Below are 144,179 nucleotides of genomic sequence, written 5' to 3'. Positions count from 1 at the left end.
CCAAACTTCCCTATGACTGTCAAAGGCTCCACCATCCTTCCAGCCACTCCAGATGAGAAATTTTCATCAACTCTTCACTCTCATTCATCCCACATATCCAGTCAGTTGCCAAATCCTGTCATTTTTGCCTTTACAAAATCTCTAGAGGGGCAGCTAGGTGGTACAGTGGATAAAGCACCGGCCTTGGATTCAGGAGGACCTGAGTTCAAATTTGACCTCAGACACTTGACACTGACTAACTGTGTGAACCTGGGCAAGTCACTTAACCCTCATTGCCCCACAAAAATAAAAATACAAATACAAAATCTCTAGAATGTAGCATTATTTAGCATCACTTGTAAGTGTTGAGTTGTATCTCTTGGTGATGGTTTAAGGTGTGATCATTCTCTGGTCTCTACACTCTCCTACCTACAGCCATTCTCTCTGGAGATTAAATTGGTCATGTCCTGTTACAACGGCTAGCTCACTTTTAGATAAGGGGTAATATCCTAGATTTTATATCCATGTGGCCCTCTTATCTGCTGTTTTATGGATTTTATATTAGATAATAATAACACCTAGCATTTATACAGTGCCCTAAGGTTTGCAAAGCACTTTACATATTGTTTCATTTGATCCTCATGGTTATCCTAGGAGGTAGGTGCTGTTATTATCCTGACTTTACAGAGGAGGAAACTAAGACAGGTAGAATTTAATTGACCTGCCCAGGATCACACAATTAATAAATATGTGAGGCTAAATTTAAATTCAGGTTTTCTCTGACTCTGGGCTCAGTATTCTATTCTATTCACTGTACCACGTAGCTTTCTCTGATGAAAAGTAATTGGTGTAGTCACAATAGTTCAGAGCTTCAGTTAGGAAGATGCCTGACATTCAAATAGATGTTTGACTCTCAACTCTATTTTGCATTTTTGTTTGTCTGTAGCTAACTCCAGGCCTTTTTAAGGTCGTTGGTTTTATTTTATTTTATTTTTTTGGCAGCGGTGGGGAAGTATGAGGCCAGAGAAAAGATTTGGGTAAAAATAATGAGCAGAATTTACTATCAGGTCTGATATTGGACAGGAATGAGGAAGAGAAGTGGGAGAAAGATCCAGCCTCTTGAAGGGAACTTCTCTCAGACTTTGAAGAAGCCAACACACTGGATAGCTTCAGTCTGAGCCTTCTGTTCCCAGATGCTTGCTGGATCTGATGGTCCACCACAACCCCACCCTTCTCCGTTGCAACTCTGCCTTCCTGTCAGTTTCTTCTTTCAATGATTGCTTCTGTATCTTCAGTTCTTTCAGGCTCAGTTTGTTAAGACCCCAAGGCTGGGGTCCTTAATCCTTCCTCTTAGTCTGTCTCTCACAGGTGGGCAACTAGGTGGCGTGCTGGCCCTGGTCAAGAGGACCTGAATTTAAATCTCGTCTCAGGCACTTAATAGCTGTGTGACCCTGGGCAAATCACTTAATCCCAATTGCCTCAAACAGCCAGGGTCATCTCCAGGCATCCTGATCTATGTCTTGCTACTGGCCCCAGATGGATCTGAAGGAGATAGTGAGGCTGGTGACTTTGGACAGCTCTCCCTCACTTAAATCCAATTCACAGCAAGTCATGACATTACCTCCCAATGTCATGGTCCTCTTCAAGAACGAAGGACAAAGAACAACAACAATCTCTCACAGACTGTGTGTGCCCCCTTTAAAAATCCCAGGAACGATTCAAGTCCTCCTCCTCAGAGATTACAGTAGTCCCAAACTGCTCTCAGGGATAATAAGCAACACTTCTTCCTCTGAGCTAAATCCCAAGATGTCAGTCTGTTCTCAAACCCATATTTTACCCCTCATCCCCCACATATGTGTGTATACATATATAAATATACATGTATGTATACATATGCATATACATATACAGTTCTCTTCCCTAACAAAGACACTACAGTATCTTGGTTGAGGGTCTCGTCACCTCCTAGACTATTGCTATAACCAAATTAGACTCTTGCTATAGACTAGAGTCTATCTGCCTCAGTGTCTCCTCCACTCCTATCCATCCTCCACTTGGCTACAAGAGATATTTTCCTAAAGATCTAACCATGTCACTCCTCCTGCTCAATAAACTTCAATGGCCCCTCTTACCTCAAGGAGGAAATATAAAATCCTCTGTTTGGTATTGAAAACTCTTTGCATTCTGGCCCTTTCCTACCTTTTCAGTCCTCTTCTGCATTAATCTCCTCCACATATTTGACATATAATTCAACTATACTGGACTCCTGGCTATTTTTTTTTTTTTTGGTGGGGCAATGAGGGTTAAGTGACTTGCCCAAGGTCACACAGCTAGTAGGTATCAAGTGTCTGAGGCTGGATTTGAATTCAGGTCCTCCTGAATCCAGGGCCCATGCTTTATCCACTGCGCCACCTAGCTGTCCCTGAACCACTCCATCTCCTGGCTCCAGGCCTTGGCACTGCCTGTTTCCCATGACAGGAAGGCTCTCCCTCTTCACCTCCCCCATCTTGTAATTTTTGGTTTCCATTAAGACTCAGCTCGAGTACCATATTCTGAAGGAGAACTTTTCAGATCCAAGGGAGCTCCTAATTCCTTCCCTTCTAAGGCTCCCTTCTACTATGCATGTGTTTTTATATTATACCCCTTGTTCTATATGCTGTCTCACCTAGTCAAATGTTAGCTCCTTGAGAGCAGACGTTGCCTTTGTCGCAATGCCTGAAATACAGTACGCATTCATAAGTGGTTTGCTGGTTGATAGATTTGTCGGCTTCCCTAGTGAGAGAGGATTAAGCTCAAGTATGGAAGATGGGACCCAGGCAGAATCTTTCAGCACCACATAAGGCCCCAGCTCACTGTAGATAGGCTTTGGAGCAGTACAGTGGTTCGTGGGCCACCCCAATCCAGACAGGCACTACACTCCAGGCAGAACATTGACAAACTGGGGCAGGTACAGAGCAGGGCAACCAAAGGTGGTCTAGGGGGTTAATGTAGCATCATTCGAGTATCAGTTGAAAGAACCCAGCATATTTAACCTGGAGAAGAAAAAACCTGTGTGTGTGTGTGTACACATACATACACATATACACAAACACGCATGCATGTATAGCCAACACAAGCCATAAACATGTACACACCTGTACATGCAAACATACATGTACATATAGGCATCGTAGACAGAACTGCATACATGCACATGCACATATGCAATAAAACACATGTGCATACTGATACATACACATACACATATATACACAGAAACATACATCCATATGCACATGCACATATACATACACATGCATACACAAATGCATACTCACACACATATATACATAGAAACACATACACACATGCAAATACACATACATATATGCAATGTAATACATACACATACATATGTACACGCATATACACACATGTGGAGGGCAAGGGATTTTGCATAGCAGTGACAAACGTGACAGTGGCACCACCCCAGGCCTGCAGCCACGAGGCCCCAGGACTTTGGGAAGGAAAAGACAAAGGGCCTTTCAGAGGCATTTCTCAGGAGCTATTCCAAAGACTAGCAATGTATTCCCAGAGTCCTGGCCTGCCAATATGGGTGAGGGAAACATAAGACAGCACAGACCTCAAGTCTTCTACTGCAATCGGGACTTATACATGATGCCAATCCATCAATAAACAAATATTGAGGGTTCACTATTTGTCAGGCACTGTGCTAGGCTCTGAGGACACAAAGACAAGAATGAAACATTTCCTGCCCTCAAGGAGTTTATATTTTATCTGGAGCAGCAACAAATATAGAAAAGCAAATGGATACAAAATGTACAGAAGGTAAGTATGAGGCAATTTGTAGGGAAAGCGCTAGTATGTGAAGGGAGCTAGAAGGACCTCAGGTAGGAAAGCTGAGCTTTGAAGGAAACCAGGGATTCTTAGAGGGGCAGGAGAGAAGGGGAGGAGCATTTGGAAATGCACAGCAGTGGGGAGTGGAGTCTGGCTGGACTATACTGCGTGCAGAGGAGAAACCTATAAGAAGCCTGGGAAGGTCGATTCAAGCCAGGCTGTGAAAGGCTTTAAATGCATAAAATTCTCTTCTATGATATTACCTATCACCTTTCATGTAACTTCTTGCATATTGTCTATGCTTATATTGTAGGTGAGCTAGATTTCTAAGCCTCTTTAAAATCTAATGCAATAATTTTGAGAAGAAATTTGACATCTGTGTGAATAAAGTGTTTACCATATAACATCAAAGATGACTCTATTAAATCCAAGGCAAGGATGTGATAGGAACACTGGATTCAGAACCAAAGATTTGGCTTCTTAACCTAATTCCTCACCTTAAGTGTTTGCCCTCCTCATCTCACGATGGTCACATATTAAGTATATGAATGTTCATAAAGTGCTTTATAAATATCAACAATTATTTTTCTGTGTTACGATCGTGACAGATGCCTGAAAATATCTTCCGCTTATCTTGCAGGAGTGCCAGAAATAACTACCACCAATCCCATCACTTCTTCAAGTTAAGGATTTGTCTTGAGAAGGTCCCTGTTAAAATGTGCGTGTGTTATATGGGATGTTAGCTCTTGTATGCAAGTATACTTTAGTTTAAAAATCTCATAATCCCCTGGGGTCCAGATAGCTAGCCCATTCTGATCTTGCTTTTTCCTGGTATTGGAGAGCCATCATATTGATGCATCTATAATGCCAGGTGGAAACCCCAGTCTCATGGTACTTCTTAATCTAGTAAATTTCTACCTTCTCCTCTCCTGAGCTTTGTGAGTCAGAGTCATGGGCTGCCTGAGCAAAAAACAAAAACAAAACCTTTTCCCTGTTATTTCACCCTGCTTCTCATCTTCATTCACCTCAGTCCCACCACTCTGGCTCTCTCTTGTTCTGTAGCCAGAGTCAAAGCCCAAAGAGTTAGCAGAGGACTCTGGAGAAGAGTGAATGAAATTGGAACAAGCAGGACCAAAGCTGGAAGTAGAAGGGAGAAGGGGAAAGGCCACTGGGGACTGGAAACTCTGGATGGCATCTGCCCATGGTAAGCCCCAGAATACTCCTGGAAGGAGGAACACAATCTCCAGCCCCTGGCAGGCTGAAAGCTTGTCTCACACAAAGTCCTGGCCTCGGATGACATCTTTTGATGAGGGCTGAGGATGAGCAGAAGGGGAAGCTGCCCACTGACCGAGACTATTTGTTAAGGGATAAAGGAACCACTATGGACACCAATGCCAGTCACAGGGAACAACAAGAGAAAATTTGGGCACAGAAGTGGGACAGTGCTGTGTGTTTTGAGGAAGAAGAGCCCAGTTTGATGAGTGTTGAATCTACAGAGGGGCCTGGTACAAGTTAATGCTAGAGAGTAAAGCTGGTGTCACATTGCAGACTCAGGCACTGGAGTTTGGCCTTAGTTTGCTAGGAAATAGGGAGCTATGGCAGGGTTTGGAGTTGACTGGAGTTGTGCTTTATTTATTTATTTTTGGTGGGGCAATTGAGGTTAAGTGACTTGCCCAGGGTCACACACCTAGTAAGTGTCAAGTGTCTGAGGCCAGATTTGAACTCAGGCCCTCCTGAATCCAGGGCCGGTGCTTTATCTACTGTGCCACCTAGCTGCCCCCTGTGCTTTATTTTTAGCCATGGTTTCTAAAGGTGTGTTTGCCTTTTTGTGCCTGGGTTGTTTCAAGGAAATCAAAGTATGTACTTAGGGAATTACAGCTGCAATTGTCCACTTGGGGAATACAATTAACTCCTTGGCACTGACTTTGCAAGGGGAGTGGATAATTACAGACCCAGCTGGCCAAAACCAAACTCTGTTATTTGCACGTGCAATTTTGCACCTGCAATTAATTATGGCCCCCTGACAAAGCACAGGCCAAACATAGCAATTAATTTCCTATTTTAAAAACCAGTGTAGTGGTAAAACTTAGGTTTTTTTAAATTAAAAAAAATGGGGGAAAGGTTGATAGAAACTGTTATCTTTTATGAATATGTGTATACATGTACACATATATGATATATAGATATAGATATATAAAACGTGTGTGTGTTTGTCTATTTGTATGTGACGAATGAACTCTCCTGAAGTCTATAGTCCCAGGACCTATGTCTGTGTGTTGGTATGTTAGAATAGCAATCCTGTTTTAGAAGTCATCAACTTGTAGCAAAATGAACATCAAGTCTAATGTTTAAAGAGCCTGGGTATTAGTCCTGATTGCCACCAAATAGCTCTTAGGTCCTAGGCAGGTCACCTTAGAACCTCAGTTTCCCTGTCTGAAAAGTTGGGATATTACTGTCAAGCCACTTCCACTAAAGTTGTCCTCCAACTATGCCCAAAGGGTTATAAAACTGGGTAGGCTTTGATTCAGCAATACCACTTACTAGGTCTGTACCCTGCCCCCAAAATGGAAAAGGACCTATCTGTACAAAAATATTTATAGTAGCTCTTTTTGTGGTGTCAAAGAACTGGAAATTAAGGGAATGTCCATCAATTGGGGAATGGCTGAACAAGTTGTGGTATGTGATTATGATAGAGTACTAAGAAATTATGAGCAGGCAGATTTCAGAAAAATCTGGAAATACTCATACAAACTGATACAAAGTGAAATGAGCAGAACCAGGAGAACATTGTATACAGTAACAGCAATATTGTGTGAAAATCAGCTGTGAATGATTTAGCTATTCTCAGCAATATAAAGATAAATGATCTAAGACAAGTCCAAGAGACCCATAATGAAAAATGCTATCCACCTCCAGAGAAAGAACTTATGGAGTCTGATTGCAGATTAAAGTATTTTTTTCATATTTTTCCCCTTTGGGTCTGTGTCTTCCAAAATGACTAATATGGAAATATATTTTGCATGATTGCACATGTATAACCTATATCAAATTACTTATTATCTCAGAGGGGGAAAGTGACAGAGAATGAAAATTTGGAACTCAGTTTTTAAAAATGAATGTTGAGGGCGGCTAGGTGCCACAGTGGATAGAGCACCGGCCCTGGATTCAGGAGTACCTGGGTTCAAATCCGGCCTCAGACACTTGACACTTACTAGCTGTGTGACCCTGGGCAAGTCACTAAACCCCCATTGCCCGCAAAAAAAAAAAAAACAACAAACCACCAAACAAACAACCCCCCCCACCACCACAAAAAAATTAATGTTGAGAGTTTCCGGGGCGGAGCCAAGATGGCAGAGGAAAGGCAATGAGCTCCCAAACTCATGACACAATTGCTCCAAAAAATATCCAAATAAGGTCATAGGAAAATGCCCGGAGCAGCAAAACTCACAGAAGAATGTGCTGAAATCATCTTCTAACCAAGAACGGCTTGGAAGGTCAGAAGGCGGGAGCTGCTGTGCTGATACAGGAGTCGGGCCCAATCCCACAGTCACCCTGACACAGATCCAGTCCCAGGAAGGCCTTACCAGAGAAAGAGACCCCCAGAGCCTCTGAATCAGCTGAAGCAACAGTGTCGTCTGGAACTAAGCTCACAGTCTGGTGAGTGGGCTGAGCCCTGGGCAGGGGAGAGACTACAGGGGTCTATGCTGGTGCTAAGGCAGAACTTGGATTTTACACCCCTGCTGAGAACCAGGTGGTAGGCTCAAGAAACAGTGGCCCAGGTTGGGGAGGGGCACAGGCTAGTCGGAGCTAACAACCACAACACACAAAGCTGGTTGATTGGCAAGTTGGTCTGGAGTCATCTAGGACCAGGAAACAGGCCCGGCGAGGGAAGAACCTGATTCTCCTAAATTCATACCACCTGGGACTTCTTAAGCTTGGGATAAAAGTCTAGTAAAAGAAAGGCAAGATGAGCCAACAGAGAAAGGTAAGAACCATAGAAAGTTTCTTCCGTAACAAGGAAGACCAAGGGGCACCCTCAGAGGAAGATGTCAACATCAGAGCCCCTATATCTAAAGCTTCCAAGAAAAATACGAATTGGTCTCAGGCCATAGAGGTGCTCAAAAAGGACTTTGAAGATAAAGTTAGAGAGGTAGAGGAAAAAATGGAAAGAGAAATGAGGGGGATGCAGGAAAGACATGAGAAAAAAGTCAACAGCTTGAAAAGTCAAATGGAAAAGGAGGTACAAAAGCTCTCTGATGAAAATAATTGCCTAAGAATTAGGATTGAACAAATGGAAGCCCGTGACTTTATGAGAAACCAAGACACAATAAAGCAAATCCAAATGAATAAAAAAATAGAGGGCAATATGAAATATCTTCTGGGAAAAACTGCCAACCTGGAAAATAGGTCCAGGAGAGATCATTTGAAAATTATTGGTCTACCTGAAAACCATGATCAAGGAAAGAGCTTAGACACCATCTTCCAAGATATTCTCAGGGAAAATTGCCCTGAAATTCTAGAAGAAGAAGCTAAAATAGAAATTGAAAGAATCCACCAATCACCTCCAGAAAGAGATCCCAAAAAGAAAACTCATAGGAATATTATAGCTAAAATGAATGTTAAAAATTGACTTTACTTTTAATTGAGAAAAATAAAATATTGTTTAAAATTAAAAACCAAAGTTGTCCTTCAAGGCCTCATTATGGCATATAGTATTCACTGCATTTACAGAAGTGAAAACTCACAAGCCAACAAACATTTATTAAGTACCTAGGGTATGCCAGACTCAACATGAAGGATACAAAGAAAGGCAAAAAGCAGACCCTGCTCTTAAGGAGCTCCCAGGCTTATGTGGGAGAATGCATGCAAACAACTACATACAAACAAGACATATACAGAATAAATTGGAGATGATTGCAGAGAGAAAGCACTAAGGAAGCCAGAGAAACCAGGAGATGAAAATAAGTAGGGAGAGAGTTATAGGCATGGAGGAGAGCTGGTGAAAATGTGAGTAGTTGGGAAACATGGAAGGAAGAGCCAGACCAGTGTCAATGTAGTATAGAGTATGTGTAAGAAGACTGGAAAGAGGGGCAGCTAGGTGGTGCAGTGGATAAAGCAACTGCCTTGGATTCAGGAAAGCCTAAGTTCAAATCTGACCTCAGACACTTGACACTTACTAGCAGTGTGACCCTAGGCAAGTCACTTAACCCTCATTGGCCTGAGAAAAGAAGAAGAGGAAGAAGAAGAAGAAAGTAGCAGCAGCCTGGGAAGAAAGGAAGGAACCAAGTTATGAAGGACTTTGCAAGTCAAACAGGGAATTTTACATTTGATCCTGGAGGAAATAGGGAAATGGCTTTGTGGGCAGCCCTAGTGATGCCTCTTATATACGGACTGGCTCAGAAAAAATCAGACAGCCTCCTTCTCCCTGCTTTGATTTCTGGGTGATGAACTTTTTTATGCATAACTTTTAGACTTGTGGAAGGCACTTGAGCTCATTGGAGAAGCCCTTACACTATTGAGTGCCCAGGTGTCTGAAGGCTCATCCTGTCTCCTTCCCAGAACCAAGAGAATCCAATGAAAGGATGATGCTAAAAGTGTTCAGCAAAACTATAAAACCTATATTGAGGTAGGATGCTCCATAGAAACATGAATACAAATGCACACATGCTTCATTCTGTAGTGCTTTATCTATGTTATCTCATTTCATCTTCACAACACCCTTGGGAGGCAGATGCTATTATGATTACTCCCATTTTGCCCTCCAGAGTCTAAGCTTCTAATGATAAGCCACTTCAAAACACCTGGGCTGGTCATCTAAGGACTAGCATTAAGTATGTCCCTATCCCCCACCCCTGGCCAGGACTCGGAATTTTTCCAGGTTTTGTGGGCCTGCCTGAATTTGTATGCCCTACTGGATACAGGGTTATTTCTGTGAGGCAGCAGAAGAAAGAGATTAGATTGGGGGTAGTAATGCTGTAGTTGTTGTTTGGGGGCAGAGGGTGGGGAAGAGAGGTGTAGCTTGTCCATGTGACTTCATCAGTAAGAGAAACTCCCTCTACCAGTATAGACTGACATCTAATCTTCAACTTCTAGTCTTAGAGAGTTACCCAGGGCCGTGAGAGGGTAGGGCATTGCCCAGGATCGCACAGCTAGTCTATGGCAGAGGCCGGATTTGAAGCCATGTCTTGCTAACTCTAAGGCTAGCTCTCCAGCCAGTATGTCAAGCTATCATAAGTGGAGAAAACTATTCCAGAGGCTGCTTTTTCGTGTGCCCTTAAAAGTGTCTCTATGCAACCCTTGGTTGCACTTAACAGAGCTAGGCAGAAGCATCAGCATGAAACACAACATTAAGACAGTCCATCGGGGCAGCTAGATGGCACAGTGGATAGAGCACCGGCCCTGGATTCAGGAGGACCTGAGTTCAAATCCGGCCTCAGACACTTGACATTTACTAGCTGTGTGACCCTGGGAAAGTCACTTAACCCTCATTGCCCTGCAAAAAAAAAGAAAAGAAAAGAAAAAGAAAAGTAGGTGTCCTCTTGCTGTCCTACTCACATGGTAAACTCACATTTCCCTGAAGCTTTCATTTCCTCTATAAGTCTCTTAGGTAAGCTGGTCTGAGCTCTGAATTTTCATCATAAGATGATACTTGGGGAGCAGCTAGGTGGCGCAGTGGATAGAGCACCAGCCCTGGATTCAGGAGGACCTGAGTTCAAATCTGACCTCAGACACTTGGCACTTACTGGCTGTGTGACCCTGGGCAAGTCACTTAACCCCAATTGCCTGGCCAAAAAAAAAAAAAAAAAGATAATACTTGGGACCTCTTTGTACCACTTGTCTCCTGGGCACAGCTGTTGGCTCTCCGAATCAAGGACTATGTCTAATAAATCCTCTGTATCTCCCAGTCCTGTGTTAGAAACATAGAAGCATCATGACCCTGGGAAAATCGTGAAATCTCTTCCAATCTCAGTTTACTTAACTGTAGAATGGTCATAATAATAGCATTTACCTCCCAGAGTTGTTGTGAGCATAAAATGACATGAGATTTATAGAAATATTTATTTCCTTTCTAAGACTTTCCATTAGACCATCTCTAAAGACTCAAAATTTGGTCACAGTTACTTAGCAATAGACAATACTAGTGTTGCTCCTTAATTACTTATGGACCAGATGAGAGTGCATTAGATGAGTTCAAATCCTCTCTCAGACGCTGACTAGCTATGTGACTCTGGGTAAATTACTCTCCCTCCATCTGTGCCTCAGTTTCCTCATCTGTAAAATGAGGAGGCTAGACCCAATAGTCTCTCAGGGCTCTTCCAGATCTAAATTCTGTATATGATACAAGCAGAGTATGAGATTTGTCCCAGAAGGTTTAACATTCCCCATCCCTAATTCTAAGGTAAACCCCTCCAAGTAGTTAAGTACATAGGTTTGACCAATTACCAACAAAATGCAACTTTCCAACACCAGCAAGTAGATTAGGCTATTCCTCTTGGCCCTGTCTGAGAAAGGAGCTTTGCAAGCCTTAAAAACTATCATTATCCTTATTACTCCTGCTCCTCCTGGTCTGCCACAGAGTGGGAACTAAAGACATACTTGATTGAATGATTGATTGCAAGGGAAGGCTCTTCTGGCTGTTTGCCATCATCGGGGCTCTTGGGCTGCTTGTTATGACTTCTGTAGGGTGGCCTCCATGGCTGCCAACTCTCCCAGAGTCTCCCATGGGCACAGAAGGATGGGGAATGAGATCATGCATGTGGGGAGTTTTGCTAACCTCAAGGCATCAAATAAAAAACTAGTCATCATTGTTGTTGCTGCTGCTGTTCTTATTGTACCTGAAGAAAAAGCAAGAGTGAAAACCAGTTTGGTCAAAAGGTAGCCACCAAGGTGGAGCAGTGGGCAGTGTCCCAGCAAAGCCCCCTGGTCCTACAAGAGGGCACTGAAAAGGAGAACCATCCAGTGGACCCATGGGAAAAGTTGAATGGAAAAAGCACCAGCTTTGGACCTGGGTTTGAATTTTATTTTTCCTATTGACTATATGACCTTAGGCCTGTCCCTTCGCCCTGATGAGTGTGACCCTCCAAACCAATCACTTAACCTCTCCCAGCCTCAATTTCTTCATCTATGAAATGAGGGAGGATGGATTCGATGATCTCTGAGGTCCCTTTCAGTTTTAAATCTATGATCTTGTAAAACTTTAGCCCAGAAGAGTTAAGTGACTTGCCTGAGGTCACATAGCAAGACAGGAATTTAAACCCATGTTCTGTTGTCTCTAAGTTGAGCACTGTGTCGAGTAGTCTTGACTAAAGTCCCACCTTCTTTCTACAAGAAATGTTTCCTGGTCCATCTTAATTCTAGTGTCTTCCCTCAGTTGCTTATCTCCACTTTATCCTGTCTGTAGCTTGTTGGTGCCTAGTTATTTACACATTGTTTCCCCCATTACACCATGAGCTCCTTGAGTTCAGGGACTGTTTTTTGCCTTAGCACAGTCCTTGGCACATAGTAGGCAATTAATAAATGCTTGTTGCCTGCCTCACCCCACCATGCCTCTGTTTCCTCCTCCATTGGAGGAGGGGGTTGGACCAGATGGTCCAGAAGGTCCTTTCCAAGGCCAAGTCCTCTGATGTCATGATTCCTTTCCCAGCCACAGTAGTCCATGAACGGTCACTCCTGACACGTAAGGTCATGGAAAGAACCAAACTCTCCCAGCTGAGACAACAACATACTCAAGTACAGCTGAGCTCAGGCACAATATTACAGTGTTTAAAAAAAAAAAAGCCCTCTCTGAAAACTGAACCGGGCCTGAAGAACAGTGTGTTGTTTTAAAAAGCCATTAAAAAAAACCAACACATTCCTTCAAGATGGCGCCACCTCAGCTTAAGCTGATCAGGAAAAATGGCTCTTGGTGCTTTGCTTGCCCTTCCCCCCACCCTCCAGGCTCCCCAAAGAGCTTCAGGGGAAATGCCTTTGGCAGCTGGCTGCTGGCACCTCAGGTATGGGCACCGGCGCCCTGAACATCTGCTGCCTTTCTCCAGTGTGGCTGAAAATGCTTTCCTAATGCAGGGGCTGGTTATTTTTGTAGCTTCGGAATTTTCAGAATTCTATTTCACTTCACAGGCTTTCCCAATTCAGAGAGGCTGTAATTATGAAGTTTTCTCTCTTTTGGCTCTTCTGGGCCCAAGTACAACAGGCTCTTTGTCTTATCCTTGGCAGAGACATTTCTTTATTAGGTTGCACCAAAGGCCTCTTCTTTCTTAGTGGTGTTATTCTTCCATGAGGAAAAAAAAAATCTTCACCAAAAACATAATAAAATAAAACCAAAGTGGCATTTTAACTTGTTAAAATTAAACAAACAGGAAATTCTGAAACCTCATCCACGGAAAAATGTTCAGATGAATCCTATCAGGCTGTATTGGTCACAGTTGAGCTGAAAATGATTGATGTTGTTTCCTGGAGTGGGAAGGAAGGGCCTACTCAGTCTGAGACTGGCCAGGAGGTTGTAGGGAAGGGGAGCTGGCCTCTGAAAGGGGGCAAGGCTGTGACCCGACCCAGACGATACCAGGAGCTTCCTGAGGAGGAGACCTGAGCATTCAGCTTGTCTGTGCACCAGACAGGGACTAGAAACCATGCCATCAGTTTCCCCATCTGTAAAACGTGTGTGTGTGTGTGTGTATGATGTGATGGTTCCTTAGGTCTTTTCCAGCTCCCTATCTTTGAGCCTATGAAATTATTTTAAGCCTCAGTTTCCCCATCTATAAAATAAGGAAGTTAGACTCAGGAGCCTCTGCATTCCTTTCCAGGTCTAGAGCCATGAGTCTTAATGCCTCTTCAGGCTTGGTAAGGGGCTCATATTTGACATCCATCCATTCATTTGTTTGAAAGGCATTTCTTAAGCACCTCATGAATGCAGGAACCTGACATAGACAGTGGGGGTGATTCGCCCAGACTCTTCCCTCCCACCCCCAGATGATGCCGGTCTCCTGGGTAAGATGAAACCTAAGCACAGAGGTCACAGAATAGAACATGAGCAATAAGGAGAAAGGCTGACCGAGTGTTGGGTCGGGCCAAGCGTGCCAGGACAATTAGCTTCTTGACGATGGGGGCCTTGAAGAACAGGTAGCATTTCAGCAGAGGTGGAGACACAGAGTCCTCCAGCCTTGAGAGACAAGGATGAGCCAAAGCACAGAGCCGGGCTGAGTGTTTCCCCGACTTTGGAGAATTGTTTTTGTCCTGTCACACACCCTCTAAGTCCTTCCTCCTGTAACGATTGGAATGACGCCACCTGCTGGAGACTTACTGTAGAAGAGTTCCGCCCATGAAGCGAAGGTCTTTGAGGGCAAGACCAGGAGTCTTTTCTTTGGCGTCAGGAAGTGACGCGGGCTAGTAGGAGGAGGAAGGAAGAGATTGGCACTCGCTCTGACTCTCTTGCCTTTGGACTCTGGTGGAGAGCAGAGCTAGAAATGTGCTCTCCCTTTAATAGATAGGAATCTAGGCCTTTCTCTCTCTTTACCAAATTCTTATTCTCCTTAATAAATGCTTAAAAGTCTAACTCTTGCTAAAGCTTATAATTTATTGGCGACCACTCATTAGATATTTTAGACAGTTTAGCTAGAATGTTAGCCCTTAACACTCCAATCCAAAATGCCCTGCCTTAGAAGTTTCACAGGACATGGGGGAAAAGCAAGAAAGCAGCTAGTGTAAGTGGTCAGATAGGGTCAGACACGGGTTACAGGGCCAGACCAGAGATCTCAGAAGCTCTAGAGACCTGGAGTCAGGAAGATCCAAGTGTGAATCCTGCTCAGATCAATTCCTAGCCTTGTGAGCCTAAGGCCTGCCTCATTTTCCTAATATTACAATACCTGCCTCCTCAGGGCTGTTGTGAGGATATGATAATATTTGTAAAGTGCTTTGCAAATGCTACTTTGGCACAGTTATTATTATATAGTATTATTGGTATTGGATTTGGGAAGGAATTTGACAAAGTCTCTGCCTATGACCAGTTATAACAGTTGGGCCCTGGGGTAGAAGTTGAGGGATGGTAGTGAAAGGGTTAATTTCTCTAGGGATGATTTCTGGTCTAGACAGCAAGGGTGAGAAGATGACTAGGGAGTGAAATGAAGCGTGGCTGGAGCCAGGCAACATGAAAGGGTGTGCACCAGATGGGCTTGGAACTGGTGACTTGACTAGATCCTAAGAATGTTGAATGATAGCTATGTTATCCTGGAGGGAGGCCTCTAGTGGGATGCCCCAGAGACCTGGCTTTGGCCCTAACTCTTTAGAGTGTTGATCAGTGACTCCAATTTGAGGCTGATGGAGAAGCACAGTTGATAGGCTGGGCAATAAAATCAGGTTCCAGAAACATCTCAACAAGCAGAAATGGTGGGACAAATCTAGTAAGATAACATTGTATTATGAGACGACACATCCCTCCCTGTCATTGCAGAGGTGGGGAGCTACAGATGTGGAATTGTACATGCAGTGCCAGCCTTTGGTTGATGTGTTGCTTCATTCTGATTAACTAGGGTTCCCTCCCCTACCCCCATTTTTATTCTTTGTTATAAGGTACAGCTCTCTGGAAAGGAGGAAGGGCAGATAAGAAGTCAGACTGTCAGTTTGGAAAAAAGTCTGGCAGCAAAGACCTAGGATACAAGTCTAATATCTACGATAAGGAGCTATCACAAATACTTAAGGCCAGGAGTCACACTTCGATAAATAAGTGGCCAAAAGAAGAATTTGACTTCTGTAGAATGTATATAGATTGGAAATTCCTTGAGGGCAGGAACTGTTTCCTTGTCCCTGGATTCCCAATGCCTAGCACAATGCCTGGCATATAGTAGGCACTTAATAAATACCCATTGAGGCAGCTAGGTGGCGAAGTGGATAGAACACCAGCCCTGGAGTCAGGAGGACCCAAATTCAAATCTGGCCTCAGACACTTGACATTTACTAGTTGTGTGACCCTGGGCAAGTCACTTAACCCCAATTGCTTCACCAATAAACAAATAAATAGATGATAGATAGATAGATAAAATGTCCGTTGGTTCGTTTTTTAAGATAATGAAGTTCTTTTTAGCTGTCTATCATTGCAAGACTTTAAAGAAACTTCAAAACTGAAAAATTCCCCTCTATGATAAAATTGAGTCAACAACAAAAGTTCTCCCCTGGAAGAAATGGAGCAAACAATTCAATTCAATAAAAATTTATTAAATGCCTACTATATGCCAGGCACTGTGCTAAGTAAGCACTGTATGTGAGTGCTTTGGAAATGGCTCTATCCAGGAAGATGATATTAATATGCCACTTAGAAAGAGTGCCTAAGAAAGTTTCAATTATTCAAAGAAACACCCCCATCCGCCTTGATAAACCCAAAGGTTATAAAAACATATGGAAGGACAGCCAGGAAGATGCCCTAGTCTGGAGCCATCGCTGGAAAATCAAAGGGCCCTTCATCCTAGCTCTTTGTTTTCTCCCCCACAGGAAAATAGACAGTTTCTTTGATTAAAAGAACCCTGGGATTGAATGGGTTTCCAAACAGAATGTTTCTTTAAAATGACTTTTTCTTCTTTGTAAGTGTAGTACTCTTTTGAAAAGTTTGCAAAGATTTCCTGCCTCCCCCCATTTAATTCTTCCTCTCTTTGACTTGGAAAAAAGAATGAATAAATGAGTGAATGTAGTATGTGCCAACCACTGTGCTGTGTGCTGGAAGATAGAAATTTTTTAAAAAGCAAGACCATTTCTGCCCTCAAGGAAGTTGCATTCTGGTAGGGGAGACAGCACAGAGAATTGGGTGGTACGCAGAGAGGGATGCTTGGGCTTGGAAAGTTACATAGCTGGTGAGTGGGTCCCCAAGGGAGCAGATTACCATAGCCTTTCCAGCAGAAGTGGCAGTTTTGAATTGATTATGTTTCCAGAGCTAGAAGGGGAGTATGGAGAGGGGCCTACAAGCAAGGTGACAAGCAGGAAGATGGGCGGAGTGAAGCTTGGTCAAAGACCTGACCAGATGTAGTGGGTGAGGGGAGGCAATGACCAATTAGGACCTGGGGTGGGAGTCGAGGGGGGGGGGTGGTAGTAAAAGGGTTAATTCCCCCAGGGCATGGTTTCTAGTTCTGACAGCAAAGGTAAGAAGATGGCCAGGGAGTGAAATGCAGCATGGCTGGAGCCAGGCAGAAAACACTCATTATTTGGTTGGAGGATGGGAAGGTGCAGAGGATGGAAGGCGATCTTATACTCTACCAGAGTTTTTTGTTTGTTTGGTTTTTTGTTTTGTTTAGTTTTGTTTTAGGGCAATGAGGGTTAAGTGACTTGCCCAGGGTCACACAGCTAGTTAAGTGTCAAGTGTCTGAGGCTGGCTTTGAACTCAGGTCCTCCTGAATCCAAGGCCAGTGCTTTATCCACTGCGCCACCTAGCTGCCCCCTTCTACCAGAGTTTTAATAATAAAATAGTTTATATTTTCATATGGTTCAAGGCTTATCAAGTTCTTTCCTTACAACCACCCTGCAAGGTGGAGAATGAGAAAATAATCCTGCCCATTTCACAGATGAGGAAACAGCTTTTGTTTTGCTGCTCCGGGCATTTTCCTATGGTGTTATTTGGATGTTTTTTTCGGAAACAGAGGTTTTGAAAGATCAAATGTCTTGTGCAGGTTAAAGTACCTGGATCAGAATCTGATCTAAGGTCTCCTGCTTCTTTTTCATCTCTAGACCATGCTAACTCCACTTGGACCCTCATCCTCACTTGTTACTAGAAATTTGGACTCAGCTCTAGAATCACCCTGGTCTCTGATAGCTGTATCTTGCTTGGATCCAGGTCTTTACTTCACTTCTCAGCCCTCTTCAGCACAGTAACTTGGCAGACAGCAAGGGCTCAATAAATGCTTTATCTAATTATTTATCTATCTGAATCCAAGCCCAGAACTTCTCCCACTATGCCACTTGTGGCAATATAGATGGAGCATCCCTTCCTGGACTACATCTCTATCTTCCACTTGATTTCATGGTCTAGGACCCCAGGAAGCAGCACGATTACTACTCCTCAGGAATCTAGAGGCAACCTTGAGATGTATAAGGGATTCTAGTACTATCACTCATAAGCCCCCATCCAGTGTGCTCCCCACTGATTATTGGCCAGAGTTAATTGCCTTTTAAGAAATATATTTACGGGGCAGCTAGGTGGCACAGTGGATAGATCACTGGCCCTGGATTCAGGAGGACCTGAGTTCAAATCCAGCCTCAGACACTTGACACTTACTAGCTGTGTGACCCTGAGCAAGTCACTTAACCCCAATTGCCTCACCAAAAAACAAACAAAAGAAATGTATTTACCAGGCAGGTATAACACGGACAGTTGTTACATAAATATCCTCCTAAATGGGGAAGGTTTGCTCTCCCCTTTCACATTCGAGGTCCCTGTGTGACCTAAGCTTAGAGATCACATATGGGGGTGTGGTGCAGCTAGGTGGTGCAGTGGATAAAGCACAGGCCTTGGATTCAGGAGGACCTGAGTTCAAATCCAGCCTCAGACACTTGACACTTGCTAGCTGTGTGACCCTGGGCAAGTCACTTAACCCTCATTGTCCTGCAAAAAAAAAAAGAAAAGGGAAAAAAAAGAGATCACATATGGTGGTTACTAGAAGTTCTTATCTCTCTTTGTGGAGTCCCCAGGAAATTCTTCATAGGGAACTTATAGTTCTCTTTGGGCTCTGAGGGATGGTGCAGTGGCAAAGTCCTGAAGATTCCTTTCCTTGATGTGTCTGTTTTGTTCTCAGCTTGGATTTTTTCAGCTCCTAATGCACATGTGACCATTAGTCACTGCTGCTCTAGGTACACTACTAGTGACCCTCAGGTGTCAGTCAGACCTCTAATGGCTCTAATGGATCTCCCAGCCTCACAACAATTTCCTGGGGTAGGAGAGAGAGCCAGCTTCTCCCCACCCCCACCCCCTGAAATTGATGCTCTTCCAGAGGCTTGACTGGAGCTGCTCTACCATTAAAATGACTGGTAGCTGGAATTTGTTCTGAACTAGCCTGTTGTTTTATCCATAGTCTCTTTCAATCAATCATAAGATATTTCTTGCATATCACCTGCTTTCATCCAGTGACCCAGGTATTTAGACTTCTCCAAAGCTAATTGCTTGCTCACCCCTAGTTTATTCCTCTGACTGATTCATTTCAGCTATTTGGGCCTTCTATGATTATATCAATGAAAACCTTACATGGAAATAACCAAAACATGGACTTTCAGAGCTGAAAGTGTTCTTAGAGGTAATAAAATCATAGAATATTAGCTGTTCCCTGAAGTTGATGTTCTGCCTCTTAACTCCTTGTATTCACAATGAACCATGATAAGCAAGGCAGTTTGAGAAGAAATAGAAGTTTATGTTGAGGGTAGGATGGGGAGTGGGGAAGCCCAAGGTGCAGTTCATCTTGGGTGTCCACCATTAGGAAGCCATCTGGTAGTTCTGATTTTGTCTAATTATTAAGCATGTCCCAGACAAACCTCTTAACTTTTCAATATCCCAGGGAACCAAAAGCTAAAAGTTATATTGAAGGTGCTAACCTACATTGGTAGAGGGAGTTTCTTCCTCTGAAAGTTCCCCTTATCAATAAAATCACAGGTCCAGTTCAAATATTCTTGCTAACTCACCAAGGTCAGTTTTTTCTACGCTGCAGGAGTGTTATGTGTCTTTTAAACGTCCAGATCGGACCCTAGTTATGGTATTGCTTTCCCACAAGCCATTCTCCATGGCTGGGAAGTCCTCTCCCCTCACCTCTGCTTTTCAAAATCCTTATCTTTGGGCAGCTAGGTGGCGCAGTGGATAGAGCACTGGCCCTGGATTCAGGAGTACCTGAGTTCAAATCCGGCCTCAGACACTTAACACTTACTAGCTGTGTGACTGACCCTGGGCAAGTCACTTAACCCCAATTGCCTCACTAATATATATATATATATATATATATATATATATATATAATAAAAAATCCTTATCTTCCTTCAAGGCTCAGCTCAGGTGTGTTACCTCCTCCATGAAGCCCTCCCTGATCCCCCTCCCTCTACTAACACTCTCTCCCCTTCTTCAAATAACTTTGTGCTTTCTTATCTTTGTGTGTCATATCTACTTGCCCCCACCTTCATTCCCCAGAATGTAAACTCCTTGAAGGGGGAGATTCACATCTATTTCATTTTTACCATTGTGTAGCCAGAGTGCCTTGCATGTCCTCAAGTATAATCTAATAGGTCTATGATCTCCTCAAAGCATTAGGTCTTTCCAGTGTGACTCATCCATATTTGCTCATTCTGTGGGATTCTCACACATGTCCTCCCATAAATATACCTTCCAATGGGGCTCCTCAACATGCTGGAGACCTTCCTGGATTTCTCCTGACATTTGGAGAGTCCCGTGGAGCCCTCAGGCCAGCCACCTGTCTGTCACTCCTCCATCACAGCAGGGAATCCTTTGGCAATCACACAGCAACTTGTTTTATGCTTCAGCTAATGTCTGTTATCAGACAGTCATTGAACAAGGTTATTCCTTTTATCACGTCTTCCAAGGAATCTTGTAGAATCTTGCTGTGTAGATAGGAGACAGCATTTACTATTTTACAATAGTAAAAGAATATTTTAATGTTATTTCTATTAAACATTTTTATTTAAAGTTTTGAGTTCCAAATTCTATCCCTTCCTCCCTCCATCCCCTCCCTGAGGTGATAAGCAATCACCTATAGGTTATTATACACATGCAATTATGTAAAACATTTCCATATTAGTCATTTTGTATAGGAAGACTCAAATAAAAGGGAAAAATGAAAAAAAGTAAAAAATAGCATGCTTCATTCTGTATTCAATCAATATCAGTTCTAAAAGAGTCTTTAAGGGGCTATTTTGTTTTATTTAGTTGAAATTTTTTTCTAGTCATTAAACAGTAAGCACAATAAAATCCTGCATTCTCTGCCTCTTTGTTGTTCAGGCATGTCTGACTCCCCATGACCCCATTTGGGGTTTTCTTGGAAGAGATACTGGAGTGGTTTGCCATTTCCTTCTCCAGCTCATTTTACAAATGAGGAAACTGAGACAAACATAGTTAAGCGACTTGCCCAGGGTCACACAGGTAGTAAGTATCTGAGGCCAGATTTGAACCCAAGGAAATACGTCTTCCTAACTCTAGGCCATCTGTACCACCTCACTGCTTCTTTCAGTTCATTATAAAACAGTGAATATGTGGGCTATTGGGAAGCAGTGCTCATAAAAATCTCCTTAGAGTCAGCTAGTTGGCCTAGTGGACTAAGGCCCTGGCATCTAGAAAATCTGATTTTGAACCTCGTCTCAGACACATACTAAATTGTGTGGGTGAGTCGCTTAACCCCTGTCAATTTCAGTCTCCTCACCTGCAAAATAGAGATCACAACAGCATCAATCTCACAGGTCTGTTGTAAAGATCAAATGGGATAATACTTGTGAATTGTTTTGCCAGCCTTAAAAAGCTACATAAATGTGAGCTGAGGCTATTATTATTACCAATACCCTTATCAAAGATGCTCTCGAGTTGTCTATAGGTGATTTTCATACAGATTTTGGATGGGAGAAGAAGAATCTAGGTCAGGGGTTACTGATGTTTTCTCAGTCATCTTTTTTCAGCATTATTATGATCCAAGAGTTTTTTTCATGCCTCTGGCATCCACCTTTCCTTCATATACCTTATAGACTGGCCCCTCAACACACTCATAATTGTATCATCTCCAGTGCAGATTCCCCCTCTAAAGGCACTTAATCCAATATAGCTGCTTTTCCCATCTTCGTTCCTGTTAGTGTCATTTCTGCCTCCTTTATAAACACATCCAGGTGTTTCCACTGTCTTTGATGGAGAAAACAGTTAGTTAAAATGATTTTTAAGTGATATTTTTGTGAATCCTTTCCATTTTCCTTGTGTTTGTAGTCTTTCGTTCATTTTCATCCTTGAATGCACTTGGGATGACTTTCCTTGGATGGATATCTTGCCAAGCTGTCATTAGACTGGTTTTCCTCTCTGGTTTTCTGTCTCTGTTTTATGAGAAACTAATAATTATTAGCTAATAATTGTCCCTCCTCCTTCTTTGTAAGATTTTACAGATAAGTTTAGATCCTAACCCAGTGTTGCCTTTGGCAGCCACCTCATTCACTTTACCCAGCTAGTCAAATATTTGCTGACTAGGGTGCTTTTTGGTCACCTTATTAAGGCAATTAAGGTAGAGCAGTTAAATTTCTGGATAAAAATATCATAATCAGGCAGCTAGGTGGCACAGTGGATAGAGCACCGGCCCTGGAGTCAGGAGGACCTGAGTTCAAATCTGGCCTCAGACACTTGATACTTACTAGCTGTGTGACCCTGGGCAAGTCACTTAACCCTCATTGCCCTAAAAAAAAAATCATAATCAATGTTGATGTCATTCCTGCTGTCTATTTCTGGTTTTTAATTTTCAGTTACTGGTATAAGTAGATCAGGAATAGATTACATTGATTATTCTCATTATTGTTCTTTCTTTCCTTCTTTTTGCTGGTTCTGCTCTTGGTTCAGTAAATCAATGGTCTTGCCTCTCCACAGTTGGCTGACCAGGGGATAACTCCCATATCAATAACACCTTTTCCTGTCAGTCAAAATTTAATCTGTTTTGTTTTTTTCAGTGTTATTTGGTGCTCACCATGTCCAGCACCTACTAATTCTCTTTTTAAATAAACCCTTAATAAATGCTTGTTGATGATACTATAGAGGTCTAAGTCTTCTGTGAAAACCAAGAAGTCTTTGGGCACTCTCAATCCTCCTTCCCAAATGTCGATTTCCCATATTTTCTTTCCATCTTTACCTTTTCCCCATTGATGCATAAGGTCACCAAGTGTCAGAGTTTATGTTGATTCAGTCTGGATGGTCTTATCAAATTCTTCATTGATTTTTCTCTACTCCTTTATCCTCAGCTGCTGATTTCAGTGCATAAATTGATAAGGGGGGGGCATGAAGTTTTGCAAGTACTAATCCTTAGTGTTGCAATATATAATGACCAAATATTCCATGAAATGATGTTTTTATTGCCTGTGAGGGCACAATAAAACCAACTCTGCTAACTCTTTTCTTTGCCTCTCCATGGGTACCTGTGAGCGATTCTAAACAAACCTCAGACCCCATTTTGCACCTGGCTACTCTGTATCTGTAAATGCAGCTTCTTCTGCTTCTTTTGTCTCTGATGTTTACCTCTTCCTGATCTTTGTCAAATGAACATCCAGGAATTGAATGGACAAGGCTATGACCTTGTGATCTTCCAAAGGTCAGAAAGGCCATCGGAGGTCCTGCAAGCAGACTTGATAGCACAATCTGCCCAATAGATGCAGTATCTGAGCCCAGTTGGAAGCTAAACCTGAGAAGCCAGCACCACTGAGCTGGACAGCAGCCCATCCATATCCTATACCAGCAACGTCAAACTCAAATAGAAGTGGGGCCCTACTCTACACATAAGGACCCCTGTAGGCCATATAGTCACTTGATTTTAAAATGAAATATTACCTATATTTGTATAATATTTTTGATTTATTTGGCAAAATATTTCCCAATTACATTTGGGGGGGGGTGAGGCAATTGGGGTTAAGTGACTTGCCCAGGGTCACACAGCTAGTAAGTGTCAAGTGCCTGAGGCCAGATTTGAACTCAGGTCCTCCTGAATCCAAGGCCAGTGCTTCATCCACTGCACCACCTAGCTGCCCCCCGCCTCCTTTTGGGGGCCAATTATGTTTTAATCGGGGTCATGGGCCATGTGAATTTGGAGGAGATGCCATGAAGGGAAAAAAGGCTCCTGGGGCCTGGAAGTACCTATTGGCCACCTATGTTCCCTACATGCATACACCTTTGTGCTCCAACTTTGAGCCCATTTTCCTTAGGAACCTTCTATATACGAAAGTGGGAGAGTGTATGATGTATCGGGGGCTGAGGGTGATATTTTCTAGCAAACAGTTTAAGTTTTACTCCACTCATCCCAGAGACCAAATTGATGCATAGAGGGAATAGCATTGCACTAGTCTGGGGGGATGTTGTTGTACCTTAATCTTTGATACTCCAATATTCTTTCATAAAAGCAAATTGATGGCAATTGCTTAACTAATATTGGGAAAATGTTAGCTAGGTGAATCTTGGGCAGCACACTGGATGGGAGCTTGTGAGCAACAGCATTAGATAACCCTGACTCCACAGGGTTACCCCTGGGACCCAGTGTGGAGAAGGAACCCACCATTCTGTGAGAACATGATCTGTATGTGCTGGGGTGAATTGGGAGAGTGAGCCCAAATCCTGAGCTACATACACGAACATGAAAACACCCTCAAAGATGGCGGAGGAAAGGCAGTGAGCTCTTGAACTCACTACACGGTCACTCCAAAAAACATCCAGATAATGCCATAGGACAATTCCTGGAGCAGCAAAATCCACAGAAGAATGGGCTGAGATAATTTTCCAACCAAAGACAGCTTGGAAAGTTAGAAGGAGGGAGCTGCTGTGATGAGACAGGAGTGGAGCTACATATGTATCTAATCTAACCTCTCAAGGTAGGAAACATTTCTGCAATATACATGATAGAGAACCATCTAATCACTTCTTGAACTTCTCCAGTGATTGGAAGATCACTTTCTAGATAGGTATCATTTCCACTCTTGAACAGCTCTGATTAATAGAAAGATTTTCTAGATGTAACACCAAGGACTTCCTTATGCATCGCACCTCCCATAACTGTGAGGAAATTAAAATTATTCTGTATAATTCAATAATTAATTCTATTCTGTAAATGACCCCATTCTGTATTACTGACACATTTTGTACAATTGCTCAAGCCACATTTCTCTGTCCCAGAGTTAAGCTCAGGAATGCAACTTACCCCTTTGAGTTAGTTTAAAGTTAATTTGTTATCATTCCCCAAAGGTACATTGTCCATCCTTGCCTGTTCTAAATCCTTTTAGGTGCCAGGGAATCTGCTAACTCAGGTCTACTAACAAGGCTTACAAGATGCTAATGGATCTCCCAAAACAATGAACACTCCTTAATTGTCAGAGAGGGGATGTCACTTGCCCCATATGGGTATGCTAGCCCACTTTCTTTAAAATAACCAATTATATTATCCTCACCTCCATGATGCTGTCTACTCTATAACCACTTGTATTGTCTTCCCAACCTACCCACCTCTGTACTCCCCAAAACTATATTAAAGCTGATAAATCCTAGCTTGGGGTCTTTGGTCACTGAGAGAGACTATTGACCCAACTTGTTGGTTACTGCTAGTCTAACTAATAAATTGATCATGCTCAGGCTATAGTCTCTCAATTCACCTAAATTTTCAGTTTATTTATTTATTTATTTATTTTTGGTGAGGCAATTGGAGTTAAGTCACTTGCCCAGGGTCACCCAGCTAGTAAGTGTCAGATGTCTGAGGACAAGTTTTAACTCAGGTCCTCTTGACTCCAGGGCCAGTGCTCTATCCACTGTGCCACCTAGCTGCCCCCCTAAATTTTCTAATGTAACAAATGGTACCTCAGATTTGAATTATATTTTAGGTATGAGTCAACGTTCACTCAAAACCCTTTATCATGAGTCCCTCCCAGTGTTTCTTATACAGCTAAACACTTTAAGGTTTACAAAGCACATGGCAAATATTTCATTTGATCCTCACAACAACCCTGCTATTACTATCCCCATTTTATAGAAGAGGAAACCAAGGAAAGAGAGTTTAAGTGAGTTGCCCAAAGTTACATAGCTAGTAAGTGTCTGAGGCCATAATTCAACTTGTGTCTTCCTGATTCTAAATACATCACTCTATCTGCTGTACCACCTAGCTGCTAGACAAATTAGTTTAAAGCAAAAGATGTTAATTAAACAGTATCACAAGATAAATGACAAGTAAAAGTTTTTCCCCATAACCATAGTTACTATATCACCTGGGGAGTAGAAGGGGAATATGTGGGGAACCCATGTGACCAGGCAATATACCTAGTGGAGAACACATGCATAATGACCATATGTGGTCAGAGCAGTGGCCAGAGCAACTTATGACTTTGACAATATAGATCCATCTGTATATTGTTTGATGAAGAACTGTGAATGACTTAACTAATCTCAACAATGTAATGATCCAAGACAATTCCAAAGGACTATTGATGAAACATACTATCTACCTCCAAAGAAAGAACTGATATTGATTGAACACAGACTGAAGCAGGCTGTTTTTCATCTTCATTTTTTTCTTTTATTCATTTTTTTCTTGTACAGAATGACTAATATGGTAAGTTTTACATAACTGTACATGTATAACACATATATGATTGCTTACTGCCTCAGGGAAGGGACAGGGGAAGGGAGGGGAGGAGGGATAAAATTTGGGATTTGAAACTATAAATAAAAATGTTTATTACTCTTAAAAATAAATAAATAAATTTCACTTAAAAAAAAAGACTAGGTCATGCCACGCTAGCCTTATTTGCTTTTATGACAAGATTACTAAACTAGTTAATCAAGAAATGCTGCAGATAGAGTGTACCTGAATTTTTTTTTAATGTATAAGGTATTTTATTCTTTCCGCCACATGCAAAGATAGTTCTCAACTCCTGTCTATACAAGCTTTACAATTTCAGACCTCTCTCCCTCCCTCCCCTCCCTCCCCCCTCCCCCAGACAGCAAGCAATCTGACATAGGTTATATCTATATATCTCTATACATATACATATAGATATAGATATATACACACACATATATATACACATAATAACATTAATCCTACCTCTGCATCAATCCTGCTACAAGAGAAAAAATCAGAGCAGTGATGCAAAACCTCAAAATAGAAAAAAAAACAACAGCACCCAAAACAAAAGAAATAATATGGTTCAATCAGCATCTATACTCCACAGTTCTTTCTTCCTTTTTTTTTCTTGGATTTGGAGATCCTCTTCTATCATGAGTTCCCTGGAACTCTTCTGTACCACTGCATTGGTGAGAAGAATATAGTCCATCACAGTAGGTCAACACTCAATGTTGATGATACTGTGTACAATGTTCTTCTGGTTCTGCTCATCTCACTCATCATCAGCTCACGTAAGACCCTCCAGGTTTCTCTGAACTCTTCCTGCTCATCATTTCTTACAGCACAATAGTATTCCATTGTATTCATATACCACAACTTGTCCAGCCATTCCCCAATTGATGGGCACCCCCTCAACTTCCAATTCCTTGCTACCACGTAAAGAGCAGCTATAAATATTTTTGGAGTGTACCTGAATTTTAAGTGAAGCACTAAAAAAGAATTTCATGTTCTTCTTGTGGAAAAAATGAATAAATGTGAGCTCAGTAGTATTATAATTAGATATAATTATCTAACTTGTTGAATGGCTGGACTCAAAGAGTAATTATTAATGATTCACTGTCAACTTGTCAGGAAGTCCCTTGTAGAGAGTTCCAGAGATCTCTTTGGTCCTGTGATCTTTAAAATTATCACCAATGACTGGGATAAAGGCATGAATGCCATGCTTATCAGATCTGTAGATGATGTGAAGCTGGGAGGGATAGCTAACATACTGTATGGGAGGGTCAGGATACAAAAAGATCTCACAAGGCTAAATAAGTGAATCATTTAAACTAGTAAGATTAAATTCAGAAGGAATAGATGTAAAATGGTATGCTTGGGTTCAAATATGAACTTCACAAATATGAGATAAGGAGGCATGGTTAGAAAGCAATTGTTCTGAAAGAGATTTGGGAGTTTTACTGGGCAATAACCTCAGTATGAATCAACAGTGTGGTATAGTCAGTCCCAAAGCTAATGTAAGAGTAAGCTCCATTAAGAGAGGTGGAGCGTCCAGGAATAAGAAGGTAAAACTCTTTCCATTCTCTGTTCTGGTCAGATCATATCTCAAACGTGTACAGTTCTGAGTATTTCAGTTTAGGAAGTTCATCTAATATGGGGATTATCCAGAGGATGGTGGCCAGGATTGTCACCCTTCAGTGTCACCCTTGAGTGGGTTCCAAATAAAATAAGTTGAAGGAAATGGGCATATTTATTTAGCAAAAAGGTCGGATCCTAAACTGCAGTGGCTCCCTATTCCTCCAAAATCAAATATAAACTGCTCTGTTTGGCTTTTAAGCAGATCCACTTGACCAAAACTACCTTTCTGACCATATCATATATAACATTCCCTCTACTACACTCTTTTATCTAGCCATACTGGTTTTCTAACTGTTCTTCACACATACTATTCTAGATCTAGTTTCTGTGCCTTTTGTCTCCCATTCTTAGAATACACCCTTTCCTCACCTCTGCCTCATAGAACTCCTTGTTTCCTTCAAAACATAGCTCAAATGCCACCTTCTTCATGAAGACTTCCCTGATCCCTCTTCAGCTATTGGTGCCCTTCCCCACCCCCCAAATTTTCTTGTATTTATTTGGTATACACGTCTTGTATGTCTATGCTGTCTTCCCTGATAGAATGTAGAGTAGGGAGCATTTCCCTTTTGTCTTTGTACCCCTAGCACCTAGGACAGTGCCTGGCATGTAGAAAATACTTAACAAATCGATCGATTTGTTGATTATTATTGATTCTACTTAGTAAATCAAAAAGAGGGCTGCTGATGGGTGCATTCAAGTTTATATCATGTCCCTATCGTTTGTGTAAATCACATAGGACTGGGCTGGGTGGGAAAGACCGAAAAGGATGGTGACTCTTATTCCTCTTCATACACACCCCCAACAAAATCATAGCCTCTTCTACTGCATTCTGTCCAGAACAAAAGTGCTGGTCTTTTTACACTTATGTTGAGCCTTTGCCTGGCTCTCCTTAATTTCTGCCCATCAGTCCTGGTTCTGTCCTATGAGGCAACCCAGAAGTCCTTTTTTCTCTTCGCCATGACAGCCCTGCAGATATTCGAAGATACTTCTGGTGTCCTCCTTAAGCCTTTCTCAGACTTGTTGCCATTGACATCATGACAGCCGAAGTTGTCCTCCGCCTCCTTTAGAGGTGTGGGGAAATTCACTGTCATCCAGTGCTTGGAGCCCTGACCAATCAGCAGCCCTGGGCTCACAGAATGCAAGTGAAAAAAGAAAACCAGTAAAAGCAGCCACTTTCTGTTGTTGTCTTAAGTTCTGTAAGAGTGCGCCTCACTGGCCGAATATGTTCAAAATTAAACTGTATCCAACAGATTAAGTCTTCGTTAGGCCTCTGTACCAAATGCAAGGTCTTCTTGAAAGGTTGCATTTGTGGCTGTTGTAACATGAGCCCCCTCTGTTGGACCTGCAGGGTCAAGACAGCAAATAATCTGTGTCAAGCTGAGGCACTGGCTTTGCAAAGAAAAGAAAGGAAGGCAGAGAGAAAGAGAGGAAGGGAGAAAAAGAGGGAGGGAGGGAAGAAGGAAGGAAGGAAGGAAGGAAGGAAGGAAGGAAGGAAGGAAGGAAGGAAGGAAGGAAGGAAGGAAGGAAGGAAGGAAGGAAGGAAGGAAGGAAGGAGGGAGGGAGGGAAGGAAGCACGAAGGGAGAAAGGGAGGAAAAGAGGGAGGGAGGGAGAGAAGAAGGAAGGAAGGAAGGAGGGAAGGAAGGAAGCAGGAAGGGAGAAAGGGAGGAAAAGAGGGAGGGAGGGAGGGAGGGAGGGAGGGAGGGAGGGAAGAAGGAAGGAAGGAAGGAATGGAAGGAAAGAAGATAGGTAAATAGATGGACAGATAGGTAGATGTATAGATGGGAAGACAGACTGAGGAAGAGACAGAAAGACAAATGATAGACATACAGATAGATAAGTAGTTAGATTAATAGAAAGATGGAGGGATTGAGATGTAGGCAGATAGACATAGAAAGAGAAACACATACAGACAGATGTTAAATAGATATACAGATAGATAAGTAGTAAGATTGATCACAATATAGAAAGATGGCTATATAGATAGAAAGTTAGACATAGGAAGAGACTGAGACAGAGACATAGGAAGAGACAAAAAGACATTGTTAAATAATGGAAAGATAGATAGAAAGATAACACAACCTCTACTACCTCATCTCTGCTTCCTGACTTCCTTCAAGTCCCAGCTGAAACTCTTTCTGCAAAAAGCCTTTCCTGATCCCCTTAATGCTGGGGCTTTCCCTCTTGGGATCGCCTCTGATCTATCCCCTCTAGATCTTGTTCATACACAGTTATTTGCATGTTGTCTCCCCCGTTAGACTGTGAGCTCCTTGATGGAAGGGACTGTCCCTTTATATCTCCAGCACTTAGCCCGATGCCTGGCACATGGTAGGCGATCCAGCTTGATGACTTGGTTTGACCATATACACATGTTATGGGAGTTTAGGTTCATAACCTAAAATGGAGTCACCCACATGGGAGATGCTGGGGAACACATGCTTCTAAAAGACAAGAGAATCGGTGCATGCAGAGACATCATGTTGGTCTCCAATGAAGTTGGAATCAGCCTTTTTCATTGGCTGCACAGCTAGAACTGTCTGCCAAGTTAAATCTACTTAAGTCTGTCCTTTTCCTGCATTTGGATTTCTTCACTCACAGATGACACCAAGTGGGAAGGGGCATGGGCTGAGGGCCACCCCCCTCCCCTCACTCCCACTTAGGCCAGGTGGCCCCTGGAAATGGGCTTGGGGTTTTAGTTTTGATTTGTTTGTTCTTTTCAGTTCTAGGTACAAGGAGCAGAGGCCCCAATCCTGGAGCTCAAGTCACAGAGATCAAGGACCTCAGGAATCCAGCCCAGTAGTGAAGGCCTGAAGAGCAAGGGTCCAGGATGCTAGCCCATTTGGGATGATGGATTTGACCTTGGTGGACCTAATGCTATGTATAAACTGAGCTAATCTGTAGGTCTAATCTTTTCCCTCTCCCCAGAGACCCTCATGTAGGAGGGGTTATGTCCCTGAGAAATTGAAAGAAATGTTTTCTAGGTTTGTTCTTGCTGTATCTTTGAAATAAATATCCCCCCCCAAAAAAAGAAAAGAAATATCCCTTTGTAAAAGCTAATCCAATGTTTAGTGGTTAAGTGGAACTGGGGTGCTGGCACTAGCAAAAAAGGCAGGCATATACTTTGTGGGGGCTCAAGCCCAGGAAAAGAGACTCCCCCACCTCCCCTGGGGTACCAGAGAAGGGGAGGGGATGGTCAAATGGGACACATCTGGCTTCTTAATGGAGCCAGAGCAAACCCATGTTACACATATACATGTGGCTAACCTGAGCATATGCTATATAAATATCACATGCACACACACACTAAAATTTTGTCATTAAGAAACTCAGAAAACAAATTACTATCTTGCATTACAATAGTGTAAAGATATTAACAGCTACTAGGCTTGCCAAAGGCTTGGCTGATAGAGCTCCAGTTCTGGCTGGAGTCAGCAGGTCTTTGGGCAGGGTCAGAGAAGCAAACCATGGTACTTTCCAAGGATCCACAGGCTGGCCACCAGGGGAGGAATTCTTTGCCCACAGTGATCCCGGGATCCAGAAAAAAATACAGAGAGTTTGGCTGTCCAAGTGTCATTATCCTCATTCTGCAGAGGAAACTACTGGGGCTTAGTGAAGAGGAGGGGGTTGCCTAAGGTCATGAAGCTAGAAAATAGCAGAACCAAGACTTGAACCTGGGTCTCCCAGCTCTGGGGCCCACGTTCTTTTCATGTCTATTTGTCCCGAGTTGGCCAAACCAGATCCGAGCTTTTATGTTTACAAAGCGTGTTTCCACTGGATTAGATCCATTTCTCCCTTAAAAGAGTTGTTTAATATTCATCACGCTTCCCAGTTATTTAAATTTCATAACAGAATTACCTATGCATCCTGTTCCTCTTTTGAGCCACATTCATACAAATTACTTTATTATCACTTATTTTTAATAAGCACTTACATAGGCCTCCACATTTGCAAATTTCTCTGCCGTTGTTGCACTTCCCACATGTAGATTAGTTAAGACCCCGTTGGAAAAAAACATGGCCTCTTTCCCAGACTTGAAATGTCAGATTCAGCTTTCCCCTGTCCTTCTCCATCACTCTTCACACTGAATCAGTTGCCAAATCCTGTCAGATGGACCTTCCTGGTGGCTATTGCCTTCTGCCCACTCACCCTGTCCTACCTCTAGCACACACTATGCACATCTGGATATGCTGACCTGGGTAAGGTCTGAGTTAAGTCACAGACTATATAATGACCAGGTGTGAGATGAGGCCTTGAACTGGTGCTAGTGGTCTGCTGCACGGCCAGGCCCTGGTGGTAGTGGAGTTCAACCAGTGGAGTTTCCCCTAGGTGGGGCATGGGAGAATATACAGATGGGACACCAGAAATTGATGGTTTCTCTATTAGGCAATGCCAGCCAATCCATCCTCAGACAACAGGGAAGTGGTATCTCCCTGCTCAGATGAGGCCTGAAGAGACTTGGTTTACAGGACCCATCCAAATCAAAGTGGGCACACCAATTATTTCAACTATCACCAAGGAAACACTGGATTTCTGGGGTAAACCGTTTCTCTGTGCCAGAACTAACTCTATAGAGTTCATAGAGGCCCCCAAGTCTAACATAGCTTGGACCCATAGTATCCATGGCAAGTCTCAAGGATCAGAAGTAGAGTGTATGTGTGTATACATATACATACATATACATCTATAGTTTCAGTTACTGTCATTAACACAGCTAACCTACTTCTACTAGACAAGATACTCTTCTCCCTGGGGTCCTGAGGCACTGCCTTCTTTCAGTTATAAAACCCTATAATACAACTGCATTTTATGAAATACCTCCAGGGTTCAGAGCCTGGGACATGCGGAAGCCTGGGATTTCTCCTCTCTGCCTGGCCACTCCTTCTCCTTGGCTGGCTCCCCTTCCTCTTCCCAAACCCCTTCCAGGGTCTAATTACAGTGCTTAGCGCAGCGCCTGGCGCATAGTAAGCACTTAATAAGTGTTTGTTGATTGGTTGGTGGATGAATTTTCCACGATTCCATCCTAACCCTCTCCTCTTCCCTCTCTCGACTCTCCCTTTGGCCAATTCTCTTCATTCTCACGATTTCAAAGATCTCAATGTTGACAGTTTCTTAATCTCTTTCTCCATCCTTGACTTTGCTCCCGTGTTTCAGACCCATAGTTCTCATAGGATATTTCTAGGTGGAGCTCTATCTCTCTGTCTCTGTCACACACACACACACACACACACACACACACACACACACTCTTAGAGGTCAGCTGAGCCAGTGATCCTTAAACTCACAACCCTAGTTGATCTGTTTAGCTTTCCAGCTCTGGTATTCTGTTGTTATCTTTCCCTCTTTCTTTTGCCTCTCAGAATCTCCACCAGGTTCCCTCTGGTGCATTCCTCTTTGTTCCCTTGCTCCCACTCTAGGTCAGGCCCTCATTACCACCTGCTTGACACATTATAATTCTCTCCATCTCTTCCTATTCCCTACAGCATCTTGTTTTTGGTTTTTGTTTTGTTTTTGTTTTGTTTTTTGTAGGGCAATGAAGGTTAAGTGACTTGTCCAGGGTCACACAGCTAGTGTCAAGTGTCTGAGGCCGGATTTGAACTCAGGTCCTCCTAAATCCAAGGCCGGTGCTTTACTCACTGTGCTACCTAGCTGCCCCAGCATCTTGTCCTCTTCCTTCTTTATTCCTCTAATCCATCCTTCCCACCATGGCCTGATACATCTTCCTTGGGCCCAGAACTGGTTATGTAACCCTGGTCAGTCCCTTTCAGTGGCTCCCTATTGACTAGCAAATAAAGACAAGACTCTGGGACTCTTGACAGTCTGGAACCATCTAATCTCTCCAGCCTTCTCTCACACCATTTTCTGCTACACGTGTTCAGCTCCTGCTAAGTTGGATTAGTCGCTCTCTCCTGCATTCAGCCTGTGCTCTTTCAGCTCAATCCTGTTGCTTATGCCTGGCATGCCCTCTCCTTCATCTACCCTACCCATATTTTAATACTCAGTTGAAGTGTCATCTCCAGGATGCCATGTCTGATTCTCCACTGAGTAAAAGCCCTGCCCGCTTTGGGTCTCTCATAAGTTTTCTCTCATGGATGTCTTATGTTTGTAGTGAGAGTTCTGGGAACAGTCCTTCAGTCCCCATTTGCACTGGCTGGTTGGGCCCCAGAAGATAGCTACTACTCTTCACCTCAGGGTTATATGGATACAACAGCATACGAGCCCCCATCGGTGTCCTCCTTTTACTGTCAGTTGAGGTCAATATAAAATATCAGTCCTAATTAGTTTTTAGATAAGAGTATTTGCCAAGGTGGTATAATAAGAAAAATCATTTCAAAAACAGATAAGATTTGAATTCAGCTTTTCCTGATTCTCTATCCAAAAGAATTCCCCCCAAAATATATATCAATTTAGAGAAAGATCATGTGTCTCTTCCTTCATAATTTTGTATCCAATCGAGGGCTGGAAAACCAGATTTTGATGTAAAAGTACACACAGGGCCATGCTTAGAGGGATACAAGGCACAGGATGAATTGCAACATGTAGAAAACTCCTCCTCGTTTATACTATGAGATATAAGAAGGGAACGTAAAATGATGGGAAAAGAGAAAAAACTCAACTATGAGTCAGAAGATCTGGGCTACGGTTTCTGGTTTATCATTAATTAGGTATATGACTGGGCATAAGTCACTTCCTGTTTCTTGGCCTCAGTTTACTCATCTGTAAACTCTCATCTCTATAGATGAGAACAAAGAATGTTCCTCACAACAGCCCTATGAAGTATGGAGGATAACATTATTTCCATTTCTTACAGATGGAGAAACAGACTCTAGCTAAAATGAGGGGCTCACATTATCTCAGACATCCCTTCTAACTCCATAATTCTATGGCCTTATGGATAAGAACCAAGACATCCAGTTCAGGGTTTGGGGTGCGTGGAGGGTGGGAATAGTAGCTGCTTGAAGACTAAAGGACTGTCACGATGGGGGCTGGAAGGAGGGGGCAATAGGCTTAGCAGAGCTTATCTAGTCCAATCCCCTCCTTTTTACAGATAAAAAAAACAAAGACCTGGTCCTGAGGGAAAAGGATCTCGTGTGTGAGAGCCACATGTGCTGCAGGAGGCCCGAGAACTAAGAGCCCAAGAGCTGGTTTCCCTAGTCCAAGATGGCAGTAACCCAAGCCCGGATTGATTCCCTGCAGAAACCCATGTCAGAGGAGGGCATGTTTGTACCCACTTTCTTTGAGATGGACGGTCACAGACAATGTTGCTGAACTCCAGAGTTATGGAGGAGGGGCGGCTAGGTGGTACAGTGGATAAAGCACTGGTCTTGGATTCAGGAGGACCTGAGTTCAAATCTAGCTTCAGACACTTGACACTAGCTGTGTGGCCTTGAGCAAGTCACTTAACCCTCGCTGCCCCACCCACCCCTCCAAAAAAACCCCAAAAGTTGTTTTAGGTTTTTTAAAAAAATTATTTTGGCAGTGTAATTCCAGAATTTAACCTTATAATAATAAGGGCTAACATTTAAAGTGTTTTAAGGTTTAAAAAGTGATATATACATATGTATACATATGTGGTGTGTGTGTGTGTGTGTGTGTGTGTGTGCGTGTGTGTAGATAGAGAGAGAGAGAGAGAGAGAAATTTGATCCTCATAACAACCCTAGAGATCGGTGCTATTAATATCCTCATTTTCCAGATGAGAAAATGGAGCCTAGAGAAGTTAGGTGACACCCAGCACTGCATAGCTAGTAAGTTTTTGAGGCAGGATTCTAAGGCCACCACTCCCCTAGATGTGTGGCCTGGCCTATTAGAATGTAAGCTACTTGAGGGTAAGGACCTTTTTTTCACTTCGGTGTTTGTATCCCCCGGTGCTTAGCACTGTGCCTGGCACATAAATGGTATTTAATAAATGCTTTTATTTCCCTCGGTTATTTATTGAAAGCCATAACAACCAGTACCTTCCAGAACAGGGCTGTCAGATCCTGAAAGCGCCCATTTCTTCTGGGTTCTTCCCATGAAATCCTCAAACTTGGAGAACAGTCTAGGGCAAATGTCCAGGTGACCAGCCTTTTCAGTGACCACTGCCTTCAGTGGGTGGCCTCCAGCTGTGTTTACAGGATGATAAATGTCCCCATGACAACTAGAAATTTCATTCAGACCTTTTGATGTTCTATTACCTTGTCTTGTGACCTTGAGCAAGATTTTCCCCATCTCTGAACCTCAATTTCCTCCTCTGGAAAATTGGATTCAATGAGCTCTCGGCCTCCTTTTAGCACTTTGAAGCTTACTTGATTTGAGGGCAAAGGTTGGTTATTTGGAAACTTTCAGCCATTGGAGCCCATGTGTTAGATTTTATTGTGATACTTGGTGCCAGGCCGATGCAGCTGGTCTGAATTCTTAGCAACAAGTTTGTGTGTTATTTGGTCTGAGCTTGGCCCTAGGATGCCCAGGCTCCAACTCTGGTTTTACATTCATTAGTCAAGCTAGAATTAAAGATGAAAAGAATGGCTGAAACAATTTTGTGAGCCCTGAGGGATCTAACTCCAAGATTTACGAAAGAAGGGAATATACAAAAGCCCTGTGCATTCTCTCTGAGATTACCTGTAATTTATCTATCTGGGGGCAGCTAGGTGATGCAGTGGATGGAGCACCAGCCCTGGATTCAGGAGGACTTCAGTTCAAATCCGGCCTCAGACACTTGACACTTACTAGCTGTGTGACCCTGGGCAAGTCACTTAACCCCAATTGCCTCACTAAAAAAAAAAAATATCTCTCTGTACCTATATCTACATATCTATACGCTCCATTGATTTGTCAATAGATCAATTTAGGTAGGGTAGATCTATTTCTACATGTTACCTCTCCCATTAGAATATGTGCTCCCTGAGGCAGGAACAGTTTTGGCCTTTCTTGGAGTCCCAGATACTTAGTACAATACCTGGTGTAACGATTGGAATGACGCCACCTGCTGGAGACTTACTGTAGAAGAGTTCCGCCCATGAAGCGAAGGTCTTTGAGGGCAAGACCAGGAGTCTTTTCTTTGGTGTCAGGAAGTGACGCAGGCTAGTGGGAGGAGGAAGGAAGACACTGGCGGCTTGGTCTCATGCTCTTTCCTCTGGACTCTGGTGGAGAGCGGAGCTAGCAATGTGCTCTCCCTTTAATAGATATAGGAATCTAGGCCTTTCTCTCTCTCTTTACCAAATTCTTATTCTCCTTAATAAACGCTTAAAAGTCTAACTCTTGCTAAAGCTTATAATTTATTGGCGACCACTCATTAGATATTTTAGACAGACTAGCTAGAATTTTAGCCCTTAACACTGGTAAATAACTGGTGCTTAATGAATGTTTGTTGCCTGGCCAACCTAGAAACATATGACCAGGAAAAGAGTGGTGGACTACTGATCCATATGCTTACTTTCCCATCTCCACAAAAATTTCTGAGAATGATCTACACACACATTTAAGGCATCCTTGATGAAAGGCAAATTTTCTCAGCAGACCACATCTTTATAGTCACACAATTGCCTGGAAAACACAGAGGATCCAAAATTCTTCTGAGCTTATTATTTGTTGGTTGTAGAAAAAAATATTTTATTTGATAGAGCAAAATGGCACCTTACATGTTTTTATATAGTTAGGTTACTTAATCGAAATAATGCCTTCTTGGGGCAGCTAGGTGGAGCAGTGGATAAAGCACCGGCCCTGGATTCAGAAGGGCTTGAGTTCACATCCAGCCTCAGACACTTGGCACTTACTAGCTGTGTGACCCTGGGCAAGTCACTTAACCCTCATTGCCCTGCCCCAAAACAAAGCAAACAAACCAACAAAAAAATAATGCCTTCTTGTTCATGCCTTCTCCTCTGTCCCACCCCCTACTTTTTAGTTTCCTTTGGTGTGTTGTCTTCCCCCATTAGAATAAAGAGAGGAAGGGAACAAGCATTTATTCTGAGCTGAGCCTGTCTAGGAAAGAACAACAGAAATGAGTTATTTTGCTTTTGTTTTTGGTTTTTTGTGGGGCAATGAGGGTTAAGTGACTTGCCCAGGGTCACACATGTCAAGTGTCTGAGGCTGGATTTGAACTCAGGTCCTCCTGAATCCAGGGACAGTGCTTTATCCACTGTGCCACCTAGCTGCCCCCGAAATGGGTTGTTTTGGTGAAAAGAAGAGCATCAGATAAAGGATACTATGGTGGATAGGAGGGAGACAACTTCTGACCAAGAGGAGACAGTGTTGTCCAAAGTTTATTTGGCTTTGTTCTTCAAAGTGTGGGCGACTAAAATTACCCCCAGGCCCTACTGTGGCCAACCAATTAACTTGGTGTGTGTTGGGGCTTGGCCCCCAGGATTCCCAATGAGAGTGGCCTTTTATATACCAGGGAAGTGAGATGGTCAGGGGGATGTTACAAGGAAGCTACAGAGAGAGAGAAAGGAGTGGAGAAGTGAAAGTGAAAGGATGCTACAGAGACTACAGGGGCTGACAGTGAAAGTGGAGGAGAGCTAGCAAGAAGATAGAAATGCTGGGGGGTCACTACAGTGAAGCAGGGGTTGCTACAGAGAGAGGAGTTAGAAGAGGGGAACGCTACAGGAACGAACGCTACAGAGAGAGTGAGGTAGTGGAGAGGAGTAGTGAAAGGACAGCTAGAGGATGGAGAAGGAGACATGGTTTAGGGGTTGTAAGCGCAGGCAGATGACAAAGCTGCCAAGCCTCACCCACAGAGCGAGAGACGTACAGGGGGATAGGCAGCAGCAGAATTTGCTGGCCAAGGTTTCAGGCTATATATCTTATTTTCCTGTATTCTTATTTCTAAATTGGTTCTCCTAAATAAACTGTTTTGCTTTAATAGAAAACTTTTTTAATCTTTTTCTTATCAATTTGGAAGAAGCAGTTGGGAGAATTTATAAATGGCCCATACTAAATTAAAAGCAGTAAGATATCTAGCCAGGAGTTCACAAATTAGGCCCACCAGTTAAGTTAAAACAACTTTTACAAAAGAAAAACAATGGGGCAGCTAGGTGGCGCAGTGGATAGAGCACTGGCCCTGAAGTCAGGAGTACCTGAGTTCAAATCCGTCCTCAGACACTTAACACTTACTAGGTGTGAGACCCTGGGCAAGTCACTTAACCCCAATTGCCTCACCGCCCCCCCCCCCACAGAAAAAAGAAAAACAATTAAACAAGCTGTGGTTTATGATGGTGATGGAATATTATTGTGCTAGCAGGAGGATTTCAGAAAGGTCTGGAAAGACTTGTATGAACTGATGTATAGTGAAGTGAGCAGAACCAGGAGAACATTGTGCACAGAGACAGCAATATTGTTGGATGAAGAACTGTGAATGACTTAACTCTTCTCAGCAAAACAATGATCCAAGATAATCTTAAAGGACTATGGATGAAACATACTCTCCACTCCAAAGAAAGAACTGATATTGATGGAACACAGACTGAAGCATACTATCTTTCACTTTCTTTAATTTTTTTTCTTTTATTCAAGTTTTCTTGCACAAAATGACTAATATGGTAATGTTTTACATAATCCTACATGTATAACCCATATCTGATTGCTTATGGCCTCTGGGAAGGGAGAGGGGAGGGAAGGAAGGAGGGATAACAATTGGAACTCAAAACTATAAATAAAAATGTTTATTACTTTTTTAAAAAAATGTTTGGGGGCAGCTAGGTGGCACAGTGTACAGAGCACTGGCCCTGGAGTCAGGAGGCCCTGAGTTCAAATCCAGCCTCAGATACTTGACACTAGCTGTGTGACCCTGGGCAAGTCACTTAACCCTCACTACCCTACCAAAAAAAAAGTGCTTGTAAATGCAATGAATTGCTGTTTAGAAAAAAAAAAGAAAGAAAGAAAAACAATCTTTGAATTAAAAAGGGTAGACAGACTACTAAAGAAATAGTAGAGAACACCTTGGTGTCCTGGAGGAATTCAAGTGCCCTGACCTCAGTGAACTGTGTCCTCTGGTGCTGAAAGAAGGGGCAGATGTCATTGCTGAGCTACAATCAGCTATCAGTGACAGGGCTGTGCTGGAGCCGACTCAAATCAGCTCCAAAGAGCAGGTTTTAATGTGAGCATTTATACCTCAGAAATCACTATAGATCGGGGCTTGATTTGTTGGTTGGTTGGTTTCTAGACTTAAAACATGATGAAGAAAGTGTTAATAATGCCAATTAAACTTAAAATATTTCTTGGATATTTTGGGGGGGCAAGTTGTTGTTGAACATTTACCAACACACCCCTAACTTCAGAGGTATTGCAGAACTGGAGAAGGCATATGCTGTCCCAGTTTTTTAAAAGGGAAGAAAGGGGATTCTGTAAACTATACAACTGCAATTACCTTTAAGTCCTGGGAAAATTCTAGAAGAGATCACTAAAAAAGACAGTAAACAAGCAGACCACAAAGAGCCAATCTGGCTTCATCAAAAAACAGTCATGCCAGACTAATCTTATTTCCTTTTTTGACAGGATTAACAAACTTGAATGTGGCATCTCTTACTCTATAGCCAATCCTCTCCCCAGGCCCTTCAGAACATCTGGGCATCAGTCTATAGATTAAGGGAGGAGGTGGCCGCAGGAAACGAGTGATGCAGCTGTGGCCGGGGAATTGGCTCTGCCACCCTGTTCTACTAGCAACGAGTTAGTTGGCGCCAAAGGAAGTTTGAGATCACTTTCCAGGACAGAACAACCCAGACCAAGAAGACCTCAGTTTTTTCTCAAGACCACCCAGACTCTGAATTCACTCCCCATTCCTCCAGAATTTCTTTATCCTTGTCTGATGATCATCCTACGTTGAGTTTCTATGTATTATTTGCATTCTTTTGTCCACTCAATGGAGGACGGAGGACTCAAATTGTGTATTTCTTTTCTTTTTCTTTTTTTTTTTGGTGGGGCAATGAGGGTTAAGTGACCTGCCCAGGGTCATACAGCTAGTAAGTGTCAAGTGTTTGAGGCTGGATTTGTACTCAGGTCCTCCTGAATCCAGGGCCAGTGCTTTACCCACTATGCCACCTAGCTGCCCGCTGTGTATTTCTTAGAACTTCAGATAGATCCTATGTCTGGGGCATTTCCAGGTACTAGAAAAGCAACAGATTTGCAACCATTTAGGAGATGATTATTATATGTTGTTCTCTTGTTATCATGCATTGGTTATTTGTTTATTGACTACGTGTTGAGTAAAAATGCTGCTTAGACTGTCTGAGCATATACATCTATTTTTGTAGAGAGCTAAGACTCTAAAATATCCTGGAAGACTCAAGAGAACATTGAGTTGAACTGAAAAAGATGAAATTTAATAGCAATAAATGCAAAGTTTTCCACTTAAGTCCAAAAAATCAACTTTACCAGTACAAAACATGGTACTCTCATTGCCCATGCCCTTTCCCCTCCCCCACCTTATGGGGGCATAAGCAGAAGAAATTTTTTACTTGTATGGCAGTAGGAAGTTGGTCAAGCCTGAGGAACCCTGACTACTTGTGGGCTAGGATTTTATGCCTTAGGAGACCCAAAGGTTAGATTGGTTGTTCAAGCCTTAGTTCCCTGGACCAATCAAGTCTCCAGGATGGTCTTATTGTCTTTTTTTGTTTTTGTTTTTGTTTTTGCAGGGCAATGAGGGTTAAGTGACTTGCCCAGGGTTACATAGCTAGTTAAGTGTCAAGTGTCTGAGGCTGGACTTGAACTCAGGTCCTCCTGAATCCAAGGCCAGTGCATTATCCACCGCACCACCTAGCTACCCTGGTCTTGTTGTCTTTTAAGGAAGTTTGGGACATACATGATTTTCTAGCTATGCAAAAGGGCTTACTGTCATGGTTCCTGAATACATTAGAAAAAGACATTGGGGGGCGGCTAGATGGCACAGTGGATGGGGCACCGGCCCTGGATTCAGGAGTGCCTGAGTTCGGATCCGGCCTGAGACACCTGACACTTACTGGCTGTGTGACCCTGGGCAAGTCACTTAACCCCCATTTCCCCGCAAAAAAACAAAACAAAACAAGAAAAAGACATTGTCCTTGCTATATGTAACTACACAGAAGTTCATCCAAAAAGAATATGAGAAGTTTAATGGACTGCAAATTTAACATATATGAAATCACAACAATATGATTTATCTTTTATTTTATTTTATTTTATTTTTTGTGGGGCAATGAAGGACACAGCTAGTAAGTGTCAAGTGTCTGAGGCCAAATTTGAACTCAGGTCCTCCGGAATTCATCAGTGCTGGTGCTTTATCCACTGCGCCACCTAGCTGCCCCCAACAGTATGATTTAGTAACACAAAACTAACAGGGCAGGAATACCAGATCAAGAGGAAGCCTGCATTTCTGTCACTCTGAAACAGCGGATCTTTCCAACTGGCTGATTATTAAATGAGTCCAACAGCAGTCTACTGAAACTCCAGACAGATCAATTCACAAGCATGCTGCTCAGACCCAGACCCAGATCAGGAACTTGCTCAGATCAGGGGGCGAGACTTGAAACCTCAGAGTCAACTTTCCCCCCTGTCCAGATCAGATTTTGCCCTGGATCATTATGTCCTCCCACACTGAGTGTATTGAAAACTTGTGGGTCCCTGGCTTGAGCTGTCCTGAGATTCTGGGATAGCACAGCATTAAATATCACAGGAAAGTAGCAGCAGGACTCGCATAGACATTTCCTCCAGATGGATGCAGAGCCCAACACTAACATAAAGTCTGAAGTTAGGAAATAGGATGAAGGCATAGACAAACAAAAAAGAATACCACCAGAAAAGGCCATTATGGTTATGGGGACAATCAAGACAAAAATACAGGAGAGATTTATACCAAAACATGTATAAGCAAAGCCATGAAAACACAGAAAAGATGGGGGAGGGAAAGAGCTATGGAAGAAAGAATTGAAGGGGGTATAAAACCTTGCCCAAGCCAAAAAAAAATCCTTAAAAAATAGAATGAACCAAACACAGAAGTCAATAACTGCATTGGACAATAAGAAATATTAAAAACTGGGGGGTAGCTAAGTGGCGCAGTGGATAAAGCACCGGCCCTGGATTCAGGAGGACCTGAGTTCAAATCTGACCTCAGACACTTGACACTTACTAGCTGTGTGACCCTGGGCAAGTCACTTAACCCCCATTGCCCCACAAAAAAACCCAAGAAATATTAAAAACATTAAATGGCTAAAAGAATAGAATATTAAGATATTTCATAGCAAAAACAACAGAAAAACAGATTGAGTAGAGAAAATTAAGAATTATTGGACTACCTGAATGTCATGATCAAAAAAAAGGGCCTAGATATAATTTTTCAAGAAATCATAAGACTGTCCAGATCTTTTAGAACAAGACGGAAAGGTAGAAATAGCCTCTGTCCATCACCTCCAGAATGAAAATTCCTAGGCACATTATAGGCAACATCCAGGGCTTCTACGTTAAAAAAATATGTATATACTGCAAGCATGCAGAAAGAAATAATTCAAGTATTGAGGAAGTCACAATCAGAATCACACATGGTCTAATAGTCACCACTCAAAAGGAGTAGGGGGCTTGCTCAGAAGGCAAAGGATATAGGGATATAATGAAAAATAACTTATCCAGTAAAATGGAATATAATCATATAGGGGAAAGTGGATCTTTAATGAAATAGGGGACTTCTTAGCTGTCCTGATAAAAAGACCAGAGCTGAATAGAAACTCTGAAATATAAACACAGGGGTCAAGAAAAACATTTAAAGTAAAACTGAATGAATAATCAATAAGGGATTAAACAATGATAAACATTCGAACATAAAGAGATGTTATATGTCTTTCATCTGAACCCTATTATCAACAGAGGCCATAGAGGGAGGCTAATTAGATAAGGCCTGGGAGTATTTCTGTTATATCTTTATCATCTTAAAAGAAAAATGGAAAGGAAATACATTGAACGGGGCGGGGGGGGGGGGCGGGAGAGGAACATTCAGAAAAATTATCTCACATAATCAGGATGAGCAAGTAGAAGTCAATCAATAAGCATTTATTAAGCACCTACTATGTTCCAGGAACTGTGCTAAGCACTGGGGATTGAAAAAGAAGCAAAAGGGGCAGCTAGGTGGCGAAGTGGATAGAGCACCGGCCCTGGAGATCAGGAGTACCTGAGTTCAAATCCGGCCTCAGACACTTAACACACACGTACTAGCTGTGTGACCTTGGGCAAGTCACTTAACCCCAATTGCCTCACTAAAAAAAAAAAAGAAAAAGAAAAAAAAAAGAAAAAGAAGCAAAAGACAGTCCCTGACCTCAAGGAGCTTACAATCTAATGGGGAAGAAAACTTGCAAACAAACATAGGCAAAGCAAGGTTTATATAGGAGAAATAGGCAATAATTAAAAGAGGGAAGGCACTGAAATCAAGAGGGGTTGGGCAAAGCAGGCTTTTAGGTGGGGCTTTTAAAGGGTTAGTCGTCAGAGTGGAAGAGGGAGAGTGTTCCTCTACCTAGGGTCAAGAGATGGAATGTCTTATTTATGCAATAGACAGGAAACCAGTGCCACTGGATTGAAGAGTATGTGTTGGGGAGTAAGGTGTAAAAAGACTGGAAAGGTAGGAGGGGGGTAGGATAGAAGGACTTTGAATGCCAAACAGAAGATTTTGTATTTGTACTTGAAAGCAATAGGAAGCTACTGAAATTTATTGAGTAGAAGGGTGACATGATCAGACCTGTGTTTTAAGAAAGTCACTTTAGGGGTAGCTAGGTAGTGCAGTGGATAAAGCACTGGCCCTGGATTCAAGAGGACCTGAGTTCAAATCCAGCCTCAGACACTTGACACTTACTAGCTGTGTGACCCTGGGCAAGTCACTTAACCCCAATTGCCTCACCAAAAACAAACGAACAAACAAAAAAAGAAAGTCACTTTAATGCTTAAATAAAGGATGGATAGGAGTGGAGAAAGACTCTTGGAAGGTCGACCCACCAGCAGACTATTGCAATAGTCCAGGTGTAAGGTGATGAGGGCCTGCACTGGGGTGCAATGTCAGAGAAGGGGGCATAAATAATCCATGTGAACCCCGTGGTGTAGTATATAGAGAGAAGAGATGTGGGTCCAGGACAGAGCCCTGAGGGATACCCACAGTTAGAGGGTGTCATCTGGAGAAGAATCCAGCAAAGGAGACAGAAGCGTGGTCAGAGAGGTAGGAGGAGAACCGGGGAGGGGGCGGTTCCTAAAAACCTAGAGAAGAGAAAATCAAGGAGAGAGAATAGTCAACAAGGTTGAAGGCTGCAGAAAGGAGGATGAGAGAAATTATTATACTATGATATTAATAACTGATTATTAATTTGTGATCCACCCCCTTTCCTTTTAATTCTGTTAAAACCCAACTTCCAAAAAGGCCAATCTCTGAAGGGCACGGCTTTGGAAGGGACCCTTCCCAACAGACCTTGTTTCTGTTTAGAGTATAAACAGAATCCAGACTGGGTGAACCTTTGTTGGGGGAGGACCCCCCCTCCCCCTTCCTCCCCCCCCCCCCTCCTTGATCCCCTTCATTAGGGTTTAAGGCAACCCAGTTCTTGAAGGAGAAAATTAGCCAGAGAGGTTCAGATGGAAACAGTGTTCCCAGCCTAGATGCCTTGAAGCTGCTGAGTCTCATGATCAAACCACACTGTCATCAGGAAGAGCTGAAGGCTTTTAGCCCACCTCCTCATTAAATGTCCACCAATCAGGATTGATTTTCACTTATACGGGGAGTTCCCTTTCAGAAAGGATTTAAGGTGTTTCAGGGTCTCCCTAGGTGTTTTTGGTTACCTAGGGAAACCACTAACCATCAACTTATTGATCTAAATTGATTATTAATTACCCAGAAACTCTATTTCTGTTCTTGGGGTTTTCATGCATTACATGGAGAAGAATGAGAATTGAGAAAAGGACTTTAGATCTGGCAACTAAGAAATCATTAGTAACTTTGGAGAGAGCAGTTTTGGTGGAATGATAATCAGAAGCCAGATTGTAAGGGGTTAAGAAGAGGGGAGAAAGAGGAGGCACCTACTGTAAGTGGCCTTTTTGAAAAGTTTAGCTATAAAGGGCAGAAGAAATGTAGGACAATAGTTAACAGGGAAGGAAGAATCAAGTGAGGGTTTTTTTTTTTTCAGGACAGGGGAGACATGGACATGTTTGTAGACAGCAGGAAATAAGCTGGTAAAGAGGGAGAGTCTGAAAATAAGTGGAAGGGAGGACAGCTAGGTGGTACAGTGGATAGAGTACCCACCCTGGAGTCAGGAGGACCTGAGTTCAAATCTGGCCTCAGACACTTGACACTTACTAGGTGTGTGACCCTGGGCAAGTCACTTAACCTCAATTGCCTCACGAAAGAAAGAAAGAAAGAAAGAAAGAAAGAAAGAAAGAAAGAAAGAAAGAAAGAAAGAAAGAAAGAAAGAAAGAAAGAAAGAAAGAAAGAAAGAAAAAGAAAAGAAATGGAAGAGTAGTGATGACAGGGGGCCAGTGTCCTGGAGGAGATGGGATAGAATGGGGATCACTTGAACACGTAGAAGGGTTTTCCTTGACAAAGAATTAGGCCACCTCTTCATGTGAAAAAGGGATGAAGTAGGAGTGAGTGGCAGAAGGTGTCTAAGTGATAGAAGATGAAGTCTATACTAACAAGGAAGAAGAGTTGGAGGGAGCGGCTGACATTTGAAACTCACTCATGCTCAAAGGAGGGAATAATATACATGCACATAGCTGGGTACAGGAATACTTTGAACTCAGTAGGAGGGAGGGAGAAGAGGCAATAATAGGGAGTGTACATTAAGGAAGATTTTATTCTAAGCAAAGCAAACTACAGATCAATATAGCTCGTTTTGCAGTGGCACAGAGGGGTGCCCATCAATTAGAGAATGGCTGAACAAGGTATGGTATATAAAGTTAATAGACTGCTATTGGATGATGAAGGGGATGGTTTCAAAGAAACCTGTGAAGACTCGTATGAAGTGACGTATAGTGAAGTGAGCTGAACCACAACAATTTATACAATGATAACAATATTGTAAAGACAAATAACTTTCTAAGACTTAAGAACTCTGATGAGGCAACTAGGTGGCACAGTGGATAGAGCACCAGCCCTGGAATCAGGAGGACCTGAGTTCAAATGTGACCTCAGACACTTGTCACTTACTAGCTGAGTGACTCTGGGCAAGTCACTTAACCCCAGTTGCCCCACTAAAAACACACACACACACACTCACACACACACACACTTCTGATCAGCATAATGACAAATTACAGTTCCAGAAAATTAATGAAAGAGAAGATTAATTAAATATGTAACCTACTTATAGCAAAGTAAAGAACTCAGAGTGCAGAATGTGCCTTTTATTTTTTTACATGGCCATTGTGGAAATATATTTTGCTTGACTATCCATATTTAACAGGGGTCTTGTTTTTCTTTCTTTCTCAGTTGATGGGGACTAGTAGGGGAGAGTATGAGAGAGAGAAGGCAGATATTTGCTATTTTAAAAAAATAAAATTTAATTTAAAAAATAATTCTTTGCTTCTTTTTTTTTTCTTTGCTTCTTTCAAGGCTCAGCTCAAGTACTACCTCTTATACTGAACTGAGCTCACTATGGGGTCCGGCCTTGGAAGAAAAATGTAACAAGAATGAGAGTTGATAGGCTGGGAACAATGTGAATGATAGCAACTGTTGCTATATGGTGATTTAAAGTTTGCACTACCTGGCTGCCTAGGAATTGATAAATGGATTGGGAATTTGGGATAGTGAAGAAGAGCAAATCCAGTAAAGGATCAGGAGGTGTGGGAGAATAGGAACTTTTCATCAGAGAGGGATCATAGACATAAACCTGGAAGGGTACTTGGAGACCATCTAGTCTAACCTCTTTTCACAGAAGAGGAAACTGAGGCCCAGGGAGGTGATGTAACTTGATCTTGTTACAGTCACAGAAGTGCCAAAGGTGAGATTCGAAGCCAGCTCCTCAGACTCAGATAGATTTTATTTTTTTATTTTATTTTGCCACTCTTCTATGATTCCTCAGGGAATTTCGGAGTTCAGAATCTTAGAAATGGCACAATTTAGGTCGATGATGGGTTTTTGGATGGACAACGTCAGTCCTGGCCTGAAGTCACAGGTATGCTGGTAAATATTTAACAATCAGCTTTCCAAAATTTAAAGTTTAATCGGCAATATTAACATTTTCTCAATCACTTTCTTTAGTCTAGACTTTCAATAAAACAACGAATCAAGTCCTGAGATGCAGCATTTGCTGATTTCTGAAGTGTAAATGCCCACAGCGAAAATTGGCCCTCGAAAGCCTAGACTGAAGTGTTCAGGAGAGTCAGTGGTTAAGGCTAGAAAGTCTTCAATGTGGACTTTGACACTGAGACTAAAGTTATCAATAAATCAATCAGAAAGCATTTATATAACCACTAGGAGCCAGCTAAGCACTGGAGAGACAAAGACAAAGGCGAAACAGTCCCTCCCCTTAAGGAAATCATATTCTAAATGGAACTCAACATGCTATCTCTCTTCACAAAGTGAATTCAAGGTAGTTAGGCTGGGTACTAGCATCTGGGGGTGGGGGGGTGGAGAGGAGATCAGGAAAGGTGTAGAGGGTGTTGCTTGATCCAGGTTTTGAAGGAAAGTCAGTATTCTAAGAGGTGAAGTGGGGAGGGAGAGCCTTCTGGGAAGGTAGGACAGCTAACGCAAAGGCACACAGGTAGGAAATGGGGTGGCACATGTGATGCATGACAAGTAGACCAGTATGGCTACACAATGGGTGATTGAAAGGGAGGGGTGTGTACACATAATGAAAAGGAAGGAAAGGACCAGATTGTGAAAAGCTTTAAATACCTAAATTACAGATATATATACATACATATATATACATATATATATATGTCTATACCTGTAATTTAGGCTACATACATACATACATACATACACACACACACACACACATATTTGATTTTGGGGGGAATGGAGAGGTACGGAAAATTCTTGAGCAGGGGAGCAAGGTTGCCTGTTTTTGGCAGCTAAATAACAGAGGGACTGGAAAGGAGAGAAATTAAAGGTAGGGAGACCAACAAGGAGGCTACTGCAGTAGTTTCCTTCACCTCTTAATTGAAGATAAAGAACAAAACAGAAAACAAAAACCTCATAATATTCATAGTTCAATGAAACAAATTCTCACGTAGAGTATGTCCAAAAAGTCTGGGTTTTTAAAATCTTAATAGTATTTTTTCCAGCTACATGTAAAGATAGCTTTCAACATTTGTTTTTATAAGATTTTGAGTTCCAAATTTTTCTCTCCAGCCTCTCTTCTCTACCCCCTCCCCAAGACAAAAAGCAATTTGATATAGGTAATACATGTACAATCACATTAAACATACTTCTACATTAGTCATGTTGTGAAAGAAGAAATGTGTCTATTTTAACTCTATCACCTTTCTGTAGGAGGTGGGTGGTGTGTTTCATTTTCTGTTCTTAGGACTCATGGTTTATCATTATACTGATCAGAGTTCTCCAGTCTTTCAGAGTTGTTTTCCCTTATAATGTCGTCATTGTTTACTCTCCTAGTTTTGCTCACTGCACTCTGTGTCAGTTCAGAGAGATTATCCTGTGTCCTCTGACACTGTTTTGCAATTTCTTATGCACAATGTGGGGAGCGTAAGGTATAAGAAAACTGGAAAGGCTGGTGGGGGGAGGAGGATGGGAGAGGTAGGTTTTGAAGGACTTTGAATGCCAAAGGATTTTGTATTTTTTATTCTGGGTATCTAATATGTTCCACTCATTGGTCTCTATTTTTAACCAATAATATATAATGTTCATGATTATTGCTTTGTAGTATAGTATCTGCTGAGATCTAGTATCAATAGACACCCTTCCTTCCTGCTTTTTTTTATTATTCTTGAGATTTTCTGACTTTTTGTCCCTCCATAAGAATTTTATTATTGTCTTTTTTCTAGTTCTATAAGTTTGATCGGTATGATACTGAATAAGTAAATTAATTCAAGCTGTATTGTCATTTTATTATCTTGGCTTAATCTATTCACAAGCAATTAATATTTCTACAATTATTTGTCTGTCTTTATTTTGGCAAAAGGCATTCGAGTTGAATTCATATAGTTCCTGGGTGTATCTTAGTAGATAGACTCCCAAATATTTTATCTCTTTTGTAGTTATTTAGAATGGAATTTCTCTACCTCTTCCTACTGGGCTTTGCTAGTAATATACCAGAATGCTAATGATTTATGTGAATTTACTGGTCCTGTAGTGTTTTTTTTCTTTTGTAGTTCATTTATGTCTTTTTAAATTACTTTTTTTGGATATTAGATTATTTAAATAGTCACTTCCTCTTTTGTTAATCTAGGTACCTTATATTTTTGTAAGTGTTCATCCATTCTTTTATGTTATCAGTTTTATTAGGATCTAATTAAACAAAAGGGTTCTTTTACAATTTTATTTATTTGTGAATTCTCCTTTTCCATTTTTAATACAAACAATTTGGATTTCCTTTCTCTTTTAAAAATGAGATTAGTTAACTTTAATTCTATTTTTTAAAACTATAGTTCCTTGTTATATTTATCAATTATTAACCTTTAAAAAAATTTCAGAATTTCTATTTTGTTGCTTATGTGTGGGGTGAATGATGATTTCTAGTATTCAAGTTTTTTCAATTGCATATCCAATTCATTGATTTGTTTCTTCTCTTTTTTGTTAATGAAAGCATTTAAAAATATAAATTTTCCCTTAAAACTGCTTTAGCTGTATCATTACTTTTGACATGTCTTATTCTTATTTTCCTTGATGACATTTTCTATTTTTAAAAATAATTTGTGGGGCAGCTAGGTGGTGCAGTGGATAGAGCACTGGCCCTGGATTCAAGAGGACCTGAGTTCAAATCCGGGCTCAGACCCTTGACACTTACTAGCTGTGTGACCCTGGGCAAATCGCTTAACCCCAATTGCCTCACCAAAAAAACAAACAAACAAACAAATTTGTTCTCTGATGCTCTAGTTATTTCGAATGGTTGTTTAGTCTCCAATTATTTTTAACTTCTTTTTCAAGTATCCTGTGTTGAATATAATTTCCATTACTGTTTTAAGTAAATGACATTTATTATTTTTATTTTCTACATTTTGGTAAGGTCATGTCCCAACATATGGCCCATTTTTTACAAGGTGATGTATACAACTAAGAGGTATGTAAAGTTCTTTCTATTCCCATTCAGTAATCACCAAAGACCTATTGTCTCTAATTTTCCTACTTTTCAGGTTCTTAACTTCTTTGTTTCCCTTTTGGTAAGAGTTGGTTAGGTCCGAAAGTGGGTATATTGTTGTGGGGACCAATTTTTAATTGGGGAGTGTTAGCTAAGTGGCTTGCCTCAATATTGGGGCAAGGAAGGAGACCGGCAGCCTCCCTCAAAACAGAGCAGGATTTATTTTACAAGAAAGAACTTAAAAAAACACAAACAGGATCAGTAGGATCAAGGGAAAGGAAATAAAATGGGGAAAGGGAAATTATACAACCTGAACAACACAACCACCCAGGAATCAGCTGAGAATACACAGCAGTGTCCTGTCACCTTCCAGCTTCCAGCTAGAAAGGCAAGTCTCCTCCCCCCTTCCCAGCAGACCCCAGGCTGACAAAACACAGCCCCCAGCCAACTGGCTGGCCTCTCTGACAGTCACATGACTGCCCTCACTAGGTTTCCAATCATTATAATTTTGCCAGGCCCATGTAGGCTTCGGCGAGTGGTGACGACATAAGGTGCCAGCACCATGGCGATGGCTACAACCAGTGGGTAGAGCACCGTGCCATTTGCAGAGCCCCAGAGGCCAGTATACGTGCCGAGGTTTTGTTTTTTTTTTTTAATTCTAGTCCAAAGATGGGGTCATAAAAACCTCAAATAACAATTAATTCTTTACATTGTGGTTCCCTACTATTACAGTTTTGAGAATATCGAATATTGATTTTTATTTCATATTCGATTTCATTACATAATTGATTCTATTCTGTAGCTACCTGAGCCATATTTCTTTATCTCTGACTTAAGTTTAGAAGTTCATGAGTCCAGAAATTTGGTTTTCCTTCTCTGAGTTAGTTTAAAAATCAGTTGTTGGGGGCAGCTAGATGGCACAGTGGTTAAAGCACCGGCCCTGGATTCAGAAGTACCTGAGTTCAAATCTGGTTTCAGACACTTGACACTTACTAGCTGTGTGACCCTGGGCAAGTCACTTAACCCCCATTGCCTAAAAACAAAAACAAAAACAAAAACAACAAAAAAAGTCAGTTGTCCTATAAATAACCTTAAATCAAAGAAATACATCTATACCTATGTATCTATGTATGTATGTCCGTATATATATATATATAATAATTAATTGTTATTTGATGTTTTTATGCCTTGGCACACACTGGCCTGGGGCTCCACAAACCGCACAGTGGTCCACCAACCGGTTGTAGCCCTTGCCATGGCGCTGGCACCTCACGTCATCACCACTCGATGACATGGGCCTGGCAAAATTATAATGATTGGAAGCCTAATGAGTCATGTGACTGTCAGAGCAGCCAGACAATTGGTTGGGGGCTGTGTGGGGTTTCTGGGAACAGGGAGAATTCGGCATTCTAGCTGGAAGCTGGAAGGCGACAGGAGCTCTGCTGTATATTCTTAGCTGATTCCTGGGCGGTAGTTTTCAGGTTGTATAATTTCCCTTTCCCCATTTTATTTCCTTTCCCTTGATCCTACTGATCCTGTTTGTGTGTTTTTTTTTAAAGTTCGTTCTTGTTAAAATAAATTCTGTTCTGTTTTGAGGGAGGCTGCCGGTCTCCTTCCTTGTCCCAATATTGTGGTGAGCCGCCTAGCTAACACTTCCCAATTAAAAATTAGTCCCCACAATATATATGTATACATATACAAAAACATACATACACACACACACACATATATAAATGTATATAACTTTGCATACCCATGTACAATTAAGGGAGATCTGTTATCTTACTAACAAGCCTTACAGAATGCAAGAAGGCACAAAGTCTGTTAACTCTGTTCAACTAATAAGTAGATGGACTCTATTAATCTTTTCTGTCAGCAGGGTAGGAAGTGTTGTTGCTAGCCCCAAATGTCCGGCCAATCATATTGTTTTTGCCACTTATAATACTTCAGACTTTGTAACCAATCATATTGTCTTCTGTGATGCTTCCTGTTTTTTGTTCTCTTGTACTCCCCCAAACTATATAAAGGCTAGTAAGTCCTATTTCATGGTCTTTTGGGTGACTAAGGAGTTGAGAGACCCCTTTTATTGGTAATTGCTAGCCTTACCAATAAACTGAATGTGTTTGCAACTTCGTGCCTCAGTTTCCCTTATTTTTCAAATGTAAGTTTTATTATGTTTTCCTTTCTCCAATTTAATGAACTTTTCCTTTAAGTATTTAAATACTCTGCTATTTGGTATGTTTGTGCATGTGTATATAAAGTACTGATATTAATTTGTTATCTATGGATCCTTTAAATGTAATGAAAGTTTCCTGCTTATCTCTTTTTACCGTATCTACATATACGGTCATCTTAATTGGGGGCAGTTAGGTGGAACAGTGGATAGATACAGCACTGGCTCTGGAGTTCAAATCTCACCTCAGATACTTACTAGCTGTGTGACCCTGGGCAAGTCACTTAACCCCAATTGCCTTAAACATCTAGGGCCAATTCCAGTTGTCCTGACGTATATCTTGCCATTGACCCAAATGGCTACGGAGGAGAGAGGTTGGTGACCTTGACCTTGCACAGCCCTTTCTCACTTAAATCCAATTTAGTGAAAGTCATGACATCACCTCCTGATGTCATGATCCTCTTCGCGAATGAAGGACAAACATCTTTATCAAAGTCACGACTGCTACCCCTGCTTTTTTATTTTTTAGTTCAACAGAAGAATAATATATTTGCATGAGCCTCTAATTTTAACTCTACATGAATATTTGTTTCAAGTGTGTTTCTTGTAAACAAGATATTGTTGGATTCTGTTTTCTAATTTTTATTCTTTTCTCTTTTATGAATTCATCCTATTCACATTCACAGTTGTGATGGTCAATTGTCTTTCCCTTAAGTATGTCCTCTTGTGTTTCTTCCTGCTTGTTTTCCCTCCCTTTACAAATAAGGTGATGAAAGAGAGGGAGGGTACCTGACATTTGTGATCTATAAATAAAATGGCCTGATTCTGGTCTCTTGTAGCTTCTCATTTCTCTTCATTTTGCCCTGCCTGTGGTTACATGTTTTTACTCTTTCTTCCTTTCCTTTTTTTTTTTTTTTTAAGTGAGGCAACTGGGGTTAAGTGACTTGCCCAGGGTCACACAGCTAGCAAGTGTTAAGTGTCTGAGGCCGGATTTGAACTGAGGTACTCCTGACTCCAAGGCCAGTGCTCTATCCACTGCGCCATCTAGCTGCCCCTCTTCCTTTCCTTTTAATCCTAACTTCCCATTCATCCCTTCAACATCTGAATGTTTTACTCGTGATTATTCCTTTACCTATCATTTATTTCCTCTTAAACCCCTCTCCCCATCCCTTCTCTGTCCTTGCCTATCTTCCTTTTGAGGGTTACATTGGAGCTGAGCTCTGCCTTGGGCCTCCCTCTTGCCACAGTGCTTTGACACTGCCTGTTAGGCTCTGCTTGGGGCCTCTCTTCCCTGCTCAGAAGCTGTTCTTACACTGGGTTCTACCTAGGACTTCCCCCTTGCCACAGGGCTTGTGAGCCACCCACTGTGTGTGTTAGGTTGTGTTTAGGGCCATCTCTCATTGTTGCTGGGCTCTGGGGCTGCCCTCATACTGATTAACCTAGGCCAGTCTTTACCAGAGCAAAGGGTCCTTCTCTCACCATAAGGAACTTTTCCAGTTGCTTTGGAGAGGCTAGATGGTACCTATTTTGCATTTCCTGTAGGATTTTGGTAGTCCTTCTGTGGAGCACAGAATAGATGATGCTGCTTATTTCTTTTTCAACTGATATACGTTTAAGCTTTACTGGGGTGTTTGTGGGGACATGAACTCCTCCAGGTTCTAGAATGCCACTATTTTCCCACAATACCCTATAAGTTATGATAGATGTCCCCTTGACTTTCCTAATGCACGTTTGCTGGCTCAGTGCTGAAAGACTTGGTTCTTTGGAATATATCAGCAATATGTCAGCCCCTGCTGGCAGCAGAGGAGAGAGTGGGAGATGAGCAGGATGGAAGAGAGGGCATAGACCTGTGTCCCAGCTATCAGAGAAGCCTGGACATTGAACCAGAAAGTTACCTACTCAACAGAACTGAGTCAGTTCTCTGATGTTCTCTTTTCTTGTCTCTCGAATGTGTATGTCATGTAGCCTTCTCTCTCTCTGGAGCTTCCCATAATGGGTGGAGGGTCACTTTTCCCATCCTCTTTACACCTAGAAGAATACTATTCTGTTTAGTGTTTCTTTCCCAGAGCACAAGTGACTAAATAGTGATACTGAAACCCAGTTCCAGCATTAGAGGAAACCTTATGAATTCAAAAGGTTGGGAGCTCTTGGGTCTGTAAGTCAGCACTGCTTGCCCTATGAGATGGCTAGCCCCGTGGATACTACAGTTCTTCTCAGAGGAGATGACCATTGACAGGATGAGGAGCCGCCCAACCCCTTCCTGGCCTGGCTTGCCAGAAGATGTGGACCTCGAAGGTGAAAATGCAGAGCTAAGATGAAGAGGAGATGTCTCTTCCGAAGTCTCACAAAATGCTTCATGTTTTGTTGTTTCAAATATCAATCTCATAGGAGAATATCAAAGGAGTTAGAAGTTAATGCTTCCTTATTTGAATGTTTATCAATGTATGCTTCTAAATCTTTTGTATTCTTAGCATTTTTATGTGTATGAAATAAATCATTATCCTACTCTGGATCTCTACCCCATACAGGAGCTCTATTGTATATTCAGTTCTTTCTTACTCCCTATTGGGGAGACCCTAAACCTAAGTCAAACCTAAGCTTTAAGTGATTTTCCCACAAAGGACTCTGGGCTAGAGGCATAAGGTGCCAGAAACAATAAGAGACTGACCCCTCTCTTAGGAGATCAGGCTCCCCATGACTGAACAAGGTCAGTGTATCTGACAGCAGAGTTGGGATCCCCCTGAGAGAGAAGGAGAATGAGTATCCCTGGGTTCAGCAATGCTTTCATGTTAGAAGTAGGGTGGCTTTGAGGGCAAGCTAATGAGTTCTATTTTAGAAGTGTTCTGTTTGAGATGCTCATGGGACATCATTCAGCTGGCTGGAGCTCAAAGAGAGAGAAGAGCTGGAGATACAGGTTCAGGAGTCAGTTACATAAAGGTCACTGTTGAATCCATGGGAGTTGATAAGGTCACCAAGTGCGGGTATAGAGGGAGAAGAGGAGAGGGCCCAGAACTAGAGCTTGGAGAGACCCAGAGGCATGGTGGGGTGGGGCATGAATAATGATGATCTTGCTAAGGAGACTTGGAAGGGTAAATCCAACATTCTCCTTATCCTGGGCAGCCCAATGGACTGTTCAGAGACAGCCATCATTGCTTCTTATCTAGTCCTGACCATTTTTTTCAGAGTGTAGATAATTTTTACTGGCGTTCAGTTTGAAAAAAAAAAAAGGCTTCAATGGGTTACTAGGTTCCACCATCTAGATAAGGCGGCTGAGGCCCAGGAAAGGATCCACTCCTTGGTGTCCAAAGAACCAGGATCTAGTCCCAGCTTCGCTACTTACTTTTTCCTTCAGGAGGCTTCTCCCACTTCCTCTAATCATTGGGTCCTTCCTCAAGTATACCTAGGTCTCTTCAGTCTAGGAGTACAGTCTTTTGAGGGGGGGAAGAGGGACAGGCATCCAACCTGTGATTTCACTGGAGTAGGGACCTCCCAGCAAGAATTGTTGTTTGTCTTTCATTTTTCAAAGAGGACCCATGACATCCTCGGGGTGGGGTGGGGGTTGTGGCTCGACTCGTGTGTGAACTGGATTTAAATGAGGCAGAACCACACAGTGTCATCATCCTCATTCTCTCTTTCAGTCACCCAAGTTCAGGAGCAAGACAAAAGTCAAGATGATGGGCAGATGGCCCAGGATGCAGGGAATAACCTTGGCATCTTTGATGTCTGACCAAGCTCTCAGTGCTCCAAAGCATCTGCTTCACCACCTTTATGGCTAAATTGTTCTTATCTGCCCATTTGACTGGGGGAAACCTTCACATGCTTGGGACAGTCACCCTGCCCCCCCCCCAACTCATAGACAGGTCTGAGACCTGTTAGTTACTCTCAACCTGATTCAGCCCATCCACTGAGCTTACTGGCATGTGGCAGACATTCTCCTGAAGCTAATGGACACCTTCATGCTCTGTCAGTTACAGTCCTAGAGGTCCCAGCAAGGCCCAGACAAGTCAAATGATTTGCCCAGGATTACTTAGGCAGCAGATGTTCAAAGTGGATCCTGAGCCCAGATCTTCCTGGCTCAGAGACCAACTCTCAGTCCACTAAACCAAAGGCTTCTCTCAGAGGAGCACGTTCTTGCCTCCTTTAGGCTGAAGGGTTGGGTGCACACTGATGGAAAGAAGAGGAAGAGGTGGGAAGAGGAAGAAAATGTGGAAATTAAGGGAGCTAGGGAGAGAAGCTGGAAGAGAAGTGACAGGAGATGGGGAAAGACAGGGGGAGAGGAGAGCTGAGAAGGAAGGAGTAGAGTTGGAAGGTGGTGCAAGGAAGAGAAGTGAGGGAGGAAAGTCTAGGAGATGGGACAGAGGAGGGGCGGCAGAAAGGTAAGGAAGGGAGAAGAAACAAGGAATAGGGAAAGACAGTGAGGAGAGGGAGAGGAGGGAAAGGGAGGAGAGAGGGGAGCCCAGGAGGGAGCAGGGGAAGGGAAGGAGGAGAGGAAGGGGAATGAGGGGAAGGGAAGGAGGAGAGGGATGGAGGGCAAAGAAGAGGAGTGAGAGGAGAGAAAGGAGAGGGGGAAGGGAGAGGGAAGCAAGGAGGAACGAGAGAAGGGAGAAGAGGGGAAGAGGGAGAGCAAAGAGAAGTAACAAGGAGGGGAGGGAAAGAAAGAAGGGGTGGGAGGAGGAGAGGAGGAGGGAGGAGGGAGAGGGGGAGGGAAGGGTGAGAAGGAGGCCCCGAAGCTGGGGGAGGGGGGGAGAAGAGGGCAGAAACGTCCCGGGGCTGCGTGAGGGGCGGGGCCTCGACACGCACAGCGGCGTGACGCCATGACGCCGGGCGGTCCCGCTCCACGCCGCGTCGCGCCGGGCCTCGTTGTGGCGGCCGGCGCTGAGGGGGCGGCGGTCGCTCGGCTGTGGTGGCGCCTCGCCTCGTCCGGTCTCGCGTGGATCGGCTAGGATGCGGGCCTGGCCGGCGGCGCCGGTGCCCGCCGTGTCCGCGGTGTCCGTGTCGGCGGCCCCGGGCCCCCTCCGGCCTCGGCCGGCCCGGCCCTGAGCCGCCGCCCTCGCGGGGGGCGGGGCCCCGGGGCAGCCGCGGCCGCTCCGGCCCCTCCCCCGCCCCCAGCGCCGCCCGGAGCCGGAGCCGGAGCCGGAGCCGGAGCCCGAGCCCGAGCCCGAGCCCGAGCCCGAGCCCGAGCCCGGCCTCCCTGCCAGGCCGCCGCCGCGGGGCCCTGCCCGAGCCCGGAGCCCGGAGCCGCCCCCTGGGGCCGCCGAGGGGGATGAGCCGCCGCCGCCGGCCAGCTTGATCCCGGCCCGAGCAGCGAGAGCGGCCCCCGGGTGGGAGGCAGCGGAGCCCCGGGACCCCCCCGCCACCTCCCCCCTCCGCGACAGCTGCAGACCCTCCCCCTCTAGTGCACCCCCGCCGGCTTCCCTAGGGGCCCCCCTTCCACACCTCCGCTCCCACACGCCCCCCACCCCCACCTCGCACGCACTCCCGGAAGATGGGGAACTGCCTCAAGTCCCCCACCTCGGATGACATCTCTCTGCTCCACGAGTCTCAGTCGGACCGGGCCAGCTTCGGGGAGGGCACCGAGCCGGATCAGGAGCCGCCGCCGCCATATCAGGTAAGGGAGGCGGCGGCTGGAGGCCAAGTGCGGGGAGGTGGGAAGTGAGTGGTGGCAGGGGTTGGGGTCGCCGAGGGCCCGGCTGTCATCACGGCCCTCCTGACCCAGCTAGGGTCCGGCCCGGGGCCGAGGGGAGGAGCGAGGCTCCCGAAACCTCTGCAGAGCCCCTCCTCACTTTCGCTCCTCCCCCACCCCTCACCTAACCCGGGATGACTTCATGGAAGTGCAACACCTCGAGCCCCCACCACGCCCCCCTCCCATTTTGGAGGGGGTGCGCTTTGAAATACCTGTCCCGGGTCGGCCTTCCTTTGTATCCGTCCTGGGTTTCCTTCCTTCCAAAAGGCCCCCAACCTGGGGAGGGGGCGCTTCATCTAGGCCCCCTTCCGTGTTAGAGAATGAATGTTATCGGTGCAGAATTAAAACCCCTTGGAGGAAGCGGAGAGCGAAGCAGGCTCGAGTGTCACAATCCAGGATGCCCAGGCCTCCTGATGTGGCCTAACCCTGCTTTTAAAAACGTAAACATTGCACAGCCTCAGTACTTTGTCTATATGGGGGTTGGGTGAAGGGGGGTTGTAGTTGGGGATCCCTTCATTTGAGCTGGAGGGAGGTTAGTTCTTTTGGCCGGACCGGGTGCCTCCTTTGTTGATTCATGTGGTGACATCACTGTCTAGGGTTGTTCTTTTCTCATGACTGGGTTTAAATCAGTGGCTTTCTCACACGGTGAAAAAGCCTAAGTTTTGTTTTTGTTTGCCTCAGAGGTAGGAGGAGGTGAATGTTGCATTTACATTTCCTGGGCATCCTTTGTAGGAAAGGTAGGACTTTGAGAAAGTCTCTCGACATTAGGCCCAAGTGGGTCCCTCTTTCTAAATTACAGTGAGTGAAGCAAAGCTAGGCAGGTGTTGGTTCCATGATTTGTTTTTGAGGTGTGCTTCCCTTTTAAATGCCCCCCCCCAAGTGTTGGATTTTTCTGATATCTTCAGAACTGAGGGCTTAGAGATGACTTCTTTGTTAAGGAAAATGAAGACCTTGGGTGACATTTCTCATGATTCTACTCAGTAGGAGTCCCAAAGACAGGGAGGATTTCGTTGAACCATGCATGAAAGCCTCCCTTCAAATTTTGCTTGGTATTAGTAATAGCACCTTCCTTAGCTTTTGACCTTTGTCACAGCAGGAAATAATTAACAGACATTAAAGCCCTACTATGTGTGAGGTGCTGAGGATAGAAAGACAAAGGCAGAGCCACAGGCTCACAGATTTGGAGTTAGCTGGGACATTCGGGGCCATCAAGTTCAATCCCTCATTTTAGAGGTGAGGAAAACAGAGGTTCAGGGTCACATAACATGCAACTCTTCCTGACCAAGACCGGGGCTCTATCCACTACTACACCATTCTCTAAAGGAGCTTAAATCCTAATGAGTTCATTAAGAACTTGCCTCCAATAAGGGGATAGCCACCTATTGATAATCTGTTGTCAACTGAAAGACTTTTTTTTTAAAGACTTTTTAAAAAATAAACATTTTTATTTAAAATTTTGAGTTCCAAATTCCAACCTTCCTTTGCCTCCCAGGCAGTAAGCTATCAGACATAGGTTATACATGTGCCATTATATAAAACATTAGAAGACTTTTTGATATCATAGTTTCAAAAAGAGGACTGCTTCTTTTAGAGAAAAAATGCTGTACAAATAAACATACATGTGTTATACCTACCATACTTATCTTTCAACAACCCTGTGACGTAAGGAATACAGATATTATCCCCATTTTACATTTGAGAAAACTGAGACTCAGAAATTTAGTGGCTCACCTATGACTCACATACCTAGGAAATGTTGAAGCCTAGGACTTTCCCCTGTCAGCCATGTTCATGTGTTTTTTCCCAAAATGAAAAGAGATTTGCTCAGATTCATCATTCCAGGTGATTTGAGACACCCATTCTTCTTGATTTTTTTTCCCCCTTTGTTAGGGTTAGGGTTAGGGCAAAGATTAGGGTTTTGTCTTTTTAAAAAAAAGAATTGGTAGATAATTAACCAAAAACCTACAGGAAATTTTAAATTTAGGCTTGTTGTGTCTTAAGGAATGAGTGATGGATGAAGTAGGAATTATTTTATTTCAGGGAGTAGTTAATTGTACAGAGATGAACATGGCATTACACCTTACGGATTAGTTCGGATGTGGCCTTTAAGTTTTGTTTCTGTTACACAATGTACATTACATGTATACCAAGTAGAATACATTTACTAACATTTACCCTGTTACTTTCATTGAACTCACTCTGAGACAAAACATAATATGGATAGTTATTGTTTAATGCATATACAACTTAAAACAAGCCTGTGCCATTTTGTCTTAAGTTTGCAGGATGGACGGTCTTTAAAATCAGTAAATATTATAGGGTCATAGATTGAGAGCTAGAAAGGGTTAGGAGAGGTTATCTAGTTCAACCCCCTCATTGGATAGAATAAACAAGACAGGTCCCAAGAAGGTGATTGACTTGCCCTACTTTACAAAAGTAGTTAAATGGTAGAGCCAATATAGGAACCCAGGCCCACTGACTTCCAGATCCATCTGGCACTCTTGCCTCTGGGCCATGTAGGCTATTTAAAGATGAATGTAGTTGTGTACCTTACAAAAACTATATTTACTATGCTATTTTTCTATTACATCATTAATATTTTGTGGAAACCAGCCTAAAGATCAAATCTCAATTGTATTCTCGTGCATTTTCCCCAAATTTGAATGTTTGGGGTCATCTAATTACATTTACAGTGTTTTATTCCTTTTTTCCTCAGACCCTGTTTGTATAGACAATTTTACCCTAAATATTTAAACCTACAACTGCCCCATCCCTTCTCCCTACCCTCAAGACATCTTGCATTCATTTGACAAACATTTATTTCACCATTGTAATAGTGAATAAGAATCTCCTCTCTGCTAGGAGCTTGTACAGTCTAGTAGGGAGAGACTGAACATTTAAACAGAGATTCTATTTCATTTCATATTTTAGTCTTGGTAAAAATATTAAGTGCAATGAGATCAGTTGAAGGAAGAAAGCATTTCCAGGAAGGTTTGTTGCACCCAGTCGCCCGGATGAGAGCTTGCTAATGAATATTTATCAAGGAATGAATGGTGCTTGGAGCATTTGCATGCGTACACTTACAATCTGCCTATTTGTGTTTTGCAACATTACAATAATTTAAGATTTGCTAAAAATCATTCTCTGACTGGTTTGTGTTCATGTAAGATTGTGGTGTAGATAGAAGTATATTAGAAATAGAAATTCTCTTATGTTTTTGCTACCCAGCCATATCATGCCCTTTAATGAAGATAAAGACTTTGGGGAGTAGAATTTTGAATTTATGTTCAATCACAACATTGCCATTTGTTCTTCAATCTGTTTTTTTTTTATGTATAAGGTATTTTATTTTTTCCGTTACATGTAAAGATAGTTCTCAACTTTTGTTTATACATGCTTTACAATTTCAGATTTTTCTCCCTCCCTCTCCTCCCTCCCCCCTCCCCTAGACAGCAGGTAATCTGATATAGGTTATATCTATATATCTCTAAACATATACATATAGATATAGATATATACACATACATATATATACACATGATAACATTAATCCTATTTCTGCACAATCTGTTTTTCTTAAAGAATAAAAATAAATGTTAAACATCTTGTGATTTGTAAAAGAGCTATAATCCTTTCAACCTAGGAGACCATATTTGTTTTATAATATTTAGGGAGATTGTCCACAGTTACAAGGCTAGTAAGTGTTACACATTTTCCTAACTCCAATTCCAATGCCATACTATCTCTTTCTTAATATGACTTGGGTAAAAAAAAAAAATTGAAGCTTTTCTTTTGGCATGTCAGAGGGAAGGTTTTTTGTTGTTGTTTGTTTTAAAATCTGCATTGTTCATAAAATGGTGGGAGAAGAAAAAAAATTGGTTTAAAAACTGTTCAGATAATGAATGGTCCATCATTCACTAGATTTAAGTATTAGGTTTCAGTAATGAAGTACAATTTAAGACTTTTAAAAACTATATTTAGCAGCATCTTCCCACCCCCCCCCCACAGAAAAAAAAATTAAAGCTATTTTAAAAAATAAGGGTCATACATCTAGAGGCAGAAAGAGGACTCAGGCCATCCAGCCTAATGTGCTTATTCTGTAGATGAGGAAACTGAGGTCCATAGAGGTGAAGTGACTTGTCCAGGGTCACACAGTTAGCAGCAGGCAGGATTTAAACTCAGGTCTTTGGACTCTGGAGCACAAAATGCTCTTTCCATTCTACCAAAGGAGAGTTCATCTGATCCTTTCATGTTTTTAGTAATTTTCTTTAGGATAAAATTGTCTATAGAAACAAGGTCTTAGGGGAAAAGGAATAAAAGACAGTAAGTGTAATTATATAACCCAAAACATTCAAATTTTGGGAAAATGTATGAGAATACAATTGAGATTTGATCTTTAGGTTGGTTTCCATAAAATATTAATAATGTAAAAGAAAAATAGGATTATAAATAACAAAATATCACATTTTGAATGTTTTAAACTATGACTTCTTTCAGCCTTCTTCAAGGATATTTTAAAAAATATCTCTGCACTGCAGAAGTTTTTGAAGGTAATCTTTTCCCCTTTCAGATCTCTAATGTATCCAATAAGCATGCATATTTTTATTAAGGTTATGATTATTCAATACTTAAGTAGTAATACAGGGACTCCTTTTGTAGTAATACAGGGTCTCCTTTTGCTAGCATATTTCGGGAATGATGAATTCCCTATAAGTGAAAAATCCAACCAACTGAAATTTACCCCTTTAGTCAGTTTCATTTTAACTGTTTTTGTTAGATCTTAAGTATATTAAACCTTTCCATACTAATTAAACAGGAGACTGAACCTACTTCATTCAACTTTTTCTTAATGTTTCTCATGTTCAGAATACCTGCTACTTCCTTTGCTACCTGTTATAAGACTACTACTTCTTCAAAACAACCGACTCTCCACTATGAAACCTTCCCCTCATCTTTATTCTAACAGCACTTATTGGCTCCTATTCATTTGACACTCTTGTACTTCCTGGTTTGGTTTATCTCTTATCTATTCCACTAGGTCTTCTGCTTTTCTCTACCCTCTTCCCCCCCCCCCCAAAAAAAACATACATTGTTTACTTACCATAGTGCCTTATACATAATAGTTCAGCCATATTGTTTGACACTGTGTGTTCATAATGAATTTTTGTTATTGTACTCTGAGCAATACAATGATGCCCATAGACACTATTTTGCCCCTGTTGCTAAAGGAATGGGGGGGGGGGAGGGAGAAGAGTTGAGATTGCTGAGCTTGAAAAACCCTATGATTGTTAATAGTTGTGCCTCTTCAGTGCTACTGTCAGTGTATCATCCTGTTTCTAATATAATGCCAGATTTTACACACATTCGTTTGGGCAAAAAGCATAGACCAAAGTCTTATGGGCTTTTGTGATAGCCTGTTGTTTCAGACCTTTCCCAAATTACTACTGGATTTGTAGCTGTGTTCTGGATGAGTGAGGTGGTTGAAAGCCCAATTTCTGGATAAGTGGATTGTTACTGTCTATTGCAGTTATATTAAAACAAGATTGCTTTCATTTCCTGTCACTCCTTTGATTTTTGATTGGTAAGGATGCCTTTTCTCTCTAAGGTATGTCTGGGTGCAGTTTTAGCCCTAACCAGAGGGTACCAGGAAGGAAGAACAGAGAGTTGTTTGCTGCTCAAGGGCCTGAGTTTACTTCAATTTAACCAGCATTTATTAAGTGCTTATTATAGTCTGGTATTGTTTGAAGGGCCAGAGATGAAAAGACCAACCCAGTATGATAGCCCATCAAAGAACATACTTTCTGACTGGTAGAAATATAATGTGCACCCAGATAAGTATGAAATGTATACGAAATAATTATGATGAAGAGGGGAGGACTCCAGTGTGGGGGAAGCAGAAAAGATCTTTTGTAGGAAGTGTTTATTGTCTATTGTAGGAAGAGCTGATCTGGCCCTTAAAGGGATCTAAAGACTCTAGGAAGCAAGGGTGTGAGGGGGGGAGAGCATTTCAGCCTTAGGGGACTGTGAAATGAAAAGGCTTGGAGACGGGAAGAAATATCACATACAGGCAATCAACAACAAATTCCAGTTTGGCTGGGATGAAGAATGGATAATTAGTCTGGAAAGATAGTTCAGAGAGAGATTGTGAGTGGCTTTAAATGCCAAACAGATGAGTTTGTATTTAATCCTAGAAGCTGGAGAGAGCCAGGAGCCAGACATGGTCAATCCTGGGCCTTAGAAATATCACTTTGGCAATTGTATTGGAGAATGGAGGGGATGCTGAAGGACTAGATGCTTGGAAACCAATTAGGAGGCTGTTGTGATAGTGTAAGCCAGGGGTGATGAGGGGCCTGGACTAGGCTGGTAGCTATATGAGCGGACAGGATTCTGGAAATGATTGGATATGGGAGTCTTTATCTAATGGGGACAAACTAGAAGCCTTTCCAGTAAGGTCAGGGTTGGAGGAAGGATGTTCATCATCACCATTATTTAATATTGTGCTAAAAACGCTATCTATAGCAACAAGAAAAAGAAATTGACAGAATAAGCATAGGGATGAGGAAACAATTTTTGCAGATGGATATGATGGTGTACTTAGAGAATGCTAGACAAACAACTAAAAAACTCTTAAGTCACTAATAATAAGAGAAATCCAAACCAAAACAACTCTGAGTTATAATTTCATACCCATCAGATTGTCTAAAATGACAGAAAAGGAAAATGACAAATGCTGAAGGATTTGTGGGAAAATAGGTACACTGATGTTCTGTTGGTGGAGCTGTGAACAGTCCAGTCATTCTGGAGAACAATTTGGAACTATGCCCAAAAAGTTATAAAGTTGTGCATATTCTTTGACCTAAAGAATACCACTAGTGGTCTATTCCCCAAGGAGATGAAAGAAAGGAAAAGGACTCGTGTACAAAAATATTTAGAGCCATTCTTTCTGTGGTGGCAAAGAATTAGAAACTGAAGGGATGCCCATTAATCAGGGATTGGCTGAACAAATTATGGTGTACGAATGTGATAAAATACTATCGTTCTGTAAGGAATAATGAAGGAGATGGTTTCAGAAAAATCTGGGAAGATTTATATTGAAATGATACAAAGTGAAGTGAGTAGAATCAGAAGAATAATGTACACAACAGCAATATTATAAAGATAACCAGTTGTGAAAGATTTAGTAACTCTGATCAATACGATTTTCTACAACTTGAAAAAGGACTCATGATGTAAAATGCTGTCTATCTCCAGAGAGAGAATTGATGGACTCAGAGTGCAGAATGAAGCATATTTTTTCTTTTTAAACACAGTTGGTGTGAAAATATATTTTGCATGAATATATGTGTATATACACGTATATATACATATTTATATATAAACATATAAAATAGGTTTGCCATTGCGATGGGTAGGGTAGTGGCTGAGGGAAGGAGAGATTTGGGACTGAAAATAAAATAAAAATTTTTTAAAGAAAATTCACAGAATTGGGAAATAAAGTCCTGTTGCAAGGAACAGCAAAAAAGCCAGAATGTCATATAGTGAAATGTGAGAAGACTGGAAGGCTAGGAAGGGGATAGGTTGTGAAGGACTTTGAATGCCAAACAGAAGATTTTATATTTGATCCTGGGGTGATAGGAAGCCATTAGAAGAGTTTATTGAATAGGATTGGGGCAGGGGAAGGGAGGATAGTCAGATCTGTTCTTTAGAAAGATGAATTGACCGAGTGGAGGATGGATTGGAGTGAGGAGAAACTTGAGGCCAGGGGACCAACCAGTAGTCAATTGCAGTAGTCCAGGGATGAAGTGATAGGTGCCCACCAGGCTGGTGGTAGTGTCAGAAGAGAGCAGCAAACATACAAGAGATGTTATGAAGGTAAAATTGATGGCACTTGGCAACAGATTGGGTAAGAGAGGTGAGGGAGAGTGAGTTGAAGATGACACTTAGATTCTCAGCCTGGGTCACTGGGAAGATTGATAGTGCCTTGGACAGTATTAGGAAAGTTCAGAAGCAGGGAGGAGGAGAGTTTTGGGGGAAAAATAGTGAATTCAGTTTTGGTGAAGCAATTGGGGTTAAGTGACTTGCCCAGGGTCACATAGCTAGTGTCAGGTGTCTGAGGTCAAATTTGAACTCAGGTCCTCCTGACTCCAAGGCTGGTACTCTATCTACTGGGCCACCTAGCTGCCCCTGTGAATTCAGTTTTGCATGTCTATCTATAGGTTGTTCGGTTCAAGATGTCTAAAAGGCTGTTGGAAATGGGAGTCTGGAGGTTAGGAGAAATGTTAAGTAGATCTGAGAATTATTTGCAATAGAGATGATAATTGAAACCAAGGGTGCTGATGAGATTACCAAATGAAATGGTTTAGTGGGAAGAGAGAACAGGACAGAGACCAGTACAGGCCCAAGACAAGCCTTGAGGAACACCTAGCCTGAGAAGGTGTGACCTGGATAAAGATCTAGCAAATGAGACTGAGAAGGAGTGGTCAGATAGGTAGGAGAAGAACCAGGCTAAAGTGGTGTCATGAAAACCTAGAGAGAAGAGGATTGATCAACAATGTCTTAAGCTCCAGAGTTCAGGAAGAAAGAGGATTGATAAGAAGCTATTATATTTGGCAGTTAAGAGATCATTGGTCAGAAGCCAAACTGTAAAGAGTGGATTTGAGTGAGAGGAAAAGAAGTGTAGACATCTATTGTTAAGTTTAGTAACCCAAAAGGGGGAGATATATGGAATGATAGTGGGTTTGGAAGGATCAAGTGAGGGTTTTTTGAGGATAAGGGAGGCACAAACATGTTTATAGGTTGTTTTGGGAAGCTGGCAGTAGATAAGGAAAGATTAAAAGATAAGTGAGAGGATAGGAAATGGTGAAAGGTAGTCTGGAAAAGGTGGGATAGAAATGAAACTAGAGTCATAATTGTGAACAAAGTTACATAGGTCGGAAAACACAGGATTTGAAATGAAACCAAATGGGAGAGTTCTGGATGTCTTAAAATGTAGCAATCAAATAGGAAGGGACCTAATGAAAATAATATGTTCATACAGAGGTGGGGCGGGGAGTGAGAGTAGCACTGGGCTCTACAGTGTTTGGTGTGTAGGCTAATTTGACTGGAGTAGAGTATCAGGAAGGGATTAAACATAATAATGAAGAAGAAGCAGCAACTGCTGCTGCTGCTATCATTTAGCAATTATGTAGCATTTTATGGTTTGTAAAGTACCTCATGAATGGGAGGTTAGGTGTTAAATATTATCCCCATTTTATAGAAACCTCAGAGAGACAGGTTAAATGACTTTGCCTAAGGTCAGACCACTGCCTGGCTCCAAGTTAGTACTTTGTCCACTTTGCCACCTATCTGCTTCTGCGATAAGTAAGAGGAGATTGACTAGAAATATAGTCTCCTCTCTTCTTGAGGCCAAGGTAAACCTTATTGAACTTCACTTCATGAGTTTTTGGAGAAGTAACACATGTAGTGAATTGAGTCCTGGAATTGGAGTTAGGAGAAACTAGGTTCAAATTTTATCGTGGTGATATAGCTTAACCTCTGAGGTTCAATTTGCATTATAAATTATAGATGAGAAATGGCATACTCTAAGGAATTGAGGTAGAGAAATCAGCTTTGGAGTTAGAAGCTTTGAGTTGTGTCTTATACATAGTGGTTATGTGACCACGGCCAATTCATTAAACCTCTCTGTGACCTAGGCAAGCCTATAAATGTTAGGCTTTTTAGTGCCTTTTTTTTGGGGGGGGGTGAGGCAATGGGGGTTAAGTGACTTGCCCAGGGTCATACAGCTAATAAGTGTCAAGTGTCTGAGGCTGGATTTGAACTCAGGTACTCCTGAATCCAAGGCCGATGCTTTATCCACTGCGCCACCTAGCTGCCCCTTTTTAGTGCATTTTTGCAGTTCATATACAAGCCCTATTTTCTGACCATCTGTGTATGGAACTCTTCATGTTGGCTGATGATTTGGGGCAACCATGTGGCCTGTGGATAAGAGTATTAGACCTGGAGTTGGGAAAAATTAATTTAGAATCCTGTCTCTGATACTTACACCTGTGTGACCTTGGGCAAGTCATTTAATCACTATCTGCTACAGTTTCCTCACCAGTAAAATAGGAGCAATAATAGCTACTACCTCTTCTTTTGTTGTGATCATAAAATGAGATAATTTATGTAAAGCACTTAGCAAGCCTTAAGGTGTTATAGATATGTTATTGATTATTATTAGTTCATAATAAAAATATCTTAAAGCGCTTATATGCATTTGCAGAGGGTGTTGCCATTGTGAGATTTACCTACATTAGGTGGTCTAAGGGATTTTCACTAAAAATTTTTTAGTAAACATTTGCCTAGCTATGTTACATATATATTTTTCCTCTGTGACAGCAAGCATGTGTTTTGAAGTGTTGTAGGTTTCTGCATCGAGTCAAAGTTGTCATGATTATGTGCACAATGATTTTAGTGTTTGTGCAGTGATTACATTAAATCGATTCTAAGCATAATATATTTTTTGTGGTTTCTCAACTTGTCATCAAATTGTTTCCAAACCAACACAAAGATTGACATTAAAGTGCAGATGGATTTCCAGTGAATTGTCACATGTATGCACCTACCTTCATTTGTGTTCTGTACACTTACTAGAGTAGTGCCCTTATTCTGTTCTGTTACTGTTTAATTGTACCTCATATGACCAAATATGTTATGAATATTTCTGTTTTTGCAGCACAAATGTCAGGTTGTTTGAAAATTATGGTGGTTGGACATGCACTTTATAAACCATCTTGAAAGCATTGCAATATTAAAGCTGTTTACTAGTTTAAATTTATCATCTGCTTATGTCACTATTCTCTATGTTGGATTTTCAAATGGACCAGTTGACAGCACTGGTCAATAATTTCAGTGAGAGTGTACCCATTGTGTCAGTAGTAGAAGAGAAGAAATTCATGCTGAAGAGATTCTTTTCCTTACCAAGGTTAATTTATACATGAACATCATTAGAAACAAGCTGTATATGCAACTGTACTTGAAGTACATTTATTGCTTAATAAATACAGAGTAATAAAGTAAAATAAAGGTAAAAAAAGTAGCAGAATAATAAGTAGAAAAATATTTTGTATCTTAACTAGCTATTCATTTTTATGATTTGGTTAAGTGGCTAAAATTTTTTAATGAATTTATCTCTTATCAAGAAAGCATGTAAAATTCTATTTTCCACCTTGCATTTCTTTGAGCAAAATTTTCTCTTTATTCTTGTTTTAAATCAAAATAAAGAATTAAATACCATGCAGAACAAGTTTTAAGATTGCCTTTGCCTGGTCTGAGGCAAATATTGAAAACCTTTGTTCAAATAAAATCTAATATTAAAGTTAAGTTTATATATGATTATATTATATCAAACATCTTCTAACTTCCACCTTTATTTCATTAAAAATTGAATGAAAGGGGCAGCTAGATGGCGCAGTGGATAGAGCACCGGCCCTGGACTCAGGAGTACCTGAGTTCAAATCCAGCCTCAGACACTTAACAGTTACTAGCTGTGTGACCCTGGGCAAGTCACTTAACCCCAACTGCCTCACTTTAAAAAAAAAATTGAATGAAAGGGGCAGCTAAGCAGTGAAGTGGATAAAGCATGGGCCCTGGATTCAGGAGGACCTGAGTTCAAATTCGACCTCCAACACTTGATACTTACTAATGGTGTGACCCTGGGCAAATCACTTAACTCTCATTGCCCTACACACACACATACACACCACACACAATTGAACAAAAACATAAAATAAGAAATTTTACATGAAATAAGCATATGAAATCTTGCTAGATTACTTTTAATTTGGACAGAGTTTTTCATAATTATAATTAGTTTATACTTTTGTATTCAGTTTTCATAATTATAGGTAGAATAAAATTTTATATTTTATAATTGTATGATATTAATTTTAGTTTAGAATGGATTTAATTTTTTTAGAAAAGTTTCTGTAGTTATTTTAAGCACTCAGTGAATCTAAAAGTTATTATGAGTAGTATATGAAGTTACTCTCTAGGTTCAGAAAACATTTTTTTATTACTGAGAGTGGTTTGAGAAACAATGAATGTTGGGAATCATTGACCTACACTAATAAAATCACAAGTCCACAATGAAGCTGTGGAGGACTTCCTCCTCCCTCTCCCACAAAGAGGATATTAATATTTTTACCATTTACCTTACCAAAGTGAGGAAACTACTTCATAAACCTTAAATTCCTATATAAATGTGAGTATTATTATTGGGCCTTACTTGGGGAGACAGCTTTAATAAATGTTTCATGATAGGCTTTATGCAAAGCCTCCTTATTTTAGATAACCTGAGAATGTCCTTCAAGGTGAAACTTTTAATTAAGGAGCCAAGTCTTTGGGCTAGGGAGATAATTATGTTGGTACTTAACGTGGCTAGGGGCCTCAGGAGGGCATATAATAATATAAGGAAGGTATTGGAGCAGCGTGAGGCAGAGCAAATGGACTTCCAGCTACATCTATCTACTTTGTTGTTGCAGAAAGCTGCTCTTGGTATTGCACAGCAAAGCTGTTTTCAGCAAGATGAGGTCTTCAGACAAGACCACAGTGATTAACAGTGCATCTTTGACAGTATATAATCATGAATTCTGAAAAGGAAAAAGCAGATATTCATCTTTCCCAAAGGCAGAAGGTGTAGAACAACAGTGATAACTCGAGATCCCAGGTTCCTAGAGGCTTCATCTCAGTCAGCAGGTATTTGTTTGGTGTAAGATAGATACAAAGAAGGAAAGAAGACATGGTTTTACCCATAAATTTTGGAGGAGACAAGGCTTAAATATGTATGTGGAACAATTAAACGAATTTTTTAATGGAATCTTGGGTTTCTGGAGTCTGTGAGAGTGGGGATTTTCTGAAAAAAATGTTGGTACTGGCATTAAGTTTCCCTCTGTAATATTGAATATGAAATAATATGTGTCAAAGGCTCTTTTTTCTGCATGGAAAAGTCTTAATTTCCTTTATTTTACTGCAGAGATGGCAGCTAAGTGGCACAATGGATAGAGCTCTTGACCTGGATTCGGGATGAATTGAGTTCGAATTTGGCTTCAGACACTCTGTGACCCTGGGCACATCACTTCTCTTTGCCTCAGTTTCCTCAACTCTAAAATGTGGATTAAAATAGCACCTACCTCTCAGGATTGTTGTGAAGATCAAATGAAATAATGTTTGTAGAGAGCTTAGCACAGTGCCTGGTATATATTGGGTGCTATATAAAATACTAATTCCTTTCCCCATTCCCTCTTCTCCTTTCCCTTTAAAATTCCTTTCGTTCCAAACCAGCTTTTATGGATTCTGTCTATACATTTCAAAACCCAGATTGATCAGATGATTTTAGAGTGTTCAATTAGACTGTACACATAGCACAGTAGAGTGCTGATAATGAGAACAGAAAGGGGGCAAAGAGAAACAGAAGAGTTCTGTATATTAGAAGTAGTTTAGAGAAAGAGTGAGAACTCTCAGGGAAAGTCCTTGGATTTGTCTCAAGGCTCAGAGGGTCTTAGAGCCCAGTTTCAATGGAGTGTTTCCAGCTGGAAGATAGTAGAGTGAATTGGACGTAGAGGAAGGTAAGAATTATGTGAGGGGTTAGGTAGGAAAAGGAGCAGAGTAATGCGTTGCTTGATTGTAAGTTATCCTCTGGAAATAATGATGTGTGGTTTTATATATCATGTTAACATTATCTGCATTATTTCTGGTCCTTTCAGGTAGATTCTATAGATGGCATTATCCCCATTTCTGAGATGAACAAATTGAGGCTCATAAAAGTTAAATAACTTCATAGTAAAAGGCAAGTATTTGGGTCTCATGTGATAGGGTAATTGTACTTGTTCAACCTTGTTTCAGAGGACAGAACTAGGGATGATGGATGGCATTTGCAAAATGGCCTGTTCATATAGGAAAAACTTGCCAACCGTTAGGAATTACCATCTCCACGCTGCCAATTCTCAAGTCTGCCTATCCTTCCTGAGCTTCTCTGTTTACCTTCAGTCTTGCATCTCCAACTGCCTTTCAGACATCTCCAACTGGATGTTCAGTAGACATCTTAAACTTCAAAATGGAACTCATTATCTTTCCCCTTAAGCCCTCTCCACCTCCTAATTTCCCTGTTACTGTAGAGGATGACACCATTCTCCCAGTCCCTCAGGCTCACAACCAGGGGTTGCCCTAGACTCCTCATTATCACTTATCTCCCTCATCCAATCTATTGCTGAGGCCTGTTGATTTCAAGCCTTCATCACTTCACACCTGGACTATTGGAATAGCCTGCTTGCAGGTCTGCCTACCTCAAGCCTCTCTCCACTCCACTCCACACTATTTCTATTCAGCCACCACAGGGTCTGACCATCTCGCCCTCCCCTCAGTACACTTCAGTGACTCCCTGTCGTCTCCAAGACCAAATACAAAGCCCTCTATTTGGCATTTAAGCTCTTCATAACCTAGTCTCCTTCTACCTTAACCTGCCATTTACTATTTGAACCAGTGACTCTGGCCTCCTGACTGTTCCGGGAATAAGACACTCCATTTCTTAGCTCCAGCCATTTTCTCTGGCTGTACCCCATGCTTAGAATATTCTATCTCCTCATCCCTGCTTCCTTGCTGCTTTTAAGTCCCAGCTAAAATCCCAATCTTCTACTGGAAGTACTTCCCAATTTCTCTTAAATTGTTGTGCCTTCCCTCTTATAATTTTTTTCCTGTTTAACTTGTATATAGCTTGCTTATACATGATTTGTTTGCTTGTTGTCTCCCTCATTAGATTGTGTGCTTCTTGAAGGCAAGGACTGTCTTTTGCCTTTTTTTATATCCTCAGTGCATAGTGGCTGGCTCATAGTAGGTACTCAGTAAATATCTGTTGATCATTAACTGAGATGGATTGCTTTGGGAAGTGGTGTCCTCCATACCCCCACCCACATTCCCCCAAAATCTTTGAGCAGATGCTAGAGGGCTATTTGTTGAATGTATGATGGAGGATTTAATTCTGATTTTACAATTATTTTGATTAATTTCATCTTTGATTTGTTCCAGTGTTCTGTTATAATCTTTCTGGCTCCTGACCCTCTTGTCCAGTGTGTTAGTTAGTTATACCTCCTAGCTTTATAGGCATGCCATCTGTCCAAGTTTATTCAAGTCATTGATAAAAATATTAAATGGCACTGGGCCAAGTTTAGATTCTTAGGGTAGACCACTGGAGACCTTCCAGTTGGATATCACATCATTAATGAGTATGAGTTCAGCCATTCAACCAGTTTCATATTTACCTAATTCTGCTACTGTGTAGCCTACATCTCTGTTTTGTCCTGATAATAGCCAAAGAAACAGATTGTCTTGCTGAGCTCAAGGTAGACTGTAGATTTTCAGTACTCTGTCAGTTTAGTGACCCTGTCAAAAGTAAATTAAACAGGCGAATCTTCCATGATCTGTTCCTGAGAAGCCATGTGGACTTTTCCTTTTCTTTCTGAATGTTCACTCATCCCTTCAATAATATACTAAAAATCAATTCAAGTTCATTAGCCAATAGTTTGAAGGCCCCCTTCTTTTTCCATTAAAAAATAAATGAGGGGGCAGCTAGGTGGCACAGTGGATAGAGCACTGGCCCTGGATTCAGGAGTACCTGAGTTCAAATCCAGCCTCAGACACTTAACACTTACTAGCTGTGTGACCCTGGGCAAGTCACTTAACCCCAATTGCCTCACTAAAAAAAAAAATAATAAATGAGACCATTTGGTCACACCAGACCTGGGATGTTCCTCTTACTCCCCAAGAAATCAGAGGCCCAGTGGAACGAAATGTAATTCATCCATGGCCACACAGCTGGGCTGACACAGGGGTCACTCTGCACTCTCTGGGTCTCATGTCTGTGCTCCTTCCTTTGAGTGCCAAACTGTCTCTGGGAAGGAACTCTCTTAGAAGAGAAGGCTTGGGGGGAGCCATCATCTGTGAGAGTAAATGGGGAGCCCTGCCAAGTCAAGAGCTCATGAATGACCAAATCTCAGGGAGTAAGGCAGCAAAGAGGATTCGAAGCCTGGAGTCAGCTCAGTGTTGGGGAGTCGGCATTCCCTCCTCTTCAGTTTGCTGATTCCTTATCCTTGTGGTGCTCCTTTTGAAGGACTGCAACTTCTTCATTGGGACAAGCATTGCTATGTTACTGCTAGAGTGTATTAAGGGTTGGCTAAAACATTAAAAAATGTTTTATTTTTCTTTACAGTTGCTTATATAAGCAAGTTTTCACATCCATTTGAAGGGGGAGAAGAAAAAAACACGAAAAAAAGTAAAGAGTGAAAAATAGTATGCTTCAATCTACATTCAGATTCTACCAGTTCCTTCTCTGGAGGTAGATAGCATTTTTCATCACGAGTCCTTTGGAATTGTCTTGGTTCAGTATCTCTGAGAATAACTAAGTCATTCACAGTTAATCCTTGCTATTACTGTGTACAATGTCCTGGTTCTGCTCAATTCACATAACAGTTTGTATAAGTCCAGGTTTTTCTGAAAGCATCCTCATTTCTTTTCTTTTCTTTTTTTTTAATTAATTAATTATTTAATTAATTTCCCCTGTTACATGTAAAAATAGTTCTCAACTTTTGTTTATACAAGCTTTCCAATTTCAGATTTTTCTCCCTCCCTCCTCCCTCCCTTAGACAGCAGGTAATCTGATATAGGTTTTATATATATATATATATATATATATATATATATATATATATATATATATATATATATATATATATATATACACACATACATATACACATACATAACATTAATCCTATTTCTGCATTAGTCATGTTATAAGAGAAAAATCAGAGCAATGATGAAAAACCTCAAAATAGAAAAAACAACACCAAAAACAAAAGAAATAGTATGATTCATTCAGCATCTATACTGCACAGTTTTTGTTTTGTTTTGTTTTTTTTCTTGGATTTGGAGATCCTCTTCTATCATGAGTTCCCTGGAACTCTTCTGTACCGTTGCATTGGTGAGAAGAATATAGTCCATCACAGTAGATCAACACTCAATGTTGATGATACTGTGTACATTGTTCTTCTGGTTCTGCTCATCTCACTCATCATCAGCCCACGCAAGACCCTCCAGGTTTCTCTGAACTCCTGCTCATCATTTCTTACAGCACAATAGTATTCCATTGTATTCATATACCATAACTTGTCCAGCCATTCCCCAATTGATTGGCATCCCCTCAACTTCCAATTCCTTGCTACCACATAAAGAGCAGCTATAAATATTTTTGTACATGTGGGTCCCTTTCCCCTTTCCATGATCTCTTTGGGAAAAAGACCCAAAAGTGGTATTGCTGGGTCAAAGGGTATGGACAGCTTTATCGCCCTTTGGGCATAATTCCAAATTGCTCTGCAGAATGGTTGGATTGGTTCACAGCTCCACCAACAATGCATTAGTGTTCCAATTTTCCCACAGCTTCTCCAACATTTGTTATTTTCCTTTTTTGTCATTTTAGCCAATCTGATAGGTGTCAGGTGGTACCTCAGAGTTGTTTTAATTTGCATCTCTCTAATCAATAGTGATTTAGAGCATTTTTTCATATGGGAATAGATAGCTCTCATCATTTCTCATAGTACAGTAGTATATTATAATCCATATTCCACAACTTGTTTAGCCATTCCCCAGTTAATGGGCATCCTTTCAATTTTCAGTTCTTTGCCACCACAAAAAGACCAACTATAAATATTTTTATATAAATAGGTCCTCCTCCCCTTTTAAAAAAATCTTTTGGTGGGGGGAGGGGGGAGTAGCTAGGTGGCACAGTGAATAAAGCACTGGCCCTGGATTCAGAAGGTCCTGAGTTCAAATCCGGCCTCAGACACTTGATACTCACTAGCTGTGTGACCTTGGGCAAGTCATTTAACCCTCATTGCACACCCCCCCCCCCAAGCTCTTTGGGATATAGACCTAGTAGTGGTGTTCCTGTGTCAAACGATATGTGTGGTTTTATAGCCCTTTGAGCATAGTTCCAAATTTAGAATGTTTGTATCAATTCACACCTCCACCAACAGTCCATTAATGTCCCAATTTTTCCACATCCCTTCCAACATTTGTCACTTTCATTTTCTGTCATATGAGTTGGTTAAGATTATAGAACAGATCTAGGACTAACTATTTGTGATTGAAGATTTTCTTGTGGGACATAAGGCTCAACAAAAATAGAACTTTAAAAAATTGTTAGGTAGCTCACATTTATAGGGTACTTTAAGATCTGCATCTTTTAAAACAAAGTCTCATTGGGTATAGATAGGATATGTTACTGAAGGTGTCAGAAGCACTGGCCATAGGCAGATCTTTCAGCAGTTTACTTATAAATCACTTGAGTTCGTAACCCCAGAGGAGCCAGTGGTTAAGCTGGCAGCCCCTAAAGCAGATTTGTTTATTAAATTGTAGTCTCAGGACGGTGTGCTGGATAGTGATGGGAGTGATGTCAGAAAGACCTGGATTCAAACCCCACCTTTGGCACTTAATAGTTATGTGACCAAGGGCAAGTCATTTAATTTCTCAGTGCTTCAGTTTCCTCATCTTTAAAATGGGGATAATAATACCTATCCTGGCTAATCTTTCAGGTTGATTTTTAAGGTTCAAATGTGATCATGGAGGTAAAGCACTTTTAAAAGAGTTTAAAGCAGTAAGTGTTCATTGTTATTAATTAGATAATGATAGAGAATCAGTTAGATGATATCAAATGTACCTACCTGCAAGAACATTGTATTTTTTGTCTGTATTTGTTGGGTACTTACTTATTTTGTTCGAGGCTCTGTGCTAGTCATTCATTTGGTCAACAAAATTAACCTCCTTTGTGAAGAGCACTGAGCTAGGTTGTTGGGGAAGACCTAAATGCTGGATAAGAAATAGATTCTGTGTTGGTTGATTCTAGAGGGATAAGACACAAACACAAATAACCTTGTTTGCCAAGTATTTGAGGAACTCTATGTTAGGGGCAATAAGGTTCAGCCTGCTGAAATCAGTCTCCTCATCTATAAAATGGAGGAATGAGACTAGAAGATTTCTAAGTCCTCTTTCAAGATCTGACATTTCCTAGTTACAACTACAGGCAAGCAGCTTAAACTTTCTGAATTTGTTTAAATTGAAAAAGAAAAAAGTATTGGAAAATACTTGCAGTTCCTATCTAACAAAGTAGTTGTGAGAATAGTACTGTGTAAATCAAAGTAATTGATCTAATTATATTATGATGAGTTTTTTAAAAGAGGGAAAGAAATAAAAATGAAAAAACCTGAGATTCCACTTCCTCCCCACCTGAATGATCATATTAATAGCAGCTATTTTTGTCATAGCAAAAAGCTGGAAACAAGTGGGTGTCAGCATTTGGGGAACCACTCCAACAAAGTATGGTGTATAAAGAAGAATGGTGTATAAGAAATGACAAAAGTAACATATTCAAAGAGACCCAGGAAGACTTGAGTAAAGTGAGTAGAACCAGGAGTTCAGTTTATACCGGGGTTTCTTAAATTTTTTCCTACTTGTGACCCCTTGTTTGCCCAAGAAGTTTTTACACGACCCAGGGTATATGCATATATAAAATAGGTATGCATAACCTTTTACTGTTGCCAAATTTTTCACGACCCCCACATGGGGTTGTGACCCACAGTTTAACAAGCTAGGATTATACAGTGGCTATGATAACATAAAGGAAAACAACTTTGAAACTTAAGAACTCTGATCAATGATACAAGAAAACTAATGTTCATATGAAGCTTGCTTCCCAGAGGTGAAGCATGAGACATGCATTTTCATGCATACAGTCATGTGTATTTGTTTAGCTTCAATATACTTGTTATAAGAGAAGGCTTTTAAGGGAGGGAGGAGTTGGGTAGTGACAGTGATGCAAAAAATAATAAAAAGAAATGTAGTTGAAACATTTTTAAAGATACACAGAAGAGAGCCAAGGGAAATTTAGAGGGAAATACAGAGAAGTTTGAAATGTTCACATCTGTTGATACTAAAGAAAAAATTTTTTAAAAGGGGGGGGGGGAGACATGAACAGAGAGATGGAGAGCCAGAATGAAAGCTGCATATTGAATGCAAAATAACTTCTATTTAGGGTAGCTGCCATGAGGCATCTTAAAAGATACCTGTTCAGAGTAATAGTAGGCTTATTACTAAATCGAATCATTGGGGATGTCAGGCATTGAGCATTTATTAAGCACTTTCTGCCAGGCACTGTGCTAAGACCTAGGAATACAAATACAAGTAGGGTGGGGGTGGGGGTGGGGGGAAGCTAGTCAGGCATGAGACCTGGCTAGCCTGGATGCCCTCCTTTAATGGAGATTCTGGGAAGAGCCATGCTTTGGGAAGGAGAGGTCTTAGGGGTGGAGGGTACTTGCTATGAGTTTCAGGACCTGGAATAAGCTTCAATATGAAGATCTGGGTTAGGTAGAGGAGGCCCTCACAGAAAATGAGGGAGACAGCATGCAAACAAGACAAATATAGGACAAATCAGAGATAGTCACCAGAGGGAAAGCATTCAGATTAAGGAGGACTGGGAAAGACTTCATGCAGAAGTGGGACTTATGTGAAACCTGAATCTAGGAGGCAGAGATGAGGAGAGAGAGAGCCAGGTATGGGGGCCAGCCACTGAAGATGCACAGGGTTGGGAGGTGGAGTGTCTTCTTGAGTGAAGAATAGCAAGGAGCCAATGTCACTGTAGCCCAGAGCATGTGGAGGGGAATAAAATAGAAGACTGGCAAGATAAGAATGGGGTAGGTTGAGTGCTGAGCAGGAGATTTTATATTTGACCCTGAAGGTGATAGAGAACCATTGAACTGTATTGAATGGGGGCGACATGGTTGAACTAATGTTGAAGAAAGATCAGTTTGACAGCCAAGTGGAGGGAGGATTGACTGGAATGGGGAGAAGTTTGAATTAGGGAGGCCAAGCAGCAGGCTGTTCAGGTGTGAGTACCTGGACCAAGGTGGTGGCAGCATCAGGAAGCCCAGCTTATGAGCCTGGGTGACTGGTGGTGCCCCTGACAATAACAGGCAAGTTTGGAAGAAGAAAGGGTTTGAGGACAAAGATAACTCGACAAATGAGCCACTAATTTTTTAAAAGCGTAAACATCCTGTTTTATTTACAGAGTAGCACACAGTCAGGGACTTCTGTTACTTTCTAGTGTCTGATGCCCCAGGTAAACCAAGGAATAGCAAACAAAGCCAAATAGGAAATGCTCAGCATACCACACATGTTGTAAAGGAATACTTAGGACATAGCTCACTCTGTCTTCCCCCAGCCCCAGCTTTGTTTTGTTGCTGCCTTTTGTTTTTACATTTTAATTCTTTCTTAATATACACCTCCCCACACACACCTGTTGAAAAACCTTCCTTGAATCGTAGAAGAAATTTAAAGAAAACCAGCCAATCCAGCAGCAGTACCTGACATGTACACCTCCTTCCACTTCTGTAGTCTAAGGAAGTGTGTTGTCTCTTCCTGCTGCTATAGTCTCTCAGATTCCAGGTACCTCCTTAGCATATTCCCGTTACTCTTGGAGAATAGACTGACTTGTCTGTGGTCTCCACCAGATAAAAAGAGACCACTCTTCCTCCCAGTCTATATAACTCCATGCTGTTGTTTTTACACTGTTTGCTCTTTGGCACAAGCCCCTCTTTTACCAAGTGGAGGGACACTGCTGCTCTTATTTGCAGCTGGCTCCTCCTTCCTCCTGGTGTTTGTGCTACATCTGCATTTTACAACTGGGCCGCCTGTTTTTTTTAATGGAGCCAGACTTTTTTCTTAAACATTTGGAAAACAAACTAAGCAGAAAAGGGGCTTTTAAAAAATACATTTAGGTGTCAATTTCTTTGCAAGCAGCCAGTATCTAACTAGCTCTGTGGTCTTCAGCTAGTCAGTCCATAGGAAGGAAATGGACTTTTAGCGATGGAGCCCTTGTGAGAAAGACAGGATTAAGCATTTATATAATGCTTACTGTTTGCCAGACATTGCTAAGTTAAGCCCTTTTTACAAATACCATCTCATTTAGTGCATCTGGTCCAAACTTAGTATTTTTTCAATCAAGAGAGAATAAGTCCCAAAGACAAGAAGGGGCCATGGTCTTATAGGAGAGGGGGCTGGGCCACAGTGACTGGCCAGTGAGCTATACCCTTTATGGGCCCTCTTCTCCCCTCCTCTCCCCTCCCTTTCCCTTCCCTTCCCATGCTGCTCCAACCTTTCTCTTGACCACCAGTCTCCAGCTGCCTTTCAGACATCTCAAACTGGATGTCTGGTAGGCATCTTAAACTCCACATGTCCAAAACAGAACTCTTACTTTTCCCCTTAAACTTTCCCTACTTCTTTTTTTTTTTTTTTTTTTTTTTTTAGTGAGGCAATTGGGATTAAGTGACTTGCCCAGGGTCACACAGCTAGTAAGTGTTATGTGTCTGAGGCCGGATCTGAACTCAGGTACTCCTAATTCCAGGGCCGGTGCTCTATCCACTGCGCCACCTAGCTGCCCCTAAACTTTCCCTACTTCTTACCTTGAGCATCTTCATTATTACTGTAGTGGGCAACACCATCCTTCAGACTCACAACCTAGAAATTATTCTTAACTCATCTCTCACCCCTCATTTCCAATATGTTGCCAAGGCCTGTCAACTTCATCTTTACAACAGCTCTCAAATACAGCCCTTTCTCTTCTCTGACACTGCCAGCACTCTGGGCCAGGCCCTTATCATCTCATACCTGGACTACTGTCCTGGCCTGCTGGTGCTTGTCTCAAGTTGCTCCTCACTTGATACCATCCATTCAGCCACCAATGTAATTTTTCTAAAGTATAGGACCTTCCATTTAAAAATACTTCCTATTTATCTTATATATTGTTTACTTTGTATATATTTGTTTGCATGTTGTCTCATTAGATTATAAGCTTCTTGAGGGCTGGGGTTATCTTTTGCCCTTTTTTGTATCCCCAAGCACTTAGTGCAGTACCTAGCACATAGTAGGTGTTTAATGAATATTTATTGCTTGGTTGATCATTTCTGGGGTAGGGTAGGCAATCTAGACTAGAGGTACTCAGTTAAATTTCTAGTTACTACCCTTACTCATTTACATAACAAAAGGCCTTCTCTCCCCACCCCCACCTGCCATACCTTCAAAAAGAAAAGTAAGGAAAAGACCCCTTATTAGGACAGAAATATTTCACATTTTCAGTTTTATAAACAAGGGTGCTTTTTAAAAAAATGTTTCCACATTATATATGTACTTGTTTCTCCCCTATCAGAATGTAAGCTTCTTTAAAATTGGTTTATTCTTTGTAGTTTGTACTGTGTGCCTGGCACCCAGTAGGCATTTAATAAATGCTTTTATTGATTGAATGGTTGTCTTGAATGCCAGGTCAAGAAGTTTGGCCTTCAAGTCAATCCCCTGTTGAAAAATGGTCAAAGGATATGAACAGGCTGTTTTCAGATAAAGAAATCAAAACTATCTATTGCCATATAAAAAAAAAATGCTCTAAATCACTGTTAGAGAAATGCAAATTAAAACAACTCTGAGGTACCACCTGACACCTATCAGATTGGCTAAAATGACAAAAAAGGAAAATAATAAATGTTGGAGAAGCTGTGGGAAAATTGGAACACTAATGCATTGTTGGTGGAGTTGTGAACTGATCCAACCATTCTGGAGAGCAATTTGGAACTATGCCCAAAGGGCTATGGGACTGTGCATATCCTTTGACCCAATAATACCACTACTAGGTCTGTATCCCAAAGAGATCATAAAAAAGAGAAAAGAACTCATATGTACAAAAACATTTATAGTAGCTCTCTTTGTGATGGCAAAGATTTAGAAGTTGAGGGAATTCCCATCCATGGGGGAATGGCTGAACAAGTTGTGGTATATGAATGTAATGGAATACTATTGTTCTGTAAGAAAAGATGAGTAGGCAGATTTCAGAAAAACCTGGAAAGACTTAAGTGGATGGATGCTGAGTGAAGCGAGCAGAACCAGAACATTGTACACAGTAACAGTGACGTTGTGTGATGAGCTCTTCGCAGTAATACAATGATGCAAGACAGCTCCAAGGAACTGATGGAAAATGGTCTCCACACCAGAAATAGGAACTGTGGGCTCTGAATGCAGATGGAACCATATTGTTTCTACTTTTGCTTTTGTTTTTTGAGGTTTCCCCCTTTTGTTCTGATTCTTCTCTCACAACGTGACTAATGCCGAGATATGTTTGATGTGATTGTACAGACATAACCTATATAAAATTAACTTTCTGTCTTGGGGAGGGAGGGAGGGAGGGAGAGAGAAAAATTTGGAACTAAAAGTATTATGAAAATAAATGTAACTGGAAAATAACAAAAGACTTTTATGACTTGAAATAAAACAAATAAAAAAAGCAACAACAACAAAGTTTGGCCTTTATCCTCCAAGAAAATGGTATGATTGAAGATTTAGAGCTACAAAGGATAGACCATGGGTTTCACTTAGTCTCGCCTGCCTTCTGACAGAGGAAAGAACCCTCTTTATGTGCTATATATCTACACCTGGGACACAGTTTAGAGATTATGGGAAAGCCAAACCCCTTCTGCCAGTTTGTTTTTCTATAAAGTGAAGGAAGTTCTATTAGATAATCTCTAATGTCTTCTAGCCTTCCATCTCTGATCCTATGATCCTGTGCATGTCTGGGGGAAAAAAGCAAAAGGGCTATAAAACACTAGCTAACGGCTCTCACTGTACAGTGAGTGAGCAACGTCTTAATTTTCCAGAATGGGGCCTGGAGCAGCTGGGATAAGCAGGCAGGATCTAATCAGTCAGTGTTGGTTGCATTTATTGCCATGTTGTAAGCCTGGTTTTATGGCCCTGTCAGCTACAAATGATGAGTCATTCTTGCAAGTAAAATAAAGATTAAGTTTATATGCATAGTATACTTTACACAAATCTTATGAATGGCATTTGAAGAAATAAGTTTTGGAAGCAAAATAAGGTCTTAAATTGGCAATTCTGATATGCGAGTCTGTAGTGTTGTTACTTCCCTGTCATCTTACATATGCAGAGCTGTTGTGCTATGTTGTAAATTTAAAATTACATTTTAAAAGTGTTTTCCAGTGTTTGAATATCTGCTATAGATTACAGTTCTTTGTAAATAATACTAAACTGAATATTGATTACAGTTTTTATATATCTAATAAAGAGTATGAATAATGTTAGAAATATTTTAAGAACAATATAGGAATTTTTAAAAAACACAATATAGGAAGTCAGTCAGCTCTTTACCAAAAATATTTGAAATGAATGGATAAATAAAACATTTCCTAAATGCTTACTGTTTCAAAGCTCTATGCTGTTTGCGGCATACAAATAGAAAAAGATAATTCCTTCTCGAGGAATTCAGGTCAATTCAAATGGGGGTACAGTGGCAAAGCAGATATTAATGCCTCCTCTTTAATGTTATCTCCACTTATAAAGTAAAATCCATTTCTGATATTAAATCATTTAACAGTGCCAAAGACTTTGGTGACAAGAACAATAAATTATTGCTACAGCAAATTGATTTATAATAATAACAAACCATGCATTTATCATAGCTTTTTTCAACAGACTCTGAAACTTTTAGTAACCCTATCATAGAAAAATAATTCACTGTTTATTATTATGAGCACTCATTTAAGAACATGAATGAAATATTATAAAAAATACAGAATGATTTATAATTTCCAGAATTCCTTAAAATTCTGATTTCTCATTCCCGAATCCCAAAGATTAAGGGCTTGGAAACTTGGAAACAATGTCCAACCATTCTGGAAAGCAATTTGGAATTCAGCAAAGAATAAAATATTGATTACCCTTGGCTCCCAAAAATGTCACTGCTGGGCATAACAAAGTAGATTCTCATCTATTGCTGAATAACTAAAAAAATTATGGTGAATGATTGTAATGGAATAATATTGTGCCATAAGAATGAATGAATATGATGAATATAGAGAAGTATGGAATGACTTACATGAATGGATCCAAAGTGAACTAAGCAGAACCAAGTACAACAGTGTAAATGAAAGAATAGCAGCAATAAAACAAATGAAATTGAATGCTACAAAATTATGATGACTAAATGTGATCCCAAAGGAGAGATATAAGAAGACATTCCCTCTCTTTCTTTGCAGAGGTGGGGGGAAACCATGTATGTGGAACATTACATATAACATCAGACTTTTTTCAATAGATTGGTTAATTTTGCAGAACTTTTCATTTTCTTCCTCTTTTTCCATTCTTTATTATAAGGTGTTGGCATTTTGGGAATTGTTGGAAGGGATATAAATAGGAAACATAAGTGATGTAAAAACCAAAAGATGTCCAACTTTAAATTACTTCCATATCATCTTTAATGTGCAGACTATTGTTGCTATATTGTGAATTTTAAAATACATTTCAAAAAGTTTAAATCTATTTCTTTTAAAATTATCAGATTGCTACATAAGAGCCATTAGAAAATATTTTCTTAGATTTCTTCTACTGAGTACAGAAAGTTAAAATTTTAAGAGCAGATTAATATTAATCTTAAATTCCAGGTTTGGTAGTTAAACCGACAAACATCTTAATGTTTTTTCCAGCTACATATACACACACGTACTTCCTTGAAATGTTCAGTATCATAGAGATGATTTTTGATTCTTAGAGAGATTATCAGAGATGTCAAATCCCAAATATTTAAGGGGATACAAAAATCTTATTTTTATTTTTATCTTCATACCTTGGAATTTCTTTTGTGAAAATCATAATGCCTCATTATTTCTTGTAACCTCTTCTATCTACAACTCATTGAATTTCCAGTGCTTCTAGGTAATTTTTCTCAATTTTGAATTGGGGAAGAGCTCCTTTGAAACTGACTATATTTAACCTAATGTAATTTTAATTGAGGCCTGGCAGTTTCCTAGAGTGGTGGTGTAGTAGCTGAAATTCAGCACACTTCCTCTCCTCCACACCTATCACTACTCTGCGGTTCAGGCCCCAAAGGTTTTGTGGTCTCTGGCAGTGCTGATGGGAGTTCCTGACCTGGAACCTACAAGTTCCTCTTTGATTAGGCAGAACTCTGGAGTGTGAAACTTTGTAAAAGACCTAGTTTAAGTCATAGCAGTTTATAAAAAATATATTTTACATTTAACATTTTGAGAAATAAAATCTACAAAAATACATAGCATTAAAGAGAAAGGATTTTGAAATCCACTGTCCACATATTGTTTGTCTTTTGGTGCTTAGCACCTAGTGGGCACTGGATCAGGATATCTTATTACATCCTAGTCTTTTTATCTGGCAGCCTGAACTATTGTGAATGCAGGCAGACCTTTTCAAGGTCCTTACCTTCAGGTATACAGATACAGATATCTGCAGATAGTGGAATATGAAAAATACCTAAGAAAAGTATGAAATTCCCTAAACTTTCTGAGGTGGGAGACAGTACTTCTGGATGGGAACATCCGAAAAGCAGCACAGGCATGAAGGTGCTGTTTGAGCTGGTTCTGGAAGGGCAAGTAGGATTTCAGCAGGCCAAGATTGAGAGGACGGTAGGCATTCTAGGCCAAGGCAATGATAGAATAAAAGTGGGAAAGAAAAGGACGTGTTCTGGAAACAGTGAATACCAAGTCCATGAGAATTCTTTTTCTGAGACTTACCCTACTACTGATGACTACAGGAGCTTGGACCCTTTCTGACCTGAGCTTGTTTGCCCCTCCTTAGGCAGCCGGGGGCCTCCCTGCTCCTCACCCTATTGGTACTGGATTTAGTGTGAGACTCCCCACAGCTGTGAGCTCCCTGGCTTAAGCAATCTACCAGGCAGGGATTATAGGCATGTACCGCCATGCCTGGCTGAGAACTCTGTAAAGGTCAGCTGGGACATTGAATTCTTTTTAGAGTAAATAGGCTGAATGAGGACCTTAAGCTCTCCCTTCAGTAAAGCACTTACTCATGGACTTTGGGGCTTCACTTTGGGTTGCTCAGAGGCCGTTCTGCTTTCTTCCAGATTCCTGGTAAACAGTCCTACATATGTCAGGAGGTCCTGAGGGTATCACTGTGTTAGTCATCAAGAAATGATGATATTTGGTGTATAAGAAGGCAGGGAAATCTCCAGACTCATTTGGAGAGTTGTGCTCAGTTCTGGGAATAGCCGTGTAAGAAGGACATTGACAAGCTGGAGGGTGTCCTGAGGAGGGCACCAGGATGGTGAAGGGCCTTGATTGAGTACAGGACATGAGGATTGGTGAAAGGAACTGGCAATTGTTATCCAGGAGGGAACATGAATGATCGCTGTGTTCTTCAAATGTTTGAAGGGTTCTCCTAGTGATGAGGAATTAGCCTCAGTCAGTTTGGCTCCAGTGGGCAGGAACTGGAGCCATGGGGGTGGGGCTGCACAGAGGTAAAATAGAGGCTTGATGTCCTTCCAGAGGAGAGTGGGAGGCCTGCCTCCTCTAGGGGGTGGGATCTTCAGGCAAAAGCTGGAAGACTTCTGGTCAGGTTAGCTGTGCTGTAGTGGGGATTCCTTCACAAGTGCATTGGAAGAGTCGTCCCCCCGGGGTCCCTTCCAGTTCGCAAATTCTGTGATTCTCTTTTACTTTTTTGAAAGTTTTCCGTTAAATGATTAAAAATAAGTTTTGTTGTTGCTTAAAGGGGGTAAACTGTGGCTCTCTGGAAAATTCATTCATTTAGAGCATCTCATATGAAGCCAGGTAAATGAAGTGATGCTTGTACTGTCTGCCACTAGCTGCACAGAAAATAGGTCAGACAGACTCCTACCAAGCTATTGAATTAGGCCAAAGAGGTCTCTGTGCAAACTAGTTGAAGGCAGTTTCTTAATTATCAGCATCACTTTATGAAAAAACACTTAAATATGATGCCCAACCCATCTTATTCAGCAGGTTCAGAATCAACATCAAGTCCATCAACTTAACTTTCCCATTTGTAATTCACTCAGTTTCAAACTTAATGAACTTCTTCCTACTTGTTTCTGGGGAAAATAGCTATTCTTCAGACAGATATGCATAAAATTTGAGCATTACATAATTAGCAATTTCCTTAATAAACTAACAAAAATATAGACATAAGTACTTTTGTCTCAAAAAAGTCGTGTGAGGTAATTAGTTCAAGTCTTACCCCCCATTTTACAGATGAAAAGAATGAGGCTGATGGTTTAAGTTTAAGCAACTTCTCCATTCACACAATTTGCAGGTGCTATAGCCAAGAATAGAATTTAAGTCTTCAGGCTCAAAGTTCAGTTCTTTTCAGTATACTACTGACTCTGTGTGTGTGTGTGTGTGTGTGTGTGTGTGTGTGTGTGTGTGTGTGTGTGTGTGTGTGTGAGAGAGAGAGAGAGAGAGAGAGAGAGAGAGAGAGAGAGAGAGATCACTTTCGTTTCCAAATATTCCCTCTCTCCTCTCAAGCCATCCCTTTTAACATAAAATAAAAAAGAAAGAAAAATAAGCAGTTCAGCAAAATCATCAGTATCAAGTCTGTATTAAGTATAGTCATTGAACAAACTTTCTCTATATATGAATGCAACGTGACCTTTTATAGTTACTGTGAAACCCACAACCAGCTCATTCTTTTGCCTGTAGTGATAGCTTCAGAAGATCATTGGTTGGGGGCAGCTAGGTGGCGCAGTGAATAAAGCACTGGCCTTGGATTCAGGAGGACCCGAGTTCAAATCTGGCCTCAGACACTTGACACTTAATAGCTGTGTGACCCTGGGCAAGTCACTTAACCACCCCATGGTCCCCCCCACCCCCAAAAAGAAGATCATTGGTTTTGTTGGGCCCTCTTTGATTCAGATTGAATCTTGATCCCTTCTGTATTTGAGGAAACTTTTTTTTAATCACTGTGGCTAAAACTTGTATAACTTAGCCAATTTACTAGCATTGCACCTTCTCCACATTCAGCCAAGCTGGCCCTCATCCTTCAAAGCCAGTTTGTAACTCAGGGTCACCTTCCAGGCACCAAATGAGACTTTTCTTTGGTGGCCTGGATTGCTCGTGTCAAACTCAGGTAGAAATGAGGGTCACTAAACATATAAGAATATGTGGATAGCATATTGACTTAGAAAAAACACACTAACATTTGTTGTATTTTACATTTTATTTTATTAATTATTTCCCAATTACATTTTAGTCTGGTTCCAACAGGAGTGTTGCAGCCTGTATTTGACACATCTGCCCAGGACTATGAAGTAAATGAAACAGATCATTTCTGTTCTCTGGTGCTTTTCAAGTTGCTAGTCTCAGACACAATAGCTCTGTGACCATAGGCAAGTGGCCTAATTTCTCCCAACCTCATTCACCTCATCTATGAAATAGGGATTATAAAAGCACCTACCTCACAGGGTTGTCATGAGAATCAAATGAGAAAGTGTTCTAAATGCTTTGAAAATTTTAAAGTTGTATATAAATGTCAGCTATTAGTCACCTTTTAATTAGTCTGTTAACAATTTCTTAAGATGACCAAAAAAAACCTAGTATAAATGAGCTTGCAGAAATTAGTGACCTTTGGTTTGTTATCAAGTTTTATTCTTTCCTTAAAATATTATTAAAACCAGTCATGTTGTAAAGTTGGGCATTTTTTTTTTAAGTGTTCTTTCAAAAGAGTTCCTAGGGTATGGTTTTTTTCCTTGTGGACAGGACAAAAGTAGTCTACTACTTACACGTAAAAATAATGCTTGTAGGGGCAGCTAGGTGGCGCAGTGGATAGAGCAGGGACCCTGAATTCAGGAGGACCTGAGTTCAAATCCAGCCTCAGACCCTTGACACTTACTAGCTGTGTGACCCTGGGCAAGTCACTTAACCCCAATTGCCTAACTTAAAATAAAATAAAATAATGCTTGTTTGATGTATCTGGAGAAACTCTATATGGAATCCTTATCTCTTATACCCTCCTTCATCAAATCTGAAGTCAGATTCAGGAATTTGAATCAACTTATTGTTTTTGGGTTTTGTTTTTTTTTGTGAGGCAATTGGGGTTAAGTGACTTGCCCAGGGTCACACAGCTAGTAAGGGACTCCTGAATCCAGGGCCAGTGCTCTATCCACTGCACTACCTAGCTGCCCCTGAATCAACTTATCTAAGAGATGAACCCATACTAGAAAAAACCAACTGAATTTGTAGTTGACTGAGATTCAGATTCCAACTTTGCCTAATAACAATTGCTAGAATTTATTTTAAAGGTTTGCAAAACACTTCACATATAATCTCATCTGGTCCTTTGTTACTTAGGATTTGTGTGACTGTGAGTCACTGTAACCAAGATTGAGCTTTCTTCTCTCTAATTGGGGGGAGGGGTGGGCCTTTTTTAGGATCCTGTCAATCACTGAACATTTAAAAGAAACCATCGCTGTTCTTAATGGATCTTGCATTCTATTGGGGAAATACCATGTCCACATTTAAGTATATAAATGTATGTATGTGTGTAAAGAGACAGAGACAGTGAAACAGTCAGAGTCAGTCCTTTCAGGAGTGTGAAGAGGACACAGTGGCATCTTAGGGGCATTAGGAAATCCCCAGAAGAGGAGGCCAGCACCAAGATTCTAAGTAGGGAGAGTGCTTTCCAGGCCTTGGGGAAAAGCTGTCCAAAGCCTGGGATGTGAAAGGCCATGTTTTGTGTGAGGGACAGCAAGTAAATTGGTTTCACTGGAGAATAGGAGTCATGTATAATAAGGCTGGAAAGAAAATGGGAGCCAAATTGTGTAGGGCTTAAAGTGCCAAACAAGAGCTGTTTGTATTGTCAAATGTTATAGGAGCCTCTAGATGCTTTTGAGCCAGAGGGTGACTTGGTCAGGCCTGTGATTAAGGATTGTCTCAGTCTGGTAGTTGTGTGGAGTATGGATGAGTAGAGTGCATGGTCTGGAGTCAAGGAGACCACTCTAGAGGATCTCGTAGAAGTCCAGGCTGGACTAGGCAACGGTCTCGATGAATGATGAGAAAGAAATGTATGTGAAAGATGGAAAATAATTAACTTAATGAATGAAAGATAACTCTTCTGGGAAATCATTTCTCCATTTCACTGCTTAACCCCACTGTGCCACAAAGTTTGTATTATAAAGTGGTCTTTGACTGTGTTGAGCATGGTGCCGGTACATAGTAAGCATTTAACAAATGTATGTTGACAGTTCAGCCTCATTGGTAGGAATAAAAACAAGTGACAGTTCATTCCAGTCTACTTTGCTTTTCCAGCCCTCACGGACTCTGTGAGCAAGTCATCTTTCTGTAAGGCCTGCCTTTCAGTCATTACTGCTCTACCTCTGAATTGCCAAGAGGTATCGACTTCCTGTGCTTTCATAGAAATTGCTGATTCAACTGAAATATTTATTAAGTGCCTACCTGATGCCAAGGCATTGTCTCCCTGTCAGAGAGGTTACTGTATAATAGAACATTAAGGCATGGACACAAAGTTTGTAAGGGAAAATAAGAGAATTTTAGGTTCCCTTTTGGGGGTAGGGAAACAGGAATCAAGGATTATGCAGGTAGTGAGTGTCACCTGAGCTAGGGCATGAAATGAGAGGCAGTGTCCTTTCCGTAGGTGACTTTAAATGAGTCATAGCCTTATCTTTCAGGGAAGCAGGCAGCATGAGACCATGGGAAGAACTTTGAACTTAGAAGTCAGGAATTCCCAGTTCAAACCCTACCTCTGACCCTTAATATTTAGGCGGCCAGAGTAAGACACTCTGTTGGAGCCTCAGTTTTCTCATTTGTAAAATAGGGGTAACAGCACTTCCACTACCTCCTTCACAGGGTTGTGATGAGGAGAACACTTTGTAAATGCTAAAGCTGTAGAGAAACGCAAATTACTGTTTCCAAAATCCATCTGTCTTATAATTTCACCAACATGTATTTTTCTCATCTAAGAACAGAGTTCTTTATACTCTTAAATAGATTAAGAAACTCTTCTGTATGGAAAGAATACTGGACCTGGAACAAATCTTGCCTAACATTTTGATACTGATAGCTGTGTGATTATAGGTAAGTCACTTAACTTATGGGCCTCAGTTTTTCTCTCTATAAAATGGGGATAATCCAAATGAGATACTTCATTTTGTACTATGTAAACTTGCACTAGTGTTTTCTGCTTAGTAGAACCATAGTGACATTCCATTGTCAAATTCATTTTTTGAAACATTTATAAGTGCCTGTCATACTGTCACACATTTTGTTAGGGGCTATTTTGATCAGACAACATCTGTCTTGTTTACTTCTGGGTGCCAAATTTTTGGAAGAACTTTGAAAAACTGGACAGGGTCTATATGAAGGCAGCCAGGAAGATAAAAGGCAGCATGGTGCAGGGGAATAAGAGGAGATGGGTTTAAATCCTCCCCCTCTGCCTCTTACAATTTATGTGACTTTGGGCAAGGCACTTCACCTGTCTGTACCTCATTGCTCTCATCAGCAAAATGAGGTATTTGTTCAAGTCAGTAAACACCTACCAGGCCCTGTTCCTAAATTTGGTAGAAGACAGTCTCTGTTGTCAAGGAGCTCACTGTTTCATGGGGAACAACATGTGTAACAACTATGTACAAACAAGCTGATAACCTCTAACATCCCTTCCAGCTGTAAATCTGTGTTCTTCTCTTTAGCCTAGAAATGAAGACTGGGGGAATGATAGCTGTCTTCAGATGTGTAAAGGGCTGTCACAGGAAGAATCAGTTCAAGTCAGCAAGTATTTCTTAACTGCTTGCATTGTGCCAGGCACTGTGCTAAGTGCTTTATAACTATTATCTCATTTAGCCAAATGAGATAATATTTGGTAGGAATTAGATTGGTGAGCTTGGAGTCAGGAAGACTCATTTTACTGAGTTCAAATTTGGCCTTAGACACTTACTAGTCATGTGACCCTAGACAAGTCACTTAAAACCTTGTTTGCCTCAGTTTCTTCATCTGTAAAAGGAAATGAAGGAAATGGCAAACCACTTCAGTATCTTTGCCAAGAAAATCCAAATGAGGTCACAGAGAGTTGGACATGACTAAACAATGACAACAAAAGAAATACTTTGTTTAGCCTGAGAAGACAGAACTAGAAGCAGTGGGTACTCGTTGTAAAGGGACAAATCTAGCTTTGACCTAAGGAAAAACTTTCTGATGAAATGAGAGCTGACGGATGGGCTTCCACCACCAAGAGGTGTTAAGAGGTATCCCTCTCCCAAGTCTTCAAGCAGTGTCTAGATAGTCATGATTGGTGCTATTTTAGAAATGATTCTTCTTCAAGGCCAGGAGGACTAGAGCTGCCCTGAGGTCACACTCATTCCAGGTTCTGTGAATGCCAGAAGTCTCCAGGTGTTAGCTTTGGAGCAGTTTACTAGGGGCTCCTCCAGAAGTCTGTTACAACATTTAACATCCTGTTGACCTTTAAGGCTGGTTTAACTTGTCTTATAAAGATCTTCAGTTGCCCTGAGGAGCAGCTGAGTTCACAGAGACTCAGAGTAGATGCTTTTCAACTTGGCAAAACACCACCTGTTCAGGTTTTGTGTCTCCTTTCACTGAGAAGCCTCAGGATCTGGGGGTGGGGAAGTGACAAGGCTGCTCAAAGCAGCTGGAGCCTCAGCCTAGGAAGCTCTGGAGGAAGAAGGTGACCTTGACCTAATGGAAAGTCTCTCGCCCTCCCCACTGCCTCTTCAGCTTTTCATTGTTCTCCTCCTGTGAAATCCCTTTAGTAATAGGGTTTTAGTACTGACTGTACACACATCCAGACAACCCAGCCCAACACAATTACAAAATCTCAGCCTTAGAGGGGCCTCATAGGGGCCCTGGCTGAGGGATGAAGGCTGAAAGTGTTTAGCCAACCTTGGGAGAGAAAGCTAGAACATAAGTTCCTTGGATTGCTTGGAGCTGGCTCTGGATCCTGAAGTGCCGGACTTGCCTGAGGCTGTCCCAAGATTCCGAACATCTGAAATGAAACCCCATCATGCTGCTTCCCAAATTCAGTACCACAAACTTTGAACTGAATCCAATCCCTTGTCTTCCTGAGGTAATTAGAGGATCATACAACTGAGAACCAGATTTTTTTAAAACTACAGAATAAGCAGGACCCACTCCCCAGGCCCTCTGTTTGATTTTTATCTTTTGCAGTGAAGTGTAGGGAACAACCTTTTATTCCCTAATTGGATACTGATGTGATGCGATGGCCTTTGATTTACACCTGATGTAATTAAATGCTACTTAATGCAACAGGACTGATATTGGCCTTTCTCCCCTGTAATTTCTTCCCCCCTTCCGCTTATATACGTTGAATCTCAATTTTAATATTTATTTTGGTGAAATGAAGATAAAATTATTCTCAGCAACTTAAACCATGGGAAAGGTAGTTGAGGAGGACTGGAGAAACTATATGGAAAGGTATAGGAAGAGTAGACCGTTTTCTCTTCTTAAGGGAGGGAACAATCAATTTTTCAAAATGGCGTACTTGAGCTTTTCTGTGCCACGAGTTGGACGTCAGTGCCATTATTAAGGTTCTGCCGGTGTTTCATGATTGTACTTCTGAAATGGTGCCGGTCTCTTTCTGAAATTCTATTCCACGATGACTGCAGAACTCTGATGTTGGATGTGGAGGTTTCTGCTGCTTCATATTTTCTTGAGATTCTTCTGCGTGTGCTCACCTGGCTATTATTTGATAGGTGCTTGATTCATGGTAAGGGGATTGGCAGAAAGCCAGAATCTTGCTTTTCCTCTCGTTTTTTCCTCCATTAAGCTGCCTTTGAATAGCTCGGAATCCCCTTGTTTTCTTCCTTTTCCATCCCCTTTCTAGAATACAGAAAGTTCTTTTCAGTAGAAAATTTTAATTTAAGAAGATTCCACTGTAATGTAGCAGCGAGTCTCAGATTTAGGATCTGGGGACCTTGATTTGTTACTTAACTGCCCTGATGGCTTTGGGTTCTTCTCTTCTCTGCTGTGAGGCGCAGTTTCATCCTCTGCAAAATGAGGACTTAGACTAGCCCTTTAAGCCTGAAACACTGGGATCCTGTGAAATTGTGAATAGGGAAAGAAAAAATTGGGTTTGGAAAATGGAGGCAGGTAAATATGAATGAAAAGCAGTTTTCATTCGTGTGTGAGGTTGGTTTTTCCTGCTGTATAAATTCTTCCCCCTAAAATTCAGGTTCATAAGGCCCAGACCTTAGTGTCTTGTATATGGACTTGTTGGCGTTTACACGGGTCAGATTAATTACAGAATGAGTAATTGTTTTGGCAAGATTCTGAATGTATACTTGTAATGGAACCAAACTCCTGTGACTTTGAGTTTTCATTGCCTATCTTCTAAATGCTAATTAATTTAAAGTTATTATGAAAATTACCCAATGATAATAGATTTTCCAACTCTAAAGTTTTCAATATAAGGTTCAGGCTGTGTGGTGTGGTACAGTAATTTCCAAAATTTGGGGACTGCATACCTTCACTCTTACTGAATGAGACCCTGGGGCTCTGATATGCAGCCAGCCTCAGTGCAAGAGCCATTCTGTATAATCAAGATTAGTTAAGCTTCATTTCTTATTTTTTAAGATGAAAAAATTAGAAGTTAAAGTTCTGATTTTCTGGGGCAGGTAGGTGGCGCAGTGGATAGAGCACTGGCTCTGAATTCAGAAGGACCTGAGTTAAAATCTAGCTTCAGACACTTGACACTTACTAGCTGTGTGACCCTGGGCAAGTCACTTAACCCTAATTGCCTCTCTCTCTCTCTCTCTCTCTCTCACACACACACACACACACACACACACCAGTTATGATTTTCTTATTGTATTCTCTTGGACCTGGAGTGGTATTGAATTTCATGCCTGGATTTGGTCAACTTCAGTTCTCCACTTTGGAACTATTTTCTCTGTACCTTCCTTTTCTGTAAAACTGGGATAGAAATCTCTCTACAAGGTACTTTAGTGGGACTGCTGTATTAGGAATACTATATTGATTTTTCTCCCTTTAAATAATTCATTTATTTACATAGTTAGGGTTTATCAGATGCTTTTCTCACCACAACCCTATGGTTTAGATAGTGCTAACAGAAAGGTAAAGGACTTGCTCACAGTCACCCAGCTCATGAGTGTGACTCAAAATGAGAACTTTCTAACATGGACAGTTTTGTGTAAATCAAATATGATACTCATTTTTCTCCCACTCAGAAGTGGTGTAGAATTTCTCAAAATGGAGGAACCCAACATTTCACTTATAACTTCCCAATGAAGAGAAGCTAGCTAGGTAACAGAAATTTCCATTTTGGGGCAGCAGTTCCATGGATAGTGTTAGTATGGTGTAAAGGCTGGAGAACTTCTGACATCTACTGGTTGTGTTGACCCTGGGTAAGTCACCTGATATCTGTCTCCAGGTAATTGTTCAAGACTATAACTTGTAGAGAAGATGCCTACCTGTATTGGTAGGAAGAATTTTATGAAATTACAAGTCTAGTCCCTATATCAATCCCTAATGTGAAGAAAAATACACTTTCCAGGTATAAGCCAACCACTAACTCAGCTCCCTTGGTTATGTTTTCCATATGATGGATCTACAATTATGTTTGGACAATCTCTCTCAAAGATTTTAGTCAACGTGGTGCCCAGGAGGCACTGACATAGTTTAGGGAAGGCAGTCAATTCCTGGCATTAGCCAGGTCTATTTACTGTCTGTATAACATTGGACAAGTGATTCAGCCTTCCTGGGTCTGTTTCCTTCTCACTGAAATAAAGAGATTGGACTAAGGTCCCTTCCAACTTCCAACCCATAACAATAACTTGAGTTTTCCTGATCGGTCATTATGTAACAGAGGATATGAAAATGGGGAGAAAAGCATTTTGCTGCTTGGAGGCATGACAGTCCTCTTATTATCTTGGCAGATCACAACCTTTATATTGTTTTTCTCTCCATCAAACTATACTTACAGAAAGTCCAACAGAATTATAACTCTGATCTTAATGTTCATTTGACATTAATGTTTTACTTACTTGTTTGCTAGTGTTTTATTCTGTTTATTAAATACTCTTATGTTTTGGGTATTATCCTTGCTTTCAGTTTCCTTCTGCTTCTAGTTTTTGTAATTTAAAAACAAACCAAAAAAACAACAACACTAAGTCCTTTCTTCCTTTGTTATGTTAGGGCCTCTTCCGGAGCATCTGGTAAATGTGTTATTGATTTGGTGTACAGGGGAAAAAAGCAATTCTGTTAAAAAAAAATAAATTTAAAAACTCTTGCCCTGGGGGGGCAACTAGGTGGCACAGTGGATAAAGCACCGGCCCTGAATTCAGGAGTACTTGAGTTCAAATCCAGCCTCAGACACTTGACACTAGCTGTGTGACCCTGGGCAAGTCATTTAACCCTCATTGCCCAGCCAAAAAAACCCCACAAAAACCAAAAAAACCTCTTACCCAAAACCATTAGCATACTGTGCTATTTAATCACTGAATGGAGGAGAAGAGGTAGTTTATGTAGAATTTCCCGTTTCTATTTCATTGTGAGACTGACTGTGTCTTACCAGATATCCCATAGACACCTAAAACTCAGTATTTCCAAAACAGAACAGATGACCTTTCCTCCTCAGCCTCTGCCCCTCTAGCTCGCCATCTTTTCAGTCACCCAGTTGGATAACTTGGACTCATTCCGGAGCGCTCACTCTTCCTTACCTCCCAATATTCCAGTCAGCTGCCAGATCTTATTAATTCTGTCTCCACGTCATTCTTTCCCCTCCCAGGACTACCGGTCTCATCCCATCTTTCCTCCTCTCTTCTTTCTTTGACTATTGCAATAGCCTCCTCATTCACCACTGGTCACCTGCCCTGAGATCTCAAGTCTTTCCTCTCACTAATCTCTTGTACAGCTGTAAGAATTATATTCTGGATTATATGCAGGTATGACTACGTCACCCTCCTCTCCAAAGCGTCTGTGGCTCCTTATTGTCTCTATGACAGAATAGAGACTCTTTTGTTAGGCCTATAAAGCCATTCTTGGCAGTCCTATATTTCCAGGCTTATTATAAATTAATCCTTCACACACACTGTATTCCAGTGGAATCAGGCAACTTGACATTCCTCATAAACATCATTCTGTTTCTGTGTCTGTGCTTTTGCATAGGCTAAGTCTAGTCAATAAATATTTATTAAGCACTTACCCTGTGTGCCAAGTAATAAAAAAGGGAAAAAGACAAGTCAATGTCTGCTGTTGTGGAGCTCTGTCTAATGGGGGAGACAACATGCAAACAAGTGTGCCCCAAAGGTAGAGGGACAGAGGAAAGGCAGGAAAACTAAGAGGGGTGGGGAAAGTCTTGCAGAAGGTGGGGTTTTATATACCCAAAGGGCCATCAAACTATACATACCCTCTGATCCAGCAATACTAGGCCTATATCCTAAAGAGATCATAAAAAATTGAAAAGGAGCCACATGTACAAAAATATTTATAGCTGCTTTTTTTGTGGTGGCAAAGAATTGGAAATTGAGGGGATGCCCATCAGTTGGGGAATGGCTGAACAAGTCGTGGTATATGAATGTAATAGAATACCATGGTGCTCTAAGAAATGATGAACAGGCAGATTTCAGAAAAACCTGGAAAGACTCACAGGAACTGATGCTGAGTGAAGTGAGCAGAACCAGGAGAACATTGTACACAGTAACAGCAACATTGTGCAAAGATCAACTATGATGGACTTAGCTCTTCTTAGCAATTCAGTGGTCTAAAACAATTCCAAAAGACTCATGATGGAAGATGCTCTCCTCATCCAGATAAAGAACTATGGAGGGGGGGCAGCTAGGTGGTGCAGTGGATAGAGCACCGGCCCTGGAGTCAGGAGTACCTGAGTTCAAATCTGACCTCAGAAACTTAACACTTACTAGCTGTGTGACCCTGGGCAAATCACTTAACCCCAATTGCCTCACTTTAAAAAAAAAAAAAAAGAACTATGGAGGGGCAGCTAGGTGGCGCAGTGGATAAAGCACTGGCCCTGGATTCAGAAGGTCCTGAGTTCAAATGTGGCCTAAGACACTTGACACTAGCTGTGTGGCCCTGGGCAAGTCACTTAACCTTCATTGCGCCGCCCCAACAAAAGAACTATGGAGTCTGAGTGCAGATTGAAGCATGCTGTTTTCATTTTATTTGTTGTTTTTTCTTGTGGTTTTTCCTTTTTGTTCGGATTCTTTTTTCACAGCATGACTAATGTGGAAAAATATTTAACATGATTGTACATATATAACCTATGACCAATTGCTTGCTGTCTTGGTGAGGGGGAAGGAGAAAAACTTGGAACTCAAAATCTTTTTTTTTTGAGAAATCAGGTATTTATTTATTTGTTTAAATTATAAAAGTATTTTATTATTTTCCAGTTACATGTAGAGATAGTTTTCAACATTTATTTTTATAAGATCTCTAGTTTCAAATTTTTCTCCCTCCCTCCCCAAGACAGAAAGTAATTTGAAATAGGTTATATATGTACAATCACATTAAACCTATTTCTGCATTAGTCTTGCTGTGAAAGAAGAATCAGAGCAAAAAAGAAATACCTCAAAAAAGAAAAACAAGAGCACCAAAACCAAAAGAAACAGTTTGGTTCAATCTGCATCCATATTCCACAGTTCTTTTTTTTCTGGATTTAGAGAGCAATTTCCATCATGAGTCCTTTTGAACTATCTTGTACTGTTGTATTGGTGAGAAGAATCTAGTCTATCACAGTTGATCAACACATAATGTTGATGATACTGTGTACAATGTTCTCCTGGTTCTGCTCATCTCACTCATCATCAGTTCATGCAAGTCCTTCCAGGTTTCTCTGAAATCCATTTGCTCATTGTTTCTTATAGCATAATAGTATGGAACTCAAAATCTTACAAAAAATGAATTTTGAAAACAAAAAAAACATACTATTGCTTATTTAAAAAATAATAAGGTGGGTTTTTAGCTGAGACGCAAGAAAGGAGAGAATTGCAGTCATGAAAGACAGCCAGCTGCCTGGAGTCAGGAGATAGAGTGACTTGTGTGAGAAAGCAGGGAGCCCAGTGTCACTGGATCACTGACTATAGGAGTGGATCAGTCAGTCAGGAAACATTTAAACACTCAGTATGTGCCAGGCACTATGCTGAATTCTGGGGATACACATAAGCCAAAATAGTGAGGTAGCAAGATGTTAGAAGTCAAGAACAGGGATGGAGGTAGTGAATTCTTCCTCATGGAAGGACTTAACAGCAAAGATTGGATGGCCAGTTATCTGGTTTGCTATAGAGGATAGTCCTTTTAAGGTGTTGAACTAAATAGCCACTATGGCTGTGAAGTCTTTATTAAGGAAAAAGTTGACATAATGGAAAGAATACCGACTTGTAGTTAGGGGACCTGGGTGTTTGCTTTGGGTCTGTCCCTTACTCGGTGATCTTAGGCAGGTTATTTAACTTTTCTGGTCTTCAGTGTCATCAGTAAATTGTGGTGGTACAACTAGATAATATCTAAGGTCTCATCTAGCCTATATTTAGTGCAGTTAGAATGGTTTACAAACATTTTGCTTTACAACTTTTCAGGAACAGATGTCTCCCATAAAGTACACCTGTATATACACTTGTATATGTACCTATTTCTGAACCTTAAGAAAATATACTTTTGGCATTCATTTTAAGAAACTGTCTCTTAAGAGTCCCAACCCCATCTTTCCCAGAAAATACTTGTCTGACTTATATTTTCAGACTTCTAGAGGTGCTTGATAATAATGGTACATAATTTGGCCCATGAGTGGGATTGGTGGTAAAGTCATTTGAGATAAGAATCATTCTGTCCTTACTTAACTGAAGGATGTCAGGATATAACTGATATTCAGTGGAGATGACTTAGCCCAGAGAGTGTTACGAGAAAGACAGTATGACCCATCCTCCTCCCAAGAAGTCCATCAGCTCCAGGTTTGACACAAATAATTTCTTCATTCTTGTCCCACGTAATTCAGTTTCCACCAACTTTCTCCTGGTATGTTGTTATTCTTTGGAATGCTAAAGAAAATGGCATCCTGAAATATGAGTTACCATTTTTAAGGTATTTTTTTAAAAATTTTATTTTAAGCCCTGAAAATCTTAACATATTCTTGGCCAAAATCAGCATGGCATAGTAGAAAAGAGCATTGTAAGTAATGGACCCTGAGTTCAAATCCTGCTTCTGACAATTATAAGCTCTGTGATTTGGGGCAAATCATTCTCTTTTTTCCACCTTTTTTTTGGGGGGGGCGGTGTGGGTGAGGCAATTGGGGTTAAGTGACTTGCCCAGGGTCACACAGCTAGTAAGTGTTAAGTGTCTGAGGCCAGATTTGAACTCAGGTCCTCCTGACTCCAGGGCCAGTACTCTATCCACTGCACCACCTAGCTGCCCTGGCAAATCATTCTTAACACTTGTTTGAACCTCAATATATATCTCATCATCTGTAAAGAGGGGATTGTAGTGTCTTCAGGGTTGTGCTTTGGGTTGTTGTCAAGTGCTTACAAACCTTTGTAAACTCTACAAGTGGTGTTTTGATGCATTGGTGTAAAAACAGTAGTGGCAAGCCTTGGACTAAAGAGTCTGGGTGGGGCTTAGCTTTGAATCCTGGCTCAGATACATATGACCTTGTTCAAGTCCCTTCCCCTTTCGGGACTCAGTTTTCTCATCTGTAAAGTGAGGGCAGGTTGGACTAGCTCTCTGAGATCTCTTCCAGCTTTTGGTCTGTGGCTCTGTGTCAGCTGAATCTGAATTGAAGGAGTATGGAGGCTTTGTTTTTCTCAAGACAGATCTGAAGCCCTGGCACTTCTTTTGACTTGGCCTTTTACCAGGCTTAGTCATCTAGAAGAGCCAACATACTTTGGTGGAAAGAAGACTGGATTTGGAATTATATTTGAATTTGAGTTCTTGCCCTGCTGTCCTTTGGAGTCCTCTTCAGTAAAATGGAGCCATACTTCTATTACCCATTACACTTCAAGGTCGTTGGTGAGGAAAGCATATAGTAAGCTGTAAAATGCTTATTTCTATAAGCCATTTAAAAAACAACTCACCAAGTCCTGCTCTTTGAGGAGAGGCCTAGACCTAGGTCTGCTGCCTGTGATTGTTCCCAGAGGGATTTACCTGTTACTGAAGAACACAAGGCTGGCGGGCAAGGGGTTACTTTGGCACTGGAGAGAAATTCCCTTTGGATAAATTCCCTTCTATTGACAAGAATCTTTTCTTATTTTCCCAAGCCCAGAGATTGTCGTAAGAAATTTGTTTCACCTAATGTTTGTGTTTCAGCTGAGGCATAGTTTTTTCTTCCACTCAAAAAATAACCCCTCATATTAAGCAATTGAATTAACAAGCATTTATTGAACACCTACTCTGTGCCAGGTGCAGGAAAAATAGGCAGAAATGAGATTGCCCCTATCCTAAAAAGAGCTTACATTTTACTGGGGAAAATAGCCCATTTATATGAAAAATACAGATATACATATACATCTGTATATCATAGACAGTATAAAGTAATTTCAAGGAATAGGGGAGAGTAACAACAGGAAAAATCAGGAAAGAACACATGTGGGCTGAGCTTTGAAGACAGCCAGGGATGATTCTCCAAAGAGGTGTGGCAAGGTTAAAAGTAGATGTTTTAAAAACTGAGCCAGACTCCAAAAGATACTAGTTCATTTTTTTTTAAAGCTTAATGTGTCCTTAGGATCTGTGTTTGAAAGATTGTGAAAGATTTTTAACTTATTTTTAAAAAAAGATTGTGCTTTTTGGCATTAGGTTAGGAAGTTAATTGTGTTCATTTAGACTTTGGGTAATCTCTGAAGACTTCAGAGCTTATTAGCAGGTGAAGGAATGTTTTTCCTGGAAGCAGCTTGTCAGACTTTCCCTGTTATATAACAAATCATCTGCTGTGGATCTCACCAGCTCCTTGGAAAAGAGGGTACATACTACAAGGCTGACCCCTGTTGGAAGGGGATTTCTGCTGAAGGGGCTGCCAGTGAAGCGTCCTTGCTTTGTGAGTTCATTACCCAGCAGCATGTTTGAATTTGTATCATGACCTGACCTACAGAGTGGGTTCAATAATGGGTTCTTTGGTACCTACCAATCTCCCTGCCCTCAGGCAGGCCCGGAGAGCGTCCTAGCCTGGTTCTCTAAAACTATAGGATTTGTGTGACCATGGGCCACCACAGGATTGTAGAATTCAGATCTGGGAGAACCTGAGAGGTTATTTATTCCAGCCCTACGGTTTGGTTTTGTTTTTTATCATCTGCTTGAGTCTTAGTCCTCTCATCTGTAAAATGGATTTAAAATAATTGTGCCACCTCTTTTATGTGTTTGTGGGTTGTGAGGACAACACTCACTTTATAAATGTGAGCTCTTTGTCTTCCCAGGTCAATCATTGAAGATAGCACTGAAATGGAAGGTATAGTTTTCTGGTGTTTTGCTTTGCAGTAAACATTTGATGCCTTTAAAGTCAGTGCTATAAGTTTTCATATTCAGGGTGTGTTGCTTTAAAATAATCAAGACTCTGGCACAGTTGACTGTTTTAGATTAAAAGACTGGCTGTAGCGAGTTGATAAGAGGCTACTTTTTGGCAGGCAACTTTATCTGATGACTGATCCTTCAAGAAATTGTAGGCCAACACTGTGTTAGGTTCATGTACTTGAGCCATGATGTGTATGGGATCTGATGTCCTTCAGCATCCAGCCAATTAGGTTCTGTTAGTGTTGACACTTTTTTTTCTTAGCTTTTTTTTTTTCTTAGCTTTTTTAATTGAAGGGCTTTTGTCTTTAGATGTTCCTGGGTCATCAAAAATCTGTTTTATTTTAAATTTTATCTATGCTTTTGCTTTTAATTTAATCATTTCTGATTATGCCCCCACAGACTCCTCTCTCAAACTGCTGAGCCTTTCCTTGTAACAGTTAAGCAATACCAAATAACACAGCAACAATATCTTACTGTATATAGCATTCTGCATCCATAACTCCCCACCTTTCCAAGGGAAAAAGACTGTAAAAATTACACAGGGTTAGATTTTATTTTAATGTTCTTTTCATTAATTATTGTAGTCATTACATATATTTTCCTGTTTTTGCATAACTCTGCATCAGTTTGTACAAACCTTGGCATATTTTCTCAGTTCTTCATGTTTGTCATTTCTTTGGGTGCAGTAATATTCCATTATACTTCATATACCACAATTTAGCCACTCCCCAATTAATGGGCAACAGTTTTGTTTCTAGTTGTTTGTTACCACAAAAAGTGTTGCTATGAATATTTTGGCATATAAATAGGCCCAATTATGGAATGAATCTTTGAGTCAAAAGGTATGAATAATTAGTCACTTTTTTCACATAATTCCAGGTCACAGTACTGCCAACAACATATTAATGTGTCTGCCTTCCTGCCCCTTCAACATTAACTATTTCTGGTTTTTGCTATTTTTGTGAATTTGCTTTTCCTGAGGCAATACCTCAGTGTTATTTTATTTCACGTTTTTCTTACTAGTTATTTGGGGCACAGCTTTCATATGGTTGGAACATTTGCCATTCTTTTGAAAACTTTGTACATATCCTTTACTTATTAGGAAAGAATAGCCCTTGGCAGCTTATATATTTGTGTCAGTTACCTATATAGATTGTGTATCTCAGACTTTTGGTAGTGATATTTGAAGAATAAACTTTTCCCCTATTGACAACTTCTCTTTTTATAAACTAGATCTGCATTGATTTTGTCTGTACAAAACATTTTAAAATTTAAGATAGTAGAAATTGTCTCCTTAAATATTCACCTCCATTCATTGCTTAATTAAAAAGTTCCCTGCTAGTCATAGTTGTAAAAAGTATACCTCCTTCCATTTTTCTTTAATTTTTCTGTGATGTGACCTTTAGTATTTAAGGTAAGATCTGTTTGAAAAAGAAAAAAGTATTGGAAATAAGGTGAACTGCTACCTCCAAGGATTCTAGGGATCTTTTTTTTTTTTTAAGTGAGGCAATTGGGGTTAAGTGACTTGCCCAGGGTCACACAGCTAGTGTTAAGTGTCTGAGGCCGGATTTGAACTCAGGTACTCCTGACTCCAGGGCCAGTGCTCTATCCACTGCGCCACCTAGCTGCCCCCCTAGGGATCTCTTAAACGTTCTCCTCCCTTAGCTTCTGTAATACTGCTCTCTCCTGGACCTCTCTTGCACAGGGTCACACAGGTAGTAAGTGTTAGGGCTGGGATTTAAACTTGGGTTCTCTTGTTTCAAATCCAATAGGCCGGATTAGCACACCGTGTGCTTCCACACTAAGATCACCCTCTTCTCAATCTCTAATCAAATTCTTTCCTGAAATTTCTTTAGAACAAAGGAGTGACTAGCTATGCCTTTCTCATCTTGTATTTGCCAAGTTGGTTTTTATGAACCCAAATATAAGATTAATTATCCCTTTAAAATTTTATTTCATTAGATTCTGTTCAGTTTCTTTTCCTGTTAAGATTTTTCTGAATCTTGACTTTGTCTTGTGTCTTAACTATCCCTCCCAGTTTGTGTCATTTGAAAATTGAATGTGTGTGCCTTTATACCAAGTCTGATAAAAAATGTTAAAACCATGTAAGGCCAAGCAGATCCCTGGAGCATTTTATTGGAGATGTCTTCCAGATTGACAATGAATGTTAATGATCTCTTTAGACCCACTGTATACTGTGGTTTACCCACATCTCTCTATCTTTTCCACAAAAAAGTATAAAATACTTTATTAAAGATTTGCTAAAATCAGGTAAACTATATATCTGTAGCATTCCCCTAACCTTCCAGTCAAACTTTTAATTTCTTTTTTTTGACAGACTGGAATGACCTGTTCTTGCTGAAGACATTCTAGCCCTTTCCTCCCTCCCCCCATCCTTAATAGTATTTTTTCCCAATTACATGTAAATGTAGTTTTCAACTTTAATTTTTGTAAGATTTTGAGTTCCACATTTTTTTCTCCCTTCCTTCTCTCCTCCCTAAGACATCAAACACTCTGATATAGGTTATATGGTACAATCATGTTAAACATATTTCCACATTAGTCATGTTGTAGAAAAAGAATCAGAACAAAAGGGAAAACCCACAAGAAAGAAAAAAAACAACAAAAAGTGAAAATAATATGCTTCAGTCTGCATTCAGACTCCATAGTTCTTTTCCTGGATGTGGAGAGAACATTTTCCATCATGAGACTTTTAGAATGGTCTTGGGTCATTGCATTGCTGAGAAGAGCTAATTAGGTCCACCATAGTTGATCTTTGCACAGTGTTGCTGTTATTGTGTACAATGGTCTCCTCACTTTAGTCAGCATCAGTTCATGTAAGGCTTTCCAGGTTTTTCTGAAATCTGTCTGCTCATCATTTCTTGTAATACGATAGTATTCCATTACGTTCATATACCACGACTTGTTCAGCCATTCCCCAATTGATGGACATCCCCTCAATTTCAAGTTGTTTGCCATCACAAAAAGAGCTGCTATAAATATTTTTGTACATGTGGGTCCTTTTCCCTTTTTAATGACCTCTTTGGGATACAGGCTTAGTAGTGGTATTGCTGGATCAAAGGGTACATACAATTTTATAGCCCTTTGGGCATAGTTCCAAGTTGCTCTCCAGAATGGTTGTATCACTTCACAGCTCTACCAGCAGTGCATTAGTGTTCCAATTTTCCCACACCTCCTATATTTATCATTTCCTTTTTCTGTCATATTAGTTAATCTGATAGGTGTGATGAGGTGGTACCTCAGAGTTGTTTTGATTTCATTTCTCTAATCAGTAGTGATTGAGAACATTTTTTCATACAACTATAGATAGCTTTAATTGCTTCATATGAAAATTTCCTGTTCATATCCTTTGACCATTTCTCATTTGGGGAATGACTTGTATTCTCAAAAATTTGACATGAGCAGCTAGGTGGCACAGTGGATAAAGCACTGGCCTTGGATTCAGGAGGACTTGAGTTCAAATCCAGCCTCAGACACCTGACTCTTAACTAGCTGTGTGACCCTGGGCAAGTCACTTAACCCTCATTGCCCTGCAAATCCCCCCCCCCAAAAAAAATTTGACTCACTTCTCTATATTTTTGAAAAATGAGGCCTTTATCAGAAACACTGGCTGTAAAAAAAAAAAATTGTTTTCCAGTTTTTTTCTTTCCTTCTAATCTTGGTTATATTGGTTTTGTTTGTGCAAAAACTTACTAATTTAATGTAATCAAAATTATCCATTTTTCATTTCATAATGTTGTCTCTCTTTTTTGGTCATAAATTCTGCCCTTCTCCATAGATCTGACAGGTAAACTATTCCTTGCTCTCCTAATTTGCTTATGGTATCACCCTTTATGTTTCGATCATGTATGCATTTTGACCACATCTTGGTATACAATGTGAGATGTCTATACCTAGTTTCTGCCATACTATTTTCCAGTTTTCCCAACAGTTTTTGTCAAATAGTGAGTTTTTTTATCCCAGAAGCTGGAATGTTTGGGTTTATCAAACAATAGATTACTATAGTAATTTACTAATGTGTCTTGATACCCATTCTAGCTCTTTCTTAGCACCATTTCTTTTTCTAAATGTTTACTAAACATTGCTTTAATATTGTGTTCTAATGGTTTGTATTCTCTCTCTCTCTGCTTTTCCCCCTCTCCTCATGTCTTCCCTTCTTCTCTTACCTTTCCCTCTCCCTCCCACCCTGCAGTACCTCCTTTTCTCTTCAGTCATGTAAAGATTATGACTAGTCATTCAACAATTATATCTTCTAGGGGTTTTTTGGAATCTTAAAAGGAAAAACATTTCCTCATTGTGGGGCACCCTAAGACATGACAAGGAATTCCAGTTTTGTTAAGGACACGAGTTAATATACAAAGTCCTTATCATTAGTTAAAGTGCAGTCACACACAACTTAACTAGAATGAACTCAATCTCTGCTTGATGAACTCCTTGTGTTTATCTCCTAGCTCAAGTGCAACCTTTCCATAATTGATTCTTCTTCTAACCCATTTTCTTCTTTTCCTACAGTTAGAAGTTGGACCTACCTTCTTTAATGTTGAAAGTCATTATGACCTCTTATAATCATTTATGTATCTCATTTTCTTTCTCCGTTAACCTCTACTAGATTGTCAGCTCCCTCCAGGACAAGGACTGTCTTGTTTAGGTATTGTATCCCTATTGCAGTGCTTTATACAAAATAAACATTTAATGTTTGCTGAACTGAATTTGAATGATAGATTGTAGATTCATTTAAAGTAAATGTAAGAGGTGAAAAGTGGACAGCCATAGACTTTAGGCAGCTTCTTCAGGTTTCTTTTCTTTTTAAAAAATTTTTTTGTTTTAATAAACATTTTTATTTAAAGTTTTGAGTTACAATTTTATCTCTCCTTCCCTCCCACCCCTCCCCCTTTCCTGAGGAAGTAAGCAATGAGATGTAGGTTATACCTGTGCAATTATGTAAAACATTTCCATATTAGTCATTTTGTATAACACTCAAATAAAAGAAACAAAATGAAAGAAATAAAGTGAAAAATAGCATGCTTCAGTCAGGTTTATTTTCTACACTATAGCGTCTGGATTAATACTGCTCACTTTCTCTCGTAGACCAATTCCAAAAAGAGAAAATGCTTCACAGAAATCTGAGAATAAATTATTTGTAGTGGCTAGGTAAAGATGACAAATCTTGGCAGCTCATACCACTCTTGGCATGTTACAACATCTAGCATGCCATAGGGCATGCTCCCTTGCTCAGTCAGAATTCTTTATGATCAATAAATCTGGGTGTGCATTCTAGTCTTGGCATTTCACATGAAGTAATATTTTAAATTGTTTGTTGTGGACCATAATTAAGTGTGATCACTGAATTTCAGCCAACTTGATTCAGCCAGAATGGCACTGATTATGTATGGCTATAAGAGAGGTTACATAATGCCATGAAATATTTTTCAAAATTGTATAGCTCAAATGGTTTATGTAGTAATTACTTATGAATACTTAATATTTCAAGTCATTTTTAATAATTTTTAAAGGAAGTTTTTTCTCATATTTATAGCTATTTTGTAATTCAAAACTAAACTGAAAATTTTCTACTACAAGGAAGAACAATTTTAAAATTCCTTGTACTGTGCTCTTGTTATCAATTGTAGTCAGTTTAAATAGGATATTTTGACTTCCTAATTTATTAGTGTTTGTTAGGAAATGATAATATTTAGATTTCTATAAGTAAAGGGGAAGGGATAAGGAAAAGTCAGATTACCTCGGTTCTAGTCCTGATTCTGCAGTCTTTCTCAGCCTCTTACTTTATTATATGAGCAGGGTGTCTAGATGGATATCTATATAGGTTTGAATTTCTTTGCTGCCTCATCATCCATTGATGGCCTAACTGTGGATGTTCCCTAAGGTTCTTGTCCTAGGCATTCTTCTCTTTTCTCTATTTAGGACCCCAATAGCTTCTGTGAGTTCAGTTATCTCTATGCAGATGACTTATTGATGTCTCTCCACTGGAACTTTAGTCCTATAACACCAACTATCCAGTAGACATATCTAGTTGGGCATCCCAGGGACAACTCAAATTCAGCATATCCAAAACAGAACTCATTATCTTTATCCCCAAACCCATTCTTCTTTCAAACTTCTTTGTCAAAGGCACTTTCATTATTTCAGATTCCTAAGTTTGTAACCTCAACATTATCTTTAACTCCTTTTCTTCACCCCACATATACATCGTTACTACATTTTGCTGTTTCTTCAAACTCCATAATATCTCTCACATCCGACCCCTTTTTTGGACTCAGAGACCTTCCTAGTTTAGACATTCACTAATTCTCCCCACTCCATCCCATCTTCTACTCAGCCTGCAAAGTCATTTTTCTGAAGTGCAGATCTGACCATGTTATTTTATCCCCTTACTTTATAAGTTCCAATAGCTCCCTGTCGCCTCTAGGATCAAATCTAAGTGACTCTTTTCTCCTTTCTGCACTCTTGTCCCTGTTTGCCTCAGTTTCCTCATTTGTAAAAGGAGCTGGGGAAGGAAATGGCAGATTACTCCAGTATCTTTGTGAAGAAAGCCCCAAGTGGGGTCACTAAGAATTGGACACAACTGAAACAACTAAACAACAAAAAACTCTTGTCCAGCCCAACTGGAATTCTCAATCTGCTCCTCATACATAGCTCCACCTCAAAGAATCTTTCTTTAAGATTCAGCTCAACACCACCTTCTATATCAGCTCCTAAATTAGGGTCTAAGGCTAGATTTTCGGGGAGGGGGGTGTCTATAAACTTGGAAGGAAAAATATATATATTTCTTTTTACCAGCATCTTCTTGAAATTAATTCAGTTATGATTTTTTAAAAACTTCTGGAAAAGAGGCATTTCTAGACTGCCAAGTGGGTCCATGATACAAAACATTTAAAAGCCCTTTTGTGCACAAAACCTTTCCTAATCTGACCCAGATATTAGAGAACACTCCCTTTAACTTTGTTGTAATTATTTTGTTTCAGACTTGATCACATATATTGTATAGATACTTAATGTGCATATTGTCTTCCCAGGTATGTTTCTTGAGAGTAGGGATTTTTTTTGGTCTTTGTATCTCTAGTGCTTAGCACAGTACCTGGCACATAGTAGGTACTTAATAAATGTTCATTCCTTGATTAGCTATGTCTTATATCTTAGCACAATAGAAAGAGGATTGAACTTGTAGTCAAGAAATCTGGTTTCAAATCCAAGGTCTTTTGCTAGCTGTGTGATACTAGGCAGATCACTTCAGCTATTTATCCATACTTATTTATACAATGAAGGTAATACTTTGAGCAGCAACTCTAAGTAAAGCCAGTGTAACTCTTCCATTTACAGGTGAATCACCCATCTGCATCAGTGTGGGGAGCTTGGGTATTAAGAATCACAATTGTGGGGGCAGCTAGGTGGCGCAGTGGATAGAGCACTGGCCTTGGATTGAGGAGGCCCCGAGTTCAAATACAGCCTCAGACACTTTACACTTACTAGCTGTGACCCTGGGCAAGTCACTTAACCCCAATTGCCTCACCAAAAAAAAAACAAAACAAGAATCACAATTGTGGACCAAAAAAAGAAAACCAGTCAACATTTATTAAGCATCTACTATATGCCAGGCAATGTGCCATGCACTGGGTATACAAAAAGAGACAAAAGACAGTTTTGCCCTCAAGGAACTGAATAGTCTTATGAGGGAGATAACATGCCAACATATAGGTAAAGCAAGCTTTGTATATAGGATAAATAGGAAATAATTAAAAGAAGGAAAGGGGCAGCTAGGTGGTGCAGTGGACAGAGCACCGGCCCTGGAGTCAGGATTACCTGAGTTCAAATCTGGTCTCAGACACCTAACACTTAATAGCTGTGTGACCCTGGGCAAGTCACTTAACCCCAATTACCTCACTAAACAAAACCAAAAAAGTCATATCTATATATCTATATATGTAGATAGATATAGATATAGACATGCAGGCGCAGGCTACAAGAAATATAAAATATAAAAGAAGGAAAGCATTGATTTAAGAGGGTTTGGGGAAGGCTTCCTGGAGAAGGTGGGATTTTGGTTAGGACTTGGAGGTCAATATTCTGAGCAAAGGAGGAAGAACATGGGGGAGAAAATAACCAGACCTGAAAGTGTCTTGTTCATGGAATTAACTAGGAGGTGTTGTCATTGTATTGGAATAGTATATGTTAGGGAGTAAGGTAAAAGAAGACTGGAAAGATAAGAGGGACTAGCTTATGAAGGGCTTTGAATGCCAAAGAGAACATTTTATATTTGCTCCTGGAAGCAATAGGGAGCACTGAAGTTTATTGAGTAAGTGTTGTGGCAAGGGCGGAGCGGGTCCTGACGTGATCAGACCTGTGCTTTAGGGAAATCACTTCAGTGGCTTATTGGAAGATGGATTGGAGTGAGGAGAGACTTGAAGCAGGCAAGTGTGAGGTGACGAGGGCATGCACCACAGTGGGATCAGTGTCAGGTGAGAAAAAGGGGTGTATTCAGAGATGCTACAGGCCTTGGCAACAGCTTGGGTGTGGTGGGTATGGTGAGAGATAGGGAGGAATCCTGGATAATATTTAGGTTGTGAGCCTGAAGGACTGGAAGGATGGTGTTACCCTCCACAGTAATACTGAAGGTAAAAAGTGGTGACGGTTTAGGGGGAGACAGTGAAAAATGGACATGTGAAGTTTAAGATGTCTGCTGGGATCCAGTTTGAGGTGTCTTGAGATTTAGTTGGAAATGCAAGATTAGATATTAGCAAAGAGTTTGGGGCAGAAGTGATAGATTTGAGAGTTTTCAGCAGAATGGTGATTAAATCCATGGGAACTGATGATATCACCAAATGAAGTAGTATAGAGGGAGAAGAGAAGAGAGCCCAGGACAGAGCCCCAAGGGACGTCTATGATTCGAAGGCATAGATCCAGCCAAGGGGACAGAGAAGGAGCAGTCAGGGAGGTAAACAGGAGATAGCTGTGTCCTGAAAGAAGAGAAGAGAGTATCAAGGAGAGAGTGACCGACAGGGTCAGAGGTCACAGAGAGGTGAAGGAGAATGAGGATTGAGAAAAGGCCATTGGATTTAGCAGCTAAGAGATCGTTGGAAACTTTGGACAGCCATTCTGGTGGGGTAAGGTTGGAAGCTGCATTATGAGGAGTTAAGAAAGGGAGAGGAGAAGAAGCGTAGTGTGGCTTTTTCAAGGAGTTTAGCTACAGGGGGTGGAAGAGACAAGACAATAGTTCTAGGTGGAAGGAACAAGTGAGGGGGTTTTCAGGATGGGGAGACATGGGCATGTCTGTAGGCAGTAGAGAAGGAGCCAGGAGACAGATTGAAGATAAATGAAAGAGTGGCAGTGACAGTGGGGGCAGTCTGTGGAGAAGATGGGATGGAATGGGATCACTTGTGCAGGCAGACGGTCTTTTCTTGGCAACCTCTTCATGTGAGAGTGGGATGAAGGAGGGGAGAGCAACAGAGGGTATCTGAACGATGGATGACAAGAAGAGGGAGCTCACAGCAAACGGCCTCAGTTCTTTCTGTAAATCATCAGACAAAGTTCTCTGATGGGAGAGGGGCACAAAGGTTTGGAAGAGTTTCTTTTGGACTGTGTATTTTGTTGTTGTTGTTGTCTTAAATACATCTTCATAGCCTAGCACATCATAAATGTTTAATAAGGCCTTGTTGCCTGATTGTAGAAAACCTTTCAAATTCAACCTACTATGGGTCCGTTCTACTTTTGAGATAGCTCCAGTCGTTAAGGAGTTTTTTCATCGTATTGAGACAAAACCCACCTTTCTGAAAATTCCACTATTGTGCCTAGTTCTGTCCTTGGGGTCAAGCAGAACAAGTTTAGGTATTCATTAATATGACTCATTCATATACTTGATTGAACCATCGGGTGTTTATTAAGAAAGCCATAGACTTCACCTTATTTTCAGAGGGGTCCATGATATTTAAAACAAATTAAGAATCCCTATTCTGGCAAGCAGGGCTCAAAAGAAGAGATATGGGAAGATACTTCCACTATGCCTATTTGCAGGGATGGCCATAAATGTTGGGTATTGCATATATTTTCAGACTTTTTGATGTATTGATCAATTATGTTGATTTTTTTTCATCTCTTTTGTTTTTTGGGGGGCATATCTTAAAAAACATACTTTGGTAGATTGGGCTGACTTGCTTGGGGAAGGAAACTATGGTGGTGTAAAAATACACAAGACTTCAATAAAGACTTACTTTTTTAAAAGGACCCCTAGACGTTGAGTTTTAGGTTTTAAAATTTGACTTGCTGTCATCTCTAATAAAGACATTTGATTTGGAGTATTTTATTGAGATGCTGTTTACTAATCAAGTTTTCTTTTGGGAGGAGGACTGCCGAGTAGAAAAATTTGAGGGATTAGAAATGATTTCTTTCCTTAAATTCCATGACCAATGCGACTTTGTATGTTTTGGGGGTGTAGGTTGGCCCCTTAAGTCGGATTGACCAGTTGGTCAAGAGGTAACTAAAAAAAGCCACGTGATAGGATTGGAAAATTAAAGGCTAATTAAGACTTGAGTGCATTACACTCACCATTGTATTCCACAAGTGAAGGTGGAAGAGTCAGCATGAGCTCTAAAGCATGAGCTCTAAAGCATGAGCATGAGCGTGGTGGTCTAAAGTGGAGGAAGTTAGGAAAAGAGACCAGGTAATTTGTCTTTGTTTGGTAGTGAGAGGCCAGCTGAGGCCCAGAAGCCACAGTATCAAAATGGGGTTTTGTGTTTTGTTTTCTTTTCTCAGTAGTGGAGGCAAAGAGTCTAAAAGCCAATGTAACGATTGGAGTGATGCCGCCTAAAGCTTTGCCATGAGGAGAAGGCGTCTGAGGGCAAGCCATGTGGCATTTCCTTGGCGTCAGGAAGTGATGTTTGCTTGTGGGTACTGTCTATCAAAGCTACCGGCCAATTAGCTTGGAGCTGTGTGCACATGTAGATGGGATGTTCCCAGTTTCACAGGAGGCTTCTGGGAGGAAGAAGGAAATGTCGGGTCCTTTTTGTTCCTGACCTCGCCATGGCAGGTCGGATGATGGGGTCTCTTAGAAATAGTTAGATTTTTACCTTTCTCTCTGATCATTAGATCCTAATGCTCTTTAATAAATACTTAACTATTCTGGCTAAAGCTTCTAATTTATTGACGACCACTCATTAGATGTTTTAGACCCTTACACCAGAGATTTAGCTTTGAAACAGGATAGTGAATTGGAAGAGACCATCTTGTCCAGCCTTGCTGGGGGATTGTGTGGTGTAATGGAACGGAGTACTGTCCCTAGAGCTAGAAGTCCTGAATTCTAATTCTGCCTCTAATGCTTTCTGACTGCATGAGGTTGGACAAGTCACATAACCTCCTTGGGCTGCAGTTTCCTTATCTGTAAAATTAGGGAATTGTAATAACCTCTGAAAGCCCCTTCCAACTCTTAATTCTATGGTTCCTATTTGAACCAGTATTCCCTCTATGAGTCATCTCTCATTTACCTACTGTCCTCCAGGGCAACACATTCAACTTTAGGACATCTCTCAGAGGTCCAGAATTGAAGTCAAACAGTTAGAATAGTAAAATAAAGACTCACTCTCTGTCCTCTCTGTATTTCTTTCTGTCCTCTTAGACTTCCTCTTGGGTATGGCTGACTTTTGGTCCCACGGCTGTGTGGAGGTGGAAGTCAGAACACTGGGGAAGAGGGCATCAAAAAGGCTGGTTTTAATCCTGCTAGAACAGAGGATCTGGGATTACTTTTTAAATTTTTAGGTGTCTTTTTAAAAACTTTAAAATGTTTATTTTTCTCTCCCTCTTTACTTTCCCCCTTGGGGGGGGAGGGACTTGTAAGAAATATGCATAGTTAAACAAAACAAATTCCCATATTGGCTGAACAAATTATGGTGTATGAATGTAACGGTACTGTTACAATGCCAGGAAAAATAACAAAAGAAATGGTTTTAGAGAAACCTGAGTAGACTTGTTTGAACAGAATGAAATAAGCAGAACCAGGATAGTTTATACAATAACAACTCTATCGTCTCTTTTTAAAAGATAATATAAACAATGAGGTATATGATTTGAGTTACATTAACAATGGAAAGAGTGGGCATGTCAGCGGATGCAAAAAATGTAATTTCATATTTTCTTTGAAATAAAAATGTTCATCCTGCTGTCTTCCCCCCCTTTATGGATTTAAAAAAAATGTACTCTGTCTATTAATGTTGCTTAGTCATTCAGGGTATTCTTAAATTCCAGTCTTTCTAGTGTTAAATATTTGTTGAATTCATGAGTTCTAGATGCTGAAATAGTCAGTAGAATGTAAGCACTTTAAGGACAGGGTCCATGTTATTTCTTTGGCATGTAGTGAATAGTTACTTAATAAGAAGCTGTATGAATGAGTGGTTTCAACTATTTAAATACTCTGTGCAGTGATACACATTGCAGCCAATCTGTGCAGCTCTTGTCTGCCTCCCCACCTCAGTACCTAGAGGAAACATTGTGGACTGTACTGTGGACCTTCCAGCTGATTTCCTGACACTTCATGGATTACCAGGGAAGCAAGCTGACTATCTGCCAATTCTCTCTCACTTGTTACGTGACTAGCCCACCTTCTTTCCCGTTCTACATCTCTTCAAGGACTTCTGTTACAGTTCTTCTTTTGTATAAGTTTTAAGTGGTATTTATGCCTTTAAGTTGCTCTTTAAATGACCCTCAGCTTTAATTCACTCATAGCCATATATCCTTACTGTAAGAATATTGATTGGTTTTGGTCGTTATTGTTGTTTTTATAAAGATAGACTTTGTTTCAGGAAGAAATTTGGAATCATTTAAAGCTTTAGTCAGCATATTGTCAATGCAAAACAACAGTAGCTACCATTTATTTGGCATATTGCTTTGTATATGCTCGGATTTGATCCTCACAAATACATGAAGGCAGCTGTTATCATCCCCATTTTACAGATGGAGAAACTGAGGTTGATAAAGGTTAAGTGACTTGCTCGGGGTCACACAACCAAGAAGGGACTGAGACAGGATTCAGATTCAGGTCTTCCTTACTACAAGTCCATCACTCTATCCATTGTGCCACCTAAATGCCTACAGCTAGCATCTGTAGTACTTTGGCATCTGTTGGGAAATCTTTCTTCAGTTTATAACTCTGAAAGCCTTTCATGACCATCCGAAGCCTCAACTTCTAGTCACAGGGGCAACAATTTGGCTATAACATTCCTGGGTGTCTTCAGTTTGGGGTTTCTTTCTAGAATCATTCAATGGGTTCTGTTTTCACTTTATCCTTACATTTTAATAAATCTGGGCAGTTTTCATTTATTATTTCTTGAAATATGGTGTCCATGTTTGTTTGGTTTTAATCATGATTTTTCAGGGAGTCTGAAAATTCCTAAATTATCTCTCCACCTGTTTTCCAGGTCAGGTATTTTTTTATATTAGATTAGGTCTCTTACATTTTCTTTCTTTTTTTCCCCTACCAATCTTTCAATTTCATTATATTGCTGCCTTTCAGTTGCTCTTTTTGAATCATTGGTTTCTCTCCAATTTTCAAGGATTTCATTATTTCAGTAAAGTTTACCACTTTTCTTTAGAACTATCTTTCCAGTTTTTTTCCACAGAGCTTTTGTTTCATTTTTTAAAATCCCTTTATAGGTATTCTTGAAGTCCTTATGGAGAATTCATTTTTTTTTCCCTTTGAGCTTCTGCTTTCAGTTATGGTGGAATAACTTTCTTTTTAGGTTTGTTAAAAGCTAAAATTCTAGCTATTCTGTCTAAAATATCTAATGAGTGGTCGCCAATAAATTATAAGCTTTAGCAAAAGTTAGGCTTTTAAGCATTTATTAAGGAGAATAAGAATTTGGTAAAGAGAGAGAGAAAGGTCTATATTCAGCTATCTATTAAAGGGAGAGTGCATTTCTAGCTCCCTTCTCCACCAGCGTCCTCAGGAAAAGAGAGCTAGACAGAGCGCCCGGCTCCCCCTTCCTCCTCCCACCAGCTAACATCACTTCCCGATGCCAAAGAAAACCCACATGGCCTTGCCCTCAAAGACCTTCCTTTCATGGCGGAGCTTTTCTACAGTAAGTCTCCAGTAGGTGGCGTCATTCCAATCATTACAGGTTGGATTTTTGACCAGTCCACCTTCTTTCCAGTTCTACATCTATTTACAATAACTCTTTATAGTGGTCAGTTTCTTCTTCAATTTACTCATCTCTCAAGCCTTAGTTCCTAAACTGGAACTTTGTTCCAAGGCACTCCTGCATTTTTAGGTATGATGATCTGCCTTTTGGATCTCAACCAGGGTCACCTGGGTCTTTTTATACACAGTGCAGGTAGCCACTATATTTTGTTGCCTCACTTGATAGAAACAAAGCAGACGGCATCAGATAAAGCTATCTCTGTTGCACTTTTAAGGAATCTTGTATGATTTTTATTATATACATGATTGTCATTGTTGTTGAATTTTGCTCTACCAAACAACCTAGTAGTCACTTCATAAATGTAGGTTAATTGAATTAAAATAAAACTAATTTATTTGAAGTTCTAGATACAGTCTATAATTTATACCAAGACAACTTGATATTTGTTGACATGTTTTTTCATCTTTATTTTGTTTCGTTTTTAAAATGTTTTTAAAATTTTGAACTTAAGTACAAAATTAGAAGAAAAAAAACATTGCCATGTACACAGCAAAACATTTGTGACTAATTTTTCTAATTATTCTTAATTCACTCTTCCCCCCTCCCAAAATACAAATGGACAAAACCTGAATACTTTATTTCTGGGTCTTCTGGTTATACTCTAGAACCCAAGCAAGATATACTGGAAACCACAAGGAACTGAGAGTTAGAAATTCTAACCTCAGCTTTTACACTATGCTGGTAGATAGATAACCACTGCAGATGAAGAGAGGTTTCTTCATAGATGTTAAAGTCCTATAAATGCTCTTATTTGCATCTGTTTCTTTTTTTATTAATAAAGTATTTTATTTTTTTTTCCGTTACATGTAAAGATAGTTCCTCAACTTTTGTTTATACATGCATCTGTTTCTTAAATGGCATACAAAGTCATAGCATTTTTTGTGATCCTTAAGTTCCCTGAAACAAAATTGCATCTTTTAATACCATTTCCCCCCATTAATGCAATGAACAATGGCTATGAATACTATTACAGGTCACTCAAAGGGCAGAGACATGGTAGGCATAAAATACACTATAGTATATTGTGAATTGTGATTCACATGCACGAAGCAGCATTAAAAATATACACAAAGATGCAAATAAAAACAACTCTGAGGTACCACCTGACACCTATCAGATTGGCTAAAATGACAAAAAAGGGAAATAATAAATGTTGGAGAAGCTGTGGGAAAATTGGAACACTAATCCATTGTTGGTGGAGCTGTGAACTGATCCAACCATTCTGGAGAACAATTTGGAATTATGCCCAAAGGGCGATAAAGCTGTGCATACCCTTTGACCCAGAAATACCACTTTTGGATCTTTTTCCCAAAGAGATCATGGAAGGGGGAAAGGGACCCACATGTACAAAAATATTTATAGCTGCTCTTTAGGACGGGTGGCAAAGAATTGGAAGTTGGGGGGGTGCCCATCAATTGGGGAATGGCTGGACAAGTTGTGGTATATGAATACAATGGAATACTATTGTGCTGTAAGAAACGATGAGCAGGAGGAGTTCAGAGAAACCTGGAGGGTCTTGCGTGGGCTGATGATGAGTGAGATAGCAGAACTAGAAGAACATTGTACACAGTAACATCAACATTGAGTGTTGATCTACTGTGATGGACTATATTCCTCTCACCAATGCACAGAAGAGTTCCAGGGAACTCGTGATGGAAGAGGGGGGAAAAAAAAAGAATTATGGAGTAGAACCATACTATTTCTTTTGTTTTTGATGCTGTTGTTTTTTTTTTCTATTTTGAGGTTTTCCATCATTGCTCTTATTTTTTTCTCTTATAACATGACTAATGCAGAAATAGGATTAATGTTATTATGTGTGTGTGTGTGTGTGTATATATATATATATATATATATGTATATATATATATAACCTATATCAGATTACCTGCTGTCTAGGGGAGGGGGGAGGGAGGGGAGGGAGGGAAAAAAATCTGAAATTGTAAAGCTTATATAAACAAAGGTTGAGAACTATCTAACTATCTTTACATGTAACGGAAAAAAAATAAAATTCTTTATTAAAAAAAATATATACTCAAAGAAATGCATGATCAGAAAAGGATATAGGCTAGTCATGTGGCAAGAGTAAGAAATCATAGATCAAAAACCCATGTGCTGCATTGGTCTTTCTATAATGTCAAGAGATAGAGATGTTCATTGGAAGGATTCTCCCCTGCACAGGATTTTTAGCAAGATATGGATAAGAGATCCACAAGATGAAAAGGTATAGGTCACTTGTGATGTGCACCAGTGGATGGAGTGCCATGTCTATGAGACTATGAACCCATTGAACTACAAAAAGTGGAATCACAGAATTTTAGAGTTGCAAGACTGTGACCATCTAGACTAACCAAATTCTCGGAAAAAAAAATTTCCTACAACATAGCTGACAGATCATTCAGACACTATTTGAAGACTTTCAAGGATAGAGAACCACATTCCACTTTTAGATAGCTCTCCATAGGAAGTACTTCCTGACAACCAGCCTCAATTTGTCTCTTTTAAACTTCCATGCACTGCTCCAGGATGTAATCCATTTTTCACATACTTGAATACAGTCATCGTGTTCTCCCAACTCCTATTTTCAAGACTACACATGTTGTTCTCAAGACCTTTCTGCATCCTGGTTGCTCCCTTATGGATGCTTTCCAGATTATGAATGTCTCTATTAAGTTATGGTTTCCCATTCTCTCAACAGAATACATTTGATGTGGTCTGTTGAGTGCAAAGTATAGAGAGGCTGTCATCTGCATATTCTTGGAAACTGCCTCTCACTTCAGCGGAGGGTTGAACTTTTGGGGCCGCACTTCACACTGTTGACATATTGCTGTCCACTAAAACCCTCAGATCTTTTTCAGACAGATTACTATCTAAACAAACCTTTTTCTTCTGTTTCTGAAGTTGCAGTTTTTGAACCTAAATTTGAGACTTTACACTTAACATCTATGGAATTTCGTCTTTTTGAATTCAAGCCAGTTAGACTGTCAGTATCTTTTTGGACCCTGACTTTGTCATCCAGTGCTTTGGCTGTTTCTCCCAGCTTTTTGTCACCTCTGGATTTGATGATCAGGCTATCTATGCCTTTGTCAGTCATTGATAAAAATGTGAAATAGCACAAGGCCAACCACAGATTCATGCTGCGTCCCACTTCTTGTTCAGTATTGTCCAACTCCTTGTTTGTGACTTCATTTGAGGTTTTCTCAGCAGAGATGCTGGAGTGATTTGCCATTTTCTTCTTTAGTTACAGATGAGGAAACTGAGGCAAGCATGGTGAAGTGACTTGACCAGGTGGTACAGCTAGTAAGTGTCTGAGGTCAGATTTGAACATAGAAAGATGAGTCTTCCTGACTCCAGGCCTGGCTCTACCACTGTGCCACCTAGTTACTCTAGAAATTTTCAGCTAAGTTGACACTGAAGCATTAACGGTTACTCTTTGAATCTGACCATTCATTCATTCATCAAGGACTGGTTGTGTTATTTTCTGGTCCACATCTTTTAACAAAAGTGTTATGCTTCATCAGTTGAATTTCCCTTTTATCCACATCAGTTCTCTTCAGACAACTCCTCTTATTCCTCCTCATTGGAATTGTTTCTCTTCATCTCTTTAGAATTTCGTTTTTGAAAATTATTTCCATCCCTCCTAAACTAACTTTCCTCGTAGGATTTTTGTCCATGGCATCCTACCTATATTTTCTCTGAACCCTTTGAAATCTGGTTTTCCAATATCATGGGTCCATGTAAGATTATACCTAACTTTTCTATCATCCACTACAATTCTAAGAGGAATCATTTCTACCCCAGCAACCATCTCTTCCTTTCTTGTTAGAATCAGATCTAATACAGAATTTCCTTTTGTTGGTTCTTACACCCTTTGACAGATAATAATAATAATTATTATTATTATTATTACAAGTCAGGAAGTAAATAATTCTTTACTTTTGGCAGAGAGAGAGAGAGAGAGAGAGAGAGAGAGAGAGAGAGAGAGAGAAAGAGATTCAGCAGATGTCTAGAGACTTGAAGGACTCAACACTAAATCACTCCTCTGTACCAGGTTTGTGATCTGTTTCCCAAACTCATCTTTTTCCTCTTTCTGTCCAGCTAGTCTATAATATATGCCAATGACAAAATGCTTCTATGTCTTGTCAGGGAAGTAAAGTCTAAAATTAAATTCAAAGAAGCCCAGTAGTCTAGCCTATTTCTAAAAAGAAATTGCTTCTACAGTATACTTAACAGGTGGTCATCCAAACCTTGTTGGAAGACCTCTTATTTAGGATTGACTTGTTTTGTAATCTTCTCTGGTAGGTTATTTTGGTGTCTCAGTAAAAATATCATTTAACTATTCATACTGAATGGAGAATAAAAAGGAACCAACTATCCAGACCAGGAAATGCATGCATGCGTGTGTGTGTGTGTGTGTGTGTGTGTGTGTGTGTGTGTGTGTGTGTGTGTGTTTATTAAAGAGACTTAATGTGGTGGGGTAATCTAGTGGAAAAAGCACTGAAACTGTGTCAGAGACCTGGGTTTTAGTACATGAGGGGTCTTAAAACAGGTCTTTGTCCAGGCTGTGTCCCCTATGTCTGTTGTGCTCTTCCCTTCTTACCCTCCACCTCTTAGAATCTTTAATATGTTTTGTGTCATACAAGATCTGCCCTGATTTTATATGCACACACACACCTCAGAAGTGCAAGGGGCCCCCTGAAATTACTTTGTATTTACTTTGCATATATTTTTATTTATTTGTGTACATGTTCTTTTTATCTAGTGGAATATATACTCGAAGCAAAGTACTATTATGTTGTCTTTGTATTCCCAGATTCTTACCCAGGGCTTGGCACATAATAAATGAGTGTTGAATGAAGTCATTTCTCTTCTCTGGTGGTTATTTTCTTAAAACTAGCTTTTTGGATTACATGATCACTAAGGATTCTTTTAAAAAAAATTTTTTTTAAATTACATTAGTATCCTAGAATGCTAATTCTATCCTTGAAATAAATAAAAATGCTAGAATGTAAGCCAGATTTTCCAGGCCTGGCATATAATTTCCAAAGACTTCAAACAACTTCAGCAATGATCATGAATCTTCTAGACACCTGGTACAGACTTGTTAATAGCTTCAAGTTGGATTTGGTGATGGTAAAGAGGAGGAAGTGCCTTGTGCAAGGTGTTGTGTTGACAGGTATAAGAAATATGCTGATCATGTCGTCTTCTCATCTTTAGTATTATGGTCATATTTTATTGTAGTAAATACCTTTGCCTTATGAATTAAGTGATGTGCAAATGTTCCTATTTTGTCTGTACAAAATAGAAAACAAATTGCCTAATAAGATAAGATGATAACTATGTCATATCTGACAGTGATTTTAGCATCCTGTAGAATAGCACTTACAGAACATTCCTAATGCAGAGACAGCATCACCGAGGTTTGTTAGATTGGGAATGAAATATGACCAGGAGCCACATTTCTTCAGAAGGTACAGGGTCAGTCAAGGGCATTGGAGGAGCATGTATATTAAGAAGTTACCCTTGTTCTGCTCGATCTTTATCTCCAACCTGCTGAGTCCCTCCTACAAGAACCATTTTATTGGACTTAAACACTGGAAAATCTATTGGAATATACAGTAGGCTAAAGAAGAAACTAGATAAGCCCTTTTTTTTCTCTTTTAAAAGTATTTTATTTTCTCCCAATTACATGTAAAAAACAACATACATTTTGAAAATTTTGAGTTCCAAATTCTCTTCCTTCTTCCCTTCCCCCATTGAGGAGACAAGCAATTCGATATAAGTTATACGTGTGTAGTTATGCAAAACATTTCCATGTTAGTCATGTTGTGAAAGAAAACAGACAAAAGAACCCTCAAGAAAAATAAAGTTTAAAAAATATACTTCAAAATTCCTTCAGGGGGGTAGCTAGGTAGCACAGTGGATAAAACACCAGCCCTGGATTCAGGAGCACCTGAGTTCAAATCTGGCCTCAGACACTTGACAATTACTAGCTGTGTGACCCTGGGCAAGTCACTTAACCCTCATTCCCCCCCCCCCCAAGTCCTTCAGAGTTGTCTTGGATTATTGTACTGCTGAGAATAGCTTAGTCATTCACAGCTAATCATCTTAAAATATTGCTGTTACTTTGTACACAGTACATTTCACTTTATCAGCTCATGTAAATCTTTCAGGTTTTTCTGAGAGCATCCTACTCATCATTTCTTATAGCACAATAGTATTCCATCATAATCCCATACCACACTTTGTTCAGCTAATCACCAATTGATGGGCACCCCCTCAATTTCTAATTCTTTGCCACCAGAAAAAAAATTGCTATGAATATTTTTGTACCTATAGGTCCTTTTCCTTTTTGGTTTTTTATCTCTTTTTGGATACAGACCTAGCAGTGCTATTACTTGGTCAAAGAGTATGAATGGCTTTATAGCCCTTTGGGCATAGTTCCAAATTGTGCTACAGAATGGTTGAATCAGTTTACAGCTCCAGCAGTGCATTAATGTCATTTGTCCTACATCCCCTCCAATACTTGTCTTTTTCCTCCTGTCCTATTAGCCATCCTAACAGGTATGAGGTAGTAGAGTTGTTTTGATTTGCTTCTCTCTAATCAGTAGTGAGAGCATTTTTCTTCATATGGCTGTAGATAGCTTTGATTACTTTACCTGAAAACTGCTTATATCTTTTGATCATTTATCAGTTGGGGAATGGCTCTTATTTTTTATAAATTTGACTCTGTTCTCTATGTTTGGGAAATGAGGCCTTTATCAGAGAAACTTGCTTCAAATATTTTTTTCCACAGTTGACTATTGCTAACTGTATTTCCCTCCATCCTATCCCCCCCCCATTTATTCTATTCTCTCTTTCCTTTCACCCTGTCCTTCCTCAAAAGTGTTTTGCTTCTGAGTACCCCCTCCCAGAAGCTGCCTTCCCTTCTATTACAGCCCCTCTTCATCTCCTTCCCCTCCTACTTTCCCTCAGGGTAAGATAGACTATATATAATTGAGTGTGTATGTCATTCCCTCTTTGAACCAGTTCTGATGAGAATAAGGTTCACTCATTCCCTCTTACCTCCCCTATCTTCCCCTCTACTGTATAAGCTTTTTCTTGCTTCTTTTATGTGAGATAATTTACCCCATTCCACCTCTCCTTTTCCCTTTCTCCCAATGCATTCTTCCCTCACCCCTTAATTTAATTTAATTTTTTTAGATATCATGCCTTCATAACTGCCCTAATAATGAGAAAGTTCATATGAGTTACAAGTATCATCTTTCCATGTAGGAATGTAACAGTTTAACCTTTTTGAATCCTTTATAACTTCCCCTTTCTTGTTTACCTTTTTATACTTCCCTTGAGTCTTGTATTTGAAAGTCAAATTTTCTATTCGGCTCTGGTAACTCTAGTGCTCCTCCCTGCCCTGAGGTTGCCACCTAGAACTGCAGGTATGCAGTGTGGATCTGAGGATGGGCAGTGCAATGGAGTCCTGCCCCCAGTGCCAGCAAAGAGACCCCTGTTTTGATCAATTGTTAGACCTCCTTACCATCTGTGGGCTGAGAATTCCAGAAGTAGCTGCTGCCACTGCTGATTCGGGCTCCAAAGTCCTGCTCCTGGTTTGCCAGGCCTGGTCTGCACTGGACTGTGCTCCACTCTCACCCTGGTACAACAAAACTTTCCCGCCAACCTTCTGAGTTGTCTTTGGTTGGAAAATTATTTCACCCTGACCTTCTGTGGGTTCTGCTGCTCCAGGAATTGTCTTATAGCATGATTTTAATGTATTTGGAGGGGTTTGGGGGAGAGCTCAGGTTAGTCACTGCCTTTCTTCAGCTATCTTGGATCCATCCCCAAGCCCTTTCTTTCTTGCTGAACCAGTTTCCTCCTCTTTCAGATGAGGTTTGACTTAGAGTACCTCAAAGGTTCCTTCCAGCTCTAAGTCTGTGATCAAATGAGGAAATAGTGTTCAATGCCAGCAGTGGAATTAGAAACAGAAGCAACTTCTTCATATTTCATCCTGAAGGTAGCAGAGACCCAATGGAGTTTATTGAGTAGATGTTTGTGAAGGAGAGGGTTTGACACGATCAGACTTAACACTTTAGGAAAATCACTTTGGCTCCATTATGTGGAATATGAATTGGAGTGGGAAGAGACATGAGTCAGAGAAACCAATTAGAAAGTTATTATAATAGTCATAGGGACAAAAAGTGAATAAACTCTGCATACATATTCTTTGATTCAGTAGAATGTTTATAGCAGGTTTTTTGTTTGTTGTTATAGCAAAGACCTAGACTGCCTGAACATATTATGGTATATGAATGCAATGGAATATTCTATAAGAAATGATGAAAGGGGAAAGGTGGGAGGGGCAGCTAGGTGGCGCAGTGGATAAAGCACCGGCCCTGGATTCAGGAGAGCCTAAATTCAAATCTGGCCTCAGACACTTGACACTTATTAGCAGCGTGACCCTAGGCAAGTCACTTAACTGGAGATGGATAACATTTTTTCCTCACAAGTCCCTTGGAATTGTCTTGGTTCATTGCATTGATCAGAGTAATCAAGTCTTTCACAGTTGATCATCATTACAACATTGCTGTTATTGTGCACAGTAATCTCTTGGTTCTTCCCACTTTACTATACATCAGTTCATATAAATCTTGCCATTGTTTTCTGAAACCATCCTCCTCTTCATTTCTCACAGCACAGTAGTATTCCCATCAAAATGATATGCCACAGCGTGTTCAGCCATTCCCCAATTGGTGTTTATTCCCTTTCTTTGATCATGACTTTCAGGTAGTCCAGTATTCTTAAATTCTCCCTCCTGGATGTGTTTTCTAAGTTAGTTGTTTTTCCAATGAGATAGATTTTCTTCTATTTTTTCGTTCTTTTTTTCATTCTATTGTTTCTTAATGTCTCATGGAATCATTAGCTTCCACTTGCCTGATTTCAATTTTTAAGGAATTATTTTCTTCAGTGAGATTTTGTCCCTCTCTTTCCATTTGGTCAATTCGGCTTTTTTAAGGAGTTCTTTTCTTCAGTGAATTTTTGTTTGTCTTTTACCATTAGACCAATTTTGTTTTTTAAGGTGTTTTCTTCAGTAATTTTTGCCCTTTTTTACCAAGCTGTTAGTTCTCTTTTCATAATTTTCTTGCATCTCTCTCATTTCTGTTCCTAATTTTTCCTCTACCGTTCTTCTTTCTTTCTTTCATTCTCCCCAGGAATTCATGTCGCACTTTGGTCCAATTAGCATTTTTCTTTAAGGCTTTGTTCTTATAGCTGTTTTTGTGCTATTATCTTTTGAGTTTGTGTTTTGGTCTTCCCTGCCCCTGTAATAGGTTTTTATGGTCAGATTTGTTGTTGTTGTTGTTTGCTCATTTTTCCAGCATGTTTATTCTTGACTTTGAATTTTTTGCTAAAGTTGGATGCTCACCTTGGAGGTACTGTCCCAGGTTTTTTTGTGCTAGTGTCTTCAGAACTAGTTCTGGGGTCCACAGGTTTTTGGTTCTTCCAATATGGTGTGATCCTGGGAGAGATATGGTCACTACTCTCCTATTTTTCACTTAGGTCTTCACTCACGATGGGCCTTTGGTCCCCTGCAGCCACCAGTGTTAGCAGTCTCTGCCTTGGAACTGTGACCAGGTCCCCCGATCCCTTGTGACTGACAGCACTCCTCTGTGCCCTAGAACTGAGACCCAGAACTGCATATGGCAGTAGAGTTACTAATCAGTACCAGCTATACCCCCTTGTAATCTCTTTCTGTTGTCCTATCATCTTACCAGACTGGGATGAGAGCTCCTGAAGCTGCTGTTGCTTCTGCCACGTGTCTGGGCTCCAGACAGGCTTCCACCCCAGTATTACAAACTTCTGCTGACTTCCTAAGTTTTCTTAGGCCATAAAAATAGTTCATCCTGACCTTGTAAGTTGGCTCTGCTGCTACAGAATTTGATTTGAGTTGTTAAAGTTGTTTGGAGGGGAATGTTGAAAGAGCTCAGCTGGGTTGTCATCTGTCATCTTCCAAGGCACCTTTTCCTGCCTTAAGCTTTACAAATGACCTTCCAGGTTATCTTGTTTGGTCTCTACAACAACCATGGGAGGTATGAAGTGTTTGAGACAGAATCTGAAGTCCTAGTTTGATCTTCCTCACTCCAAGGCCTGCACTCTATCCACCTAGCAACCCTATCAAAGCATTTGGAAAAATCTTATGCTGTTTTTGTGAATAAGGTAAAGAAATGTAAGTTATATCAATAGGACAGTTAGGTGGATTGAGACCTTGCTGAATAGCCAGACCCAAAAGACTTTTTATGACTTGTCTGCTACTAACTTGTACGGAGGCGTTTGGAGCTAAAGTGCCACAGAGGCCTGTGCTTGCTCCAAACTATCGAACGTTTTATCAAAGAATTAAATACAACTGAGAAGGCGTTTTACTTGAAGATGATGCAGAGAGAGGGACATAGAACACATTGGATGATGGGGTCATGGTACATCTTTTACATATGTATCCCCCATCAGACTTCAGGTCTTACACTTACATACAAAATATCAGCTTCATGATTGTAAAGTAGGAGATGTGGCTAGACTTTTGGGTTTGGGGTATTGGAGTTTTATGGAAATCAGAAAAGGTAGTGAAATATGACATTGCATTAGGAGAGGCATAATCACCTTGCTTTCTTCTGCCCTGATCAGAACACAGCTGGGGTATTGTGTGGCACGTTTTAGGAAGAACATTGGTAGGCTGGAGAACACTCAGAGGCAGACAGAGCCCTTCAGGGTCACAGCTTACATTATTGGTGAAGGGAACTGTTGTTTTACCCTAAGGGAGGGAAGACTACTTTCAAACAATAGCAGTTTTCTTGGATGCAGAATTCTGCCCTGAGACTTGTTCTGCTTGGCCTCAGAAGGAAAAACTATGGCTAGTGGTTCGAAAGTCACAAAGAGGCAAATTTGGGCTTGATTTCAAGAAGTATTACCAAAGAATTAGACTGTTCCAAAGTGGGGGCAGCTAGATGGTATAGTGGAGAAAACCCTGGGTCTGGAGTCAGGAAGACTCATCTTCTTGAGGTCAGATCCAGCCTCAGACATTTACTAGCTGTGTGACCCGGGGCAGGTCACTTCACCCTGTTTGCCTCAGTTTCCTCATCTGTAAAATGAGCTATTGAAGGAAAAGGCAAACTACTCCAGTATCTTTGCCAAGAAAAGCCCAGAAGGGATCATGAGGAGTAGGACACAACTGAAATAACTCAACAACAACCATTGCAAAGTAGACTGGGCTTCCTGAGCAAGTGATGAATCCCCCTCCCTGCTGGGAATAAAACACCTCCTTCAGGTGTGTTGTCCAGAGAATTTCTGTTCACCTGTAGCTGTGCATCTGGGCAGCCGGGGCCTGGAGACAAGGGGTGGGCTTTCTTCCTCTCCCTTGTACATTGCTGCCCACTCTGCTCACGTAGCTTTCTGTCGCCTTTTAAACATTTTTATTTTTTAAAAAATGCTGTATACGACACAGGTTTGAAGCTTCGTGTGCAGGCCCCTTTTTTGTTGTTTGTAGATTGAAATATCTTTGCTTTTCCCGTTGCCTTTTTAGTCGTTCGGGATTGTAACTCTTCCGAGCCTGCTGTTTCATTTGCCCCCAGGCATCATCACCAGAAAGATTTTGGTGGTAGACATGATGGGCTTGAGAATTTGTGGAATAGTAAATTAATTTACTGGAATGCAGACCTGTTAATTAGTTCCATGTAAGCTCTAAGTGTCAATTCATTTTTACCATTGATTTATTTGAGTACCAGAAATTAATGTCTAAGTTAAATAAATGGTTCTTATGGGGAGCTATTTCAGTAAAAATCCTTGCCAGTTTTTGTTAGGAGTTTGTTTTGTGCTTCATAAGTAGGTCAGAAACCTAACCAGGGAATCATTTCCTGGCTTTCAGGTTTAGGTTGGAGGGAAGAGTTAATACATCAGCAAACATAATGACTTGTCGTGGGCAAATGACTAGTCCTTTTTCTCTTTAAATTCAGGAACAAGTCCCTGTCCCAGTTTATCATCCAACTCCGAGCCAAACTCGGCTGGCAACACAGCTGACTGAAGAAGAGCAAATCAGAATAGCCCAGAGGATAGGCCTGATCCAGCATCTGCCTAAAGGAGTGTATGACCCTGGAAGAGACGGGTCAGAAAAAAAGATCCGGGAGTGAGTCTGCTTTTGTTTTTCTAATGTAGATGAATGGGAAAGGGTTACTTTCTGCTCTTGGTTTCCAGGGATAGTCTGGCCTATTGTGCAGTCTCTCACATGTTTTGGAAAGTCAGGTATGGATTGTCACACTAAAAGATATTTCATGTATACAGATTTGTGGTTTGAGCAGATAAAATCTTTGACAACAATAACTGAAATTTATGCAGCATTTTACATGTATCCCATTCAAACCTCAGAATGAAGCATTTAAAGGTCAGGATACTGAGACTCAGAAAGCTTCAGTGACTTGACCATGGTCACACTGCTACTAATTATTAGAAGTTGGATTTGAACCCAGGTTTTTCTGACTCCAGATTAAATACTATCCATTATGAATGGCATGCTGCCTCACAAACTTTGTCTTTATAAAGACAAGACTGAGAGAAGCATTTTATCTCCCATCTTTGTGCCTTTAACGCTGGTTGCCTCCCTTTTCCCCCTACCTAAAGTGTACTTCTCCCTCATCTCCTCATAGAACCGTCCAACTTCTAATATTCTTCCCTAATTACCTTTCATTTAGTAGATAAGAGATATACATATAGTTATATAGAGAATGCATATGTTTCCCTTTTAGAACATAAGGTCTTTGAGAGTAGGACTTGTTTCATTCTCTGTATTTGTATACCCAATGCCTGGCACATACTAGGTGTTTTAATAAATACTTGTTGATGAATTTAACTTTAAGAAATGACTGCATAGACACTGTCCCTTATTAATTCCTTTTCCCCACTGCTATGGGAGAATTGGCTACTAGAGTTCTTGTGGAAGAAGTGAGAATGATGATGTTGTAAGGGGAAAAAATAACTCACTTATTTTTAGGTGAAGAAATGGAATTGGGACCTGCTGCTGTATCCTAGTACTGGAATTCTTAAACAAGAGAGCTTTCTAAATGAGAGCCCTTCGGTTCAGTGATACTGTTAATGACAGAAACATTTCTAGGTACAGACAAGTCATTGACAAGTTATGCTTGTTGGGGGTTGTTGTTGTTCTCAAGGTTGGTTAAAAAAAGAAAAGGAAAAGAAAAAGAGAAAATGAACTGCCATATACCCTCAAAAACCCTTTGGCTATAAACTAGGAGCCCCTAATTAGGGCAGCTACCAGCATCCATTAAATAGATTTCTAGATTGGGAACAAATTTGTCAGCAGACGCCTAATGTCATTGGCTTCTGTAGCTGGACATTGGTCTGTTTACTTGAACCACAGGAAACCAGCTTTTTAAAAAGTCTACGGAGACTATAGGACTGTCAGGTTGGATAGCATCTTTCCATAAAGCCCAACCCTTTGTCCATTGATTTACCTGAGGACTTTGGCCTATCTCTAATCAGAGAAAATTCTCCTGTTCTCATATTCCCCCAGATACACTGTGGGATTAGGCCGCTTCATTAAGCAGGCATAGAAAGTAGAGACTGAGGAGGTTACTGGGGCTTTACAGATTTAATCCATAAAGTACCCCCCAGGTAAGTAGGTTAAAATTAGCAGCCCTGTTTTTATAAATAGTTTTTTTAAATGATGCTTATAGGGTCAAGCAACTGAGAGTACAACTTAAATTTTCTTCCAGTGCGGCCCTTACTTTTGCCTTAGGCTCAATTCTGTAAGATAAATAATAGGAACAAACATGTTTCTGGTATTTTAAGAAAGAGGGAAGGAGAAAAGGAGTAAGCATTTTTGTAGCACCCACTGTGTACCAGACATTGTGCCCAATGCTTTTTTAGACTTTTTTTTTTTTTTTTTTTTTAGTGAGGCAATTGGGGTTAAGTGACTTGCCCAGGGTCACACAGCTAGTGTTAAGTGTCTGAGGCCGGATTTGAACTCAGGTACTCCTGACTCCAGGGCCGGTGCTTTATCCACTGCGCCACCTAGCTGCCCCGTGCCCAATGCTTTTTAAAAAATATTATCTCATTTGACTAATACTTTAAGGTTTGTGAAACACTTTAATAGACTTTAGCTCATTGGATTCTCTCATTTGACTATACCTGTAAAAGAGGTAGCACATGTAGCATTTTATTTTAACTAAACATTTTTTTTCAATTCCATGTGAAGATAGTTTTCAACATTCATTTTTGTAAGATTTTGAGGTCCAGATTTCTCTCTCTCTCTCCCAAAGCTAGCAAGCAATCTGATTTACATTGCAATCATGTTAAACATATTTCCACATTAGTCATGTTGTGAGAGGAGAATCAGAACAAAAGGGGAAAACCACAAGAAAGAAGTTGGGGGGATGGGGAGTGAAAATAGTGTGCTTTGATCTGCATTCAGACTCCATAGTTCTTTTTCTGGATGTAGAGAGCATTTTCCATGAGTCTTTTGGAATTGTCTTGGATCATTGTACTGCTGAGAAGAGCTAAATCTACCACAGTTAATCATCCCACAGTGTTGTTCAAATGTAGTATTTTAGAGATTAGGAAACTGAGGCTCAGAGGGGCTGTGCCAGTTTTTAAGATTCTGTAACTAAATATTGCCATTTTGATCTTCAGTGTGGCATATTTAAAAGTTGGAGAGACATGGTTTCTGAGTAATTTAATCATTTTCTTTATAAGGCCAGCACTATTATTAATAAAAAGGATGGTTGTTTAGCTATCTCTCTTAGACCAAAAATGACCAATAGTGGTGGGTTCACAGTTTATATGCCCTGGGAAGAGCAGATGTTCAGTCAACTCTGATTGATTAACAGTTAATGAGAGGAGGCAGGTAGGTGGCGCAGTGGATAAAGCACTGGCCTTGGATTCAGGAGGACCTGAGTTCAAATCCAGCCTCAGACACTTGACACTTAACTAGCTGTGTGACCCTGGGCAAGTCACTTAACCCTCATTGCCCTGCAAAAACAAAAACAAAAAACAGTTAATGAGAGAGTAAATACTACAATGAGAGGCTGGGCTATATTTACAGTGAGGGTCTTGGGGGTACAGGACTTGGGTCACCCAATTCCTGATTGAAGAGACTTCTCCATTTCCATATCACCTTTCTGACCAAAGGGAGAATCAACACTTCCCAGGTGTGTCTGAGCAAACATAATGAGCAGGAATAAACCCAAGAGCCTAAGCTTAGACTTTCTTTTACTGTCTTTGATTAGATCTTAGCCATCCTGGCTAGGAAGGTCTTGAGAAAGATTTCCCACATGGATTGATTTTTGGATGCGGGAGTAGAAAAGGAGAAAAACCTTGGGTCTGATTCAGTAATTAATCATTAAATCCAAGAAGAGAAATGTTCATTTCTCACAGCAGACACAAGAAGAGTGTCCTAAATGAGCACCATTCTCCAACCTTCTTTCTTCTTTCTTCCTACTAGGTGTGTGATCTGTATGATGGACTTTGTTTATGGAGACCCAATCCGGTTTCTGCCGTGCATGCACATTTATCACCTGGACTGTATAGACGACTGGCTCATGAGGTCCTTCACGTGCCCGTCCTGCATGGAGCCAGTGGATGCAGCACTGCTTTCCTCATATGAGACTAACTAAGCTTCGGCTTTCTCTTCTGACGAGTCAAGGGAGCCTTGGCTTTGGATGGTTTTGATCTTTGGTCACTGAGCCCACAGAGCCAGGGAGCAGGAATTAAGATCATGCACAAAAGTCATTTCCTAAAAATTCCTGAATGGCTGCAGATGTTGGAAAAAGTCCATGATATTTTAGAGTCCAGAGGAACAAGTAGGAAGGTATTTTTACATAAAGCCTTGACCCAGTGTTTAAACTACAATTGTACTTAGTCTTGTTCTTGTTCCAGTGCATAGGAATTGTGTAAAGTGTTACAGCAGCTGTAGATGTTTAAATTGTGTGTATTGAAGATTTTATTAGGAGCAAGGTAGGGGTTATTTTTCCTAAATGAAATAACTTTCATTCCCTCCCCCCATTCTTTTCACAAGTTGCTAGCATTTGGGTCAAGGTTTTATTAAAAGCTACATTTTATAACACTGGCACAAAGAAGTAGTTTTAAGCTTGTTTGCACAGTTCTTTTTTCCATTGGAGATGGAATCCATTGCCTTAGGTCTTTTTAAATAGTGTATTGTTATTGTTGGGGCTGCCTCTATGCTTGAAAACCAGTTTATTTATAACCTGTTAAAAGTGCTATGTTCTGTTTGCAGTTAGGATTATGCAGAATTTCAAGTGATCTCCTAGCTCTTAAGCCAACTGAGATGCACTATCCCTTTTCTATTTTTTGAAAAAAGAAAGTGACTTAATATGAGGACAGACATCAACCCAAGGAACATGATTTTAGTATTTACTCAGTCCAGGGTTTCGCTTAATTCATTTGACTATTTGCATGGTAAGAATTAAAATTTGGGACAGACTTAAAATGTTAAGGCTTTTGAGCTCAAATTAGACCACTGTGCTGTAGAACATGAAGGGAGACCCCCATAGGGATGAGTATTACAAGAAAAAAGATTCCCAGTTGTGACTTGGGTCATTTCTTCCTCCCTCTCCCCAAAAGACTTGTTGTCTTGGACCTTAGCAAAAGGATACCGCATCTCGAATTACTGTAGTTCTGAGGTGATTGAAGTTAAATAAACCGTATCTCGATCTCTGTTTGGAAGGTATCTGTTTAGTCTTGCTGACTGACCAAGCAAGCAGGTGGAAATAATAAGGTAGATGTTTCTCGTGGTTTTTTTGCACACCAATGCTGAGTTTGTATAACCACATGACTTCATAGTTGTGATCTCAAGAAAGAAGGAATTTCTCCTTCTCTTTTTCTTGCAGCTGATGTAAGAAAGCAAGAAATCTCTAAGCTCCGGAAGTGTTTCTAGTAGAGATGGTCTCGTGAAGATGTGGTCGTCATCTTTTTTTCCAGCTCGCATGTGTTTGTTTTTCCTTATTGTACTCTACTGTGACTTTTAGGCATTCGACTCCACTCTGGCCCTGCAGTTACCCATCCGAGATGAGCAGAAAGAGATGCAGTCTCAACTTAACCCAAAGGAATCAGGAAATGTTTCTATTTTGTTTGGAATTGAGTCCTTTCCCTGACATTTTTATATTGTCAAACACACAGACTTGGAGGGTCCTCTGTGCTTAGATTCTAGAGGAGTGAAATATATCGTAAGTACTTTTTTAAAAGGTTTGTCATTTGAGTGCAGGAGGGTCTCCACATGATTAATTTTTTCCCCCTATTAATCCATAATGGAAAGACATGAAGATGAATTTGAGAAAAGTGTAAAGGAAATTCTAGTATCAGGTCCATTTAAATTGTTAGCCGTGTCTCTTGGTCGAATTTTTTTTATTTATTAATTCAATTACACCCAGTTACATAAAGCAAATCCGATAAGAAACAGCTGAAGTTGTGCAATATTTTCAGTGATGATACTTTTTTTATCATTGTGTGTTTTTCTATGTAAACGTGATGCCCGTGTCATTAAGTATTATAGCCAGACTTTCTTTTTCTTGATTGTTAAAATTGGCAAAAATGAACTTTCATCTTTTAAACGTCTTTTAGGTTGCTCTTAGTCTTTATTTATTCTAAGGCTTGATTAGGAAAAGTTTGGAAGTCCTATTGAAGTGACTGGTTCCTGAGTTGAATGCGCTTTTTTTAGGCACTTTGTATTGTTAAACTTTATTTTGGTCTCCTTATACCATGTTAAGAACCATAAACCTCTGCTTTTACTAAGTTGTTGAATAAAGTTATAACAGTTATAAAGGGCTAAAGTTAGAATTGATTCCATAAGAATATCCTCCTCCTCAAAAAAAAAAGCAACCCTTCGATTTCAAACAGTGGTATGTAAATTTAACAAATAAATTAATTGCTTTCAAAACCCTAGGTGACATGCTGTTGTATAGTAGCCATTCCATTTATGTGGCATGGATCATAGGGTCACTGGATGTCCCAAGGATGTAGAACTTATCGATAGGTTTAGATTTCCATAGCCCAGTCAAAATTGTCATCACCTTCAGTGTATTTCAACCCATGGCAAAATGGGGAGAGGCCATTGATAAACTAAGTGAAAATTAACTACATGTGAACTGGTGAATTTTAAAAGATCTTGGGGGTAGGGGGGGAGCTTGATTCACGAAGAGCAAAATCAGCAGACTTACCCAGACCAAGAAGCCAGCGTTTTCATGGAATCAGACTGAATCTAGAGGGTCCCATGTGGGAGATGGGACATAGAGGCTTCCTGAGGCTGAAGTCCTTTCCACAACTATGAATGACTGAATCAAGATGTCCTTTAGGCACCTGGAATTTGGACCTGGTTTTGGACAGGCTAGAATCGATAGGGACTGGGAAGGTCATATAGTCCGTTCACACTCATTTAATAGAAAGGGAAATTCAGAACCCGCAGAATGAATTGCCCAGGGACTGATAGTTAGCTATTGTTTGAACTAGAGCTGGAAGTCAAATGACTCCAAATGTTCTTACTATAATAAGAAGTCACAGTTACTGTATTGCTTACAAAGTGCTTTTTCCCAACTTGTGAGATTGGCAGTACCTGCTATTGCAACGATTCTGTACTACTGTGTGCCATGAAGTGTGGTGATAGACCACAACAAAATAGCTCCTGGGGAAAACTATATGGATACAGATAAATCTGTGCAAAGTAGGTTAGGAGTAGGGAGATTAGAAAAGACCTCATGGAGGAGGTGGCCCCTTTGAAGGAAGGTAGGCATTCCAGATGGTCTGCAGAGGCATAGAGGTGAGGGAGGGGATGTCATCTATGTGAAACAAGAAAGGAGCCTGTTAGAATGGTGGAAGATCCAGAAAAGAAAGCCAGGGAAGCCAGCGCTATACAAGTGTAAGCAACTGAGCTGGTCTCCAAGTTCCTTGTTCTCTTCACCAGACCACTTACTGTATACAAATAAAGTCTCCCTTAGTCATCAGCTTAATTATAACAGGACTTTGTACCCTTGTCTCTGGAGTATAAGAAAGGGGCTGTAGAATGTGGGGATATGTCAGTTAGTGAATCCCCCAGGAACAAAATGCCTTTACAAAGGCATACACTGACCTGACAAAAGTAGTTCAGCACAGTATCTGTGTGCATCCCTGGGAAGGGCACAAACTGACCCTGGGCACATTGTGAAATCCCCAAATCATGGTGATGGCTTCTACCTTGAGTCAAGCACTCCTTTACTCCCATCAAAACAAGTAAGGATTCTGATATCGGTGATTTTTACGGCTTGACTGACACACTTGAACACCTCAGTCATTTTGCTACCTCAAGCAGTATTGGCATTTTAAAACTTGATTTTTGTTATACTCAGCCCCCAAATTACCCTCAGCTAACCCTTGCAGGGAAATATCCTATAATTCTGTGAGAAGGTAGAGTCTGGGAGTTCTCTCCTTTTCCTATGACCTCCTGAGCACCTCTTTTCCCTCCAGCTCGAGGGGTGGTTGCCAAAGGCGTGAGCTTCCCAGCCCTGGTCCCTGGCTACACAAAGGAGGACCTGAAGACTTGTCCTCATTCCACTGATTGGAGACCGTTGTCTTCTGCGGCTCCCTCCTCAAACAACCCTGAAGAGCTTGCTCTCCCCTCCTCTGAGCCAGCTCAGAAACACAGAACTTTAGACTTGGAAGGGAGGTGAGGGGCCACTGGTCCAAATGGGTATCACCTTCTGCTTGAAGACCTCGAGTGAGGTGGAGCCCCTCCCTTGAGGGGGTCCACTCCACTCAGAGCTAAGCCTGTCGGCAGAAACCGATAACAAAGCTAACATTTTCCTCTTGGCAACTTGCTCCACTGTTGTCCTGCTTCTGTCCCTCCCCACCCCTAAACAACAAATACCTGAAAGTGCTTCAAATCAATAAATAGAGCTATCCTCTTTTCCCAAATCTTATATTCTGCAGACCAAAATCCACTGTCTCCTCCTCTGGTGTGAGCTTGAGGCTTTCTGCCTGTCTGGCTGCCCCTTTAGTCTTCCATCTTATCCATGCCCTTCCTAAAATGTGATGCCCAAAACGGAGCACAGTTCTCCAGAAGGAATAGGCAGGGGAAGGAACACAACCCTCACCACCTTTTTCTCGTACGTTTGTACACTGTTCAGTTCCTTAGCGTAGCTTCATGTCATCCAAGCTTTCCTGGTACCGTAGCACACTACGGAAAGCTCATTTTGAGTCTCCACCTGCAGTCAAGCAAAACTGCTCTCCTGATCCTCTGCCCATTGATGCATACGGTTTGCTACCATTTTCATTAATATTTAATGTGAGTGTTGTTTGTCCTTCATTCTTGAAGAGGGCCATGACATCAGGAGGTGATGTCATGCCTTGCACTGAATTGGATTTAAGTGAGGCAGGGCAGTGCAAAGTCACCAGACTCACTCTCTCCTCAAGAGTCATCTGGGTCCAATGGCAAGATATACATCAGGCAATTGGGGTTAAGTGACTTGCCTAGAGTCATACAGCTAGTAAGTGTCTGAGGTGAGATTTGAACCCAGGTCCTTCTGACTCCAGGGCCAAGGCTCTATCTATCCACTGCACCACCTAGATGCCCCATTTTTCTAATGTTATCAATCTATAAGCATTTATTAAGTACCTACTAGGTATTCAGTACAGCATTAGGGTCTGGGAAAATAAGTACAAAATGTTTGGGATCTATTTGTCAAACATTTAAGCACCTACTGTGAGCTAGGTATTGTGCATTATTCCTACCTCTAATAACAAAGTTTCTGGCATAAAAGGGTCCTTTAACCGTCTTCTTTGTTCATTGAGATGAATGTATTTATTCCATATTCCAAAGTGATTGTTGAGAAAGGATTCTGAACTAGAGCAAAGCTTCTTAAATTATGGGTCAGGACCCCCTGGGGGTTGCATAACTGAATGTGGGGGATGCAAAGAAGATTTGTGTTCACTTTCTTTTCCCAGATGCCAGTGCTGAGCATCAGACTCCAAGGGTTCTTTGCACAACCTAGCACCACATCAATACATCCCCATGATCCTCACATCCAACTTAGTCTCCCCTCTCCCTCATCACCCCTCACTTCCGGTTAGTTTTCAGGTTGGATCAGTTCTACCTACAAATCAGTTTCCTTCTCTCCATTCAAAACCAGCACCAGCGTCAGATTCTCATCACCATTCCCTTGGACTATTTCAGTAGCCTCTTAATTGGTCTCCCTGCCTCCAGTCTTTGTCCTATCAACATAGATGCCAAAATAATCTTCCAGATTCTGGAAAAAACCTGCCGTGGTGTAACATAGGTCTAACTTAGTCTTTCTTCTAGCAAAGAACTTCAGTGGTCATTTGGTTCCTAGTGGTAAGCACTGTTTGAAGCACCATAGGCAGCAGTACCCCATTCATCAGAGGTATCAAAAATAGTGCCCCTATCTGCCCACAACACTCTGGAGTGTGGGTAGAACCAAATTAAAATGTCATGGGGAAATATTTAATAAAACATAGATAAGATTACATTTTAAACCCAAGTCCTTATGTACAGTTTAGTGAGTTTGACATCACTGCTTTAAGTATGTTTTCTACCTCAGACTAAGGGTTTGTACTTAATACTTAATAACTTTCTAGAAAAGTCATTGCAGTTTTGCTCACCCACCTTAAGGAAGATGATTAAAGGCATGTGTGGCCTAAAATAGGTTTCCTTTAACACAGCAACTTTGGATAACCCGATTACTGAGATACTTGGAGAAATGCCCAAGATCTTGCCCCAGAGAAGCAGTGCTTTGGCCTGAGTACCAGGCCCCTCCTCCATGCACCAGTCAGCTGAATGGTGAGTGGAAATCTGAACAATGCCCCAAACAAGTTTGAAGTTGGTGTTGCTCCTGCAGTCTTCTCTACCTGAAAATCAACAGTCTTCATATTCTGATGTTGTGTCTTCATAACATCCGTCAGACAAGAGAGTGGGTCAGCTGCTTGGACTGCTTACTCCCAGAGGGTGAGTACATTCTCATAATCAAGACGGAGATGCCAGTTGTCTGTATGAAAGACTCATGCTTGGAGTCATGCCCACTGTTCCCTATCAGGCAGTAATTACCTTTTGGGCCAATAGTTGTAGAATTGCCCTACCCATTGTTTATGCTGCGTCACCAGCAGCAGGTATTGGGTGAAACCCCAAACACAGCAGATATGCTTATGAGTCAGGAATTCTCAGAGGGTTCCCATGCTTGCTCTTAAGGCAGGAGTGCCTGACTCTCCTCAGAGATTGACTTGACCTGACAGTAGACATGAGGAAAATCTTTGTTGCAACAGACACCACAGCCTCTTAGGAGCCACTGGATTTTTTTTTCTCTGTGTCCACAAATGTGTCATTTTCCCCATGTGGCAGGCCAGAACTTCTCAGAGACACCGGGGAAACAGTGCCATGCACTGAGTGCCTTCATCAGGAACAGCAGGACCACCAAGGCTGTGTAAGCCTTGTGAGAGCACACTGCATTGTAGACCACACCCGTCTGTCCATACTCCACTTCTCTACAGACGCTGACTGACAGGCATTTAAAAGGCTGAGGGGCTTCTAGCAGTACTTTAAGAGCCATGCCAGCAATTTGAAGATGGGCACAACATCAATAGGATGAAGACATTTTCATGGTAGCCTGACCAACACTACCAGTGGAGCCCTGGATCTGTCGAGTTTGAGGATGCTACAAATCTCAATAATTCTGTTGCATTTTCTGTGGAGTTAGTAAAAGCAGTGGTCCTTCCTGATCAACTGAGGCCAGGCTGTGCAGTTCACCACTGGTTCCTCCACCTTGGCCTCAGTTTGACACAAGAAAAAGATGGCAGACTTTGCCCTGATGAAGGCAGCCCATGTGTGCTTTGAGCAGATCAGTAGAACCCACAATGTTCTTGATGACATCTCTTTCTTGTGGGTGTGAATTATTATTCCTCTTGTGAGAAAATAATGGGATTTGGCAGATATTCAAAGGTCCACCTGGAGATTAATCTAAACTGACTGAATTAAGTGAGAGTGAGTGACTTTGCTGATTAGCCTACTTCAGGTTAATTACATTGTGACCACACCTGGCCAGCCCTTAAGAAGGCATTCTCAGAAGCTAAGGACTTTGACTGGAGAACACCTTCAAGGTCAGTGAACCGATGGATTTGGATGAGGCCTGCCAATCAGCTGGAAGCAGTGTGTAAGGACCGCCTCTGCTCCAGACCTATAAAAAGCTTCCGCACTCAGTTTGAGGGGAGTTTGTGGTTGAAGCAGGCTTGTGGCGGGGCCTGAGGAAGAATCCGATCGGGCTGGAACTCTAGGCTAGATAGGCCTTTTCTTAACTCCACGTGCTCTTTTTTTTTCTAATACCTGGTATGCTTTAATAAATGCTTAATACCCAAAGACTGGTGCTAAAGCTGCTAATTTAAGGCGACCACACATTAGATGTTTTAGACATCACAGATAGATTTTAAACATCACACTGGAGAAATCCCCTACCAGCGTTCAAGTATCTGCAGAGTGTGACAGTAAGACATTCAGTTTCTATTTGTGATGACACAGGACAGGTAAAAGACAGCCATGACCTCCTAATCTCTTATGTTCTCGAGACTTGTTTACCGTCCCAACGGGAACAAAAATTAAAATTAAAATGTATAGATCTCATGGCAACCACCTTGAGGAAGACTGCTCTGACTATGCAGAATTGATGTTGACACATTTCTACAGCCATAAGCGGCCACAAGCATCATGAACACCAGTGATATTACAGCTGGCATTTCAGTATGGGTGGAGGTGAAATCTCAGACCTCATCAACCTCCATCAATGCTACAGGTGGCATGTGGATGCTGTGGCTCAAGCACAGCAGCAGAAGTCTTTGGAGGAGGAAAAAGTTTGGACTGCAAAGGGACAGGTCCAGGTCCCTGGGACATTCCACTGGAGACCTTGTCTTGTTAACACCGAGCCATTGACTGCTGCTCATTGAGACTAACCAGCCAGCCATTTTTGAATCCCTCTCGTGCTCTCATCTCCACAAGAATAATATGAGAGTAGTATCAAACAGCTCTGCTAAAATCTGGGTAAAAATGTTGTAGCTGTCTACAGCATTCCCTTCATTTATCAGTTTAGTAACCCTGACAGAAAAAGGAAATGAGCTGAGTCTGGCATGACTTGTTTATTTTTTTAATAAACATTTTTATTTAAAATTTATGACTTGTTCTTGAAGCTATGCTGGCTCTTTATCATTATCACTCCCCTTTCTATATGGTCACCAACATCTCTTCAATGGTCCTTTCTAGAATTTTCCTAGAAATTGAAGCTCATTGGCCTAGAGTTGGCAGACTCCTGTTCTCTTCTTTTTTAGAAAATCAGGACATTTGCCCTTCTCTGTTCTTGTACCTCCTGCATTTTCCTTGGTCTTTCAGATATCACTGATAGTGGCCCAGCAATCTCATTTGTCAATTCTTTCAGGACTCAAAGATAGTTCACCTGGGCCAGGTGACCTGAATTCCACAAGGGAACCAGGTACTCTTCTCGTCACCTTCCTTATCTTGGGTCTCAGCCTCCCATTTTTGTTCCCTCATCTCCAGTACAAACATCATTCTTCTTGACAGAGAAAACAGAATAGAGAGCAGCTCTGCCTTCTCTCATCTTTGATTATCAGTAAGTTAGCTGCTCTGCTTTCAGCAGAGAGAAAGCACTGCAGCAGCTTCTAGATAGTCAAAGTACCCCCATCACTAAGTAAATCATACCTTTGTTCCAGGCACATGACCTATTCCCCAGAATTCATCATGTTTCCTCTTTTTGTCTGGCTGATCTTTAAAATACTCTAACAACAAATCAGTTTGGTTTCTCCCTTCTTTGACCTTTACCTCAATAGGCTCTCCCAAACCTTTGTTTCCTTGATTTCTTTACGTGAGTTTACCTTAGCTTTCAAAAATAAATTTTTTACTTCTATCTTTTGTTTCTGTCACCTAAATTCTCCTGTCACCTAAATCTCTCTCTTCCAGAGAGATAATACATTTTTTAAGGGGGGGGTGGGGGAGAGGGGCGGGGCAGAGAGAAAAATATCAGCAAAACTGATCAAAACATTAAACAATCTGATGATTTGAAGTGTTTCACTCCTGGACGCCTGATGCCCCCCACATCTGCTTATAGCTCTCTTTGGGACCAAGCTTGCTCTTTGTAATTTTGCAGTATATTTTGTGGCAGCTCTTCCTACTTGCATTGTTGTAGTCATTTTGTATGTTGTTTTCTTGGCTCTGCTTACTTCTCCTTGCCCAAGATGAATGATGAGTCATCATTTCTTACACCACAATAGTATTTTGTTATATTCGTGTACCACAATTTGTTTAACCATTCCCTAGTTGATTAGACCACAACTTTCTTTCTAGTTCTTTGTGATTATACCTTCTTAACTTATAGTACTACCCCACTTCTCAGTCCCCTCTACCTGCCCTTTTTCTTTTGAATAAATTAGCATCAATCTTCAGCTTTCACCGGGGTAATGCTCCTAGAAAATGGTGAGAAAGTCAAAAAACACTAATGTTGATAAATTAAACCTATGGAAAAATTTGGGGCGAGGTTCCTGTGACCCCCAAAATTGTCATCTTTCACTAGGAGCTCTGAAAATACACTTTTCTGCATAAAACTCTTTATAGCAAAACATTAATTCTGATAATATGCACTTTTCCTAACAGTAACCATGCAATAACCAATAAAATTCAGTACACAACATAAAATTGGTAAAATGCAAAATATTTTTCTCACTATTCCCTAGAATTCTGTGATCCTTTTGTGTTAACATGTAAAAAATAGTTCATTTCAGACAGCATTCACTTTTTATAACATAAAATCTACAGTGCCTTGAATACTGTACTGCAAATAAGTCTTAAAAGTAAAACATTTTTTAACCTGAATCTTACCTTCCACTGTGTTAGATGACAGTGTTTTACACACACACACACACACACACACACACACACACACACACACACACAGTGTCAGACTTGGTTGTTTTTTGCTCAACTGTTTTTCTGTTCTATGGGAAGATTTGACTCCAGGAGTTAAGGGTGGGGATTATATCTGGAAAAAAATACATAGGGGACAGCTAGGTGGCGCAGTGGATAAAGCACTAGCCTTGGATTCAGGAGGACCTGAGTTCAAATCCAGCCTCAGACATTGGACATTTAACTAGCTGTGTGACCCTGGGCAAGTCACTTAACTCTCATTGCCCTGCCAAAACAAAAACCAAAAATATGTAGTTAAAAGATGTCAATTAAATTTATTTGAAAATAGTGTTTCTTGTGCATGTTTTAAGGTTGTGCTGGATTCCTGGACAAATGCAGTCTAGAGAGATCTGCTTCATGGGCCTCCGGTTGTTAACACCAAGTGAAGCACAAATCAGGGACATGGATACGCACCAGAATTGTGTTGCCGTCATGGTTCATAGGGCCTTAAAGTCCCTCTCGTTCAGCCCCTGCTTGTTAGGGATGCGGAGAGTGGGACAGAGAGAGGGTGATTTGTGAAGACCCCTCCCACCCTGCCCTGAGGTGTGGGTAGAGACCTAAAGAGAAGAGAGGTTCCCTAAGGACGGTGGGTTCCTCTGCTTGTGAAGGACACTGGGCACTGCAGAGCTCAATTTGTCCCGCAGTCTAAACAGGAAAAACCACCTGGATGAGAAAGCTTGGCACACGGATGCAGGTTTGGTCCTGACAGAGGGAGACGCTTGCCCTCTGACCCAGTGATCCCACTCTGGGGAAGGCGGGGATTAAGTAGCCTCTTCTA

At 40.8% G+C, this 144,179-nt stretch overlaps 1 protein-coding gene across 1 annotated transcript; it reads left to right on the top strand.

Annotated features, from left to right (window-relative positions):
• The first annotated feature begins 58,273 nt into the window (after positions 1 to 58,273).
• On the top strand, positions 58,274 to 134,697 carry RNF11 (ring finger protein 11). Its single transcript, XM_044002421.1, has 3 exons — positions 58,274 to 58,694; positions 129,396 to 129,565; positions 132,893 to 134,697. The coding sequence occupies exons 1-3, from the start codon at positions 58,572 to 58,574 to the stop codon at positions 133,062 to 133,064; spliced, it is 465 nt and encodes a 154-aa protein (XP_043858356.1). The 5' UTR covers positions 58,274 to 58,571; the 3' UTR covers positions 133,065 to 134,697.
• Positions 134,698 to 144,179: the final 9,482 nt, after the last annotated feature.

Source organism: Dromiciops gliroides, chromosome 4 (assembly GCF_019393635.1).
Source record: "Dromiciops gliroides isolate mDroGli1 chromosome 4, mDroGli1.pri, whole genome shotgun sequence".
Taxonomy (NCBI): Eukaryota; Metazoa; Chordata; class Mammalia; order Microbiotheria; family Microbiotheriidae; genus Dromiciops; species Dromiciops gliroides.
Note: the sequence above shows the minus strand (reverse complement) of the source record. Positions and strands in the feature narration are given on the sequence as shown.

Excerpts from the sequence above, each read along its gene's own strand:
- RNF11 (XM_044002421.1), top strand. The coding sequence starts at position 58,572 with ATGGGGAACTGCCTCAAGTCCCCCACCTCGGATGACATCTCTCTGCTC. Across the intron at positions 58,695-129,395 it reads AGCCGCCGCCGCCATATCAG|GAACAAGTCCCTGTCCCAGT; the intron begins GTAAGGGAGGCG and ends CTTTAAATTCAG. Across the intron at positions 129,566-132,892 it reads TCAGAAAAAAAGATCCGGGA|GTGTGTGATCTGTATGATGG; the intron begins GTGAGTCTGCTT and ends TCTTCCTACTAG.